Genomic DNA, 144,179 nt, shown 5'->3' with positions numbered 1-144,179 from the left:
TTAACTCAAAGATGTACATTTCACCTAAATCAAAATGGATTTCTACTCTGGAAAATTTCTACTCTGTCCCACAGGCTGTCAGTGGTTTTGACACCCCAGATGGGACAGGAAATGATGCCTTGGAGGGGCCCCCAGAGCAGAGGCCAGGCAGGTTCAGAGAATAAAGTGGGGATTGATGAAAGCCTTCAGTGGGCACAGCTTGGGCAGCCACAGCCTCCAGAGGCTGCACCCAAGGTGGGCCATGGGCACGAGTTTGTCACACAATTACCAGTTTGGGAATTCACCCATCAGGGGTTAATGCTCCAATTAAAGCTGCAGGTAATGCAGTCATTCACCCCCAGTTTGCTCCCCACAACTCATTTTTGTTTGTACTTTTTGGGGGCCTGTCCTTGAGTTCCAGGCCCAGAGAGGAATTGTTGTGTTGCATTCACATCCTCTGAAAAATCCCTTCACCCAGGATTTTTCTCCTGGGAAGCTGAGAAGCCTCAGAGAAAAGGAAAACAATTCTTATCTCATTTGTTTCTCCTGTGTTGTGCTCATGTGGAATGTGTTTGGAGATTGTTTACCCACAGGTGATTGTTCCATTGGATTCTGCTGTGAGTTGTTTTCACTCTTTGGCCAGTCAGGGCCAAGCTGTGTCAGGACTCTGGATAGAGTCACAAATTTTCATTATTAGCTTTTTAGCATTGTGTAAGTATCCTTGCTGTATTCTTTAGTATAGTATAATATTCTTTAATATAATTTAGTATCATAAAATAATAAATTAGCCTTCTGAGAACACGGAGTCAGATTCATCATTCCTCCCTACCACACATTCCTCCCTGCAAATACAATATTATTGTGTCTGAAAAAAACCTGAAGATAGTAACTAATATTCTACATGGAGTATTAAAGTTATGCACTAATGCAACACAAGAATTGAAAAACATAAAAGCTAAAATCCTAAGGCACCAGTGGAACCATCAGATGTGCTGGGGAGGGTGGAAATGGGGATCACAAATGGAATCACAAAGGGATCAACCCCCCATGGCACACAGGCACATCCCAGCCCTGGCTGTTTCTGACTCAGGGCTGGAATCAGAAACCTGTGAGACACCTGGGGCATCCCTGTGGCCAGAGCTGTGGCAGAGCTGCTCAGCTGCACACAGTGATTATTGCTCTGCTCTCCATGTCTGTGCTGCCAGATACGAGCATTGCTCAGGGCCCTGCTGCAATTATTTCTTTACTAATCCCCTTGGCAGCTGAGTTGAAACAAGAGTTGACAAGTGGGAGATACTTTGGGTGCATAATTGAACTGAAATGCAGTTGAAAATAAATTCTCCCAGAACCGCTCTTGGAGCAGCTTCTCGAGGTGTTTGGGGAGCTGTTTCTGCTCAGGTCTGCCTTTTTGGGACAGTGGATTTTTTGTGTTTGGAATCCTGGGCCTTTGTCTTCTGGGCCTTTGGATAAATATTGTTTCTGTGTCATGAGAGAAGTGTGAACACATTCTTCTTGCCTTTTTCAACTTCTCTTCTTCTTAATTTTATTTTCTTTTTGAATTTTATGGTGAAAACCCAATTACAAACACTATTCCTTTCTTCAGCTCTGCTGGTTCAGTGTGTACAGAACAAGGTGCAGGAGTCCCACCAGTGCTAACAGAAAATTCACACCTTGAAGTCCTTCCTTTCCCACTGAGCTGCAATTTGTGCTGTTACTTTGGCTCCTCTTTATGTTCCTTTTGCTGTTCTTTTGGTTCCTCCTGCCCATAACGTCTTTGCTGCGCTGTTTAGCATTCCAAGCCCCAGCTACCTGAAGCTGAGCAGTTTACTTGCCACAGTTAAATCAAATTTACAGCTGCACATGCTTGCAGTTAGCTGAACTGCAGGCAGAATTCTGCTCTCTTTTTTTTTTTTTTCTTTTTGACATATTATGCTGCTTGTGTTAGCAAAATCCCTGCTGTCACAGCACCACTCATTTTTTCTAATACTGATTATTGCCCCCCTTTTTTATCTCCTGCTCCCTGCTCTGAATAAAGCAGCTCTTGCCCACCAGCAGACTGCATTTAAATGGAGAGGATGCGAGATTTTTTTCACGTTTTCAGCTAGAATAAACACAAGCAGTGAGGTTATTAGCTGGCTGGGAAAGGTTGGGGTTAGTTCTGTGCCATGCCCTGGTTATCAGGGCTGTGCTCACTGCCTTTTCTGGTGTCTGGTGAGCATTAACTCACTTGGGAGCAGCATTTCCCTAAATCCATCCTCCCTTTTTCTGTAATTTAGCAGTGTTGGAAGTGGCTGGAAGCTGCTCCTCTCTCACTGACCCAGCTCCTGCTGCCTCACACAGCCTGGGTGGGTTTCCTCTCTCCCAGCAATTTCCCAGGAATATCATCCTCAAGATAAACCTGGGGGGGGGGGGGGGGGGGGGTTTCTTAATGCTTTTTAACCAGAATTCTGTGACCTTTGAGCAAGAGGAGATGCAGGTTGAACCCCCAAGCTGTGAGGAAAAGAAATTGCAGGTTCCCCCTGGTTAATAATGCCTGCTGAAAGATGAATTTTCCCCCTGTCAGTCATCAAAATGCACTGAGAGAGACTCAAAGGCAAAAAGGGATAAACAAAACCAACATCTGGATCTAATTATTCTGGGTGAAAGCAAGAAGAGTTAAAAACCCAAGCTTGCACAGGAACATCAGTTCTGCTGCTTTTCTGTCCTTGTTTGCCCTGCTCAGGGGCGCTGGGGGATGGATGCTGCCTGCCTCCAGGGAATGGAAAATGCAAAATTCCACCCCACTGGGCTCCTGTGAGCTGTGGGGGGACTCCTGCAGCCCCCATGGATCAGCAAGGGGGGTTTGGAGGTGTTTTGGCAGCTTTGTGCTCCCTCCAGCAGTGATTTGTTCTCTGCCTGCTCCAGGTGCACCTCTGGAAAAGGAAAGGGAGGAATTCACAGGGATTGCTTTTCCCCTCTCACTCCCCATCTTTTGTCTTTCTTTTGGTCCAGAGGAAAGTGCAAGACCCTGCTCTGCATCCCACAGCTCCCAGATCCCAGATGGGGAATCCAATTTCCCAATAAAATTCAGCCAGCACACCCTGAGGGCTCCACAGGACACCCCTGGGCCAGAAATGGAATAAAAGCTGCAAATCACCTGTACCCTGTGGCAAGAGATGCTCAGGTCTGAGGAGAAGGGGGAGTGATCACTGTGCAAGGATTTGGGAAGGAAATGTCATCAAGCCACATTCACAGGCAAAATACCAAAAAAAAAAAAATAAAAGAGAGAGAAAAGACTACTGAGCACTGCTGATGGCAGATGCTGGTTGAGCAGGATGCAAATTGCAATCAACCCCTTACAAAAATAACTGGAACAGACTTTGTCTTCTATTTGGAGAATTATCTTTTTTGCGTTTGCTGCCATCTTGTTTTTTTTTTTTTTTTTTTTCCTCCTTGCTAGGAGATTTTTTTTTTCCAAATTTCTTTTCTTTTCAGGATGATCCATGCTTTCACAGGTCAGTTAGGCAAAAGTGCAAGTGTGGTGATTTTTCCACTCTTTATATTCACTACAGAGTGAAAAAGGACCAAACCCGTTTTCTTTCAGCACCTGACCCGACACAATAAATAAATTTAGAAGCACTCAACAAAAATAACCAAATCTCCAACAGGTGGACATGGAAAGTGTAATGCTTCCAACAGAAAGGCAGAATTTCAACTTAAGCTCTCATTAATTTAAAAGGAGATAAAAAAGGAATTCTTGACTTTAAATGTTTAAAACTCATATTTTTATGCATAGAAATATCTGTAGTTTGCAGACTTGCTGAATGCATCTTGTTTCTTTCTCCCAAAGTATTAATTCAGAGGAGAGGAGACCTGTCAGACTCCTGATTTTAACTGCTGAGCTATTGACAGGCAAGACTTCTCAGTCTAAAGTTGCTTGTAAATTTGGCATCAAACTGGGCAAAGTAGATTATTTTTTCTTCCAGGGGTCAGAGGCACTGAATTCTGTCAATGTCATAAAATTTCATTTCAATGAAATTTTTCTTTTTTCAAAATGTTTCTGTTTGAAGCTTTAGTTAGGTTTGTAATGGGTGCTCCAAAAACCCCAAAACCACCCTGAAAAATGAAGAAAAATGACCTGCCCAGAAATAATAATAATAAAAAAAACCAGTTAGAACTAATCCAAACTTTGCTGAGTAGGGCAGGTAAGAAATCAGAAATTCATTGCAGACTCTTCACACTCACAATGCTTCATGCAGCACCTTTAGAGAACACAATTTTGGGAGAATTTAAATTATTTTTTTTAAATATTGGTGATATCAATGGAAGACAACCAATAATAAATTATGCTGAGTGAAAGCAACTTTCTAGAGAGGAGGGCAGAGCAAAAGGGAACTAAAAATCAAATTTCCTCCCCAACTCCTGTCACATTTCCTGCCAGTCCCTGAACTCTCCATAATTTGGGAATGTAAAAAAAATTTACATTTTTGGGGTCCTGTTTCTCCATTCCATTTTTAATTACCTTGCTTGGATGGTGGTTTCTTACTGAGTTTTTAATATCTTATCCACGTGAAAAGCACAGATTGCACCCACTTTAAATAGAAGCCACGTGCCCACAAAACTTCTTGGGCTTTCTAGGAAAACTTCCTCCAACTTCTAAATCAGCATAAAAATTGATTTTAAAAACGTAAGAGTTTTGGATTTTTCTCCTAATGGAATGTGCAGTTTGACCGTGGGTTGTGAATGCAGGACGAACGAGAGGCTGGGGCCCCTGATATTTTATATTTATACAAATAAATACCTGAACTCCCTGATATTTGGTATTTGTACAAATAAATACCTGAACCCCCTGATATTTGATATTTTTTCAAATAAATAGCTGCTCCTGGTGCCTCCTGCAGCATCCCAAGCTCCCACATCATCTGACAGGACATGCAGGGATCACCCTCGTGTCTGTGCATCAAGGCAGGAGAAAATCCAAGTGCCTGGGCTGGCAATTTGTGCCAAGTGGAAAAAGGAGCAGCAACTCCCAAGATCAAACCCTGCAAACTTCATTTATGTGAGTAATTCTAACTGGTCCAGAGCCTCATTTCATGCCTTGCTGCCTTAAGCACAAAATGAGCCTTTCTCTGGGCAACAAAGCAGCTCCAGAGGGAGAATTTAAGCAGAAATTCAGGCTCACAGAGGGCAGGGGGCTGCAGCATCCCTTTGCTCCACAGCCATTTTGGGACCATCCTTGGTTCCACTCTTCCAGCAGGGAATGGTTCCTCTCCCTGCCCTTGGTTTTGCTGTGCTTGTTCACAGTTTGTTTCCAACTGGAGCTCACAAGGTGGAATGAAAAGCCAGGGTGCTCAGAATGTAGGGCAGAATGGCAATTTAAAGGCGAGAAAAAGGTCTGGAAAGCCTGTAAGGGAATATCAGAGAGGAGAAGTGGTTTCCATGACAACAAATCCACCAAAAATCTTTGCATTCATATTGATTCTAGTGATGGATGAGTCAATTTGGGGGCAGGGAAGGGGAGGGGAGGATTAAAAAAAAAAAAAAAAAAAAAAAAGGAGAAAATTATTTAACCCTGATGAAGAATGCAAAATAAATGAGAGAAGTTTTTCTTCCTGAAGTCCTTAAGCCAGGCCCCAGCTAGATGAGCCTGAATGCAAAGCCTGGCTTATTTGCCTGCAGCCTGGCCTACTTTGGAGGGGGTTTTGTTAATTGTGCCCCCCAGCTGTGCTGGAAAGAGGAGAGGGTTGCACAGAATGAATGAAATTCTGGGGATTTTTCTCCACAGCACACAGAGGAGGGAGCAGGGATGGGCTGGAGCAGCCTCAGGACACCTCTGTGCCCTGCTCTGCTGCTCACAGGAGATTTTCCCCTTCCCCTGTGCTTGCTTTGCTCAGCTGGTGCCAGGCAGTGCGTGCCACAGTCCCTGTGCCCGTGTGTCTGTCCTGGAGCTTTGTCCCCTCTGTGTCCTGATGAACCCCTTGGAGATTTTGGCACATTTTGCTGCTTTTTAAAGTCTTGTCTTTTCTAAAGTGTGCTGCTGCAAGGCTCAGCTGTGTCTGGGAGGAGAATAAAAGGGAAGGGGATCAACAGGGTTCAGCTTCCAGAGGGGAATTTACCCAGGAAAAGGGTTTGGTGCTGGTCACCTCCCATGGATGCCGCGTGCACTCAGCCAAGCCCTGCTCCTCACAGTGACTCTCACTAAAAACATCCAAACCTATGATAATTCACCCCCAACATGTCACATTCTGCCCTTGCCTCAAACTCCTTTGGAGAAATGGCTGGGTTATCTCTGAAATGTAAAATTTTAAAAAAGATTTAAATTTTAAAATTAAAATTATATTTTAAAATATTTTATTTTAGTTTTATTAACTTTCTTATTTTTTATTTATTTATTTTTATATTAATTTTTTATTTTTATTTTATACTTATTTATATATTTTAATATTTATTTTGTAATTATTTTAATATTTATTTTGTAATTATTTTAATATTTATTTCATATATATTTTATATGTCTTTTTAATATATATATTATATTTCCTTTTTATATATTTTAATATTTTTTATTTTTATCTTTATTTTTATAATTATTTTATACATTTTAATCTTTATATATTTTAAACTTTATTTGATAATTATTTTTATATTTCTATTATATTTATTTTTATGTTCCTTTTATATATTTTTAATACTCATTTTAATATTTAAATTTACTTTTAATTTTTGTATTTACATTTTTTATTATTTATTATTTATTTATTTTAAATATGTTTTCAATTTCATTTTAGTTTTTTAAATGTAAGGTTTAAATGTTATATTTTAAGTGCAGCTGGACTGAAATCTTCCTGCAGTTCAAGGGAGCTCCCAGGAAAACTTTGCTGATCCTTGTCCCCCATGCAGCAAAGGCAGGAAGAGCTTGATTCTGCTGGAGCTGGGAGCAAAAGCGGAAAATAAAACAGTGCTGCCATTGCTCCAGGAGCCAGCAGAATTCCAGACCATGCAGCAGCTCATTTTTGGGATCTCTGGCATCTCCCAGAGCAGAAATGAGCCCAGGTGTGATCTGACCCTGCTCTCCTCTGCCGTGGAGGCCTGGAGGATCTGCTGAGCCTGGCCCATCTTCCTGTCCATTCAGCACCTCATTGTGCCAAGGGTTTGCACTTCTGGGGTGAATTCATTTCTGTTCTTAAACAAATAATGAGCTGAGATACTGAGATGGCTGATTTTAAAATTATTGCTTTTACATGCTGGAAAAAAAATAAATAAAGAGGACATGGAACACCTTTAATGTGGCATTTGTGGGGTTTTTTTCACATAACAGAATATTCTGAATTGGAAGGTCCAGCTCTTAATTAATTGGTCCATACAAGGATCAAATCCTCAGGCTGGATTAATCCTGGTTGTTTTCTGATGAAAACATTGTTAACAGGCAGCTCTTTGAGTCCTTTCACTCCTGCCCTCACTGTGTAAGGTCTGCTCATGTTTTGTGTCTGGTCCTCACCATTTGTGTCTGGTTCTCACCATTTGCACTCCTGTAACTTGAAGGTGTGACTGAAAAATGAAGCTCATTTGCCCATTTTCCTGTCAATTCATTACCTCATTGTCTCAAGGTTTGGACTTTCCAGGGTGAATTCATTTCTGTTCTTAAACAAATAACGAGCTGAGATGCTGAGATACCTGATTTTAAAATTATTGCCTTTACATGCTGGAAATAAATAAATAAAGAGGACATGGAAGATCTTCAATGTGGCATTTGTGGGGTTTTTTTAACATAACAGAATATTTTGAGTTGGAAGGTCCAGCTCTTAAGTGACTGCTCCACACAAGGATCAAATCCTCAGGCTGGATTAATCCTCATTGCTGTCTGATGCAAACCTGTTTTTTAACATTTTTAAACTTTTTTTCAACATTTTAACATTGTTAACAGGCAGCTCTTTGAGTCCTTTCACTCCTGCCCTCACTGTGTAAGGTCTGCTCATGTTTTGTGTCTAGTTCTCGCCATTTGTGTCTGGTTCTCACCATTTGCACACCTGCAACTTGAAGGTGTGACTGAAAAATGAATCATTTGCCCATTTTCCTGTCAATTCATTACCTCATTGTCTCAAGGTTTGGACTTTCCAGGGTGAATTCATTTCTGTTCTTAAACAAATAACGAGCTGAGATGCTGATATGGCTGATTTTAAAATTAATGCTTTTACATACTAGTAAAAAAAAATAATTAAGAGGACATGGCAGATCTTTAATGTGGCATTTGTGGGGGTGTTTTTAACATAATAGAATATTCAGGGTTGGAAGGTCCAGCTCTTAATTAACTGGTCCATACAAGGATCAAATCCTCAGGCTGCATCAATCCTGGTTGTTGTCTGATGCAAACCTGGTTTTTAACATTTTAACATTGTTAACAAACTGCTCTTTGAGTCCTTGCACTCCTACCCTCACTGTGTAAGGTCTGCTCATGTTTTGTGTCTGGTCCTCACCATTTGTGTCTGGTTCTCACCATTTGTGTCTGGTCCTCACCATTGGTGTCTGGTTCTCACCGTTTGCACACCTGTAACTTGAAGGTGTGACTGAAAAATGAAGTTCATTTGTCCACCATGAAACTCATGCATTAATGTAGACAACGAGTTGGACAATAGTGAAAAACATGATTTGGCTTCCATACAAGAACAAGTCTTAGACTAAGTCCTGGAAAACCTTGGAAAAAAAAGCCAAAAGAGAAGGATGGCACAGCAATAAAATCCCAGTGGGTGGGGAGGTCAGCTGGGGCAGCAAAAAGGCATCCCTAGAATGCAAGCAAAGGGCAACCAAGGAAAATAACAGCAAGGAGATTGAAAATCTACCAGAAATAATATTTTTGGGCACAGTCTTTACTTAGACTTACACAGCTTTAAAAAGAGGATTTGTGCTTTCTTCTCTGTGCCTGCCCCTGGGCAGCAGCACCCTGATAATTTTGGACTCAGTGCCCAACCTGTCCTGTTTCTGTGTGCCCACCCCAGTCAGGCACAGCTTTTAGGGCCAGGAAAAGCCCTAAAATGGATGGAAACATCCCCTGTCTCTGAAGGGTTAACTCTGCTCCCTCATTTCCATATTTTGGGGGTCACACTGGCTGGCAGGCTCTGCACTTACACAGCAAAGGAAGCTTCAAAGCTACAAAGGAATGAACATCAAATGTCTGATCTTAAATTCACGGAAGATTTATTCCTGTGGAAGGATGAATTTGGGATTTCAATGAAAATTATGCTTTTTTAACTTGTAGGTCCTTCTGAGACCCACTGGAAGGCTGAACGTGGTGCTGTGTCAGAGCTGGCATTGCCTCTGTTCCTCACAGCACAGCAACAGGAACCATTACTCACATTTAAGGGTAAAATACATTTCAAGAGGCTGTTTGGAAGGTTCTCCCAAAATTTTAGACACAGAAAAGGAATTTCACTCCACTAAAAGAGATTCACACCATGTACTGTGATGGTAATCGGAAAGAAACTAAGGATAAAGATGAGGGAGATGAACACCCCACTGATCACTGAGTGTCAGTGTCCTGTTTGCACCATTTAGTTCATTTTTAGGTGGAAAATCTTCCCCTTTGAACAGGGAGAGAGAGCTGGGCTGGCAAAGCAGGTTCTAGAGACCAGGGAAGAACTCAAGCCCTGGACACTCAGTGTCTAAATAAATTTCTGAATGTTTTTTTTTTCACTGTCTCCACAAGGAGAGCCACGTTCACCTTTAAGCAACAATTCCTCAGAAAGTTTCTGATTAAAGGCAGAAACTTTGAAATTCCCAAATGATGCTCTTGGAATGGATATAAAAATCCTCAGGGGAGCAAAGAAGGGCTCTGAAAGCTCAGGAAGGAATTATGCAGTGCTGGAGTGCTTCAGTCAGTGTGGAACTGGTTGTGAGCCCTCAGAGGAGCTCCAGGGAAAAATTTTTGCCCAAATAGAATTGTTCAGCAGGTTGTTTTCCAATAATTTAATGTGCACCTCTCCCTTTGAACAGGGAGAGAGGGCTGGGGTGCAAAGCAGGTTCTAGGGACCAAACCTGGACACTCAGTGTCTAAATAAATTTGTGAATAGTTTTTATCACTGTCCCCACAAGGAGAGCCACGTTCACCTTTAAGCAACGATTCCTCAGAAAGTTTCTGATTAAAGGCAGAAACTTTGAAATTCCCAAATGATGCTCTTGGAATGGATATGAAAATCCTCAGGGGAGCAAAGAAGGGCTCTGAAAGCTCAGGAAGGAATTGTGCAGTGCTGGAGTGCTTCAGTCAGTGTGGAACTGGTTGTGAGCCCTCAGAGGAGCTCCAGGGAAAGATTTTGGCCCAAATAGAATTGTTCAGCAGGTTGTTTTCCAATAATTTAATGTGCACCTCTCTCTTTGAACAGGGAGAGAGGGCTGGGGTGCAAAGCAGGTTCTAGGGACCAAACCTGGACACTCAGTGTCTAAATAAATTTGTGAATAGTTTTTGTCACTGTCTCCACAAGGAGAGCCACGTTCACCTTTAAGCAACAATTACTCAGAAAGTTTCTGATTAAAGGCAGAAACTTTGAAATTCCCAAATGATGCTCTTGGAATGGATATGAAAATCCTCAGGGGAGCAAAGAAGGGCTCAGAAAGCTCAGGAGGGAATTATGCAGTGCTGGAGTGCTTCAGTCAGTGTGGAACTGGTTGTGAGCCCTCAGAGGAGCTCCAGGGAAAAATTTTTGCCCAAATAGAATTGTTCAGCAGGTTGTTTTCCAATAATTTAATGTGCACCTCTCCCTTTGAACAGGGAGAGAGGGCTGGGGTGCAAAGCAGGTTCTAGGGACCAAACCTGGACACTCAGTGTCTAAATAAATTTGTGAATAGTTTTTGTCACTGTCTCCACAAGGAGAGCCACGTTCACCTTTAAGCAACAATTACTCAGAAAGTTTCTGATTAAAGGCAGAAACTTTGAAATTCCCAAATGATGCTCTTGGAATGGATATGAAAATCCTCAGGGGAGCAAAGAAGGGCTCAGAAAGCTCAGGAGGGAATTATGCAGTGCTGGAGTGCTTCAGTCAGTGTGGAACTGGTTGTGAGCCCTCAGAGGAGCTCCAGGGAAAAATTTTTGCCCAAATAGAATTGTTCAGCAGGTTGTTTTCCAATAATTTAATGTGCACCTCTCCCTTTGAACAGGGAGAGAGGGCTGGGGTGCAAAGCAGGTTCTAGGGACCAAACCTGGACACTCAGTGTCTAAATAAATTTGTGAATAGTTTTTATCACTGTCCCCACAAGGAGAGCCACGTTCACCTTTAAGCAACGATTCCTCAGAAAGTTTCTGATTAAAGGCAGAAACTTTGAAATTCCCAAATGATGCTCTTGGAATGGATATGAAAATCCTCAGGGGAGCAAAGAAGGGCTCTGAAAGCTCAGGAAGGAATTGTGAAGTGCTGGAGTGCTTCAGTCAGTGTGGAACTGCGTGTGAGCCCGCCCTCAGAGGAGCTCCAGGCAAAAATGACAGGTTTTGCCCAAAAAGAATTGTTCTGCAGGTTGTTTTCCAGCCAGCTGACTCCAGAAACTGATCCCTCTTCATGATGTGTTCTGTTTATTTATTCATCTTCAAATGAAGCACGGGAGGGCTAAAGATAGGCAATGTGGGAAAGATTTGGCCCTGGGGAATTGTGTCCTCACTAAGACAATACAGCTGTGTCCCTCAGCAGGGCTGTGTGGGAAAGGGGAGGTGAAACACGACAAAAATATAAACAGGATAATTTTAGACAGCCTTAAACTGGTGACAAACAGCCAGCAGAAGCAGGAGGAGCTGATACTCTTCGCCAGTCCTGGAAGTAATTAGAGATGAGTGTAAATTTTCTCTTTTTAGGGACAATCTCAAAGCTCTCAGAGGTGTGTCCTCACCTTTCCTTGCCAGCTCACTCCAGGGAAAACAATCCCATAGGTAACTGCAGCAGGAACCCCAAGGAGAGCCTGGAAGTTACAAAATCCTTCATGAAAACATGTAAAATACCTAAATAAAGGTGCACTTGTGCCAAAAAACCTGCATTAAGATATAATAAATACATTATATTTATAGATATAATAAAACCCTGAATTAAAATACAATAAATATGTCATATTTATAGATATAATGCTGACTGGCCACATGATACCTAGGTAAAATTTTAGATAGTAAATTACTAAACTCCATTTCAAAAGCTGAAAGAATTAGCCTGGAAGAACTTCATGTGTTTATAATTTAATGTAGACACAGAGTTCCTAACAGATCTATCTGAGGGGATTATTCAGTAATTTTTAGTGTTCTGCACAAAATATGACAAATATATATATATATATACATACACACACACACACACACATATAGATATAATATAAAAAGCAATCATCTCCCACAGTAAATAAAGAAGATAATGGGTTTTTGAGAAATATAACCAGGATTTAAATTAACTATTACCCATTTTATTAATTTTATATTAATTTTAATAATTTTATATTAACTATAGCAACTATTTTAACTATTTAGCGATTTTCCTCCTAAATTCCTTACAGGGAAGGAAACAGCAGATCATGGCCTCCCAGGGAGCACCAAAATCCAAATGTGGATTTGTGAGAAATCCAACCAAGATTTAAATTATTTATCTAACCAGGATTTAAATTATTTTAATGTGCACCTAAATTCCTTATGGAAAAGGAAACAGCAAATCATGGAATCTCAGGGAGAATCAAAATCTGAATGTAGATTTTTGAGAAATCTAACCAGGCTTTAAATGATTTTATTGTGCTCCTAAATTCCTTATGGCAAAGGGAACAGCAGATCATGGAATCCCAGGGAGTACCAAAATCTGAATGTGGATTTGTGAGAAATCCAACCAGGATTTAAATTACTTATATAACCAAGATTTAAATTATTTTAATGTGCACCTAAATTCCTTCAGGTGAAGGGAACAGCAAATCATGGCATCCCAAGGAGCACCAAAATTTGAATGAGGATAATGGATTTGTGAGAAATCTAACCAGGATTTAAATTATTGTACTGTACTCCTAAATTTCTTACAGTGAAGGAAACAACAGATCATGGAACCCCAGGGAGCACGTGGATAATGGATTTGTGAGAAGTCTAACCAGGATTTACATTATTTATCTAATCAGGCTTTAAATTATTTTAATGTGCCTAAATTGTTTATGGCCAAGGGAATGGCAAATTATGGAATCCCAGAGAGCACCGAAATCCAAATGTGGATTTTTGAGAAATCCAACCAGGATTTAAATTATTTATCTAACCAGGCTTTAAATGATTTTAATGTGCACCTAAATTCCTTAAGGTGAAGGAAACATCAAATCATGGCATCCCAAGGAGCACTAGAATTTGAATGTGGATAATGGATTTGTGAGAAATCTAACCAGGATTTAAATTATTTTAATGTGCTCCTAAATTCTGTATGGTGAAGGAAACAACAGATCATGGAATCCGAGGGACCACATGGATAATGGATTTGTGAGAAGTCTAATCAGGATTTAAATAATTTACCTAACCAGGCTTCAAATTATTTTAATGTACACCTAATTTCCTTATGACAAAGGGAACAGCAAATTATGGAATCCCAGAGAGCACCAAAATCCAAATGTGGATTTGTGAGAAATCCAACCAGGATTTAAATTATTTATCTAACCAGGCTTTAAATGATTTTAATGTGCACCTAAACTCCTTAAGGTGAAGGAAACATCAAATCACAGAATCCCAGGGAGCCCCGAAATCCAAACGTGGCAACAGAACCAGGGCTGCTTTTGGGAAAACTGCTGTTTTCCAGCTTTCTACAATAAAAAAATATATAAAATAATGAGAAGAATAAATAAAAATGACAATGTGCCCAAGGCCCAGGCCATGAGCCCCTGGCAGGGGCTGTAATTGGTGCCCCCCAAGCTGAGCAGCTCAAGGGACCCAAAGTGACACCATGGGCTTGGGGACACAAATCCACAGCCAGGCCCCAGCAGAATGCCTGGAAAGGCATTCCAGACGGGAATTTAAATGCTACATTTCCTCTCATGTTGAGGAGCAGGTTACTTCATCCCTCATTTGTTTGCCATCTGTCATTACTTCAGGAAAAATGTGTGTGTAACTCATCACCCCACACGCCCGGACAAGATCCCAAATCCAGTCACTGGGAGATGCAATTTCAGAATAATTACTAATTATAATGATGCAATTAGGGGGAAATTTGGGGGTTGCAGTTGTTGTTTCAGTTGGTAAAATCGGGGATAACCCTCCAGCCCTGATGGTTTTTTGTTTTATTTTGTTTTTTTTCTGTTTCTGCCCACACAGCTGAGTGCTCACATCTGTGATAGGAGCAGCTCATAACCAACGGCCACAAAAATGGGCCGAGAATATAAAATATCCCTCTGTTGGCAAAAAGTGTTCTCAGCTGCATTTGGGGTTTAATTTCCCTACAATTTGGGAGTGAAATTCTGTAGGTAAACCCCCATCATATGGGGATATGCCAAAGAATAATGGGCTGCTCTTTGCTCACCTGAATTTCACTAAGGGGAAATATGGTGACTTTTCTGATAGGAAAAAGAATGGCAAAAGCCTAAAACCCACTATAAAAGAAATGCAATGAACCATAATGTAACTTCTGGGTTTAGCTACTCCTCTACCAACAAAAAGGAAACACAGAAAAGCTCAAGTTATTGCCTATTTTGAAAATTTAGTTAAAACACATGAGCATTTTTGTAATCTCCTTGGTTTTTTTTATGGAATAGCCATGAAGATTGTAGTGTGTCACACACTGAGGCCAGAACATCTTTTCACATCTTTTAATTCCACCATTTAAATGTGAGAATCCTGCTGGACTGAATTATGCTCTGGTCAGAAAATTCTATTAAATTTACAGGACCAGAGGGACATTGTGATGACAATCTCCTGGGGACTTTTATATTTCATTGAGTCGATTCTCACTGGGTTTAAACAAAAGAAAATTCTCAACTAGTCCATGGGCTATTGAAGTCACCAGGTAACCCCTGTGCTGTCTGGCACACAGGAAAAGGTTTTGGGGTTTTTTAATCACCCCAGTGTGTTCAAAGAGAGAAAATCTCTCTCTTTGAGAGTTATCAGGAGTGATATTTGATAGCAGTCCCTGTGTTGGGCAATGGGGAGGCACCACCCCGAACCCTGAGGTTAGCATTTGTATAGACCATAAACACATCCATAAATTATTATATTAGAAGAATGTAAATACAATATTATATATTTGATTTTTAATAAGGTGTAAAACACACCCATTTAAAATTTTCCCTTTTGCCCTGTTTTAAATCTGATTTTCTGAACTGTTTTTAAAATATATATTGTATTTGGATCCTAAGGAGAAAAAATTGACAATATATTCTGGACTTGCAAGAGCAAAATGGGGATTACAGATCTACAGGAACAAGGCATGGAATAAGAAAATAAAGCCTCAGGAGAGACTTAAATTGGATATTTGGAGAAATTTCTTCACTGAAAATGTTGTCATGCACTGGCAGAGGCTGCCCAGGGCAGTGTTTGAGTCACCATCCCTGGAGGGGTTTCAGAGATGTGCAGATGTGGCACTTGGGGACAGGGCTTGGTGCACTTGGCAGGGCTGGGTTAATATTGGGACACGAGGATCTTAAGGAGTCTTTTCCACCCTAAATGATTCTGTGATTCTGGTGGGGAGAGCACAGTGCAAGTGACACAACAGAATTCAGGACTATTGACAAAATGCAGATGTAGGGGGAGAAAAAAGAAAAAAGGAAAAGGAGAAAGAGAAAGAAGCAGTGAGATTTCATCAGCTGCACTTGTGGGGGAACATTTGTGGTGGTTTGTGTTTTGAAGGGCTCCTGGCTGGCTACAAGGGCTGTGTGCTCAGAGCTCATTTCTCATTGTTCCTGCGTGCCCTGCCTTGCTCTGCGTCTGGGACAATTCCACTGCCCAGCCTCTGCATTTCTGCCCTGTAATTAGGGGGGAAAATTGTTTATGTCATTTAACTAAATTTTCAAAATAGGTACTAACTTCTGACCTTTCCTGTGTTTCATTTTTGTTGGTAGAGGATGAGCTAAACCCAGAAGTTACATTATGTTTAATTGCATTTCTTTTATATTGGGTTTTGGGTTTTGCCATTCTTTTTCTCTTTAGAGAAGTCACCATATTTTCCCTCCTGGGTTGGAAAGTCCATGTGGATTTCCCAGTCCCACAAACAGCTCCTGCTGTTCACACTGAGGGGGTTATCACTAAAATCTGATTTTATGCTCTCTGGAAGGGATGGACACCACTCTGTGCCAGTGCCAAGGCAACAGAAAGTTGGTGCTTCCAGGGGGATTGATGGGCAAGAGTTCAGTCCCAAATCCTGGTCTGCCTCACACCATTTCAGCTGAGACACAGCACAACCCCACAAATTCAAATTTCACGTCTTCTCACTTGACAAAACTGCTCTGCTCTCAGTTTAAAGACATAACAAGGAAGAATTTAATATTAGATTTGCTGGAGAATTTAATATTAGATTTGCAGGAGCATTTCCTTACTCCCATAAGGAAATGCTAATTCTGCCATTCCTGTCAAACCAGAACTTTAATGTAACCTGATGTCCTTAGGAAATGAGAAATGGATTTAGGGATCAGAATGTGAGCCCCAACAAGGATGTAGATTTTGCCATGTCTCCTTCACTCCTCAGTTTCCCAATGTGGGAAGTGCAGGGTGACAAAATTTAGCTGGATCAAGCTTAAGGAATGGGATACAGCCAATCCAAAGGAGGCAAAATAGAAATCCCTCCTTGAAGCTTTCTGTCCAGCCACATAAATTACAGTAATTTCTAAATTAATTTCTTGAATAGACAGAAAAAAGATGATAACAGTCAATCCATCTGCAAATGACAGGACACAGGAGAGGAGCAGAGAACCAGGTGGAACATGAAGTGTCTGTGGTTTTCTGCAATCCATCCTGCAAGTGGCAGAACACAGGAGAGGAGCAGAGAACCAGGTGGAACATGAGGAGTCTGTGGTTTTCTGGGTCCCAGCCACTGCTCAGAGGGATGCAGAGCCAGGCTGTTGTGTTATTGTGCAAATAAAAAGGCAAAGAGGGGGGTCTGCCTTGTAATGGAAACTGTGCTCAGGGGCCAGGCACTGCTGGGACTCCAGATGTCAGGAGTTTGCTCAGCATACCACAAACCAACATGAAATGTGAAAAATGCAGCTGGAACAAAAGGTTAGGCTGCCTCTCTCCATGCTGCAGCTCCCAGGATGGGAAGAACAACAAAGTCCCCTGGCAGCTGGGGCTGCTCAGAGCCTGCTCTCCCCACGGCCAGGCCCTCAGCTCACTACACAAGCAAATAGGGTTTGTCCCATCCCAGCAGTGCACAAACAGCCCCCTGCCAGGGCAAAAGCATCCTCTGATTTCCCTGCAGCCTGCTCTGTTCCCAGCCCAGCACCCCTGTGTCCCAGCCTGGGAGGAGAGCTGAGGGAGGCATTGCTGAGCTCAACAAACAGCCCTGAGAGCTCTGCTTTTCTTAAAGCTGCTGCAATTTTCCTCCAGGCTCGTGTTCTCCACCCAAGGGTCAGACTGGCTTTTATGGGGAATGTTAATGGTGGCTCCAAAGGTGACCAAAGGCGGCACCTTAGGAGAAACGAGCCTGAAGGGCCTGAGAGGCCTCACCTGGAGTGCTGTGCCCAGCTCTGGCCCCTCAGTTGGGGAAGGACCTTGGGACACTGAGCACATCCAGAGGGGACAACGAGGCTGGAGAGGGGCTGGGAACACAAACCCTGTGAGGAACCCTGGAGGGAGCTGGGGGTGCTGAGCCTGGAGAAAAGGATGCTCAGGGCTGCCCTCATCACGCTGCACAGCTCCTGAAAGGTGCCTGTGCTCAGCTGGGGCTGGGCTCTTTCTCCAGGCAGCACTGACACACCCAGAGCACACAGCCTCAATCTGCACCAAGGGAAATACAGGTTGGATATCATGGAAAGCATAATAAAGTTCTGGAATGGCTCCCCAGGGAGGTGGTGGAGTCCCCATCCCTGGGTGTGTTTAACAAAGCCTGGATGTGGCACTGGGTGCCAGGGTTCAGTTGAGGGGTTGGGGCTGGGCTGGACTCGATGATCTTGAAGGTCTCTTCCAACCTGGTCATTCTGTGATTCTGTGAATTCTGAGTGTCCACTTTTCCTCCATCTTCATGTTCTCCACCCAAGGGCCAGGTTGGCTCTTATGGGCAATGCTATGGATGGGTTCTTCTGACCAAAATTGGTATCTGGTAGAGAAAACCTTGGGAGAAAACAGCCTGCAGGACCTGAGTGTGCACCTTGCTGTCCTGGTACTGCTCTGATCCTCCTGGATCATCCCTTCCAGGATGATTTGATTTTTGATTTTTTCCATTATGATCATCCCTTCCAGGAGAATGAGCCTTATCCCATTTCCTGCTGTTGGACTCCGTTCTTCTCACAAAGACTGCTCCCTAAAGCCTGGCCCATCAGCACAGACCTAATTATTGGTAAAGATGCAGAAAAGACAATATTAGGGATTGTCCCACTGAGAAATCAGGTATTGAGGTGAAAAGAGAAGGACTTGGGTTCTCTGCTCTGAAGGACAGTGAGATTTCAACACTTCAGCTCTGCCTCTAAATGGAACAAAGCCTTCTCGTTTTTAAAATCATATCCTGAATCTGGCTGTTTAAAAAGCCTCTTCTCTTCCAATTCCAACAAAAAATAATTAAAATTCAAAAGAGCACACTGAAAACTGTGAAATATAAAATCGAGGCAGGTAAGGAAGGAGGAAATGGCAATAATTTTTATTGTACCAGCTGTTATTACTGGTAAACAACAGGGCTTGGGGCATGCAGCTCCTGCTTTAGGCCTGAAACAGAAACAGTCTTTGAATCCTTTCCAGATGCATCATCTGGCCTAATAAAAGATATGAGGTCTCCCAGCATGCCTTACCTCATTCATGTGGTGAGGCCTCTTCTGCTACAATAAATAATAAGAATAGGATATTTCTGTAAAAAAATTACATTTCAACAGTGTTAGAACCCCTTTCATCCAAACATCTCTCAAGAAAAGATAGCTGGTTTTGTCAAACTCTCTTTTTCAGCAGGCACTGACTTTCATATTCTGAATAACAATTAAATTTAGGAGAAGTTATCAGTGTTCCACAATAATACATAAGCATTGGCAAAACCCGGTGATAACAACTTTTATTTGGCAGCAACCAAAACTGGTTGGAAAAGGGTCAGAAAGAAGAATAAAAACAGATCCAGCAGAGGCATCACATAAAGCCTAAGGTCCTATAACAGGCAGGGCTGAGAAAAATGGTTGTTAGAAGAGTCAGCTGGCAATTCTTGCATCTCCAGCTGAATTTGGAGTCCCATATCTATGAGCCCAATCCAGTCCCCAGTGATCAGAGAATGCTCAGAGACTGAACATTAAAAAACCCTCCAAATTTAGGGCACTTCCCAGTTTCTGTTGGGTTTTATATTGGGTTTTGGGCAATTTATTGTTCGGTCATCATTGGTGACTGAACATTAAAAATGCCCCAAAATTAAGGCATTTCCCAGTTTCTGTTGGGTTGCTCTCCATACTTTAAAATATCTATGTTTATTTTTCCTGGCTTTCCTGGGATCCCGGCCAGGACAGGGATCTCTGCTGAGATCTGGTTGTTCTTCCTGACCCTCTTTTTATGCTCCATCTCAGACATCAAAGCCTTGCACACTCTTCCCACCAGAGATCCAGGCAAGTGTCCTGTTAAATTTTAACCCTGCCTAGACCCAAATTCCAAAAAGTCATCAGGGACAAAATCAACTCTCCTTCTGTCACCTCCTCCAGCATCAAATAATTTCAATATTACCCTCAGGTGGGCAGCAATTTATTCATTATCTGTGACAGCCTAAGGAAATTGAAGATTATTGGGTTTATTCATCTAAAATAGGAGTGTACACTTTGCTGAAGGGCCACAGGACAATACTGACAACAAGAGGAAACACTTGGAAAAGGAAATGGTTCTGGAGAGAGTTGCTGGCTTTGGGAAAGCATTTCCATTCTGCCTTCTCTCATGTGAAGGAGGGTAGAAAATGGAAACCATGTCCATGTTCCAAGGCATTTCAGAGTAAAACTGTATTTTCTGTGTTTCTGTGTTTCTCCAGGATGGAGGGATGGGGGAAGGACAGATGGGACACGAGGACAGGGTGTCCCCTCTGTGTCACAGAGCTCACCTGGGCATGGCTGAGGAACCACCGAGGGTCAGGACTGAGCTCACAGGACAAGTGACATCCAGTGGGGTTTGCTCCAGGCCATCTGCCCAGGGATGCTCCTCAGGAGCAGCCTCACCCTAAACCTGATCCTTGAGGGGGATTGCAGCCCAGTGCATCTTGGAGGGACACACAGCAGGGCAGGAACAGCCCAGGAGGTTCCCAAAACCACTGATGGGAACTCCCTTTGATGCCTTTTTAGGGCTACCTAAAAACAGAAGCTAGTCAGAATTAAGGGAATAAAAAGCAGTTCTGTTTATTGAAGGGCCTGCAGGTACATTTAGGGCAGGCAAAGCCCCTCATGGCCTACACCCAAAATGCACAATGGCTCACAGGTTTTTATACTTTTATAAGTTTGGTCCATTTGCACATTGGGGGTTAATCTGCCAATCCCAGCTCCAGGCAATGAAGTCATTGAGCCCAAGTTTGCTCCCCCCAAGTCCCTTTTGTTCCCATCTCTGGGCCCTGAGGCAGTGAGGTGTCCTTGATTGCCAGGCCTGGAGAGGAATTGTTGTGTCTGCCCAAAATGGGAAAGCTGCAGCTGGCACTGGCTGTGGGGTTTGGAGTTACACACCAAAGAACTGCAGGAGTGCAAATAGATGGAAAATAGAAAAGCTAAAATCTCTTTTTCCAAAGGAGGAGAGGGAATGGGCTGGACTTTGTTCAGCAATGGGAGAAGTGCAGCTCAAGGGCAGCCCTGCCTGCCATGCAAAGGGATTCCCAAAAACAGCTTTAAAGTACTTTAAAACACTTTTCCTCTCTCTGATCATTCCTCACCCTGTGTCTGACACACTGAGCAACCCCACCTGTTTTTCTTTGCAGAGTTCAGCGGTTTCAGCTCCCAACTTTGTTCCTGATTGTTTCAGTTGCCAGTGAGTTTGGAGATGGCTTTGCCACTAAAATTGCCTTGGTGGCTTTGTAGCAGCTGTCTGTTCAGTGGTACCATGGGAGTCCTGGTAAATGTTTAACCATAGGGTTCCTAATAGGATTTCTAATATCTCATTACTTAGGGCTTAGATCTGCATTTCCAGCCCCAGTAATGTACAGACAAGCAATCCTCTTATCCCAAAGCTTATATTACAGGCCTCCAGACTGCACCTATTTCCTCAGGAACAACACGGAAAGAAAATATTCACTCAAATTTTCTTTCTTTTAAACATCAGGACCAATGAGGATGAACATCCAGCTGGAGCAGGTGCGGTTTTGACTTGTTCTGTGTTATCCCACCTACATTCTGAATTTCACAAGTCTCAGATTCACCCTTAGAGCCCTCAGTGCCTTCTGTACCTTTCTGCATGTACAGAACCCACATTATGATCCCTTGAGAATGGAGAGAAACAAATCATTTAATGAAATCATTAGCTCCAAAAGAGCTTAGGGAATATGTCCTTTTGAAAGCCAAATACCCCCAAAGCTGCTTTGCTGGAAGTAAAGCCCAAATACTCCCTTTTTACAAAGGGATCCAGCCCATATTATTGAGGAGCAGTTCACCAGTTAGATTAAAAATGGTTGTTTGCAATGGATTTGAAATGACAGACCATTAAATGCTTGATTGCACACTCAAAGAGAAGGATGAAGCACTGCTAACTTTCTTATCTGTGAGATCTAGTGAAAAGCTTCTGAGACACAAAGCTACATAATCTGCTTTAAATAATTCCATTAATTTGAATAGCAGATGCCTATCTAGCCTTTTAAGATAGCTCTGAAAAATTCCAATTTTGATTTCAGCATTTTGCATTTGTTGCAGTGGAAAATGATTTCATGTTTCTCCCCAAACCTAAACCAGTTCTGCAAGAAGTATTTAAATCCTATTTCTTGAGCCTGTTTTTTGTTATCTAATTTAACTGCTCTGTGTTTTCCCAGGAGATGCTGACTGGGGAATGAACAAGAAGCATCACTCCCAAAACTCAGAGTAATCAGAACATCATCCTCCCAAAAATCTGAGTGCTTCCCTGCTCCTGGGCACTTCTCCTGAGCTCCAGGAATGCTCTCAGGGTGCCAGGGCAGCTTCCAGAGCAGCTGTGCAGATGTGAGGCATGATGCACCACAAGCACCACGTGGCCATTTGTTCTGGTTTGAAAGCAAAACCAGTGAGAGACTCCAAGTCAGAAATACAATTTATTAGGAAAAGGGAAAAGAAAACCAAAATACATGCTGTAGCCCCACATTTCTCTTCACAGAGAAAAGCAAGGCACAACTCTTCCCAAGAATATCCTTATCATTTGCTGTGCCTGTGTTTGTGCCAAAGTAGAATGCAATGAGGAGATTGTTTACCCAAAGTGATGGGGTTTTGTTTCCTTGTCCTGTCAGGGCCAGGTGTGTGTGTGTGTGTGTGTGTTGGGACTGTCAGGTGACAGTCACGAGATTCAGAGCAGTGTGTGCAGGGTTGAGTGCTTGGCAGACTCAGCTTAAATGTAATATATTAGTATATATAATTATTATAATATTGTGACTGTGTTCACAGGGGTCCGAGGAAGAGGGAAGGGATGAGGATTTGACTCCATGTTTCAGAAGGCTTAATTTATTATTTTATTATATATATTACATTAAAACTATACTAAAAGAATAGAAGAAAAGATTTTATCAGAAGGCTAGCTAAGAATAGAAAAAGAAAGAATGATATCTCGGACAGAGAGTCCAAGCCAGCTGACTGTGATTGGCCATTAATTACAAGCAACCACATGAGACCAATCACAGATGCACCTGTTGCATTCCACAGCAGCAGATAATCATTGTTTACATTTTGTTCCTGAGGCCTCTCAGCTTCTCAGGAGAAAAAATCCTAAGGAAAGGATTTTTCAGAAAATATCATGGCTACATAATATAATTATATATATAATTATATTAATATATCTAGTATAGAATAATATAGTATAATAAAGTGATTAATTAGCTTTCTGATAAGATGGAGTCAGATGCACTATTCTCTCCCCTCATCAGGGGTGCCCTGTGAATTCTATATACATGCAATAGTACAAAAGAAAAGCCAAAAAGTACATGCAAAAGTACAAAAGAAAATGTCAGAACACAACCTGACACCCTGTGGGTCAGGGTGTTGGTAGCAGTCCAGTTGGAATTGTGGCTGCAGCCCTCCTGGGGTGTCAGGTGTGGTTCTGCTGGAGCAGGGATCCTGTAGAAGGGTGCAGTCTTCCTCTAGGATCCAGTGGAAAAGACAACCATCCCTCTGGGAATCCAATGGGAGGACTGACTGCTCTCTCCCAAACCCCAGATTATATCCAGGTGGGGATGCTTAGCTCCTCCCCCCTGGGTGGAGCATTTCACAATGGGCTGAAATCATTCTGTGTATCCATTAAACAGAAATGGCTTGGGCTGAAATCATTCTGTGATATCCATCAAACAGAAATGGCTCCTGCAGGGAGCTATCTCTGAGTCATGCCAAGGCATTGATGGGCCCACTATCAGGAGATAAGGAAAAGCAATGCCCCTCCTGGTTCCAGCAGCTCTTGAGGATGGGAATAGAATACATCTTAATATTGTAATCTAGGACATTTTTCCATCATCAGAACATCTCCATTGGAAAGCTGATGATTGCTGCTGTGTCCAGGGCCTGGCAGGACCCCAGAATTGCTCTTTATTGTTAAGTCTTGTATTCTGCCTCTCCTTGTCTACATGGATTTTCTTACTACAGTGATGCTGAATTTAAATATTCCCATGGATTTGCTCACAGCCTTCAGATTAGCATTTCTTGGGTTTTTTTCCTTGTACTGTTCTTGCAGTCTGCTCTTCCAGCCGTTTGCTCCACATAAAACATCTCTTACCTTATTTGTATCATGCCCCCAAGTACTGAGAGATCTGGAGAGGAATTCACAAACTCCTGACATCCAGGGAAAAAAACAAAAAAGGCAAAAAAACCCCATCTCAACCTTAACAATATTTTTTCTTAACTACCACGTTCTCACATTTGTTTTTCCATCACACATGCATTTGTGTGTGCAGCTGCTGAGGTCACCAAAGGGGAAACTGAAATATTTTTAACTGCTGAATATCTCCAGTTCCAAATTCCTTGACTTAAAGGAAACCATAGGATGGCAAAAGGGGTGAAGCAGAGCACCAGCACTGCAGGTGACACTGGTTTAGTGCTGTTGTTTCTTAGCACACTCAGAGCTCTTGGGTGGACCCAACCTCAGGACAATTTTCCTTAAGGGAAGAGCATTCAGCAGCTGTTGCTGCTAAAACTGGGTTATTTCTTTGATCAAATAAAAATTTCATTAATGAAACTTGGAGTTTCATCTTAATCTGGGGTGAGCCCAGGCTACTTCCTACAAAATAATGATGGATGGAAATAGATTTTAAAAGTGCTTTGATTTTTGCTGTCCCGGATCCTGTTGGACACTGGGAGTAGTGTAGCACACAAAAACAGCCTAAACCATGAGCAGGACTGGCTTCCAAGGACTGCTGGTATTTGCCAAGGTTTCCAGGGCAGCTTCACCTCTCACCTTCCTCAGATTCACCGCCAGAGCTCACAGTTCATGATACAAACACCATCAAAATCAAAGAGCTCCTCACTGGCACCTCTCACAAATAAGATGATTATTTGCTGCTACTTCTTGTTTAAGAAGCTGCCAGCACCTCTGTCCTGGCTGAGATTTTCCACAGAAGATGTTGGCAGGTAGGGAAGGGTTTCCTTCTCCACAAACTCTTCTCCTAATGACACTGTGGTGGGGCCAAGCCCAGGAGAAAAATCAAGGCTGGTCACCTTTGCTAAAAGCAGCAAACTCAGCCCAGGAGGGAAATCAAGGCTGGTTACCTTTGCTAAAAGCAGCAAACTCGTCCCAGCACTGGGAGTTTGGAGTGTGAGCTTTCCCAGCAGTGGCACTGCAGCCACCCACCCCTGGAGTGACAATCCCTGGCTGATTCTGCCACCTCTGAGGCCAGGGGACGCTGAAGTGAGCTGGGAAAAATCCTTGTCCAGGGCAGCACTGCCACAGAATCCTCCTGATGCTGCTTCCCACAAAAAGCAGGCTCCCAGTCAGCCTCAGGAAAAGGGGAAAATGGGTAATTTATTTCATTTTAGGGGAGGGTGGATAATATTTCTTGTGTTCTGGGATGAGATTTCTGGACAGCTGGTGTTAGACATCATCCATCACGTGCTGAAGAGCATTTTTAGGAGGTGGGAATAAACTGCTGCAGACATTAACCAAGAGGAGCAGGTGCTTGACAACATTTAACCTTCTCAGAAAGCTCATGCATTTGCCAGCCCATTTTTTATGGCTGCTGAAGGCAGAGACAAGCAGGAGAATGGGGGAAAGTCAGCAGAGAATTAAAATATCATCAAAAGAATCACAGAATCACAGAATCACAGAAATTCTAGGTTGGAAGAGACCTTTAAGATCATCGAGTCCAACCCATAAGAAGGTTTGAAAGGAGCCAAAATCCTTCTGAGCACCAAACATCGCCGGACAGCAGGAGCTATAGTTGATATATATTATATAAATATAATTTGTGTTCCCTTTGAATCTTCATATGAAGCAAGAAGACATTTGCAGAAACAGCTGTGCTGCCTCCATTCCCTTCCCTCATCCTTCCAAGGAAATCATAAATCTTTTGAAGTTACAGCTTTGGGTTTCCAAGATTTTTGTGTGTTCCTGCCCACTGGTAAGGGTACAAATAATTACAGTGTAAGACAGAATATGTTTATGTCTCTGAGGGATAGGATCAATCCCAAACTCTTTGACTTTCAAACCCAGAATCACATTGTTCATTTTTATCTCATTTATCAGTCTTCAAACAATCCAGTCTCATGAGGATTTTATGCCAGCTCATAAAAAGTTGAAAACAGTTTGGAATCTCAAACATATTTTTGTGTTCGAGTTCTGTGTCCTTTCTCTTTCCATGAATAGCTAATTAATGTTATCAGCTTTGGTTTTTTTAACTTATCTCTTACCTACAGGACTTTTATTTTAAGTGTTCTTATCAGAGCAAGGCAGAAATCATCTTTGCACTGGCAATCTCTGTAGTGTGGTGAAAACATTTCTATTTTCCTGCTAAAAACAAATTTTAATAATGTGTGCTCTGATTTCCTCATATAATTCCTAACAACCACTTTGCATCTGAACTTTTGGGAGGTCCTTATTCCAAAAGACATAAAATAAAGACTGCAAAACTTTTTGGCTCTTTCTAAAATGACATGGGGTCCCTTTTCAAAATAATTTGGTAATTTTGGGTACTCAGTTTGAGAGACTCTCCAGGTTTCCAGAGCACTGTGCTCAGCATTTTCCAGAGAGAAATCCTTTTCCCATTTACTGAGCACAGGCACCTGAAATCACAAATTTCAGCAGTCTTGGCTTTTCTATCTCACCAATAATTCAGCTTGCATTACAGCTACTGCTCCACTGATTCTTCTCTGCCAAGAATTGGAATAAATGCCCATTAGGGATTGAAATTGGTTTATGGAGTGGAGTAAGGACAGAGTTTTGGGGGGGAACTCCATCAAGTGGGATTTAAGCAAGTGGAGAAGCCACGGAGTAAATGGAGCATCCCCAGCCTGTCCCATGCTGTGGAATTGCCAGGAGCTGGAGAAATCCAGAGGGGCAGTGCATTGCTAAGAGTGCTGGAAATGAGACTCTGGAAACTGCCTGGAATTTCCACCCCCATGGCTCTGAAATCCCTGCTGAGTAACCCAAACCATCCACACCATCCCTGCTGGATCCCATGACCTGCAGCGTGCAGTCCATGAATTTTTAGGGTTGCAGGAACATGGTTTGGTGATTTTTAAATTACTTTAAAGTTGTTAATGACAGCAGAGGAGGGGTCACAGCTGTGAGCAGGAGCTGCTGCAGGTGAAGGGAGAAAGATGAAACAGGCCTGGCAAGAGCTGGCTGCTTTTATGGTGTTTGTGGTGAAATTCATGGCATTTCTTCATGGCTTCTTTGGTCTTGAAGACATTTCTTTCCCCACACACTCAGCTGCTGGGATACCCCCATCAAATCTGTGTTTTAAGTGTTTGAACTCCAAGCTGAGTTGGAATCCCTGTGTGTGGGAAATGGAAAACCAGAAACTTCCAAAGACACTGAAGGGTTTGAGCTGCAGCCTTGGGAGAAGCTTGGATTGATGTAAAAATAAAATACACAGATATTAGGCACAAAAATCATAAACTGATGGTTCTATAGTTGTAAGAATGTGCCTTAAGTTAGTGAGCAGCTGTACTGCTGAGATGGTGAAGGGTTTGCAGTGTAGGGCTGGGGTTGTGTGGAGTGAGCTGAGAGTTCAGAATTATAACAGAAGCATTTGTGTGCATGTGAGACAGAAGCCATTGGACAAAAGTATCCACAGTGCAGCAGAAGTGAGTAAAGGTGATGGGTTAGAAAAGCAAAATAAACCCTGTGGCAGCTGTCCATTGGGTTAGAAAGTTCTGTATTACCTTGGAACAAAAAACTTGTGACTGCTCTTGAGCTATGGCCCAGTGTTTGCTCCTCTAAAACCTCACAGCCCCTGAGACTGATGTTTGTCTGAGCAATAAATCGTTTTTAGCCTGAAAATAGTTCCATCCCTTCATTACTGGCAGCAAAAATAGTGGGTAGCAAGATAGCAAGAAGTGGTTGAGGCTAAGGGAGTTGTTGGGGACTTGTTGTATATTGTATTTTTGCATCAATCCAAGCTCCTCCCAAGGCTGCAGCTCAAACCCTTCAGTGTCTGTGGAAGTTTCTGTTTTTCCTATTCCCACAACCTACCACAGCCAGTTGGAGTTCAAACACATAAAATACAGATTTGATGGGGATATCCCAGCAGCTGAGTGTGTGGGGACAGAAATGTCTTCAAGACCAGAGAAGCCATGAAAAACTGCCATGAATTTCACCACAAACACCATAAAAGCAGCCAGCTCTTGCCAGGCCTGTTTCATCTTTCTCCCTTCACACACAGCAGCTCCTGCTCACAGCTGTGACCCCTCCTCTGTTATGGACAATTTTAAAGTCATTTAAAAATCACCAAACTGTGTTTCTACAACCCTAAAGATTCAGGTTGTTTCTGACTCTATGGGGATCCAGCATGGATAAAAAAGGGCAGAGAAAATACTCAAAAAACTTATGGGAGGGTTTGGAAGTGTTTGAAGAGTGTTAAATCAGGTTTACAACCTTTAGCAGGGCTTGCCTCTTGTTGTGCACAGCCAGTTTGTGGCTGCCACGTTGTTCATGCTCCATGAAGCCTGCACAGGCACAGACACAAAGATTTCTGTCTGCAAATTCCAGTCAGGAGTGCTGCTGCCCTGGGACAGCTCCTGGTGTCACTTTGGGACAATTCCTCACACATCTGTGCCACACTTGCTCCTTCCACACCTCAATCTTCCCCTGTTAGGATGGGGCAGTGATGAGATGGTGCTGGGGAAGAGAAATTTCCTTTTCCAAACTGCTGCTGCTGCTTTTCCATTTCTGCCACGGGGCTGGAGCGCATGGAGAGCAGGAAATTACAGGGTAAGGATTGGAGAGACTTTTAAAAATTGATTTTTTTTATTTTTTACCATCCATAGAAAAGCAGTGCTGGCTGTCAGTGTGCTTTTAACATTAACCCCTGCTGGGATATGTATTCCTGAGTGTGTGCACATGTGGTGTTTGTTTGAGGGTTTTGCGACACATGAAATTATTTTTAATAACTTTATACAGACAGGAAAATGTGTGACACTGTGCTAATGGGACCATACAATCACTATCATCAGTAGAACACAACTCAACAGAGAAATACAGAATAGTTGTTTATTCTCCCAGTGAAAATCAGTTCTTTTGGAGCTGTTTAATTGCTTTTCCCCTCTCCTTCCTGTTCTTCCAGCTAAAATTGATTTGAGAACTGCTTTTTCAAGGGGGCTCCCCTTTATGGCCAGTAGAAAAGAGATCATTACAACGGTCATAAAATGTCTACAGATATCCCATTTTTGGGGTTAGAGTTAGATCCCAACATAAACTGAAACTGCAAACCCATTGTGGAGGACGTCAATGTCTTTGCAAGGATACAGCTTGGAGAACTTCAGGGGAGGACAAAACCCACTGTGCCACATTTTTGCAAAACGAGAGCATCTCACCCTCTCCCCAGGAAATTAATCAGAGTGCAATCAAAATATATTTCCAGCCGCTGGAGTTCACTTCCTCCCTTGTCAGTGTTGCTCACATAAACCTCGAACTCAAAGTGGTGTTGGCTGAACAGCCACTCTCAGGAGCTGCATGAAGTGGCAGTGCCTGCTTTTATCCCTGCTCTGTGTGCTCCTGCTGGCTGGGATTGCCTCACACAGAAATCACACGTGTGGGAGGGGAAACAACACAGCACAAATCCCCCTTGTAGCTGATATTTACTGCAAATCAAGCAGCAACTTCCTGAGTGTCAGTGGGAATGATGCCTTGGTTTTTTAGCTTTTATATATTTAATTTATTTGCACTCCTGCAGCTCTTTAGTGTGTAACTCCAAAGCCCACACCCAGTGCCAGCTGCAGCTTTCCCATTTTGGGCAGACACAACAATTCCTCTCCAGGCCTGGCAATCAAGGACACCTCACTGCCTCAGGGCCCAGAGATGGGAACAAAAGGGACTTGGGGGGAGCAAACTTGGGCTCAATGACTTCATTACCTGGAGCTGGGATTGGCAGATTAACCCCCAATGTGCAAATGGACCAAACTTATAAAAGTATAAAAACCCCTGACCCGTGGTCCATTTTGGGTCTATTTCTATTAAAGCTTTTCTTAATATTCACACAATAGTTATCTTTTTTTGTGAGACCTAATCAGTTCATTATCCATCTATAGCACTCAGCACCAGGCTCTGTTTGGCTTTCCCTGAAGCACAGCCCCTGCATTTCAGCACCACATTTCAGTACCACAGGATACCAGGGAACTGGTCCTGTTGCTTTCTGGTGTTTATTGCCTTGGGGGAAAGGCCAAATCAATTCAGACACAAAGCCCACGGCACAGAGGGGATTTTAAGGGACTTGCTGCCTGTGAAAAATGCCAATCACTTGTTTTTGGAATTTTAAAACTTTAATAGTAATAAAACGGTTATAAAAATAGCAATAAGTGAGGCACTGGTGAGGCCTCACTTGGAATATTGTATCCAGTTCTGGGCCCCTCACTTTAGGAGGGACATCGAGTCACTTGAGCGTGTCCAGAGGAGGGCAACGAGACTAATAAGGGGCTTGGAGCACAAGCCATACGAAGAGGGACTGAGGGAGCTGGGGTTGTTCAGCCTGGAGGAAAGGAGACTCAGGGGCGACCTCATCGCTCTCTACAACTTCCTGAAGGGTGCCTGTGGTGAGCTGGGGGTCGGTCTCTTTCTCCGGGCGACAACAGATAGAACAAGAGGACACAGTCTCAAGTTGTGTCAAGCGAGATGTAAGTTAGAATTAAGAAGGAAATATTTCACAGAAAGAGTGGTCAGTTACTGGAATCATTTACCCAGTGAGGTGGTGGAGTCATCATCCCTTGAAGAATTCAAAAAAAGACTGGATGTGGCACTTGCTGCCATGATCTAGTTGAACTGTTAGAACATTGACTGGACTTGATGATCTTATAGGTCTCTTCCAGTCTTGAACTTCTGTGATTCTGTGATTCTGTGATATAATTAGAGTAATGATTATTTGGACAATTAGGATTTAGGATAATATAAGACAATAAAAAAAAAGAGTTATGGATGTCCAGGAATCTCCATCTAGGAAAAATAAACCTGAAAAAGGACCCACATTAACAGAGGATTAACCCTTAAAAGCAATAACCTGTTGCATATTCATACACCTCATACATGATGCATAAATTCCATTCAAACACAGAATTCTGTCTGGTCAGTGTCAACTTCTTCCTCTTAATCCTAACAGCGCCTTCGAGGTGGGAAGAAGTTCATTTCTTCTGATAGGAGAGCAATAATTTTTTTTTCTCTGAAAGATTTAGGTGTCCTGTGGCTGCTATCTCAGTGAGAGCACCTCATTCCTCCCTTTAAAAAAAGTATCTTCCATAGCATAGTTTCTGTTTTAACCTTATGTTATAACCTAAAACTATATTTACCACACTACTAAAGAGAATTAATACAGCATCACTTTCTAACATAACACATATAATATTCATTTGAATATTTGCAAAAAGCCAAGCATTTTTCACACTGCCAAACTTTAGAGCGCAGCACCATTGGAACAGGGGGCTGGTGGCAATGCAGAGCCTGCAGGTGACTTTAAAAGTTGTGTATACATTCTAGTGGAGGAAAAACCACCATATAGTAGGAGTAATAAAAAGAAATATCAAAATATTTGAAATATTGCACTACTGAGCTAGAACTAATGAATTTGCCTGACTATCCTGAGTAGACATTGCAAACACAGTCACAGTGCCAGCAGAAAACACAAAATGCTGGCAGGCTCCTAAAATGGCAATAAGTCTATTAAATGGCTCTGCATACAAAATCATTGTCAATTTTATTATTTGTATTTAATATTTAATAATATGACAATATCATTGTCATTTTAATATTTGTATTTTCAAACTGACATTAAGGCTGACACATGGGTGAGGGTAACCAGAAGGTGATGGCAGAACTTCCACTGGGGAAGGGTTTGTCCTGGTAATTCCAACATAAAGCCTGAATTAAATCTCTGATGGTTTTTAATCTCTTTCCAAACAGATATGCTGGAGTGTTTGGTTGATAACTGAGGGTATTTTTATCACTTTTAGCATTCCTCTGGGTGTCTAGCATTGCTCTGAGTGTTACTCAGCTCTGCACATCAACAAGTTCACACAGCACAGCTCGTGTGAGTTCTGGGGAAAAAGAGATTGGCACAGATTTGAGGACTCCCTTTTCCAAGATTTAAAGATTTGTGATGTGAGTGATTATTTTAACTTGGGACCTCATGAGGAGATAAGGGGGGGATGACATTGCCTCAGTTCTTTGTAGAGAAGGATCCAAGTTTTGTTTGGCTGAAGAACACAGACCTCATTGAGAGTCCATTTATTGTCCTGGTTCAGTTTTCTGGTACTTTCCAGAGATCTCCTCTGACTTGGTGGCAGAAATGTTCTTTCTATTTCTCTTATTGACACAGCTCCCCCAAACAGTGCCTCAGTCCCTTAGATTTAACCCCTAGAAATCCCCTTGTCTCAGAAAATCAGTCCCTATGCTCAGCTATGTCCTTGGGGATACTGCTGCTCTTCCAGCACACTGGTTTGAAATAGAAACTCTTACATTTAAAGTTTATAATTCTTTACATCACCTGCCTTACTGTATCTTAAAAAAACAAAAAATGCAGTGATGCTTTGAGACAATAACTCATTTTCCTTTGCTTTCCCTTTCCCTTTCCCTTTCCCTTTCCCTTTCCCTTTCCCTTTCCCTTTCCCTTTCCCTTTCCCTTTCCCTTTCCCTTTCCCTTTCCCTTTCCCTTTCCTTTCCTTTTCCTCTTCTTTTCTCTTCTGTGATGATATCCAACCCTTTGAGGTGTGAAATCTAGGGGCACATTTTTCAGTCCTGCATTGAACAAACACCACCTTCCTCTCCAAGGTGCACCACAAACTTGGATCTAGAGAAGTGCTACACGAATGAGGGGAGCTTTGATTTCAAGCTCCTTGACAGAGGGAATAAAATGTCGCTTCTTGCATCCTTAAACCTGTTCAAGAGCAGGTGGAGAGTGGATCTGGTGCTTCTGCAGTCATCTTTCAAGGATTTTAATGTTTTACTTCCCCTCTGGATGAGCAAGAAAGCAAAACTCATTCACACCAGGGAAACAAACCTCATTCACACCAAAAATATCTATATTTATCTATATCTATATCTATATCTATATCTATATCTATATCTATATCTATATCTATATCTATATCTATATCTATCTGTATATTTACATCTATATTATTCATATTTATAACTGTATTTATTTTATTTTTATATTATTTATATTTATATAATTTATATTTATTTTAAATTTTTATTTTATGTATATACAAAGTTTAAGTTTCTCCTCAGCAAATCACACTGCCTGAACACAGCTTGCTATCAGTTGCACAGCCAGGAGGAAATGCTGATGAGATTCAATTAAGTGGTACAAAAGAACTCTCTCCATTGACTCAACGCATTCCTGAGCCCATTTCCCAGGGATGAGATCCAATGAACCCTCAGAGGGCAATAATCAATGAATTGAGCACAAAGCCCTTTGGGTTCCTCCAGTTTTCAGTGTCTCAAACAGTTGTTTCTGAAAGATTTTGGGGGAAATAATAAAGAAGGGTCTGCACCAGCCCAAATCCTGGCACAAGCACCCTGCAATCAGGAAATTGTGTATTTCAAATGATGTTCAAAAAAAGTATTTTGTCTCTGAGGTACCACTGATCCCTTTGTGCTGTTCACTGATAACCTAAGAAGGGATTTAAAGGTAAAAAATAATCAACCCTATGTGGAACTGTTCTCTTTTCCCATGACTTTGAGGAGAGTGTTCTCCCTGTGCTGTGTCCATGAAAATTTTCTATTTTCCTGCTGTGAACCAATTTTATTGATATTTTAAAGGTTTTTCTGCACAGAATTCATGTGGCACTGGGGCTGTGGGACATGTGGCTGTGGCCACCTCTGTGTGACACCTTCCTAGACAGCCACAGCAAGGTCCCCTGGCTTCCAAAAAGTGCCCAACACACTGTTCTAGCAGGAGGGGGAAAAAATAAAACAAACACAGCTTGTCCCAAATTAATCTGACACGGTTTGCAGGATGAAAATAATGTTAACTGCATTTGGAAAATCATCTCCTGGCTACATCAGTAAACTGCAGAACGAGTTTATTGAATGTAAGGGGCTGCTTTGAAGCAGAGTGTGTGTTGGAGGAGGAAATTTTGAAAACTTTTTTGGCCAGCAGGAAAGGCTGGTGCTGGCAGCAGATCTCCCAGGCATTGTCCCTGCTGGAGCTGGCTTTTGCCACTTCCTCAGCCACACAAGGCCTCTTTAGTCCCTTCTCTCCCTTGGCTCAGCGCTCTGATGAGAGGTTCAAGTCTTTTGTCCCTGCTATACTTAGTGCCTCTCCTTGTGTGCAAGTTTTATATCCCTTCCAGATGTTGTCCAAGCCCAATCACTGCTCTCTGCAGCCAAGACAGATGTAAAGCTATTTTTTAAAACACAGTCCAGGCCAACTTTCTTTCTTTGAGATGTAAAAATACAACAAAGCCTTATGAATGCCTTTTAATGCTTTAGAAATGCAGAAATAAGTGCTGTAATAACCATTAGATTATTTCTCATCATCTGTCAAGGCCAAATCAGAGCTCCAACAGAGTCACTGTGGCTGGGCTCCAGCTCAGTCATCACCAGGGACCTGCTCCAAAAACCATTGTCAAAGTCAACAAGAAACTTTCTCCCACTGAGTTTGGGGTGATTTGGATCAGGCTTCAAACTGCCCGAGCTTGCAGAGGCTGCCTTTGGTCCTCCCAAAGCCTAAATAAACACAGAGGGTGCTGCTGGTGGAGATGTTAACTGCAGAGAGCTCCACAGCACTGCCTGGGGAGTTTGGGCAACCAGGGCTAGAAACAGCTCAGTTCTTTCCTGAACTTTTCAGCTCTTTCTTTCTTTTCTTTCAGTTATCTCCTCTGGCTGTGTCCCTTTCTGCATCCCCACCTCAACAGCTCCAGTTCTTGCTGTATCCCAGCCCTAACAGGTCAGGTGATGGCAAAAACATTCATACGAGGGATAAGGAGCAGCAATTCAAGTGTAACAGCTGAAATAAATACTGAAATAATACTATAATACTGAAATACTGAAATAATGCTGAAATAATATGAAATACTGAAATAATATGAAATACTGAAATAATATGAAAAACTGAAATATCGAAATACTGAAATATTGAAATACTGTAATATTGAAATACTGAAACACTGAAATAATACTGAAATAATACTGAAAAAATAAATACTGAAATACTGAAATGAGATGCTGAAATAATACTGAAATAAACACTGAAATACTGAAATTAATACTGAAATGCTGAGATACTAAATAATACTGAAATACTGAGATACTGAATAATACTGAAATACTGAAATATTTAAATACTGAAACAATACTGAAATAATACTGAAATACTGAAATACTTCCACATCAGAGCCAACTGTCCCAAAGCAGCAGAGAGATTTCATTGCTGCCTGACCCTGTGAGCACAGGCTTGTGCTGCTCTTAGTGTCTACAGGTGGAACCCTGTCTGTCCCCTGAACATCCTGATTTAAATTCCTTTGTGTGCTGCAGAGTTCCTTAAAAATATCTAAAAGGATCTCCTGTTGCAAGGAGCTCCTGGGAGGGAGAAAAGTGTGGAGTTTCCCCCAGATTATTTACAAATGTGCCAGGCTTCTCCTGCCGTGTGGGCAAGCTGGTGACTCACAAATCTCAGGGAAAATGTTGGATGGAGGCAGGTCAGGCTCTGTGGGGTGTGCCTGGGTGCTGGCTCCCCTCAGGGACATTTTGGGGTGACATGGGCTGGCTGCAGGTGTGCCCGTGTTCACAGGGGTCTGAGGATGAGGGAAGAAGTGAGGATATTGACTCCATGTTTCAGAAGGCTGATTTATTATTTTATGATATATATTATATTACAACTATACTAAAAGAATAGAAGAAAGGATTTCATCAGAAGGCTGGCTAAGAACAGAAAAGGAACAGAATAACAAAAGCGTCTGTCTTGGACAGAGAGTCTGAGCCAGCTGGCTGTGATTGGCCATTAATTAGAAACAACCACATGAGACCAATCACAGATGCACCTGTTGCATTCCACAGCAGCAGATAATCATTGTTTACATTTTGTTCCTGAGGCCTCCCAGCTTCTCAGGAGGAAAAATCCTAAGGAAAGGATTTTTCATAAAAAGACGTCTGTGACATGCAGATGCTATGGAGAGAGGGAGAAGTCTGGAGCATCCTGCTGCCAGCTCAGTGAGAACACCTCAGATCCCACTGGGACAGGGCTGCCCACAGGAGCAGGAATTCAGTGTCACCTGGGCAGTCTTGGCAGGAAAAGTTACCCAGGCACTGCAAGGGAATATTGAGGGTTTGAGGGCTGAAACCTTACCCATATTTCAGTTAAAAAATGGGTGTAAAGTGGAAGCTGTTCCCTGCAGGCCTGAAAGAAGACCTGAAGCAGTGGCACTGACAAGCATGAAACACCTCAACCCTGGTTCTGGCAGGATTATTAATAATCTGTGAGGATTATTGTTATCTGTGTTTTGTTTGCAGCAGTTTCCATGCTGCTGAACCCCCCAGCTCCAGTGCTGTGCTTGTGATGCTGTTCTAGGTGACACATAAACAGACTGGAGCTTTGATCATTCAATTTGTCAACTGCTTAAACAATTCCACAGTGTCATCTTTCATCCCAAAAGGTAGCTGCTTTTTGTGCCAAAAGGAAAACACAGCCTTGTGCTCAGTGTGGGTTGTTCCTTGGTTTTGCTTTTTGCTGCTTTTGATGTCTGGAGGTCAGACAGGAATGTACTCAGAGCAGATAAAGATCATGCCCTGAATAAGGGACCAGATTCAAGCAGTAACAATTAGACTTTTTTGTTGATAATTTGCTAAATTGTCACGGCTGGTGGTCATTGTGGGTTGCAAACCCTCAGGTTTGAGGTCAGTGGGGTCATAGCCAGCCAGGATTTGTGTAGGGGACATCACCTGAGTGAGGATGGAAGAGCTGCAGATCTTTCTCAAGTCACTGAACTGCACTGTGACATCCAGCTTCAACCAGATCTTTCCACTGGAGCATGGCACAGCTCTCCTCACAGGTGAGGCTTAGAGGGAGATTATGGCTCTGCCTCCAAACCACAGCACAGACTTCTCCTTTCCCAATTCCCCCTGGCACAACCTGGGACTGTGTCCTCTTGTCCTGTCCCTTGTTACTTGGGATAAAAGACTGATTCCATCTCCCTTTATTCAGGAAGTTGTAGAGAGAGGTAAAATCTCCCCTGACCCTCCTTTTCTCCAGGCTAAACCACCCCAGCTCCCTCAGCTCCTTCTCCTGAGACTTCTTCTCTAATATCACAATGACAGGATTAGTTTAGATTTTTAAATCTCTCATGGATCAGACCAAACTGAATTCAGGTGGGCTTGAAATCTACTGAAATGCAGGTCCAGGACAATTTGAGACCCAAATGCAGTGGAGTTTTGGGGGTTTTGGTCTGCACCTTGGTGGCTGTTAGTGTCATTTATTCCCTCAACTCCCTCACAGAATTGATTTTCTTCATGATGATTTACTCTACCAAACTGGAGCTCTCCAGTAGAAATACATCTACGCTCAAGCATCAAAAATGTGAGAAGTGGTCCCAGGCATGGCTGGCAGTGCCAGGTCATGCAGTCTTGACCTTTTCCAGTGGTTCTGACCTTTTCCAGTGGTTCTGATGGTCCTGACCTATCCACTGCAAACAATCTCAGAGGCAGAAGACAGCCAGCCCCACTGCAGTGCCACCAGAGCTGATGGCATGTCCAAGCCCAGAGAAAAGCATCTCTGAGAGAAAAGGAAAAGGAGGAGTCAAATTGGGCTGAACAACTCTGAACAACTGAATATATCCTGTATTTTTAAAAAGCTGAGTCAATCAGCACCCATGCTGAACCAAAATGCAAGGACAATGGCACCATGATGAAGACAAGGACTAATCAAGTGCTAATCAGGAGCAAAATCTATAACCCTGAAGTAATGATAGGAGTTACTCATTGCTGCTGTAAAAATCAGCTCAAATATCATGAGCTATTACCTTTCCAAGGCACATGGGCAAAGAAAATTCCTGATTATTATGGTGGATTACAGGGCAATCCAATTATTATTCTCAGCATAAATACTCTTTGTAATTAATGGGCAACAGAGTTAAACTCTGCTGACATGTTTTCTCCATTAAAACTTGCAAGCAGGTCATTGAAGATTTTGAGTAATCTGACAACCTCTGCACAATTAGCTGGGTTTGGAAATGCTAATTAGCTCTTTTTAAGCTCAGATCTTTATGTCTTAATAAACATCAGTGTTTAAGTTCCTTTTGCTGTGTGATTATCGCGAGTTAAACATTGGTTCACATATCATCCTTAAATTCACACTGAGCAATGTGGACATTGAGGAAATAAGCATCTGGGATGGGTTCATGATGCTTTGGTGGGGAAAATAAAAGTAAAAAAACCCTTTCAGCCCCATTTGGGATGGAAAGGAGGAGGTCAGACCCTCTGGACTCAACATGTGTTTGACAGTGCAGTGCATGTGCCTGGTTTTGTTGTTGATTTGGTGCATTTTAACACAAAATTGTGAGTGTTACCTGACTTTCCAAGCTGTGTGCTCATGCAGTGAGGCACAGGACAAGACAAGATTGAATTCATCACTGGGATGGTTGCTTGAGGAACCATCATGGAACACTCTCCAGCAGGTGTTGCCTGGGGTCTGTGCCCTGGGTCTGTCCCTGCCTGTGACATTCCTGCTCAGTTCCATGTCTCCTCTCCCCACTCTTCACCTTCCCTGAGTGCCTGGGTTGGCTGGCTCAGGTGATCCCACCTGGCCCTGTGAGGGAGCACCAGTGATCTATTAAAAATATGGATATTGATATAGTACCGATATCTAACTATGATGGACAAAAACTCTCTAACAGTTTAGAGTTAGAAAGTGTATGTTTATTGTGGGATAACTCCCAAACACACACCAAATTTACAGGTGATTGCAGAGTCCTTTTATCTATACAAGTATTGAATACCCAAAATACAAATGCATATTCGTAACTTTGGTAAATCCCATTCCTTGCTTCTCATGGTAATTAGTTCAAAAGCCATTAAGCATGGTAATTAGTTCAAATGCCATTAAACATGTGTAGTTTGTTCCTTGAAATGGGTCGGTGGTCCCTTTCATGGGGAGGGGTCCCAAAATGAGGAAGTAAATCAAGTCTTCCTCCTTCTGACCTTTCTGCCTTTTCAATGCAAATATGACAAATGAACCCTTGGTAGAATTCCCACTCCTCATCTTCAATTGGTTTCAGAACAGAGGAGGCCACAATTGTCTTATGTTCCTACAAGTAATTGTCTTATGTTCCTAAAAGCCATTTATCAGTTTCTATATTCTTCATTATAAACCCAGCTAACCAAACATTGTGCTGACAAGCAATCAATTATTAGTTAACTACTAACTCTTAACTTCATCAAGGCCTACCCATTTATTTTGATTAACTCCAATAAAGCTTATCTAACTAAAATCTTAGCTCCTCAAAAATCTCTAAATTCCTTAAAGTTTACGTCTCACCCAACTGAGCAGGACTCCAGAAATAAGATCATCCTGGCCACATTTTTGAGGAGGCTCGGTGTCTCCACAGGTTCAAAACACACTTCCAGGCATTCCTGTTTGAAATAAATCCCACACTGGTGACCCAGACCTGGGCAGAGAGCCCTCAGCAGCTCCAGCCTGGCCATTTTCAACTTCTCTGGTCAACTTTGGTTCACCAGGGCTGGGGGGAACCAGCTGAGGGCACCAGATCCCTGCACTGGGGCTGCCCGGCACCATCTGGGGGAGGATGGGGGAAAATGGGGTGAGCTGGTCACAGGTGTCACCAGGCCCTGTGACACGGGGTTAGCCTGACACTAGCCCCACAGCCTTGAAAGGATCCAGCAGCCCTGAGGGGACCCTGAAGGATCCAGCAGCCCTGAGGGGCATCTGCTGGCCCCAAGGGCATCCATCAGCCCCACTGAGCATCTGCCACTCCTGGGGGACCCCGCCAGACTGGAGGGGGATCCATCAGCCTTGAGGGGACTCGCTGGTGCCGAGGGGGATCCATCAACCCTGAGGGGGATCCATCAGCCCTGAGGGGACTCGCTGGCCCAGAAAGCATCCAGCAGCCCTGAGGGGCGTCTGCTGCCCCCAAGGGCATCCATAGGCCCCAAGGGCATCCATCAGCCCTGAGGGACATCTGCCACTCCCAAGGGGGATCCATCAGCCCCAAGGGGACCTGCTGGCCCAGAATGATCCAGCAGCCATGAGGGGCATCTGCTAACCCCAAGGGCATCCATCAGCCATGAGGGGACCTGTCGGTACCGAGGGGGACCCATCAGCCCTGAGGGGATGCACTGGCCCAGAAAGGATCCAGCAGCCCTGAAGGGCATCTGATGGCCCCAAGGGCATCCATAGGCCCTGAGGGGCATCTGCCACTCCCGAGGGGACCTGCCAGCCCGGAGGGGGATCCATCAATCCATCAGCCCTGAGGGGACCTGCTGGCCCAGAAAGGATCTATCAGCCCCGAGGGGACCCGCCAGCCCGGAGGGGGATCCATCAGCCCTGGGGGGACCCATCGGTGCCAAGGGGGATCCATCAGCCCCGGGGGGACCTGCCAGCCCCGAGAGGGATCCATCAGCTCGGAGGGGACCTGCCGGTCCAGAAAGGATCCATCAGCCCTGAGGGGCATCTACCACTCCTGGGGGGGACCCGCCAGCCCCGAGGGGACCTGTTGGTGCCGAGGGGAGTCTGGCAGCCCCGAGGGGACCCAGTGGCCCAGAAAGGATCCAGCAGCGCTGAGGGGCATCTGCTGGGCCCGAGAGCATCCATCAGCCCCACTGAGCATCTGCCACACCCGGGGGGCCCCGCCAGACCACAGAGGGATCCATCAGCCTTGGGGGGACTCGCTGGTGCCGAGGGGGATCCATCAGCCCTGAGGGCACTCGCTGGCCCAGAAAGGATCCAGCAGCCCTGAGGGGCATCCATAGGCCCCAAGGGCATCCATCAGCCCAGAGGAGAACCTGCAACTCCCGGGGGGACCCGCTGGTGCTGAGGGGGATCCATCAGCCCCGAGGGGACCCGCCAGCCTAGAAAAGCTTCAGCAGCCCTGAGGGGCATCTCCTGGCCCCGAGGGCATCCATCAGCCCCGAGGAGCATTTGCCACTCCCGGGGGTGGGATCCATCAGCCCTGAGGGGACCTGTCGGTCCCGAGCGGGGTCTGCCAGCCCCGAGAGGCATCTGCTGGCCCCAAGGGAATCCGTCAGGCCCGAGGAGGGTCTGGCAGCCCCGAGGGGACCCGCCGGCCCCGAAAGGATCCAGCAGCCCTGAGGGACATCTGATGAAGGGGGGATCTGATGAAGGGGGATCCATCAGCCCCGAGGGGACCAGCCGGTGCCGAGGGGGGTCTGTCAGCCCCGGGGGGACCAGCCGGTGCCGAGGGGCGGTCCGGGGGCGGGCAGGGGCGGTGCGGGCCCGGCCCCCAGCCCGAGCAGGGAGGGCGCGGCGGAGCGGCGGGCGCCGAGCTTTAAATGAACATTAATATCGCTCGGGGAGGGCAGCGCCGGTGGCTCGGGACGGGCGGCGGCGGCAGCGGCGGCAGCGGCACCTCCAGCTCCTCTTCCTCCTCCTGCTCCTGCTCCTCCTCCTCGGCAGGTAGGCTGTGCGCTGTGACCGCGGGCTCCAGCAGGACCCCGAGCCCGAGCCCCGCGGGGGAAACGCGCCCGGGATGCTGCGGGATGCAGGGATGCTGCGGGATGCAGGGATGCTGCGGGATGCAGCGATGCTAAGGGATGAAGGGATGCTAAGGGATGAAGGGATGCTGCGGGATGCAGCGATGCTAAGGATGCTGTGGGATGCTGCCGGGGCTCAGAGGGGGACGCGGCAGCCCCCGGGGGATGGAGGCTGAGCCGGCAGCTCCTCGCAGGGCGGCGGAGCCCCGCGGGGAGCGGCGATGGCCGGGAGCTGCCGCCTGTTGCCGGAGCTCGGGGAGGTTCCGAGCCGGCTCTCCGGGGCTCCCCGAGCCGTGCCGCGCTCCGCGGAGCCTCCGCCGCTCCCTGCGCGCTCCGTGCGGGCTCCGCGGGCGCTCCCGGCACCGCGGGGCTCTCGGAGCCGTGGAGAGCTGGAGCGGCCTCGCCCCGATAATAAAAGTTCTTTGCAGAAGGCGGAGTGGTTGATTTTCCTTCGTTTGCTCTCCGAACGCGTCGCGGTGCTCCGCTCGCCCGTGGCTGCGGGAACACCAAGTGTCAGCCCAGCGCTCCGCTTCTGGCTTGTTGGGAATGGGTTTAAAGCTTTAGTTTGAATTTCAGGGCATCGGAGAGCTTCGCTCGGTTGTTTAGAACTGTATTTTCAACGGAGACGAGTGAACTTTAAAGAAAATCAGGTCAGCCATAGATTCCGGGCATCAAACCCCTTCAGGTCCCAGAAATAGCCACAGAAGTAGCGTGACCAATTCTTTCTTCATGCACAAAGCTTTTTCCTTTTTATTTTGGTTGGAATTTCTGACGGATACTGGAGTTCATCAACTGGATCTTTTCAGCTTACTTTAATGAAATAAGCACGCTTTCCAAGCTTGCATTTTGATGCAATTATATTAGTCTCCCTTGACTATACGAGGTTTGAGTTTCTAATAGAGCTTGTAGTTCTTAAAATAACAGTAATCTGTTTAGCAGAAGGTTTTTCTTTGTGCATTTTTGGGGTTTAGATTTATGGGAAGGTGAGGAAGAAGATGACTGAGAGGGAACATGGGTATGAGCTGTTATGGGGTAAAGAATACGCTTGGATATAAATGGAAAAGGTTCAGGGGGAACGTTTTATTTCAAATATTCTGCACTTGAAACAAGGCTGTTCGTAAGTTTTCGCATCTCTGACAAAGTCTCGAAACCAGCATTGACAAATATTTATCTTGCAGTAAGTGGGTCAGATGATAACATCTTCCACTGGATCTCTTACTTCTGTATTGGACAGCTTTGGTTGCTAAGTAGCTCTGAATTGCTAATCCCAAAGTCAATGATGTCATAATGACATCATCACATCCTTTCACCTGATTGATTCTCAGAAGAGAACAGTAATGAGATTTGATATACATGTCCCATCTCTTTAATATTCTTCCTCTGCTTCAGGGGATTTCCTGACCTGCCTGGCAAATTCCAATGAATCACACTGAGCTCTAGTAAAAAGACGTTTCTTTTGGAGACGAGGTGGAACATTAAAGGGACAGTGGCTCCTCCTGGTCCTTTCAAAAGCTGAGGAACTTGGCAGCTTGTGTTTCAAATGTGGAGTTCTGGATGTGGAGGGCAGCGATTTAAAACTCTGGACTTAGTACATTTGTGTGCAGGTGTGAAAGTGGCTCGGGTTTCAAAGAGGATCAAGTCACGTAATGTGTGTGAGTCGGAGTGCTGGAGGTGCTGCAGGGGGCACAGAGAAAACAGGAGCTGTTTCAGCTGCCAAAATAAATTGCAATTCTAATGGTAAATGCATGAAATCTGCCAGGAATTGCCATGTTAAGAACGGTACTGAACGGTTCTGAAGACAGCTCAGAATTTATTTCTCTCTCTAATTAGGCAGCATAATTGGTAAGTTTGAAGGATTGTAACAGCAACACTGCCATCGTAGGGAACTCCTTGTAAGTGAGTTTTAAATCTTTAGAGTGTATGGAACGTGTGCAGAATTGATGGCTTTAGTTCCTTCTGAGGTTAAAGGCACAAATGGTGTCATTTGCTGATGATCAGCAGGGACTGCTGGTTGTCATAGCTGGTTTGCATTGTGTGTGTCCACATGAGCATCATCTGTGTGAATTTCAGGTGTTTTCCTCCTCAATAGCTTTGTGATAATGAATTTCTCTACAGACAGCGAGTTTGACAGATTCCAGACAGGGCAGTGTTATATTTCAGGTATGCAAACCTTCCTTGGAGAAAGGGAGAAAGGAAAGCAATTTCCATTTGTTTTGTGGTTCTGTTGGTAAAGTGAAAATCTGAGCCTCTCTAAGAACATTCAGAGCCCAGCCTCACTTGATTGATGAATACCGTGGGCTGCTAAAACATATTTCAGAAGTAAACAATGATTTGTTGGCGTGGATGAGTTGGTGTTAATGTATTTACTGAAGGCACTGATTGCTGATTTTATTGCTGCTCCAGAGCTGCAGTGTTGGTGGCACTGTTAAGTCTAACACAGTAGTAATTGAACATGAGGAGGGGGAACGAGTGGGAGGGCGGTGGGGGAAGATGTTTTTGGCTGTGCGTTTGAATCTTTTCACCCTCTAAGTGCAATCCAAGCTCCAGATGCAAAAGGGAAATTTCTAAATAATCTGCAAGAGTTCTGCACTCCTCGTACTACACGCAGTGACAAATTTCCACAAGCTTTAGATTCTCTCTGGGATGACTCAACTACGAACAAGTGATTTGGAAAAACAATATTATCTCTGAAGAGAATCCTTGGTGACAATTTCTTTTCAAGTTATCTTAGGATTTTCTACTTACCATGATCTCTTCTAACTCATGCCTGCCTTGAACGTTGGAGACGAGAAATGAGTTTGGACTTGGGGATAAATCTGTGCCTCGCAAGTGCACGTTGGAGGGTCAGCTGTGACATTTGCATGGTTGTGCTTTGGATGTGCTGCCACATTTGGTTACATAAAGCAGAGCCTGCCCTGAGCTGGCAGGGCAGGGGTGATGCTGCAGCATCCCTGAGCTCTCTGAGCCGGTGACAGAGGGGGACAGAGCTCTCACACACGGGCTCAGCTCCTGCAGAGCTCAGACCAGGCAGCTGAGTGTCTGCTTGTGCCAATAGCAATGAGAAATTCAGCCTTTAGGTTTTTAAACCACAATCAATGTGCTTCAGAACCCGGCTGAGATGTTTTGTCCCCCTGGTTCCTGCCCTGTGGCTGTCAGGGTGAGGAGAGGCAGCGTTTCAGCCCCAACTTCTGCTCCTGTCCTCAGCTCTGTGTGAGGATGGAACCAGGCACCAGCTGGATTATTTGATTTACCTTTCTGCTTTTCAAATGTAGATCTTTAAGGGGAAAATAATATCAATAACAGCTTCACCTGTGTGGGCCTTTTCTAAGGGCAAGGCTGGCAGCTGGATATTTGAGATGTGTAGTGTGATAAGTGAATTCATCTGCAGCTGGATGTTTATTGATGGAGGAAAGTGACAGAACATGGACAAGAATTCTCCCTTGTAAACTAGGAAGTAAAATAATTAATAATCCCAGGAATCTGCAGCAATCCCAATGATCTGCAACAATCCTAGTGATCTGCACTAATCCCATTCCAATGATCTGCAACAATCCCAATAATCTGCAGCAATCCCAAAAATCTGCAACAATCCCGTTCCAATGATCTGCTGCAATCCCATCCGAATGATCTGCAGCAATCCCAATGACATAAAACACCCCCTGAAATTAATAAAATCACCCCAGATATTATATCTAACATTACCCAGTAGCTATGAAAATTCTATTTAAGACTTAAGTTAAGGAAACTGAGGTATTAATTTTTCCAAAATTTCTTTTCAGTTCAAAGTGGGTTCTGAAAGGATTTGTTGTCCAAAAATAGAAATTATCTAAAAATAATTCCTACAGTGAATTGTTAAGATGGAAATTTTTTTTTTTCCAGTTTTGATCTTTGTCTACAAGTTATATTTCAGAAGGACAGTGATGTTGAGAGCAAACTCAGTACTGATTTCAGTCTGAAGTGCTTAGAGTAACCTTTGTGTAAACTGGATCTTTTCCGTGCAAAATGACAATTATTTGAATGTTTCACTAGAATGATGCTGCAATGAAAAACATTCAGTGAGAAATCAGTACTTTTTATACCAGTTGTAATCAGGAGTTTATCAAGTGCTGCCTACGCAGCTGAGGTTCATTCTGTAGTGTTACCAAATTGTGTAACAGGACTAAAATCTAGGATGGAAGAAAAAGCCATGTTAGTGGTGCATAAATACATCAAAAATTTTTCTTTTGAAAAATAGATGCTTTCATTTACCAATCAATGCATTCCTTTTAATACAAACTACAAATTCCAAAGGAAATTATCCCTGTCTGAGCCTGAACTCTGCTTGTGCAAGGAATTCTGATTCTTTCCCCTCTGTCTTTCTGAAATAAAGCAGACAAAACCCAAACTGCAAACTCTTTCTCCAGAGAGGTTTGCTCATCACTCCACAGCAGTGGGTGAAAAGTTTATGGAAACACTTCTAATGTGAAATATGACTTCTGTGATGCTCTGGGAGACAAGGGTGCCTCCAATAATCCAATTAGTGCTGAGTTTCTGAGGTCCCCAGAATGAGGCAAGAGATGAGGAATCTGACTCCATGTTCTCAGAAGGCTGATATATTATATTATATTATATTATATTATATTATATTATATTATATTATATTATATTATATTATATTATATTATTTATAATACATTATATTACATTATATTATGCTATGCTAAAACTATACTAAAGAAAGAGAAGGGTACAGACAGAAGGTTTAACAAGAATGACAATAAAACTTGTGACTGACTCAGAGAGTCCAACACAGCTGGCTGTGATTGGTCATTAAATAAAAACAATTCAAATGAAACCAATCAAACATTCACCTGTTGGTAAACAATCTCCAGCCCACATTCCAAAGCAGCAAACACAGGAGAAGCAAATGAGATAATTATTGTTTTCATTCTTTTCTGAGGCTTCTCAGCTTCTCAGGAGAAGAAAACCCAGTGAAGGGATCTCTCAGAAAATGTGACAGTGACAAATGAGTTACTCTGAGTTTTCTGATAAAGCCCAGGGAGCCACTTTACTGTTGGTTGCTTTGGTCTGGGATTTTTTTCCTGCCTGGAAAGCAGTGGAGACTCATCTTGAGACTCATTTTCTTCCTGGGTGAGTGGAGACTCATCTAACAGCTGCCCAGAGAGAAAATCCTCATTTCTGCCAAGGTGATATTGCTGTGTAACACCTCCCTTGATTCCAGCCCCTCTGCCTGCCCCAGGCCAGTGTGCCCAGATGGAAGGAGGCAGCTGGTTAAAAACAAAAATCCCAGGAATGAAACACAGCCTCCTGTACAGCTGGTTAAAAACAAGGGTCCCAGGAATGAAACATGGCCTCCAGTGGTGGCCACAACAAGGGGGGCACTGTTTGGTGCCCTTCTCCTCCTGGGCTGTTTGGAAAGGCCAAGGAAAGCCTGAGGAGATGCTCAGGCACTCACAGCAGCACAAATCCCCATCATGGCACTGCTGCTGCCCAGCCTCGGCGCTGGAAATTTTGCATTCCGCATCTTTGTTGCCTTCTGTAAATGTTACAAATAGCAGGAAGGGATGGATAAAACGACACAGATGCTTTAATTATGATTTGATTACAGAGCAAGCAGAGGAGTCTATTCTGAGGAATATGCAATTAGAGAAAATTCTGAGGACTATCTAACCTTCCGAAATTAAAATTAACTGGGATTATTTGAAAGGGGTTTGAACATCTCTGAAAAAAGAGATCATTCCTCAAGGATCCTGCTGCTCTTGTCTGCTGGATCCTCTCTGAATTGGCAGATGGGCTTCAGGGTAACACAATGTCATCTTCCTCAGCTGCATGTGCTGCTTCCTTCACCTCCCAATCCCATTTTATTCCCATTTTAGCATCACTTGCTGGTCACCTACAGGAGGGTGACACAGAGCATGGAAGGAAACAGCCAGCCCTGGGTTGGAGCACACAGAAAGGGAGAGAAGTTTGAGCATTCCTGGGTCACCAACAGAGTTTCTCCATCACACCAGCAGGAAAAATGGAGCTGTACACACTTGTGATGCATGTTCCAAAAGGGAAAGCGTGGATGGAAAATTCCATGCCTTTTCCTCTGGCAAATTATTGAATGGAAGGAAGTTATATGATTAAATATGTTAAGCTTCTCTGTGGGCTTAAATGGTACAAATGGGCTGGATTTAATTCCATTGATTCTGCTGGCTGTCGAACACGAGCAGAATTCCAAATCTGTGCCAGGGCTGAGGAGCAGGAGTGTGAAACCACTGAAATCTCATCCCTGCATGGGGATCAGGGCTTTCTCTGCTGCCCTGAGCTGGGTCAGCAGCTGCACAGGGCTGGGAGCAGTGGGTGAGCCTGGGCTGGGGGCACCAGCAGGGCACCAGGCTCTGGGGTTGTGCCCTGTACCCAGACGCTGTTGGGATCTTTTGCTTGTCAGAGTGACCCCAAGAAAAGTCAGAAAGTCTCTTTTCCCAGCCTGAGCTCTTGAAGAATGAGTCGGAGCTCTTCATTTCTCGGTCTCAGGGTTGTTTATTGTTTCTTATCTATAAAATTCTTTCTCCTGTCCTGCTGAGGTTCGTCCAGCAGGACAGTTCCAGGCACTCTGCCTGCCCCTGGGGTGGTGTTATGTCTGTATACTAAAAACTACATATACAATGTTTACAATAACTTCCCAATACCTGTCACCTATGTCAGACAGTGAGCTTCTACTCTAAACCAATCTAAAAGTGCCAACATCACAGCAGAAGATGGAGGCCAAGAAGAAGGAGAAAGGCTGGACACGCCCAGTTCCCTCCATCTTGCCTCCTGAGCTCCCATTCCAGAAACCCCAAAATCCACTTTTCCACCCCATGCTAACTTCACTATTATTCTACCTAAACTTGCTGGTCTTCATCTAAGGTTGTTAATTTGTTCCATGGGTCAGAATCAAACCCACAGGTGTTCTGGGCTCTGTGCCGGGGTCTCTGAGCCCCCTGGCAGGGTCTTGGCCATCCTGGACAGCCAGAGGGATGTTCTGGGTTCCCACAAGCCACGACCCCTGGCAGCAGCACAGACCTCTCGTGTTGCTCTTTCTTCCCCTCAGTGCTTGACACATTCATGAGCCAGTGGTAAAAGGGCTTTTTTGGGGCTTCTTTTCTGCAGAACCTTTCCGTGTTTGCTGTTTCTGTTTGAAATCGTGTGTGGAGCACAATGTCAGCTCTCCAGCCTGGGGCAGCAGGGCCTGCCTGGACCCTCCTGCACTCTGCTGGGCAGGAATGCTTGTTGTGGGGCTGGGGAGGAAAGGAGAGTGGCTCCCACCTCAGCCAGCCCTGCTCCTGCACTGTTTGAACCATGAGACACCAGGAAATGGGGCTTTGGTGCTGCCTGGATGCTCTGGGGAGGGATAGGGTGTTGAGAGGGGCACAGCTGCTTCCCTCCATCCCCAGTGGGCATGGCTGACCTTGGCTTTGACCCTGCTCACCTCCAGAAGACCCCAGAGCTGCCCTGACAGGGAATGTGGCTGTCAGAGATGCTGCTCAGGGCACTCAGAGAATCGCTGCTCCTCCCAACAGGTGCTGAGCACATTTAAGCTCAGCTTAATTCAGCAGCCTGTCAGGCTTCTTTGTCACTTGTAAGGACATTTTCTGGCTTAGTGCCTTATTTATTTATTTATTTATTTATTTATTTCAGCATATCTTTTTAGGAGCCTTCAAATCCTCCAACTTCAAAGCATTTGTGTGTGTTCCTACTGACCCATGTGTATTTCCCAGGGATAAACCCCAGGCTGGCAACTTAGGGATGATTTTTCAAGGGTCTCTTTAATAAATGAGGTTATTTATTTTCTGCCTGAAATTCCCTGGTTGGTGACTAAGGGGAACTTTGTATTAAGCTGTGCAGAGCATAATGATGTTGCTGTAATGCTTTGATGTGGAAATGCTTAAATGCCCCCCCCCCCAAAAAAAAAAAAAAGAAATGAAATGGTGTTATTGATGAGGCTTACTTAAGGTATCTAGGGACAGTTTATATCAAGCAAATATAGATTATACTATAAAGATTATAGATTTTGATAATAGCCCTTTAAAACTCTAATAGCAGACATCATAAAAAGGTCAAAATCAAATTATTTTCCTGGACCATGCTGCTGGTGCTTACAAGCTGAGCCCTTTTTCAAAATAAAGACCTGTGTGATATCAATTAGAGAGGCACTAATATTACAATAGATGTGCAGGGAGATTTGATTTCCTAACACCTATTACAAAGCTGCTCCTGGTGAAGATCCTGCCCGGGCAGGCTGTTCAATGTGTGGCAATGAAAGGCTGGGGTGGATTTGCAGCACGTTATTCTCGCCTAATGAAGGAGGTTACATAAGAGTCCCTTCCCCTCAGCTGCTGGAGCTCTATTTCCCATGCCACTTCTTGCTTTCCATGCTGCTGATAGATTAGAAAAACCAGACTTCGCTGCATTTTCTTCTTTTCTTCTTGAGGCTGATTAGCACAAAGCAGCTCTGAGCCGTGGCTTGGGCACCAGAGATTGTGAGAGCCTCAAACCGCCCAAATAATGGAGCAGGATGAAGGATGCTGGTTGCCATGGGAACAGTGCATGTGCCACACAAGATAATGGCAGTGCTGTGGTGCAGGGATCTGTGCTGAATATTGATTTGAGCTCCCCTGCATTCCTTGGGAGCGCTGGGCTTTGCTGGGTGTTCCACCTGGCGAGGCAGAGCAGCTCATCAGCTGGGCTGGGGCAAGGGAGAGCTTCCTCCTCTGGGCAGAGCTGGATTTTCCATGGCATGGGGGAAGGAAGAGCAGGAATTCCTGGGGAGAATGATCAGGGTCACAGCCTTTCCTTGTGGAGCTCCTGGGTGTTGAGCTGCAGTTAATGAAGAGTTGGATCTGAGGTGCTGCAGGGCAGTGCCCTGAATTAAAGGGACAATAAAACACCCCTGAAGCTGAACTTTCACCTGTGTGATGTTCCTTGTGGTGGCTGTCACCTGGACAGTGTCACTGTTCCCCTCTGTATCCATTCATGGTGGCACTGAAAAGTTCATTTTTGTCCCAGCTTGTCAAGGACGAGTCTAATTAGTGATAGAGCTGTGCAAAATTGGGGGATTAAGAAACATCAACTCATTGGCAGCCTACTATTATTATTATTATTATTATTATTATTATTATTATTATTATTATTATTACTATGGCAGTATGGGCCATTTCCCCAAGCTGGGGCAAGGTAAAAAAAAGGGTTTAACTTTTTAACTTGGGGGAAGGTAAAACACTGAAGTTTTAATTTGGGGGAAAGTGAAACATGAAGGTTTTCATTTGGGGGAAACTAAAGCAGGAAGGTTTTAACTTGGGGGCAAGGTAAAGCATGAAGGTTTTTGTTTGGAGCAAGGTAAAACATGAAGGTTTTAACTTTGGGGAAAGTAAAACATGAAGGTTTTAACTTAGAGGAAAGTAAAACATGAAGGTTTTTGTTTGGAGTAAGGTAAAAGATGATGGTTTTAACTTGGGGAAAGTGAAACTTGAAGGTTTTCATTTGGGGCAAGGTAAAACATGAAGGTTTTAACTTGGAGGAATTCCCTGTGAGCAGGATCACACTCGGTCCTGTTTTTTAGGTGAGTTTGGGATTCTTGCATTAAAATGAACAAAGCAGGATTGGTTCTGCTGTAATTTTGCAGCCTGAAGTTCTGGCTCCTGGAATGACAAAGAAACTCTAATTTTTGCTCCTCTAGCCCAGCTCCTCAGTAACAAAAACCAGCAAAACTTCCTCAGTGCTTTCTCTGTTTGGCAAGAGGCAGCTGGGGCCATTCTTGCTGGGCAGGATTGTGCAGATGTGGAAAAGCAAATTAAATTCCTGTCCTTTTCATGTTTTCCCCTCCAGGAAGGGTGATGCCACAAACTCTTGCTTACTTTCAGCAGGATTGCTGGCACTTGGCCACTTGTTAGAGGAAATATTGTGTAATTATGGACTTTAGCGGGTTTTGGGAAATAATCTGAATTTTTTCACACCTGCCTTGTGCTCTTTGGACCTCCTGGTGTTGTCTGGATCGGCCTTAAAAGCAGTGGACCTTTAGGAAATGTGAATTTCTGTGGCAGCTCTAATAAGATGCTTATCTTGAGGCAGAGATGGTGAACTTTAAAAATATCTGAGGTGTTATTTGTCAGAAATGTGACTGGGAGGACAGATTTAGAAATTCTAGGCTGTTGTGCCCTGTGGGCACGATTTGCAGGTTTGTGTGACTTTGTTCTTCAGCACAGGTCATGTCCAACGTGGTGCTCAGAGAGCCATTCAGTTTATTCTCTCCTGCTGGTTTTGCCTTTAAATCCTGCCACCACATCCCAGCTGAGCTCCCAGTTTTATTGCCAAAAATTCCAAAACCTGATTGTACATTATCAGCTCCTCTGGATTTCTGGGGTTTTGTACAGCCAGGACAAACTGAGATATAATTTAAGACATCTTTTGATAAGCAGGACACCTGCTCTGTAATGTACCAAAAGTTATATATTAGAGCACCTAAACACACTAGAGGGATTTGGTATGTTTAATTAAAGCCATTAGGGTCTGTTTTTTGTTTTTTGTTTTTTTTTGTTAGTTGGGATTTTTGGGGTTTTTTTTGGTAATGTTTTAATGTTTTCTGAGTTTATGTAATAATTTTGCAGGTGAAAAATCTTAGTCTTTTTTAGAAACAAAATCCATTTTGGATTTAGGGGGTGAACTAATTAGTGAACTTGGACTTTAGGGCATGGCTTTAGATATCAGTAAGATTTCTGCCTGACTGAAACTTCCCATGCCCTGTGACCCATCCCTCCAGGTGCAGCTGCTGTGCACAGCAGGATTGGGATTTCCGGCCACCTTTGCCTGTAAATGCACAAATCCACACCCAGCACAATTTGTGTGTGTGTGAAAATGTGTTCTCCCCCTCTCCTGCCCTCTCCTGGCAGTGGTTAAGATGATTTCTGGGGTTCTGGAGCTCTCCAGCTCATCTCCAAGTGAACAGACTGAATGTCAGATGGAGATTGTGCTCTGGCCCATGCTGTGCACCCAGCTGGGAGTGGTTTGTCACCATAACGAGGTGACAATGTCGTTCTGAGCCAACCTGCAGCAGTGGCACAGCCATTGAGTGTCACTCGTTTGTTTTTGGGCTGTCTGGGCTAGTCCTGGGCAAGCAGCATCTTAAAGAAAGCTCAGCTTTAGGTATGGGGCCAAGCAGAAATGTCCATAACCACACACAGCAGCCTGGCTGTATGCCCGTAGGGTTTTGTGGGGTTTTATGGGGTTTTATGGTGTTGATGTCTGTCAGCCTCTGCTCTGCACCCAGGAATTTCCCATACCAAAATGGTGCAACATTTGATAAAACCAGTGTTTATACTATGATAACTTCTCAACTGCCATTTTTCTGGAAAAGTAGACTTTGAGGGGATAAATCCCAAAGCCACGTGAAAGGCAGGGAACCTGGTGCTGCTTTTCCATGGAAAACCACCCCAATGCTCCCCTGACCCCACCTGAGCCCTCAGTGACCTCTCTTGGCTGAACTCCTCTGCCCTGGGAGGCACTGCTGATTGCTGCTGTCAGGAAAATTAACCCACAAACACCAGTGGTTTATGTCCAAAAAGAAACAGAGGAGTCCTTTGACTTTATCCCAATAAAGGGAGAGGCCATGGGGCACCCCCTGGGGTCTCTCCAAATTTTGGAGGACGCAGCCTCCTTTTTATCCCAATTTCCTGGCTGCATTTCCCTTCTATCTTTCCCCATTTCTGAGGTACTTGAGAGGCACAGACTTCCCAAAACACCTGATACCAGAGATTTCCCTCTAATGCACAACCCTTCCCTTTTAATTTTTAATTCTTACAGAATTTAGGCATTTCTCTTCCCCATTGTTTCTTTCATCTCTCAATGTCTAATTTCATTTATCAGCAATCTAAAGTTTATTTGTAAAAGCAAATATCTTTTTCCATTCATCAATCAGTGGAATCCTTCCCATTGTTTCTTTTATCTCCCAGTGCTGATTTTATCCACCTCCAGACCCACAGCTTGTTTGGAAAAACAAATCTGTTATTCCTCTCACTGGGGTGTGGTGCACAGCATTCTGTAATTCCCCCCCTGTTCACTGCACTAAAATTGGGATTATAAAGTAAATTACTCCTTTGTGGTTGGCCAAGTTTTAGGAGAGCAGATGTGAGAAAAAATGTGGCTTCTGCCCCTTTCCCAAACCACAAAAGCTCTGTTTGATGGCTGGAGCACAAAATTGTCCCAATGACCAGCTGTGGTGTTGAGAGAGGAATAAGAAGGAATATTTCTGGGGGAAACAGCAGGGAAGGGAGGCAAGTGTGTACCTTGGATAGTGTAGGGGGATAGAACATAAGAAAATAAAGATAGTGTAGAAAGTAATCTCACCCCTAAGGAACTACAGCTGGGCCAATTATCAAAGATCAGGAACAGGCCTGACTTTACCAGGCCACAGCTGTGACCAGTGAGGAGAAGATGCTGTAAAAGAGTGGGGTGGCTGGGTGAGATGGGAACTGGAGTCAGTGGCTGTTTTGAGAAGGAGAAAGAGTCAGAGATCTGAGGAGCTACCCATGAGAAACACTAAGAAGGTGTGAAACTTTTGTTATAAGGAGACAAGAGCATGGAACCCCTGCAATGAGATGCCAACAGATCAAGGGCACCTTCAGTCAGTTCTGGGATCCCACCAGGCTGGGTGGGATGTGTGTCTGCCAGAAGGCAGGGAGCTCTGCAGAGGGATCTGGCCAGGCTGGATCCATGGGCTGAGGCACAACAGGACCCCGTGCTGGGCTGTGCCCTTGAGTGACAACCACAGCCAGTGCCACGGGTTCCATCCCAGAGCTGGATTTTGGATGGAAAAAGCAGTTTGTTGTGAGGGGATAGAATGTAAGAAAATAAAGATAGTGTAGAAAGTAATCTCACCCCTAAGGAGCTGCAGCTGGGCCAATTATCAAAGATCAGGAACAGACCTGACATTAACAGGCCACAGCTGTGACCAATGAGAAGAAGATGCTATAAAAGAGTGGGGTGGCTGGGTGAGAAGGGAATTGGATCAGTTGGCTGCTTTATGAAGGAGAAAGAGTCAGTGCTCTGAGGAGATGACCATGAGAAACACCAAGAAGGTGAAACTTTTGTGATGAGGAGGCAACAGTATGGAACCCCTGTGATAAGATGACAAAAGGGCTTAAATAAACCAACAGGAGTTTGCCCTGCTTGTGAATCTGGCCCTGGCATCCTGATCCCTCCCCCAGGGAGCACAGGGAGGGTTTTGCTGGATCCCAAACACCACCAAAGGGGGCTGGCAGTGGTTGATCCCTCAGAATTTCCTTTGAAGTACTCCCAGCAGCCTTCCAGAGGAGGCAGCTTTGCATGGAGACATGGTAGGATTCCATCTTCATGGCTGGCTGTGATTCCCAAACCCAGGCATGGCTGTGGGGAAGATCCTCCCCACATTTGCGTTCAGCCTCTCTGAGGATATCAATTTCCCCTGAGCGCGAGGACGGCTCTGCTTTTGCACAACAAGAGTTTCCAAGGAGGCACTGGAGTTACAAAAGCTGTTGCCAGGGGTCTCCAAGGCACTTGACAGGTTTATAGAGTGATGATCAACTGCTGGGGTAGTCCCAGTGGAAATTGGGTCTGATGGAAATAATAAAGAAGTGGAGGTGCTCAAGGACATCCACAGAAAGCAATTTGGAAGGGCCGTGGAACATTTGGATTTGTCTCAGTGTGATTCCTCCCACAGAAGGGAGCTGAGCTGTGACTGCTGGGATTTATTACAGCTTTATACCTTTTCATATGGAAAATTGAGCTGCAGCACGAGAGCCTGCTTCTGTCTTTATGCAGATTACATAAAAATAAATGGCTAACTGATGGTGGTAATATCTCGGGGAAGGTTCAAATGAAAATGCTCCAAGAATGTCTTTTATTTTACAGGAGCCTGTATATCTTAACAAAGTGATTTGGTAATAGACAAATATGCACCTGGAAAATGCTTAAATGGGCATTTAAATATGTCCCAAAGTTTTCTGGGTAATTTTTTAAAGTCTATTTTAAATAAAACCACGCACACTATTATGTTCAGCTCACATCTGTGCCAGCACTGACAGTGGTAGAAAGGCGACCCCATTTAGTTTCTTTTGTTCTTTATGTAAGAACTTGCTGCCTTGTCTTCTGAGCAACACAAAAGCTGTTTTATTTCAAGGAACACACACTTGCTGAGCAAACCCCTCAAGAGATTGTTTTGCCTGTCATGACACCACTACATTTTCATTTGGCCACTATTTTTGAAGTTGTAGAAAACCTCAACAGAATTGCATTGCAAGAACAGAGCTGCTGGTGTTGGGATTTGCTTCAAGAGCTTAAAAAAAGGATTGCTGAGAGGTGCCTGAGGCATGGCAGGTAAATATGTGAGTACCTGGTGGCTAAAATCCAGGTGTGTTGTGGGCACAGGTGAATTATTTTCATTTATGGATGTGCTGATGTTAGAGGTGAGATGGAGGGGCAGGGCAATAATCTGCTTTTTTACTGAAATTCTTTGTATTCTGTCTCCCTCCAAAGCTTGTATAGCTTAATTTTAACCCCCACAACCTATTGTGAGGATTAATTGAGTTGATGTCAAAATTAGCTGCTTCCTCCATCTGAAAACCACACTGGTGAGGATGAACAGAGAGTAAAGCAAGCAGAATAAAAGTGGGCAAGTTTCTGAACAGGTTTCTGGTCTGGTTTCTCCCTGGGGGTGACCAAGGTGTGCAGACTGAGGGGAAAATTGCTGAAAGTGCCCAGAGATGTGTCAGTGGCACTTCCCTGGGGGACAGGAACACACAGAAATCATTAACTCTGCACAAGAATGGCCCCAAAGAGGGAGCTCAGAGTCATCCTCCGTGGGAAGCAGATGGGAACCATCAAGGCCACCCTCCCTGCCTGCCCTGGCTGCTCACAGGAGGCTCTTGGCAGCAGCAGTGCAGAAATATTTGCTGCTAGCTCCTGAAGCTCCCTCTTGCATCCTTTGGGATGAAGAATGGCCAAGGAGCCAAAGCCTGGGCAATTTTGGCCCTCATGCACCATTTCATTACACTTGGTCTGCTAATTTGTGATTACAAGAAGTTCTGCTGCACTTAATCCATCCCTCCCCAGCATGTAAAGGGTTTGCAGCTAAAGAGTTTGAACAGCAGCACAGATCAACCTCAGCTTGTGACACCTCAGTCTGCTCAATGCTTGCTTCTGGATTAGGAGCATAAACAAGCAAAAAAAAAAAAAAAAACAAAACTGTGCAGAATGCTTTGGCCATCTGAAAAACCCCAAACAAACCAGCCAAGGAGCAAAAACCCCTAAGAATTGTTGTTTAAGAAGCAGCTCTGGGACAGGAGAGATTACTGCGCTCGTGTGGCAGCCTGCCTTGTGTGTGAAAGCAAAAGAAATGTCTGTGTGCAGCTCCTTCTGTTATCAGGGCTGGATTCTGCAGAGAAGGGCTGCTGGAAGGACATTTCTATGGGTGCCGTCCATTCTGTGGGCTTGTGTTACCCATGATTTTCTGGGGTGGTTTCTGTGGGAAGCCAGCCTGTGGATCTGCCACATCCCCTTGGCTTTCCTGGTTAAGATCACACTGCTTTGTCTGTTTATTATTTTTTAAAGGCATTTGCTGTGTTTGTGTATGAATTGATGGCCAGGGGTTGTTCTAAGCTCTGTTATGAGCTGGGATGCTTGTGGCACACAAAGTCTGCAAGATGGAGGCTTTGCACACCGCTGGAAATGAGAGGAAGCTCTTGGAGTGGAATTTGGGCAGCTGGAAGAGAGAGAAATGGGGTCTTTGCAGAAAGCCACAGCTCCACTGGCCTGGGTACCCTTCCAGCAGCGGACAATGCAGTTCTGTGCTTTTAGATGGTGATGGGGAGCATAAAATGTGGACTGGGTGGCAGCTGGGCTGCTGTGACTTTTTGTGTGGGAGGGTCCTTATTTTTCCCCAGGAAGGCTGAATCGGTCATTGTTCTCTCTGAAGGATGGGAATCACAAAAGAATGCTGCTTCCATTTATTCTCCTTGCAGTTTTAATTCAGTCCCAGCCACTTAATGTCACCACTGCTCCCACAAAATGCTTCCAGTTCTGGGACATTTAAATTAAATGTTATGAAATTAAATTATTGTTAAATAATTTATAATAAACTAATGAATTTATAATAAATAAATTATAATAAACATTATATATTATATTATATTATATTATATTATATTATATTATATTATATTATATTATATTATATTATATTATATTATATTAATATAAAATATATTCATATATTATTTATTAATTAAATTAAATTTTATTAGATTTATTAAATTAAATTAAATTAAATTAATTAAATTATACATCTGAAATCAAAATAACCTCCACCCAATTTAAACCAAGGCTCTGTATTTTGTTTGTGTAGTGGTGGCATCTTCCTTAAAAGCAGAGTGAAATTCCATCACTGGAATCACTCTGAAATACCCAGAATGAATTGTGTGTGAGGGTGCTGGAGGTGCCTTGCAGATAAAAGCCTCCAGCAGCAGGGTTTGTTTGTAGGAGCAGGAGTTCTGTGTGCCGTGTAGCAGTCAGGATTCACAGCTTTCCTGCAGCTCTGATACTCCAGCAATAAAGAGTTCCTTTGTTTACAGGAGAGGAGGGGGGGAAGGCACCCTCCAGGCTGTTGTTGCTGGCTCCTGACATGTGATAGAACACGAGCGTGCCTTGGCTTGTGGCAGCTCAGATTGGCACCTTCCCAGCGAGGGGAGATCTTCAGGGGGAGCTGGGAGCTGACGCTTTGTCATCCATCTCCCGTGATGAGCCCTGCAGAGAGCTGCTGAAAGCACTGGGGGATGTGCTGCATAACACAAACGGGATGCTGGGAGAGTCACACACAGGCTTGGTGCTCAGGAGCTGGCTTACACAAGGTGCAGCGCTGTCGTGTGGGGGGCACTCCCCGAAATGGGAATTTCTTGGCTAATAAAAGCTCTGGTCCCATGGGTCTTATAAATGGTGTTGCCATTTTGGATGTGTTTGGCAGTGTTACCCCTCTCCTGCCCCCATCCACATCTTTCCTGTCCTGCCCCTCTCCTGCCCCCATCCACATCTTTCCCTCCCTATTCTGAGCTGACCATTAGGCCAAAACTTAATTAAACTTGGTATTTCTAACCCAAACTAGGCATTAATCACTCAGCGTGGGTTTTTTTTTTAGTTTTTCTGAGGAGTCTAAGGAAGACAGACACCTCAATCCCACTGAAATGAACATGCGTGTATTTCTGAAGTATTCAGCCACACTCTTTAGTATAATTCAATGGTGATCTTTGATCAACACATTCTGAGTTACATATAAATATTTGCTATGAGATATTCCCATTGCCCATGTAATGTTTTAAAACAATAATGCTCCCACAGTTGTTTTTTTCTCTCTATTTAATTTTACCACTTGATACCCACCAGTGCTTCCACAGCTCAAGAGAACCCAACTTTCCTCAGCTTCCTCATTGAGGCAGGCAGTAAATTGCTGTGGATTTTGCACAAGTTCTCTTATCTTGAACACACCTTAAAAGCAGAACACTATAAAAATGTTCAAATACCATTGGCCCTGCTGAGGTGTGACAAGGTTTTGCCCTCTTAAGCAACGTGCCAGCTCTGCCCTATGTGTTTTTATCCCTTCAGGATTATTGGGAGAATTTGATACTTGTGTTGGTAACCAAACATAAAGGCCCTGTGGTTTGAAGATGGGAATGATGGGAGTGCAAAATTGGAGATATCTGAATGCAGCCTCTGCTGGTGGGAGGCACTTCAGCCAATGTTTACACCAGGAAGAAACAGTATTTGGAGCCTATTTGGTCTATAAATAAATATATTTTAAAAGGTAGGAGGATTTATTCTGCCTTCCCTGATGGAAAGCTTCATCCACAGCAGCTGCCTCCATGGGCCTGGATGCCTCCAGGATCTCTAGGCCACCTTTAGAGGTGGTGAGCTTCTCCCAAATTCAGGGTGCACCTCACAGAAAATTTGGGAAGAACCTCTGGAGGTCACCAGGCTCATACAGGAGCCTGTGGGTTTGGCTGTTTGGCTGCATTTCACTGGCTCACAGACAAATGGCAATAAATCAATAAATTCTGCACATCCCTCACTTTCTCTGTTCCCCCCAGGCACACAAATGTTTGCAGCTACAGGGCAATGAAGATTTCTCTCCTCACTGTAATAACTTTATACCATGGTGTGCTGTTTGTTTGTTTAGGTTAAAATCCTCTCCCTTTGGTGAAATTCCATTTTCCTTCAAAGCAACACGGGCTCCCAGTGGAGGCTGAGGATCTTCACAGCTTTGCAGAGCCAAGGCCCCCGTGTGCACAATCCCCGCAGTCTGGCAGGATATTTGGAGCAGCTCCATTGCTGCTTTAGACTCACTCACAGGGGAGAACTCTTCACTCAGTCTGTGCCGTGCAGATAAGAACTGAGATTTTTCTGTGGAGAAATCCGACTTGTTCCGTTATTTTATTGCACTCAGAGGATATGGAATTAACTATAATGTGCATTATTCTTGAGGACTCCCATTTGCCTTGTTAATACCTGGAAGATGGAGCTCCAGAGGAGCCTGGGGTGTGTTGTTCCAACTCCATATTGTGCAATACAGAAAGATTTCTGTTCTTCTGCAGAGCCAAGGAATTGCTTATTGTCTAATAGGCAGAAACAGATTTTTATTTTGATTTCTTTGGGCAAAATGCAGTTTGGAAAGGAGGTTATTAGTAAAGAATAAAGAAACGCGGATTAATATAAAAGATAGCGTTATTATTTCAATCCAGGTTTTGCAGTGTTGGGCTCTGGCAAAAAAATAAAAGAACTTTGTGCCTTGGTATGAACAGGTGCAGCAATTGCTTTTGAAATGAGTCCAAGCAAGTAACATTAAGTCCTCATTTTACACCTCAGTGAGTGCTGTGCAAAGAGCAGAACTTCCCAGCAGCATAAGCAGATATAATTCCATTGATAGCTTTGACGCTGGGCCTGCTCACTTAAAGCAGAGGAGTAGTATCTGCTCACGCCTCAGCAAACAAAACCCATCCATTATTTAGGTCAGGACTTGTTTTGTGTGAAAAATGCATATTTTATGATTGGCTTTCTGCAAATATTAAAGCAAATATTATATGTGTTGTGTTAGAAAGTAATGCTGTATTAATTCTCTTAAGTAGTGTGTTAAATATAGTTTTATGTTATAACATAATGTTAAAATAGAAACTATGCTATGCAAAATACTTTTTTTAAAGAAAGGACTTGCACCAGATATCAGCCACAGGACACCTGTCTTTCAGAGAAAGAGAATTTATTGCTCCATTATCAGAAGAAATGAACTTCTTCCTGTCTGCTCAGCCCTGAAGAAGCTTGTTAGGATTAAGAGGAAGAAGCTGGCACTGCCCAGACAGAATCCTGGGTTTGAATGGAATTTATGCATCGTGTATGAGGTGTATGAATAGGCAACAGGTTATTGTTTCAAAGGGTTAATCCTCCAGTAACATGTGTCCTTTTTAGGGCTTATTTTTGCCCAGAAAAGGTACCTGGACATCCATAACTCTTTGTTTCTATTGTTTTATATTGTCCTAATCCAAATTGTTCAAATTTTTATTACTCCTATTATATTACTATTTTTTATAACCATTTTATTGCTCTTAAACTTTCTAAATTTTAAAAACAAGTGGTTGGCATTTTTCACATTTTGGGACAGTCCTCAGCCTTTGGAACACTTCCCTTGCCCAGGTTAATACTGCATTCCCAAAAGGAGCCTCTGTTCCCCCAGCTCCCACTCCTGAGGCTGCAGTAGCCATGGGACCTCCCCTCAGCTGGGGCTTCTGAGGGCCCCAACAATGGCAGCAGCATTTGGCTGCCAGTCCTTCAGAACTTCCCTCCTCAGAAAAACGCCAATCACTTGTTTTTAAAATTTTAAAGGTTTAATAGTAATAAAATGCTTATAAAAATAGCAATATACTTAGAGTAATAAAAGTTTTGGACAATTTGGATTTGGACAATATGAGACAGTAGAGACAAAGGGTTACGGATGTCCAGGTACCTTTTTCTGGGCAGCATAAACCTGAAAAAGGACCCACGTTAACGGAGAATTAACCCTTAAAAACAATAACCTGTTGCATATTCATACACCTCATACATGATGCATAAATTCCATTCAAACACAGGATTCTGTCTGGTCATTGTCAACTTCTTCCTCTTAATCCTAACCAGTGTCTTCAGGGCTGAGCGAGGCAGGAAATTGTTAATTTATTCTGATGATAGAGCAATAAATTCTCTTTCTCTGAAAGATTTCAGTGTCCTGTGGCTGCTACCTTACTGCAAGTCCTTTCTTTAGAAAAACAAAGTACCTTAAATAGCATCATTTCTGTTTTAACATTATGTTTTTACCTAAAACTATATTTAACACACTACTTAAGAAAATTATTATGGCATAAGTTTCTAACATAACACATGTAACATTAATTTGAATATTTGCAGAAAGCCAATCATAAAATACACATTTTTCACATCTCCTAAGGGGAGAGGGAAGGCTCCCAGCCCGGAGGGGTGAATGCGCTCCTGGGACCAGAGCCTGAGGAACACTTCCAGCTCCTTTAGAAAGGAGGCAGCTCTGTGAGAGCACAGTGTTCCCAGCTTGAAATCCTGGGACAAAAGGGGCAGGGAACCTTCCAGAGCCTGGTGCTGCTGTGGGGAAACAGCTCTGCCTCTGCTTGGGAGGTGGACGAGCCCCTGGGGAACTGTACAGAAAAATAATTTGGAAAAGGAGTCAGTGCAGAGTTCTGGGGACTCACTGTTGATGGGGCAGAGAGGTGGTTGTGAATGAGGAGCTGCCTTGGGATTCTCTGTGGCAGGTAAGGAATATATCTAATACATCTAATATAGCTAATATTCCGTCTGCTCCCTACTGCTTCCTTCTCTTCCCAACCAAGAGCCAGGGATAATGCAGGGAGTGGAAGGGAATTTTCTCCTCTGCTCCCCGTTCCTGTATCTCTCCTCCAGGAGCTCTGCATGAGCAGGGCAGTGCTGCTCACTGGTCTTGCATTAGGCTCAGCATTTTTCTTCAGAAATGATGGTGCTGAATAAGATCTTTTCAGTTTTATTTAAAAAATTCATTGAAGTAGCATGGCGTTTTGAGTATTTCTCTCAATGGTCCCAGTCACTGGACCCAGAAGAGTTCAGTGCTCGCTGGGGTTCACCCAGTTCCTGTGAAACCTTCAACCAGTTGGGAACATCTCTTTTTATGTTTTGGGGGACATCTTTTTTTATATTTTGCCTTTTTTTAATGGAAGCGTTTGTAGTGAAGCAAATTAAAAGACATTTCCAATAATGGAACCATCTCCTCCCTGGCAGGTTTCTCATGGAAGCATGGCTCAAAGTTTTCCTCCTGCTATTCAGCTGTGTTAAACTTCTTAATTTCAAGCATCAATCTCACCAGTTTAAAGCAAAACTTATCCATTTTAGTATAAAGAAAAAAAAAAAAAAGCCACAGAGCTACATTTAAAGAGGGAAAGCACGTAATTCTCATCAAGTGTTGATTAAAGTCTTGAATAAAATACATATTTTCCTGTGCCATCACTGCTGTAGATTGTTAATAAAAAGAAAAGCAAAGCTCAGCTGTGTTCTCCAGGAGCTCAAGGAGGCTGCAGTTATTGCTTCCCATTAGGAAGGTGACATTCCCAGATAGATGGCCTAGAAAATTGTTTCCAGAGAGTGAGAAAAATTAGTTCAGGAGGGTTACTGAGCATCCAGCTCTCTGCTTTGCAACAAACTGCTGGGTACCTGGCAGCACATGGCACTGTGACAAGTGTGCAGCCTGGGGGGTGTGACAGAATGGGAGATGCTCCAAACACTTCTTCTCTTTCACATTCTGCCTCTGCTTGCAGAGCTGGGCTACAAAATCCCCATCTTTGGGGCTTTTTGTGGATGTGGATAAGCTGAGCAAGGATGTTCCATTGGTGCACAATAAATATGGTGCCTCGTAATAATGCTGGGCTTGGGTTTCTGGGTTTTTTAAGTGATAGCATGTTGTTCTCATTTTCAAATTGTATGAATTAAATGAACTCTAAGACATTGGATAGAAAGACATTTGGCATTTGTGGGGATTTCTGTAGCAGTTTTCATGTGTGGAGGGATCTTTTTCTTACCTAGAAAAACCTGCTTTGTAATTGGCTTTTTGCAAATCAATTTTTTTTTGTTTACTTTTGCTCCTAAATACAACAATGCACCTTATAAAACCAGTGCAAGGGGAAATAAACCTGAATTCATTATTCCAAAACACAGAATGGGAGATGCTCCAAACACTTCTTCTCTTTCAATTTCTGCCTCAGCTTGCAGAGCTGGGCTGCAAAATCCCCATCTTTGGGGCTTTTTGTGGATAAGCTGAGCAAGGATGTTCCATTGGTGTACAATAAATATGGTGCCTCGTAATAATGCTGGGCTTGGGTTTCTGGGTTTTTTAAGTGATAGCATGTTGTGCTCATTTTCAAATTGCTTGAATTAAGTGAACCCTAAGACACTGGATAAAAACACATATGGCATTTGTAGGGATTTCTGTAACAGTTTTCATGTGTGGAGGGATCTTTTTCTTACCTAGAAAAAGCCATTTTGCAATTGGCTTTTTGCAAATCAAATTTTTCTGTTTTACTTTTGCTCCTAAATACAACAATGCACCTTATAAAACCAGTGCAAGGGGAAATAAACCTGAATTCATTATTCCAAAACACATTTTGCTCCCATTCAGATCTGTTTGTCAGCATTTGGCACTGTCACCATGTGGGACTCTCCCTTCAGCCAAGGCTTGGAAAGTTTTAAATGGGAAGTAACTGAAGCCTCCCAAGCTGCTGCTGTAGGGAGTGAGGGAAATGAGGTTTTGTGTGCCATTTGTATTCCCCTGGGGTTCTGACCAGCATTTCAAACACAAAGTGAGGAAGAGATTTCCTCCTGTAAGTCCTATTGATCCCAGCTATTGTGAGTGGATTGTGGGAGCTGAAAAAGAGCATAAAAAATACCTGTAAGGACAGATCCATGAGGAAAAAAAAATGAGGCTTATAATTGTGGTGCTCATTATGAAGTTTGTTCTTTGATTTAACATCTTCCTGGAACCTGGGGCTGACTCCCAGTCACTTCTCGGGGAGAATTCATCAGCTATTTGTTAGGAAAGAGCTACCACAGGTCCACAGAATGCAATTACAAAGCTGACACTGTGCCAGGACTGTGGATTTATTTTCCAGAAAGTGCCAAGGCATCTTTCACAGTCACAGATCATGACTCTCACCTTTTGGATGGGACACGAGGCTGGTTTTATTGGGAAAATATGGCTGCAGAAATAATTTGCCCGGTGTATAAATAGCATCTGCATGTGGTTGTGTTCCTCAGGAGAAGAAGGGGAGCCAGCTGAGCTGCCAAGCAGCACAGATAAATTGTAGCTGGAAAAGAGAAGTATTGGTTGCAGGAGGACAGAGGTAATTGGAACCATATGTTGTTCCAAGCTTTTCCTCAACTGAGCAGTCATGTATTACAGTGCAAACAGCTGAAACTGCTCCACACTCATCTCTGAGATGTTTTGTGTGTTCAGTGATGGCCTTGAGTTCTTTGGGGCTGTGCAAATCCAGAAATCCTGGCTGTTCCCTCAGCAGGAGCCAGTGGCTGAGCTGCAGAGACGAGAGCCAGGGGTGAACTGGGCTGTGGAGCATCAGGGGCAAACAGAGCCTTGGGGATTGGCATCAGAGAGCTGGGTGAGATCTGGGAGTGATGGAAAAAGGAGGGGAAAAAACACTGCTCCAAGAGCTCTGGAAAGGGAATAGGATAGTGGGATGGGACTCGAGGGAGAAATGGGGAATGCCAGAAGGAGTGTGGGGTGCATTGAGGGACTGCTCAGCCCTGTGAGAACACATTTGTTCCAGAAAGTTGCTGGAGAATGTTTTCAGCAGGAAGCAGGGAATGTTCAAATCTGAGCAAGTATTCAGATTATTCTATGTAAATTTGACCTCTGGCTCTCTGAAGGCCAATGGAGCAGGACTATGTAAGGCCCAGGAGGCACATTAGCAGTGAGCAGCATCCAAATGACATTTCAGACACTAAATACAGCAACTCCCTCTCCTCTTATATCCCATCTGTCTTTGTTCTGTCTGTCTGGCTAATTTATTGGAGTCTTGTCTTGTGACAGTTTATTTATCCTCATCACAGACTTCTTTCCTGTAGCCAAGATTTCCAGTTTGGCTGAGGGAAGGAATATTGCTGCAGTGCAATTCTCCATTTGTCTGGGAGATAAGCTACCAAAATCTCAATGTGCTCCCCTGGAGCAGTGTGGTTGGAGCCCAAATCAGTTCTTGACCCTCTGCTTTGTCATTAAAAGCCACAAATCATCCATGATTTGTGATCATTTCCTGATGTGAAAACTGAGAGGCTGCTGTAGTAGAGGAGCAGCGTTGTTAATCCTGTCCTGATAAAATGTTGTTCTATGATGGTAATTGCACATGTGGTGCAAATTTACTTTTGCTCCCTTTCCTTATTTCTTTGTTGCTGTTGTCCCATCACTGCTTCTTGTACATTTTTTCTGCTTGGCTTCATAAAATGAGATTCACAAGGGGCTAGAATGGAATGATCCTTCCAACCTGGAGAGCACAGCCAGGGGAGAAGGAATTGTTGGTGCTGCATGATCCACTTGGTAAAAACTGCAACAGATGCTGCTCCTCTTTGTCTGCAGATCTTCCCAAATCCAGCAAGGAACAAGGCAGCACCTTTTGGGCAGAACTAAATGGGGAATAATTATATTCAGGCCTGGAAATTCCCAATCCAAGGGACTTCCTCCACCTCAAAACACAAGCTCTTAGTCCAGCATAGAGCCACCCCTGGCTGTGCTATTCCAGCACAGAGAGGGTGTCCCTGGATGTGCCTCTGCCTCTCAGTATTGCTCCTGCTCCCCTTTTTCCGTCGCAGCAAAGGGGGTGAAGAATTGCCATCCTTGCTCTCCCAGGAAGGAGCTGATCCTCTCTCCCTGTGCTGTGTTTGAAATGCTGATGTGCAAACAGGGCAGAAGAGGAGCAGTATAGTAAATATTTTTGCCCGACATCCAGGAGGAATGATGAGGAGGACTCCATTTTATCAGAAGGCTAATTAATTACTTTATTATACTATAATTTCTATACTATATTACATTACATGTACACTGAATTTGCCAAGCACTCCACTGCACAGAATTTTGTGACAGTCAGCCCACAGTCCTGACACACACACCTGGAGTCAATTGGTCAGTGAATCAAAACACTCACACCAGAATCCAATCACCAATTCCCTTCAGGTAAACAGTCTTGCACAATGCTTTCCACTTGTGAATGCAAGTGCAATCTTCCACAGGAGCAGCAAATGAGATAAGAATTGTTTTTCCTTTCTCTCACGTTCAGAGAATGTGAATCCCAGGAATATTCTTGGGAAGTGACACCTTGGCTTAGATGGATTCAATTGGCCAATGAACCACAACACTCACACCAAAATCTAATTATTAATTCCCTTCAGGTAAACAATCCTCTACCATGCATTCCACTTGTGAACATATATAAGAACTGTTTTTCCTTTCTCTGAGGTTTAGAGAATATGAATCCCAGGAATTTCTTGGGAAGTTGTGCCTTGCTTTTCTCTGTGAAGAGAAATGTGGTGACAGAGCAGAGTTTGAGCAAAGCCTGTTCTGGAGACTTCCATCAGCACTGTGGGGTTTTCTGTGCTGAGAGCCCCTTTCCTCCCCAGGAATGTGAGGGCCTGTGGGAGCCTTTTCATGCTGCTCTTCCTCAGCTGCTCTGTTTGCCCCTGCCTTTGCCAGGCTGGCACAGGGGCTCTCTGATCTCTCACACAGGTGGAGATTGCTGGTGGAAACTGGGAGCATTCAAATTGTGCCTGGCAGTGCCCTTTGCATGGCAAATAATGAACATTCCCCAGGATGAAGTTTGGAGAAAGTGGGTGGAGGTGAATTTTTTCATTGAGATGAGGAGTGTGTGTGGTTGTTGTTTTTTTCCCCTTCTCTGCTTTTCCAGAGCTCTGCGCTGCATAACTGGAAGATATAATGGCTGTATGAATTGCTATTTAATCAGGGATGCTAATTAAGTCTTAGCTCTTTAATGCTTTCATGGGAGAGCTGTATATGATTTGCAGTGGCTGGAATTGCAGTTGCAGGCAATTAAGCTCCTCTTGGCTTTATAGAACCTGAAAGTGCAAATTTCTGAGGAAAATTCAGGGCTCAGAGAGATCCTGTCACCTTTAACATTTCTCTTGGACTGAGGGTAGGAGATGTTTGGAAAAGGAAATATTCTAAAGCAGCCAGGCAAGGAAACAGTGCAATCATTTCAGCTTTTAAGCAGCATTTTTGAGTGTATAATTACAGTAGTACATCCACTTTTATGGCACAGTTAATATAATTGAAGGTTAAATATAAAGCCCATTTGGAAAAAGAAATTTTGGTTGTTTTTTTCACTTGTTTAGTTTCATCCTGAAATCAAAAACAGTTTTGAGCTGCCTGTCTGCTGCCTTATCAGGCGGCAGAGAAGAATTCCCACTTCTGGGTGTGGGCAATTATTTCCAAACAAGTTGGTCCCACTAGCAAGTGGATGGAGACATTTAAGAAGTGGGACAAAATGTGTGGAACGCTTGTCAGGCTTGTGAAGAACTGTCAAACCAACCCAGGAGCTACATTTTCAACAGAGAGCAAGCAGGTCTGTTTGTGAGTAAGAACTGCCTGGAATTTTTAGGATTTGAGGAGCTTTAGTCCCCCAAACGTTGTATTTTGGTAGCTGAGATCAGTGATACTGTGTGGTGGTCATCTTAATTTTTTATCCTCTGGGAGCTGCTTTTCAGTAAGCATGTCAGAGCTTGGCATCAAAAAAATGCCATTTCTGCATTGCAAAAGGGCCAGAAGGGAGAAGAAAAATGAAGAAAAAGTATTAATATAAAATAAAGAAAAATATTAATATCTCTCTTTCTTGATCAGAATGCTTCTTGGAAAGGCAGTCTGCCCTTAGGAGAAGGGTAATTCAGAGACATTTCAGATACTTGAGGCCTGAGAAAGAGAGCACAAGATGGACTTTTTAGATTGAAGTGTGGTCCATAATCACACTCCTGAGATTAGAGGGGTGATTATTTTAGAGAGTCCCCTCTCCTTCCCCCTTTCTGCTGCGGCAGCCACTTCTCAGCAGGGCAGCTGGAAAAGTGAGGAAGGAGCAGTGATGTCCTCAGCAGCATCTCCCTGAGCAAAGCTTGGTCTCTCCTGCTCCCTGCAGGTTGGGCAGGTTCCCTTCCCTTGCCTCAGCATGTCCCTGCACTGCTCTGGCATTGTCCAGGTGTCCCCATCCCAGCACTGAATTATTTCACACCACAGCCCTGTGATGATGAACTGGCAAATATCCATGGAGGTAGCAGATCCCAGAGACTGTGGAAATACAAATGGGGCTGAAATTCCCTGGGCCCACAGATCCCACAGGCTGTGGCCACACAAATGGGGCTGAAATTCCCTGGGCCCACAGATCCCACAGGCTGTGGAAATAAAATGGGGCTGAAATTCTCTGGGCCCACAGATCCCACGGGCTGTGGAAATACAAATGGGGGTGAAATTCACTGGGCCCACAGATCCTACAGGCTGTGGCCCACAAATGGGGCTGAAATTCCCTGTGTCAACAGATCCCACAGGCTGTGGCCACACAAATGGCCAGAATATATTTTTTTTACAGATTTTTGCCCTCTGAGAACAGGAAATTCCCTGGGCCAGCACATCCCACAGGCTGTGGCCCACAACTGGGGCTGAAATTCCCTGGGCTCACACATCCCACAGGCTGTGGAAATAGAAATGGGGCTGAAATTCCCTCTGCCAACAGATCCACAAATGGGGCTGAAATTCCCCGGGTCCACAGATCCCACAGGCTCTGGGTACATAAATGGGGCTGAAATTCACTGGGCCCACAGATCCCACAGGCTGTGGCTACACAAATGGGGCTGAATTTCCCTCTGCAAACAGACCCCAGAGGCTGTGGCCACAAAAATGGGGCTGAAATTCCCTGGGCCAAGAGATCCCACAGGCTGTAGCCCACAGAAATTGGGCTGAAATCTCCTGTGGCGACAGATCCCACAGGCTGTGGAAGTACAAATGGGGCTGAAATTCCCTCTGCCAACAGATCCACAAATGGGGCCAAAATTCTTTGTACCAGCAGATCCCACAGGCTGTGGTCATGCAAATGAGGCTGAAATCTCCTGTGGTGACAGATCCCACAGGATGTAGAAATACAAATGGGGCTGAAATTCCATGGGCCAAGAGATCCCACAGGCTGTGGCCACAGAAATGGGGCTGAAATTCTCTGGGCCAACAGATCCCACAGGCAGTAGCCCACAAATGGGGCTGAAATTCACTGGGCCCGCAGATCCCACAGGCTGTGGCCCACAGAAACTGGGCTGAAATCTCCTGTGATGACAGATCCCACCGGCTGTGGAAATAAAAAGGGGCTTAATTTTCCTGTGGCAACAGATCCCACAGGCTGTGGAAGTACAAATGGGGATGAAATTCCCTCTGCCAACAGATCCACAAATGGGGATGAAATTCTCTGGGCCCACAGATCCCACAGGCTGTGGAAATACAAATGGGACTAAAATTCCCTGTACCAAGAGATCCCACAGGCTGTGGGTACACAAATGGTGCTGAAATTCCCTGTGACAGCAGATCCACAAATGGGGCTGAAATTCACTGGGCCCACAGATCCCACAGGCTGTGACCACAGAAATGGGGCTGAAATTCTCTGTGCCAAGACATCCCACAGGCTGTGGGTACACAAATGGGGCTGAAATTCCCTGTGGCAGTGTAGCCAAGCAAATCCCCCAGCTCAGCAAGTCCCTGGAAATGCTCCAGTGGGTAATTTGATGAGCTTGTTCAACAGGGCTGTGTGTGGCAGCTGAGCTGGCATTTTCTGAGCCCTTTTAACTGCCTGGCTGCTGGAATGCTCTGCTTGGTGCTGATTCTGTGAGATCTGGGATCTGCCCACCAGCACTCTGGGCTTTCTTTGTAAAGAATTTCAAGTGGTACCATCCTGCCTTCAGTCTGCCCTGGAGTATTTTCAATCAAATATGTTAAATAAAATGTAGAAAAACAGAAATGGTGGTTGATAATAAATGGAAGCTCTGTTTGCTTTGCATTTGAAAACTGTATTGGAAATGTAGAAAAGCAGAAATTGTGGTTGGTAATAAATGGAGGCTCTTTTGGCTTTGCATTTGAAACCTGTATTGGAGCTGGGATTAGCAAGATCCTTCCAGGTTTATTCTCTGCAAAGCTTATCCATGCACTGCTTTGATTTTTAGCTTATTTCCAGCCTGCCCCTCTTTTGCTCAACCCCACAGGTAAAGAGGGAAGTTGTTTATGGCACAGATAATCAGAGTTCACATGCTAAAATCTCCCCAGAGATCTGGATACCCAATTGCTGCTGAGATGCTCGTTCCAAATTGTGGGGACTGGTGAGATGAATCCTTTGGAGACTGCAAATTGCACTCTGATTTTGGGAGGGGAGGACAGGAATTGTGTCAGCTACACCAAAGTTCATGGTGACCTTTGGAAACTTGGATGTTCTCCTCCAGAGGAGCTCTGGGTGGGAAGAGGCTGCCCTTGGAGGTGATTGCAGCCACCTGAACCTCTAGAGCCTCTTGGGTGGGGTAAAATTTGTGGAAATGTGGAAAACTTTGTGCTCTGGAGTCTGAGACTGAATTCCTGAAGCAGAAATATGCTCAGGGTCTAAAAGCTTCACTTAAAGCAAGGTGGTTTTGTTTACTCTGAGAATGTATTCCCCACCAGAGCTGCTGTTTCAGATATTTGAATGTTGGACCAGGCTCCCATTCCAGTTCAATCAGCTCCTGTTAGATGGTGGTGGCCATTTCACCTTTCTTTTTTTCTGCCTTTGCTGTAAAACAGACAAATGTTCCTCCATTGATTTTTGCCCTCTGAAAGCTGCTCTAACACCCTGGCAGGAAGGAATTGCTGCTGCTGAGAGAACTCACAGGCATCATGCAAGATCAATGCCTCCCTAATTTGTTCCAGGGTGAAAATACATGTTTTTCTAAGATCTTCTACAGGATTTACCTGGAAATCCACTCCTGCCTGGAAAACATTGTCTGGGCAGTCCTGAGGTGCTGATGGAAGTGGAATGCATGGATGATCCCAAGGAGCCCCTGGGCTGGGATAAAGTGAAATCCTAGTAGCGAAAAGCATGGAGTAGAACATGTACTACAGCATGGCAGCAAAGGAATAGCTGCTAATCCATCCTAAATATCACTGGATGCCTGCTGATAAATAACATGCCTCATCTATTATCCAAAAGCACCTGAGAAGACACATTTTCCTGATTGTCCAAAAAAATCCCCGTTTTCAGGCTGTTTTCTCAAATAAATTAATTTATTATTGCATCTGTGATGGCCTGAGGGCTCTCTTCTCCACCGGAGAAACTCTGGCACAATAATCTAATTTGGAGATTAAGGGTCATTTGTAACACCTGAATGGCAGGGGTGTGCTCCCTGGGGGATTTGTACATTCCTTTTTCCCAGTGGAGATCCTCTCTGCCACCTCAGATTTTACAGGTGGGTAAAGGTAGAATTTCCAGGTGTGCTTCAGGAAACTGAATTTTTGCTGATTATCCACTAGAGATCTGGCCCAAAGCAATGTGAACAGAGAGAACTGAATGTTGCTGATGGCTCACACTGGGTTTTTTGTTTATTTTCATACATGTGTCCTTTATTGTGAGCTGGAATTTATAGAGCTTGAGGAATTTTAAAGAGAAGCACTGAGAAATGTCATTTCTTGGGTGAATCTGAAGCACTGATTGAGAAGTAGGGTGTTTATTACTGTTCCTGTTGTGCTGCCTTAACCCAAATATCAGTCCAGCTGGAGTTCTTGGAGAAGCCCAGCTGTGGAAGAAAGCTTGATTTCTGGTTTTATTACTGCTAATTTCATTAATAATGGAGCTGCTGTCCAGGAAGAGACTGAATTCCTGAAGCAGAAATGTGCTCAGGCTGTAAATGCTTCAGTTGCAAGGTGGTTTTGTTTACTCTGAGAATGTATTCCCCCACCATGGCTGCTCTTTCAGACATTTTAATGTTGGTTTTATCCATGCTCACAGTCATTAGTTTGCAAATGATGATTGAATTAGCAAATTAGATTATTAGATTCCTTCACCCTTGGCAAGTGCCACAAACCTTGCAATTGGAAGGCTGTGAAAGTCTGAGGGGGAGAAAAAATCAGTTACCAAAAAATGGGGGAGGGAAAAAAACACGAAACTGCAGCAAATAAGGTTTTGTCTGATGTAACTAAATGCATATATGAGTGGGCTTTTTTTTTTTTTTTTTTCCAAATGAGATTAAAGTGGTCTCAGTAGGAATGTTCAAATCCTCAAGTGTGGATCTGGAAAAATGTTTCCTGCTATGCTCTATCAGGGCAGGCAGATGAAAATAAAGCTGTCAGTCCTGCAGCTTGCTGCAGACTCATCCATTTTGAGAGCAAGGCAAGCACTGTGTGCACTCTTACCCAATATGAAAACACATTTTTCCTCCTTGAACTTCTTGCTGATGAACTGTGTACCTCTGGAAAAAAAGGCAAGTTTAACCTAATCTCCTCCAGGGGAAAAAATAAAATCATAACTCCCATGTGTCATATTTTTGCTCAAGTGGTTTATTATTCAAACAAATGGTGTGGGGGAAAATAACGCCCTCCTTGAGGAAGGTGTTTGCTTCCTAAGGCTTCATAGTGAAAAATATGCCCTAGAGATCAGGAAAATATGTTTGGTAGTGGCTGGGAGTAAATAATTCAATTTCTGCCTTAGAATGAGCAGCTGTCCCCTTAGAACAGAGATGATCAGTGGGTTAAAAAATGAGGATTTACCACTTTGGACAAGACCTGCCATGTCACCAGCAAGGCTCCCAGGAAGCTCTGCTCTGCTCAGGAGCTCCCCTGGCCCTGAACTCACCCAGGTGCCCTGTCCTGGCTGGGATCTGCTTCTCTCCTCATCCTGCTGCTGCTCTGGGCTCCTGAAATCCCAGGGAATTCATTCTGTTCCAGTGTGGCCTCAGCATCCAGAGGAGTTCCAGAGCTCCAAGCCCTTCCTCTGCAGCACAGACCAAGGGGGAAACTGTCCCAGATGCTGACAGTGGCTCTCAGGCTGCAGAATTAACCTTTGCTGCCTTGAGTCCTCCTGGAAGCCCTGCTGGTGCCTTATCTCTGTGTGAGTGATAAGAGCAGCAGGCTTTGAGCCATGGCAGGAGGCAGCACTTGGTGCTGTGGGGCTCCCTGACCCTTCAGATGGTTGGCGGCTCTGAGCAATGTCACTGCTGCTGCACGGATGGCTGCTGGTGAGCTTGCTGAAAATAAAATAAAATAAAATAAAATAAAATAAAATAAAATAAAATAAAATAAAATAAAATAAAATAAAATAAAATAAAATAAAATAAAACCTCAAAAAAACCCACAAAAAATAAAAAACAAAAAGAAACCCAAAACAAACAAAACAAAACAAAAAAAAAACCCCACAAGTCAATTCCTTCACAAGGCAGGAAAATGTAACTCTGTGTTTACACTGCAGCCAGCAAAGTGGATATTTTGTCTTATATTTGAAATTACTGACTTGCTGTGAGAAGCAGGTATTTGTAATATATATCTCCCAAGCAATGAGTTGTTAGTGGATACTCAAGGCATGCCTGAGGAGATTGTTCAATAGATTTATTTTGACCAAAGCAGCAAAGCTTCAAATCTTCTTTGCAGCTAGAAAGCTCCAGACAGGTGAAACCAAAATTCTGTTGATGGTCTTCAATGCATGTCCTTCACACTGAAAGTCTTAGTAGGATGCTTCAATATATTCAAAATAAACCTATTTAAACTATCAGTGCAGTCAGGTAAAAAACCAGCCAGGTGGACTTTTAACCTTATAAATAAAATATAAATAAATATAATAAATATATAAAATAAATAAAAATTATAAATATAATAAAATAAATAAAATCTATATGGAAATATAAATAAATAAATACATTTTTAGAAGAAATAAAATTTATATACAATATAAATAAATAAATAAATAAATAAATAAATATTATATGGAAAATAAATAAATAAATAAATAAATAAATAAATAAATAAAATATCTGAGTGCTCTGGAACAAGGACACCTCCAGGAAGGGATCCCAAGTCCCCTCACCCAGGGTTTGCCATTGCAGAGAGCTGCAGGGAAATGAGGGCAGGGGCTGCAGCCAGACCTCAGCGCCACCCGACCAAGCCAAAGTGGAGCCCCAAAGCCCAGCAGAGCCTTCCTGCCACTTGAGAATTCAGGTTTGCATCTCCCAAAGGCCAATTAGTTCCAGGAAGTTGATCTGAGGTGCTGCTGAGTTGCTGTTCCGGGAATTAGGGCCGGGATTCAGGGCTCCAAAATCCCCCCGAAGGCGTTTGTGCTCCCTTGAGAGCCATGCCAAGGGTTTGGAACAGACCCTGAGCCCCGTGCTTGTCTGGAGGGAGGCTGGAAATGCTCCTGGACAGGCGTGAAGCCTTGCCCTGCTGGCATTGTCATGCAATTGAGCCATCAGCCCACACCAGCAAGGGCTGCTTTATCCCCTGACCCCTTGCAAAATGCTCAAATTTCTATTCAGCCTTTTACTTTTATTGCTTTTACATTTCCTTTTTTTTTTTTTTCAACTGAAAAAAACCCAAATTATTCTATTTATTTCCTACCCTCGGAGTGAGCGCCCTGATTGTTTGTCCTTATCACTTCAAGGCAGAAAGTTTTATAGATTTGCAAAGCACCTCAATATTGCAGCTTCAAATTCCTGATTTGACAGGAGGGGTGAGGAGGGGGAAAAGAATTTCTTGTTTCCATTTAAACTGCTTTTAGTTCAGACTGAAATCCCATTTAAACCTGAAGGTTTGGATTGAGGTTTGAGGATCAAAGAAAACAGAACAGATAGAAAATGTGGCTTTAGCTTGGAGCTATATCTGAAAAGGGTAACCTCAGATTCAGGGCTTTTCTTCTCTCCACTGCACCCCCTCCAAAACGGTCTGATTTTTGCAATTTCTCCTGCCAAGAGTCCTAACTGCATTAACATGTGCATGTGCCTGCAGCCTTTTTTTGTTTGCTTTGCTCTGTATGATAACTGCATGTAAGAATCACAAATGTGAAGCCTTTTCTTATTCAGAAAACAGGGGCTGTTTCAAAGAAGCCACGAGCTAAAACATGTAGAGGAAGCCCCAGAATTAGAATCCTTTGGATGAGCAGTGCTGGCAGCTGCTGTTGCCAGTGAAGAGGCTTTGTGAACCAGGAAACAGCATCTGCCAGAGCTGCCTCTTTTCTTCCAGGCTTGGGGAAGTGCAGGCCTTGAGCTGGGCTAAAATTGGACAAGGAGTTTTGTGGGAGTTGGTGGGGGGAAATAAAATAAAAATAAATTCCAACAAAATGTAAAAAATTCCAACAAAATTCCAACAAAATGATAGAAAATGAAAGAAGCTCGACTTGCACGAAGGTGGCACAGCACAGCCTCTAAAAAAGGGGAATAATTTAGCTCTGTTTGTCAGAATGTATTCCCAGCCCTCACTGTGATGCTGGAGCTCTGTGGATCCTGCCTGGTGGGTGGCTCTGGGAGCTGCAGACAGCTTCCCCCTCTGGATGTCACCCAAAGTGACTTGCCCAGTCACACAGACAAAATCTGATCTCAGATGTGCCAAGATGTCATCCCCTGAACAATAACTCAGCCCTGGCACTTCCAGGCAGCGTTTTCAACTTTAAGAGAAACTCAAATATCCCCAAAATCTGAAGCACTCACTGGAGGTGGCAGGAGAATCACAAGGGAGAACATCCAGAACAAAAATGTTGTATTTTTGTGGCCCAAATTCTGTTGGTTTTATCAATGATTTTGAAGCTCTACTTGAGTTTGAAGTGATCTTCAAAGCTCTATTTTTTCTTCAGCATCGCTCTACAGAAATTATTTTTCTTCTCCTAGTGGCTTCATTCTTAGGCATTAAAGGGAAACTTGGGTAATATTTTTAAATCTAATGAGGAGAATTTTAAACATTGTTAAAACTTTGTTTCTCTCTCTCCACCTCACCCCCACAATGGTGAAGGTGCCCCTTTTCAAGCATCAAGAGCCTTTTCAGATTAGAGATCCATTTTAAGATAGTATCTGGTCTAAATTTGGCCTTGTTGGAAACTGGGAGCCATGTGGGAAATCAGAGGCTGAGGAACACCAAGCATTTGGTGAAAATCTGGGTCAGATTTGGGTCAGATTCTGTGGATTTTGGCCTTGGAATCTTGGTGAAACAATTCAGTGTTGCCTTGGCTGCTGCTCCCCATCAACATTGGGCTGTTGTGTGTGACGTGGGACTGACACAGAGCAGGAGCCATTCACAGGCTGCTGATCAATAGTCAGTGTTTCCTTTAAATATGAGAAATCCAGGCTGCAGTGATGTTCCTCCTGCTGCGTTCTGACATGTGGTTCCACCTACTCTCACCCAAAACAATAACACTAAAAAATGGCACAGGAACAGATGGGAGCTGCCTCCAGCCCCCAAACAAACCAAAACCCTGGGGGCCTGAGCAGCTCATACAGAAGGCAGGCAGAGTGTTGGATATCCTGTTTTCACATCGTGTTTTCACCAAAGGAAATGTTTTACTTCAGGGATGTGGCACCTCCAAATAATTTGGGCAGTGTGTTGGTTCTCACAGGGTTCCAAAGCCACTGCTGAGCCCTGGTGCTGTTGGGGTTCTGTGCCTGTGTGGACTCCTGAGGTGTTAGAAAATCTCTTTTTTCCCAGCCCCATGACTGAAGAAGAAGTCAAGATTCATTGGTTCTGCTTCTCAAGGTTTATTTTTCCTTTTCCATTCCTTTCTTCCTCTGACCTGCTGAGATCTGTCCAGCAGGTCAGTCTGTGGCACACTGACCACCCTTGGGATGGTGTTAACATTTAATGCTAAGAACTAATTGTACTTTATTTACAATAATTTTCCAATACCTACCACCTATGTTAGACAGTCTGTCTCTAATCTAAACCAATCCAGAAGTGTCACCATCACAGCAGAAGATGGAGGAAAAGGAGGAGAAGAAAAAAAAAAAGAAGAAGAAGAAGAAGAAGAAGAAGAAGAACAAGAACAAGAACAAGATCAAGAACAACAAGAACAACAAGAACAACAAGAACAACAAGAACAACAAGAAGAAGAATAAGAACAAGAAGAACAAGAAGAAGAAAAACAAGAAGAACAAGAACAAGAACAAGAACAAGAACAAGAACAAGAACAAGAACAAGAACAAGAAGGAGCACGGGACAAGCCCGGATTCCTCCATCTTGCCTCTTGAACCCCCATTCTAAATCGCCAAAATTCTACTTTTTCACCCTGTGACAAATTCACTATCATTCTACTCAAACTCTTTTGGCTTGTAAATCCTCACACAAAGTTGGTAATTGTTTCCATGGACTAAAATCAAAGGCACAGGTGATTTTAACTCCGTGCCAAGGTGTCTGAGCCCCCTGCCAGGGTCTGGAATCACCCAGCGCAGCCAGAGCAATGTCCTGGGTTCCAACATCACTGCAGAGTGCCCAGGGCTGGCTCTGGCAGGTTTAGGCACTGGCAGAGCAGATGCAGGGCAGCAGCACCACATTCTCCATCTCCTTTCCCTCATGGAACACTGCCTGCCAGCAAATTTGGCTCTGGCATGCCAGGGCATTCTCTTCTTTGGGAGGAGAAATGGCACAGAGCTTAGAGATTGGTAAAAATTAAATAACAAACACCTGTCACTGTCACGTTTTCTGAAAAATCCCTCGGCCAAGATTTCTTCTTCTGGGAGGGTGAGAAGCCTCAGCTTCTCCATATTTTGCTGCTCTGGAATGTGGTCTGGAGATTGTTTATCCAAACATGTGAATTTTTTGTAATTAATGGCCAATCAGCATCAGCTGTGTCATACTCTGAGGAGTCAGTCAGGAGCTTTCATTATCATTCTTGTTAAGCCTTCTGTCTGTATCTTTCTTTTTCTTTAGTATAGTTTTAGTAAATTATACTATAATATGATAATAATATAATATAATATAATATAATATAATATAATATAATATAATATAATATAATATAATATAATATAATATAATATAATATAATATAATATAATATAATATAATATAATATATAATGTAATAATAAATCAGCCTTCTGAGGACATGAAGTTAGAGTCTCATCTCTCACCTCATCCTGGGGACCTCACAAACACCACAACCCCCAATTACTTACACTGAGTTTTTTTTTTTTCCCAAAGACTGTGATCCTTGCTGGAGCTTTTATGTGCTTTTATTTGCCTTTATTTGCTTCCAGGAGGCAAAAAGTCTTTCATATTTAGCCATTTGTACATGCTGGAGATGAAAAGAGGCCGTGAGGAGAGCGTAGCTGCGTTATTATTGAAGGTTAAGGGATTGCACTGGCACGCAAAGAAACTCTGCTCTAAATTCTGCTCCAGCCTCCTGCTTGGGCAAATTGCTTTGCCTTCCTGAGCACTTTCTGCTCCCTTTTTCTGGGCTGGCTTCCTGCACTGGTGTGTCTCCAAGGACGGGCTTTGTGCAGCTCCCTGGGCCCAGGAGCTCAATGCCCCCAAGGCAGGAAGTCAGCACTGCCCAACTCCTGCCCACTGCAGCTCCCCCCGGCACAAACTCCAAAAAGGACAAAAAAAGAGGGGCAGAAAACAGCGGGAGAAAGGGCTGGGTGGGCTCCTCAGCACCCTCATCTCCTCCCAGGCAAGGGGATGGGAGGAGGGGAGCAAATCTTGTGGTTAGTGATACCTGTGGGTGAGAATCTTTAAAGGGTGGGAATCTTTAATTTCTGCAGTTCAGCGCAGGGCAGTAAATCTATTTTCCCACTAAATTTGGCTTTGCTTCTGTGGCCAGCATGGACCAGCAATGTTGGGTGATTTCCTGGGTGTCAGAAAAGGGATAATGGAACTTGTTGGAGCATCAACCCCAATGCTGACTGGCGCCACTTGTGTCCTTTTTTTGAGCCTCTCCATCCCCAGATGTTGCATTTTCTAGGCACCAATTTTGTCCTTTCTTGAGCCTCTCTGTGTTCCATTTTCTACCTGCAAACCAGTGTGGCCTCTCAGGTAAGGCCTTGAGGTCTGCACAACAGCAATTAACACCAACTAGGGCTAAAGAACAACACCCAATATACATAAAGAACAATGAGCAATTTTATGCAGCAATAACTTGTATTATCACCCTGCTCCATTAAACTTCAGAAGGATGGGAGTACAACCAGGAGTCCAGATAAATATGGGAATGTTGTGCCTGCTTTCATAAAGCATATCCTATTTACTGTGTGGGAGCTAGAAGTGAATCTGTGGTTGCAGTAGATGGTGATTATTCTATTTCATTATACTTACTAACTTTCATTACTATTAGAAAATTTATTACTATAGAAAATTTATTTCTATTTATTATTTATTGTATTTAATCAGTCTAGAAGCTAAAAATAGAAATTGTGACAAAGACAACAGTGCAAATAGCAAAGGAAACACCATTCCAGAAGGTGGGAATCACCAAAGCAGGCAGGTACTCCAGAGCCATTTGGTTCTGTTGTAAATTGCTAGAAATCTCTCTGAAGTTGGGCCCAAAATGTTGTGGTGTGTAAATATGAAGTAGTAGGAGCAGATGGTGCTAATGTGGGCTGAGGAGAAATACTCTCAAAATAGTTTGTGACCACCCCCAGCCTTGTTAGAACTTCTGGCATGGATTAGGAATTGGTGTTGATCACTGTAAAATCTTTGTGAGGGACTGGTTATCAGTTAGTATTCCATGATGAGTGGAAAAAGCTTCTCCTTCCAGCATCTATCATCTATTTTAAACAAAAATCTTACAACAAATTTTACATATCACTCCACGCTTGCAGGAAAATATTGTAGATTTTGCAATGGGCCTCATGCAGACTCCCAGGATTGTCAGGAAAATTTTGCACTTGTGCTTTAAGTGTGTTTTGCTGCATCCTGACCCTGATGTTAACCAAAAGAAAAAAATCCATTGTCTTTCAGAAATAACCTTGCTATGGGCTATGTGGCCAGCACTTCCCAGGATTTTGCATCTTGCATTTCTCCTTTGTTTCTCTTTTCTTTAATTTTAGTGTGGTATTTTTTCTTTAATTTTACAGTGGGTTTTTTTCCCCAGACTGATTACAGAATCGTTTATAATTGCACAACTACACATTTGCTAGTAAATTCTTTAGAAATATGAAACTTTGGGTTTTTTTGAGGATTAAGTGATTAATATTTATTTAAGGATGTAACCAGGATATGTCCTTGCTAGCAGCACTGTGTAAGAGACAAGCTCTCTCTGCAGGTTAGACCTTTGTATCTTTACATTAAGAGGGAATTTTGTACCAGGAGAGCTACAGAAAATGATAAATCTCATCACTGAACTGGACTTGGGCAGTAAATACCTGTTCTTTGGGCTCTCAGTTCCACAGATGCCTCCTCAGGAATCTCTGCATGCCACAGAAATTTGGACAGTTCTGGTGATGTTTTGTGGCTTTTGGGTTTCATCTTTATTTTCTCCTTGCATGTGAAGATTGGAAGACAAAGCTTTTCCTTCCTGGGGGTGGTGGGCCTGTTTCCAAGGCACAGTTAAATATAATATCCTTGTGATTTCTTTGGATTCCTGTGGCAATTTGTGCATCCCATGAGAGCCAGACAAGTGCTATAGGAAGGCTGCTACCCTAAATTTAAGGAGAGTCAAAGAGGGGCTATTTTTAGGAAACTATTTTCTTTCTTTGCCTCACATGCAGGCTCTGCTGTGTGGCTAGAGAGGAAATTTGTTTCCTTAGGGGTGAAAGCAGAGGAGCTTTCATGGGCTGTCTTAGAGCCTGAGGGGGAATTGTCTGGCAGGGAGGGACCTGGGGGTGCTGGGGACAGTGGCTGGACATGAACCCAGCTGTGCCCAGATGTGCAGGAGGCCCAGGGCTGGGTCAGGCATGGAGAGGCCACAGGAGCAGGGCAGGGATTGTCCCTGGAGCTGGCCCTGCTGAGGCACCACCCCAAACCCTGGGGTCACTTTGGGGCCCCTCACAAGAGGGACCCGGAGGGGCTGGAGGGGTCCAGGGCGGGGAATGGAGCTGGGAAGGGGCTGAGGGAGCTGGGAAGGGGCTGAGCCTGGAGAAAAGGAGGCTCAGGGGGGACCCTGTGGCTCTGCACAGCTCCTGACAGGAGGGGACAGCCAGGGTCGGGCTGTGCATACCCAGGAACAGGGACAGGAGAAGGAAAAATGGCCTCAAGTTGCCCCAGGGCAGATTCAGATTGGAGATTTGGGAAAATTTCATAACTAAAACGTTGTCCTGCACCGGCAGAGGCTGCCCAGGAAAGAGTCTGAGCCACATCCCTGAAGGGATTTAAGGGATGTGCAGATGTGGGGACAGAGGTGCATGGTGGGCTTGGCAGGGCTGGGTTGGTCAGGGGTGGGTGTGAGGATCTCACAGGGCTTTTCCAGCCTCACTGATTCCATGACAGTTCTGTCAACTCCCAACACCTTCCTGTCTTTTCTCCACATTGTGGGGAAAGGAGGGACAGAGGGAAATCCATTGGCCTCTTCTGCTGCTCCTTCCCAGCTTTGTCTCACCCTTGTTTGACTCAGCTCTGTCTCCCCACTCCAGTGGCTCCTTCCTTGGAAAACTTGGTGCTCAAAGTCTCAACTTCCCTCCTGCCTGGCTCCTTGGGCCTGAGGCTGCCCACAGCAGGAATTGCCTCAGGAATTGACCCTCAGAGCTGGCTCTGGCAGCCCACAGCTGGATGTGCCCCACAGCTGGATCTGCCTTCCACCCTGACCCCCAAAGTGGCCCCTTCCTCCCATCTGGGGCCCCCTTTGGCTCCTCTGGCTGCTGCTGGAGATGCTCTTTGGAGGATTTAGGACCAGGTGAAGGTGCTCTATGGGGGATTTAGGACCAGGTGAAGATGCTCTTTGGGGCATTTAGGGACCAGGTGAAGATGCTCTTTGGAGGGTTTAGGACCAGGTGAAGATGCTCTTTGGGGGATTTAGGACCAGGCTGGGCAGGGAGCACAGCCCATCAGCCTGGGGAGATGGGATCTCATTGAGCTCCTCCTCAGCTGCAAAGATCAGAGGAGGTGGCGATGTCTGAAACCTGAACACGGGCTCCCCTCTGCCAGGCTTTAACTGAGCCACATCCTCCCCTTTTTCCTTCTTGTGCTGCTCTTTGGAGATCAGATTGCACCAAGGAACTGGACTCAGATGGGACTGGATTCTCCACATCCATGCAAAATTTGTTTTAAATAAAAATAGTTGCTGGATTTAGCTTGGCTCTGCCATCCTGCTTGGACTTGGTGTAGACTTGCATGATCACATGAAATAACTGAAACAGTAAATTAACCTGGAACCTCAGCTTGCAGGAGCAGCAGGCAGTAGAACAGGTTAGAATTGATTTTGGAATAGCAGAACTTGTCCAAGTTGTTCCAATACCTCCTTTCTGGGCTGTGACATCTGCCTCAGATTGGAGCCTTCCCTGCTTTTAGTGTGTCCTGGGTGGAGAAGGGCAAAGCTGCCTTGGAACTGTTGGGGTTTGGATCAGTAGAGAATTAATTGAGAAGAGCTTTCTCTGCTGTTTAACCATGGTGGTGCCTTCTCCTGATGAATATTTGGCCACCAGTCTGCAGCATTTTTGCCTGTGCACTGAGCCCTCCCTCGAGCCCAGCCCTGCCCTGTTGGGCTCCTTTCTGCAGGGCTTGGGGCCCAGATGTGCACAGGGATCTGACTTTGAGTTCTGGTGCCTTTCCTGTCAGCACGGATTGGATTAAAAAGCTGTTTCAGAAGAGAGGTTTTCCCAGGTTTAACTCTGCAGTTCTGGTTATTTCACAAATTTGTGCTCTTTGGGGTTTGATGAGGGGATGTTTTACAGGTGACTTTGGAACCAGCGAGCTGGGATTTCCACAAGTGAGCACTGGATCCCTGCTCTTGAGAAGTTTCAGGCACCCAAAATGGACAATTCTGCTTTTCTGTACACTAACATTCATACAGACATGTCAAAAATCAGTTTTCACATCCTACTTTAGGCACCACAGTCTGCAGAGTGCATCTGATGCATTTCCTTCCACTGCCCACCTTCCTGGCCCCATCCTGAGCAGAAATGTTTGCACAGCTGGTCATGCACAAATAGATATTTTGTTTGTTTTGGTCATGCACAAATAGAGATTTTGTTGGTTTTGGTCATGCAAAAATAGATAGAGATTTTGTTGGTTTTGGCCATGCACAAATAGACAGAGATTTTGGTAGTTTGGGGCATGCACAAATAGAGATTTTGTTGGTTTTGGTCATGCACAAACTGAGATTTCCCTGCCTTTTGCTGCCACAAGCAAGAGAACCTGTGAGAGATGACAGCAATATTGCTGTTCACTTCCATGAGCTCAGCTCCTCCAATCCACTTCTGTGCAGCCCAGGAGAGAGAAAACTGTCTTTGTGCGGTGGCCCTGCCTTTGTGGCAGTTTCCCCGGCAGTGGCCATGCCCTGGGCTGCTATGTGAGCTTGGCTCTGCCCCAGGCCATTCCTTCCCAGCTGGGATCCTGCTGCAGATCCTTGCAGCCCTTGGCTCAGGAGCCCTAGTAACTGAAGTCAAGGAGGCTCCTTTGTGCCCTGAGGAATGTGGTGGGAAGCTGCTGTGCCCTTCCTGGATGTCTTGGTTTGGAAAGACAGGAGTCTGCTAAGGAAGGCAGGAGCCTCTCCTGAAATGGAGAATGTAAACCCTCCCCATCTCCCCGAATTGCTATAAATTTTAAATTAAGGGGCTCTCAGGCAAAAAATATGGGAGCAGGAAATAACAGTTTAACAGGGAAAATAAAAAAAAATAAAAGGATAAAATGAACAATGCAGTACACTCGAACAGCACTGACAGAGTCAGAACCCAACCTGACACCCTGTGGGTCAGGCTGTTGGTGGCAGTGCCATTGGAAATGTGGCTCAGCCCTCCTGCAGTGTCAGGGGTGGTTCTGCTGGAGCAAGGGGGTTCCTGTAGAGAAGGATGCATTCTTCCTCTGAAGATCCAGTGGGAGGAGAGGCAGCTGCTGTTCCTCTGTGGAATCCCATGGAGAAGCCGTGCTGGTGTCTCAAACCTCTGGATTATATCTGGGTAGCAATGCTTGGCTCCTCCCTCTGGATTATATCTGGGCAGCAATGCTTGGCTCCTCCCTCTGGATTATATCTGGGTAGCAATGCTTGGCTCCTCCCTCTGGATTATATCTGGGTAGCAATGCTTGGCTCCTCCCTCTGGGCTCACATCTCCCAATGGGATGCTGTAGTTCTTATCAGCCATGCAGTGACATTCAGTAGCTGTTATCAGCAATGTCCCCTCCTGAGGGAGGAGTGAATGTGGTCACTCAGAGAGAGAGATAAGGCAAACTGCCCACTTGACAAAGGGAATCTGCCATACAGATGGGAATGGAAAATGTCTTGCATTGAATCTTCAACACTCAGGGCTGGCCTGAAGGGATGGGGCAGCAAAGGCAGAGTTGTTTAAGGGATTTCTCCATCCTCTCCCCACAAAGGCAGCGGGTGCTGTACCTGCTCTGCTGCCTGACAGCTGCAGTTTGTATTTCCTCCTGCCCAGGCCAGCCCATGGAGCTTACATAAGTGTCTTTCTGTCCCATTCCATGTCAGAGCAATTTGAAATTTAAATCCCAGTGCTGTGGGATAGTGCCTAATGTGATTAGAGAGCGTGTACCCAGGGTCTTTGTGCTGCACTGCCCGTTCTTCCAGGTTTCTGTAAGTCATAAAGCACTGCAGTGTATGGAGAGCGTGGATTGCAGGTTAGACTCCCCTTCTGCTGTTGTAATTTATTACCATTATTTCTTAGGCTTGGGAAAAGTTACTTTTCATAGTTTGGAAAAACCCCTAATTTCCAAACTGGAACTGAAGTATTTGTTCATTGTCTGAAGCTGATGTGCTGTGTGCCCATAAATGCACAAATGTCCATGTATGAGCCAGTGCCAGTAACAGCTGGAAGGATGGCACCAGCAGTGGTGGGGCAGCAAACTGCTCAATCCCCACCTGCATCCTCTAAAAGCAGCCTCTGCTGAGGCTCTGGGTTTGCTGCTGCCAAGGTTTGGGATACCTGTGCTATGTGCAGTGGTTGTGTTGTGGCATAAAGTGCAGCACATCCCCAGGTGATTGTTTGAAGCACTGTTTTCAATGCATTTTAACATAAAAAGCCCCAGGCTGCCTGCCAGGCATACATCACCCTTGACACAAATGTGCTGGGCTGCCTTAGGAAGTGCTGAAACAGATCTGGGCTCCTTCTTCCAGGAGGTTCCTGCTTTATTCATGAAGATTTCCTAACTAACCCTCTGGTTTGTCTTTGTCACAAAGTCCTGCACTGGGCTGTTTCTCTGTGCACTCAGCAGAGGATGTAAAGCCCTGCAGAGCCTGGGAGGGCTTGGGCAGCAGGACAGGCTCCATGCCCAGCACTCACCTGTGGGACCTTCTTTGGAGATCTCAGGGGCTCAATCCCTGCTCCTCTCACCCTGTCCCTCTCAATCCCTATTCTTTTCAATCCCTGCTCATGCAATCCCTGTCCCTCTCAATCCTTGTTCCTGCAATCCCTGTTCTTCTCAATGCCTGTCCTTCTCAATCCCTGTCCCCACAATCCCTGTTTCTCCAATCCCTGTCCCCTCAATCCCTGTTCCTGCAATCCCTGCTCCTCTCAATCCCTGCCCCCTCAATCCCTGTCCTCTCAATCCCTGCCCTCTCACCCTGTCCCTCTCAATCCCTGTTCCTGCAATTCCTGTTCCTCCAACCCCTGTTTTCTCAATCCCTGTTCCTGCAATCCCTTTCCCTCTCAATCCCTGTCCCCTCAATCCCTGTCCCCTCAATCCCTGTTCCCTCAATCCCTGTCCTCTCAATCCCTGTCCCCTCAATCCCTGTTCCTGCAATCCCTGTCCCTCCTGTCTTTGTTGCTCCATTCTAACTCAGGCCAGATTCCTGGGAGCAGGAATTTCTTCCTCATGATGAACCAAACCAGAGATGTGCTGTAGATCTCTTCAAGCAGCGTTGAGTTATTGGAGGGAGATTTTATGTTGGTTTGGGTTTTTCCCACTCATCCTCAACACATTCAGCCTCTCCCAATACTTGGAAAGTCTGCTCATGGCAAAGCCCAACCCAAACACAAACTGCAGCAACAAGAACAAATCTAATCTAGTGCAGGGCTGTTTGTAAAGTCCCAGGACACCCTGGTGGGCTTTTTTTCCATCCAGGCTGTGTTGGTTGAAAGGATCCACGATCAGTTCTGGCTGTTGAGCAGCAGATGGAGCTGCCAAACTGCACATCTGGGGCTGCACCTGCAGCTGGCTGCAGCCACCCACGCATGGCCCTGCAGAAGGAGCGCAGCTCCCAGTTTCAGGGTGCTCTCCCTGGAGGAGCCCCCTTTTGCCACCACCATTATCCCAATTTCCTCCTGCATCAGCAAATGCCTTTTCTGGAATGCTGAGTACAGCTGGGAGTGCTGGGGTTGGGTCCACGACACTGGACAGGAGTGGGATGTGGAAAAATGGGAGATATCTGCACACAGAGGATGCAGGCAGAGATGGATTTTCCCTCTCTGAGTCCCACCATGACCCCAATTTCCTCCTGCATCGTGAAATGCCTTTCCTGGAATGCTGACCACAGCTGGGAGTGGTAGGGTTGGGTCCAGGACACTGGACAGGCATGGGATGTAGAAAACTGGGTTTAAAAAGGAGATATCTGCACACAGGGCTTGTGAGGACACAGGCAGAGATGGATTTTCCCTCTTTGAGTCCCACCCTTATCCCAATTTCCTCCTGCATTGGGAAATGCCTTTCCTGGAATGCTGAGAGTGGTGGGGTTGGGTCCAGAACACTGGACAGGCATGGGATGTGGAAAACTGGGTTTAAAAAGGAGATATCTGCACGCAGGGCTTGTGAGGACACAGGCAGAGATGGATTTTCCCCTCTGAGGCCCACCCTGAAGTGGAACAGACAGGAAGGAAGGTCACAAGCACCATCCTTTTTCTCTCCTCACCCCAACCACACCTACAGCTGATTTTCTACAGCTTCCAGCCAAAAACTTCTTTTAATAGTTGCACATGGCTTTATAATCATGTAATGATCAAAAATGACAATTCAAAGAAAAACACAGCCTTTACATTTTATTTTATATTTTTTTTACCTTAACTTTCAGTTGGAACCTCAATTCCCCCTTCAAAAAATGTGTAAATAAAATTGTTGTTGATCTCTGCCTGAGCTTGTGCCCAGTGTTGCCAACACAAAGTGCAACTTCTTCACCCTGGCCAGTGTTTCATGTGCTGCACCTCTGGTTTGAGCACTGGGTGACAAAAAGGAGTTATCAAGAGAAAACAGACAATAAATTGGTTGTGGATGGGTCACAGAAGACATGAAAAGCTTTATTTCAGTAGGTTTTTTCCAGCTGTGTAAGCGTGCAGGAGCCACAAGCACTTCAAAAATGATTAAAATACCCCTGGTATTTTTATAATCCATATTTTTCATAATCCATCTTTGCTTCCTTGATTATTGTTTTATTTAGCTTTTGGAAGTGTACCTAGCAACAGCAATGGTGTTTTAAAAGTTTAAAATGGTTGGGAACAGAAATGAGGAGTGGCCATTGCAGGCTGCCATCTCACTGTGCTGACAATTTCAGCTTTGTCAAACATTTGTCTTACATTAACAGCTAATTATAACCACATGTAAAACTTGACATCATTACCCAGGATTAAGTGCCATTGCTTGATCTGATTTATTGTTTAATTCCTTTGGGAGCATTTCAGGGAAAGGTGTTTCAGATAAGAGAACTTTCTAATTTCACTACAAATCCACTGTTAATGGTGGCAACTGCTGTTTCTTGATTTACCTTTTTATAATTTCTTTCTGCAGATTCTTAAGAGATCTCTAGGGACAAAATATACTCAGAGAGATTATTTTGGTTAATGGCCAACAGTCTAAATTTATCATTTATTCACTATTAAACATGGCAACTTCTATCACTTGGTTGGTATTTCTTGAATTCTTTTTAGTGTAGACTTATAAGAGATCTATAGGGAAAAAGGATTATAAGTGGTCTTGGAGATTGTTTTGGATTAATACTGAACTTTCTAAATTCACTAGTAGCCCATTATTAAAGATGGCAACTGCTATTAGTTGAAATTGTTTTTAAATTAATTTTGCAGACTTGTAAGAGATCTATAGGAAAAATTATAATAAGTGGGTCTTACTTGCTATTGCTTTGGTTAATAGTGAACATTCTAAATTCAGTTTTAATCCACTATTAAAGATGGCAACTGCTATTAGTTGAAATTATTACATTCTTTCTGTAGACCTGTAAGGGATCTATAGGGACAAAATGTAATCAGTGCACACTGGAGGTTGTTTTGGATTAACAGTGAACTTTTAAAATTGACTGTTTAATTTACCATTAAAGGTGGCAAGTGATACTTCTTAATTTTTTTTTAATTCTTTCTGTAGACACAAAATAAATTAATAGGGACAAATATAAGGAATGGGTCTTGGAGATTGTTTTGGTTTAATAGTAAATGTTCTAATGTTTTGGATTAATAGGAAATGTTCTAAATTTATTATTAATCCATTATAAAAGATGGCAGCTGCTATTTATTTTTTTTTAAATTCTTTTGTCTGTAGACTCATAGAAAATCTAGAAAAAATATAATAAATGGGTCTTGGAGATTGTTTTCGTTACTAGTGAACACTCTAAATCCACTATTAATGGTGGCAACTGCTATTCCTTGATTATTTTTTTAATTCTTTCTGTAGATTCCTAGGAGATCTATAGGAAAAATTATAATCAGTGGGTCTTGGAGATTGTTTTGGATTAATATTGAATGTTCTAAACACACTATTAATCCACTGTAAAGGGTGGCAACTGCTGTTTCTTGATTTATTTTTTTTAATTCTTTCTGTAAACTCATAAGAGATTTATAGGTACAAAGTATAATAAGTGGATCTTGGAGATTGTTTTGTATTAATAGTGAACTCTCTAAATCTACTATTAATGGGGGCAACAGCTATGCTTGATCTGTTTTTTTCTTTTTTTTAATTATTTCTGTAGACTTGTAAGAGATATATAGGGATGAAATATAATCAGTGGGTGTCAGTGATTGTTTTGGATTAATTGTGGATGTTCTAAATTCACTATTAATCCAGTATTAAAATGGCAACTGCTATTCCTTGTTTTGTATTTTTTTTTTATTCTTTTTTCTATAGACTTGTAAGTGATCTACAGGGATAAAATATAATAAATGGGTCTCAGAGATCACTTTGGATTAATTGTGAGCGTTCTAAATTCACTATTGATCCACTATTAAAGGTGGCAACTGTTATTCCTTGGGGTTTGGGTTTTTTAAATTCTTTTTTCTGTAGACTCACAGAAGATCTATAGGGACAAAATACAATCTGTGGGTCTTGGAGATTGTTTTGGATTAACAGTGAACTTTTAAAATTTACTCTTTGCTATTTCTTGATTTTTTTTTTTAATTCTTTTCTCTGTAGACTCATAGGCAATCCATAGGAAAGAATATAATAAATGTGTCTTGGAGATGGTGTTGGATTAGTCGTGGACATTCTAAATTCAGTATTAACCCACTATTAAAGATGGCAACTGCTATTCCTTGGTTGGTTCTTTTTTTTTAATTCTTTTCTTTGTAGATTCATAGGCAAACCATAGGAAAAAAGATAATAAATGGGTCTTGGAGATTGTTTTGGATAACCTCTGAATGTTCTAAGTTCAGTATTCCCATTATTAAAGGTGGCAACTGCTATTCCTTGGTTTAGTTTTCTTTTAAATTCTTTCCTCTGTAGACTCATAGGTGATCCATAGAAAAAAAATACAATAAATGGGTCTTGGAGATTGTTTTGGTAACATCACAGTGAACGTTCTAAATTCAGTATTAACCCACTATTAAAGGTAGCAACTGCTATTCCTTGGTTTGGTTTTTTAAATTCTTTTTTCTGTAGACTCATAGAAGATCTATAGGGACAAAATACAATCCGTGGGTCTTGGAGATTGTTTTGGATTAACAGTGAACTTTTAAAATTTATTGTTAACCTACTATTAAAGGTGCCAACTGCTATTTCTTGATTATCTTTAAATTCTTTTTTCTATAGACTCATAAGAGATCTATAGGAAAGAATAAAATAAATGGGTCTTGGAGATTGTTTTGGATTAGTCCTGAACATTCCAAATTCAGCATTAACCCACTATTAAAGGTGGCAACTGCTGTTCCCTGGGGTTTGTTTTTCTGTAGACTCATGAGCAATCTATAGGAAACAATATAATAAATGGCTCTTGGAGATTGTTTTGGTTTAGCCATGAATGTTCTAAGTTCAGCATTCCCACTATTAAAGGTGGCAACTGCTATTCCTTGGTTGGTTCTTTTTTTTAATTCTTTTCTTTGTAGACTCATAGGCGATCCATAGGAAAAAATATAATAAATGTGTCTTGGAGATTGTTTTGGATTAGGTGTGAACATTCCAAATTCAGTATTAACCCACTATTAAAGGTGACAACTGCTATTTCATGTTTGTTTTTTTTTTTTTTAATTCTATTTTCTGTAAACTCATAGGAATTCTACAGGGGGAAAATACAATCCATGGGTCTTAGAGATTTGGGGTTAACAGTGAACTTTAAAATTTACTGTTAACCCACTATTAATAGTGGCAACTGCTATTCCTGGGTTTAGTTTTCTTTTAAATTCTTTCCTCTGTAGACTCATAGGTAATCCATAGAAAAAAATACAATAAATGGGTCTTGGAGATTGTTTTGTTAACATCACAGTGAACGTTCTAAATTCAGTACTAACCCACTATTAAAGGTAGCAACTGCTATTCCTTGGTTTGGTTTTTTTAAATTCTTTTTTCTGTAGACTCATAGAAGATCTATAGGGACAAAATACAATCTGTGGGTCTTGGAGATTGTTTTGGATTAGTCACGAACATTCCAAATTCAGAATTAACCCACTATTTTAAGGGTGGCAACTGCTATTCTGTGGGTTTGGTTTCTTTTTTTTAATTCTTTTTTCTGTAAACTCATAAGCAATCCATAGGAAAGAATATGTAAATGGGTCTTGGAGATTATTTTGGATTAGTTATGATCATTCCAAATTCAGCATTAACCCACTATCAAAGGTGGCAACTGCTATTCCTTGGGGTTTTTGAATTCTTTCTTCTGTATACTCATAGGGGATACATAGAAAAAAATACAATAAATGAGTCTTGGAGATTGTTTTGGTAACATCACAGTGAAAGTTCTAAATTCGGTATTAAGCCACTATTAAAGGTGGCAACTGCTACTCCTTGGTTTGTGGTTTTGTTAAATCCTTTTCTCTGTAGACTCATAGGTGACCCATAGGAAAAAATATAATAAATGTGTCGTGGAGATTGTTTTGGTAACATGGCAGTGGACATTCTAAATTCAGTATTCCCTCTATTAAAGGTGGCAGCCGCTATTCCTTGGTTTGTTTGTTTTTAAATTCTTTTCTCTGTAGTCTTATAGGAGATCCATAGGAAAGAATATAATAAATGGGTCTTGGAGATTGTTTTGGATTAGCCGTGAACATTCCAAATTCAGTATTCCCTCTATTAAAGGTGGCAGCCGCTATTCCTTGGTTTGTTTGTTTTTAAATTCTTTTTTCTGTAGACTCACAGAAGATCTATCATAAAATAGATCTATCAAAAAATATCATAAATGGGTTTTGGAGATTGTTTTGGATTAGTTGTGGACATTCCAAATTCAGTATTCCCATTACTAAAGGTGGCAACTGCTATTACTTGGTTTAGTTTTCTTTTAAATTCTTTCTTCTGTAAACTCATGGGCGATCCATGGGGAAAAGTTCCAACCCGTGGATTTTAGGGCTTGTTTTGTAGGGATTGGTGGGTGCAGCCCCATCCCCTAGAGCAGGGCCCGTTCCTCCCACGATCCCGTGTCCATGTGTCTGAGTGTGTCCCTGGTGTCGCGCAGGTGGCTCCGGGGAGCGCTGAGGCTCCGCACGGCGGCTCCGCGGGCCGGCCCTGCGCTCGCCGTCGCTCCCTGGTGCATCGGGTGGATCGCCACGAGCCGCAAAGCTGCTGTCCACGTGGACTGGTGCTGACATCTCCCGCCCCGCCGCCGCCAGAGCCTCGCCTGCCAAGCCCAGAGACATGGCCACCAACGGCACCAAAGTGGCGGACGGACAGATCTCCACCGAGGTCGACGCCTCCATCACCAACGACAAGCCCAAAACCTTGGTAGTAAAAGTGCAGAAGAAGAAGACGGACCTTCCAGACCGAGACACTTGGAAAGGGAAATTTGACTTTCTTATGTCCTGTGTAGGTTATGCCATTGGCTTAGGGAATGTGTGGAGATTTCCCTACCTGTGCGGCAAGAATGGCGGAGGTACGTTGGGCGGGTTTGTGGGGTAGGAGTCACCAGCAAAACACCAGCAAATCAAAACCTGGTTTGGAGAGATTTTTCATACATGTGGTTGGGGACTTTTCGTTGTTTTTTTGTGGGGTTGCAGGATTTTTTTGAGAAGTTTTTGGGTTGGTTTTTTTTTTGGTTAATTAGTTGGTTTGGTTTATTGGGTGAGGTTGAGGTTGGTTTTATTGGCTTTTTTTTGTTCGTTAGCTATGTTGTTTTTAATAGTTTTTTTGAGTTTACTGTTTTGTTTGGTCTTTCAGTTTTTGTTGTTTTGGTTTGGGGTTTTGGTTTTTTTGTTTGATTGTTTGCTGTGGAGTCTTTTTTGGTTTTACTTTGTTTTGCATTTTTGGGTTTTGTTGTTGTTTTGGTTTGGTTTTTTTATTTTTTGTTTGTTTCTTTGCTGTGAGGGGTTTGGGGGGTTTTTGGGGGATTTTCGTTTTTTGGTGCTTTGGAGTTTTGTTGTTGCTTTGTTTTAGTTTTTGGGTTTTTTGTTTTGTTTTGGGGGATTTTTTTGTTGTTTTGGTTTGGTTTTTGATTTTTTGGTTGTTTGCTGTAGTGTTTTGGAGCTAGGGTTTTTTGTTGCTTTGTTTTTGTGTTTGTTTTTTGCTTTTTGTTTTGTTTTGGGAATTTTATTGTTTTTGTTTTGACTTGGGGTTTTTTTGTTTTGTTTTTTTGGTTTTAGTGCTTTCCACTTTTCCAGGAGGTTCAGAGCCATTTTGGATTGTGGAGCTCTGCTTTGAGCTCTGCCCTGAAGTTTATCCTAACTCCGAGCTGTCAGTGGCACTTAAAAGACCATAAAGTATCAGAGCAGAACTAAAGCACGCTGCCCTCCATCCCACCCTGCAGATCCCTCTCTTTTGGGCTGAGTTTTGAGAGGATTTCATGGGGTTTGTAGCTGACTCTGAGCTCTCCATAAAAGGCTGGAAAGCAGCCAGGGCTGGTTAAAGCCTTTGTGCTCTCCGTGAGAGGTGAAGGCAGCAAAGCCCACAGGCTTCTGGATTTCAGCTTTTTACTTCAACAGAAAATATTTGAACTATAGGGAGTTCTGGTTTTCCCTTTATTTTCACCTCTGGAGGTGCTGGTTCAGAAGTACACGTGTGATTTCCACTAAAAGTTACATTTGAGAGGAAAAAATCCCTGTGGGTTTCTTTTCATACGTAACAGGGATGGAAACTGGAAATTCACTTGTGTTTTTCCCCACTGTAACAGGCTTGTTAAAAATTTGTTTTTAGGTGCATTCCTGATTCCCTATTTCCTTACTTTAATTTTTGCTGGAGTGCCACTGTTCCTTTTGGAGTGCTCCCTTGGTCAGTACACATCTATAGGAGGCCTTGGAGTGTGGAAGCTTGCTCCAATGTTCAAAGGTACAGTATGGATTCCAATTCTTTCTCATTTGGTTCCAAATTGCAGAAGTTTCCCAAAATGCCAGGACAAGGATATTTCTTTGTGCCTTTCATTTATATTTAAACCATGATTTTTCTAGAGAAGACACACTGATTTTCTGATGATTTTGAAACATGCTGGGCTATATTTTTTATTCTCCATTTATTCTCCATTTATTCTCCATTAAAAATAGCATTAGAATTGTAACAAACTTATTTTTGAGCTTCAAAAACTCTTGAGGGTTTCTCTAGAAATGCATGAAGACTATTAAAAATAGCATATCCAGCAGTAGTTGTCTGAGCAGGATTTGATGTGTTCACAGCGATTTGGTAAACTTTGGTAAATTTTTCTGAGCTGACAGAGATTGGCATCAACTTGTTTTTAAACTGAAATTCAAAAGCCAGGCACTTTTGGTAATTTCATGCCAAAATCCTTAAGAAAAACTCACTCCATGCTTTAAGTTTGAGGTTTGATTGGCAGAACCCCAGGGGTTTAAATCTCAATTCTGCACAGACCCACAGACCTCCCAAATGATGATTTTCACCCTTCTAATCCCAAATCCTTTGACACTTCTGAGCTCCTGAGCTGAGTTCTGGCCCAGCAGAGCTGCACGTGGTGTTACAAATTACCTCACCCAGTAGGACTGACAATTAGCACAGGGTGAGCTGAGAGTTTGTTGAGATTGGATTTTGCTCTGGGAGATTTAGCACTGGGAAAATGCAGGGAGATGGAATTGTCTCTCACAGAGAAGTGGTTTTGCTCGAGTTGCTGCTGTTGGTAGGGGTTGGTACAGCCTGGCTTTGCATTATCCTGATTTCTGTGAGCACTTCCTCCAGCTCAGGGTCATGGAATAGTTCAGAACACCCCTGGAGTGTCCACGTGGAGCAGAAGACACCCTCGTGGTGGAGCCCTGGCACGTCTTTGGTCTGGCTGCCAGCAGGCACTCTGATCGTGTCCTGAGTGCCTTGGAACACATTCTCACTGTGTGAGCATCTGCCACCTGCTCCTGTGGGGCTGCTCTGCCAGAGAATGAGCTGATTTAGCTCCTTTTCCTGGGAGTAAAACGTGCCAGGAACTCTCAGCAGGTGGGACTGCACCGCCGAAGGCTGGCAGTGAGCTCACGGATGGCTGAGCCATCACCCAAATAATCACCTCTGTGTAGTGGCACTGCTGGAACTCTCACTCCTACAACATGTCCCAGTGGTGCCTGCCCCATGTGATGTGTTTGCCCTTCACTTGGAAGTTCCCTTGGTTTTATTTCTCTTTGTTTTCCTTGCAGGTGTGGGGCTGGCTGCTGCAGTCCTGTCCTTTTGGCTAAATATTTACTACATTGTGATTATTTCCTGGGCCATATACTACCTGTATAATTCCTTTACCACTGTAAGTGTGTGTCAGAGGGGATGGGGAATTATTTCTTGGATGTAAAGCCAAGTAAAATATGGATACACCACTAATTTGCCTCAGTGTAGATGTGTGAGGTTAACACAGCATGCACAGAAATCTGTAGGATAATCCATTCTTACTGAAAAAAACCCTATTTTGTAAAAATCCCTTTTAGTTTTTTTTTTCTCCACAAGAAATTTAGAGCAGAAAACTGAGCTTACAGGTCAGTCACTCCCCTAAGAAAAATTCTAGTGTACAACTAATTATTTTTGTTTCTTCAGTAGCAGCCACACAAACAGGAGTTCTTTGGGAAACAGTATCATTGCAATGTGGCTTCATGATGGAGGGGTTTATTAAAGAAACCCCCATGGAATGGAAGGTCTGTGATTTGATTAGCTCTGAACTTCCATTCATTGTTGTTATTTTTGCTTTGTTTTCTTTCCTGTTTACTTTATTTTTAGCTGCCTTTTTTTCCCCCTCAAGGGTGATTCATCAGCTGAGTAAGTCCTGTCTGATCTGTGGGGTTTGGCCATCCAAGGAAGCATTCTTACATAAGTTGTATATAATTAATGCAGCATTGTTCAATTGTCTCTTCTATAAATTTTGCTCATGCTTGCTTGTTCTTGGCTTTAAAGGATTTTGCATTGACCAAATTTGCATTAATTACTGTCTGGGAGTGACATGACCATTTCTGCTTTGTTGTCCTCAGAATTGGTATTGATGTGAAAGGTCAGGCAGAGTCTGGAAGTGTTTCTTGTGGCCCGTGTTAAATAAATATTGATTTCTAATTCCCTTGAAGCCTCTTCTCCTTGTGTATAAAGCATGCAGTTCTGTGAGAGGATTTCCCAACAATTACCATCAAAAAGATTATAAATTGTATTTAAATGAGGCTCATTCTAATGGATACCATGAGAAACAGGTTCTGCTCCTCACAGCTTCTGAAAGATGGGATGGACACATGCAGAACATGCACATAACAGATAGATATTTAATCTTTCTCCAATTATCCTCTGACTTGAGGGGAAAATTAAATTCTCTGATCAATAACCATCCCAATTTTGTTATCTCTTGTGCAACAAGAGGTACCAGGACCTCCAGGAGGTCCTTTGTGCTGTTTCAACATACTCTCATGGTGAGTGCATTGAATCCAGAGCATTTGGGCCGCAATTTTAAGGAAAAGAGGGAATATTTCCACACCTGCCTCCCACAACTGATAGGAATTGAAATAACTTTCACCCCGGAGAGATCAATATCTGCAGAGCTCCAGGTGCTTTAGTTCTGCACTCAGCTGTCAGTTCTAGCAAAGAAAGAGACACCTGAGGTAATCCTTGCTTAAGAAGTGTTTGACTCCAGGTTTTTGGTGCTCTCCCCTCTGCAGACCCTTCCTTGGAAACACTGTGAGAACCCCTGGAACACCGACCGCTGCTTCTCCAACTACACCCTAGCGAACACCACCAACATGACAAGTGCCGTGGTGGAGTTCTGGGAGTAAGCTCAGCATTTCCCTCCCTCCTCCCCGTGCATGCCCAAGGATCACCTTGCTGTCCTTCCTGTCTCACCCCCTGAATCCTTTGCCAAATGTTGTGTTGGCTCCTTGCAGACGCAACATGCACCAAATGACCGACGGCTTGGAAAAGCCCGGGCAAATCCGATGGCCCCTGGCAATCACCCTGGCAATTGCCTGGATCCTCGTGTATTTTTGTATCTGGAAGGGGGTAGGCTGGACTGGAAAGGTAAGATTAAAAAGTATTGTTAATACCTTTCAATTTAAAATGCCCATTTTGCTCAAATATTCTGAAAATTCTTGAGGTAAGAGGCGCTGGGGGAAGTTTGGCTGTCAGAGCTCATTGAAGGATTTAATTTGTGTTTTCTTGGATTAATACAGCCCCATGTTTTAGGAAGAGCTGCCTTCTCTCTAGCTAGGTCAGACCACAGCCTAAGATGCTTCACTTACAGGCCTCTTGTCTTGGCCAGGTACAAAATCACCTAAAAATATTCCTGCTCATTCCTGGGATGAATATTCCAGCTTGGATAGCACCAGAGTGAGGATGTAGTGGTTTGGTTCCAGCAAGAATTTTGCAATAAATGTAAAATAAATGCAAAATTCTTGCTGGAACCAAACCACTTCATCCTCACTCTATTGCTATCAAACCAGCTGGAATATTCAGAAGAACTGTGCAATAAATGCAAAATTCTTGCTGGACCTGGATATGTAAGGAAGTGTTGGGAAGAGCTGCTCCCATCTTCCCTCATGTGAGAAACATTTGAGGTCCTCTCACAGGATTTCACCCTGTGCTTCTTGGGGTCCGCCTGGCTGTGAGTGGAAATTAGGATTTACAAATCAATTAAAGGAAATTATACTCTTGAGAGACCTTTCTGAATGAAAGGGCAGCAACATCTGCTGATGGTTGATGCCTTTCCCTGTCGGAAGAAATCCCAGGGAAATGAAAAGCCACAGCAATGGGGTTTGGTGTTGGGTTAGAAGAACTGAGGTCTGGTGCGGAGGGCTGGGATTTCTTCACACTGAGGGAACAGATTGTTGGTTTTTGACAAGAGGTTATAACTGTGACCCACCTTGAACTGTGTGTTGGACAGGGCTGAGCTGAGCTCAGAGCAAATCATCTTCTTTCTCCTGTCTCCAAAGCACAAAGAGGCCAAAAAGAGGGGAAGAAGAGGGCAGAAAGAGGGCTTAGTCTGAGTTCAGAAAGGGTTTCTTACAGGACCTCTGGAAAGGCAAGAAAGAGGAGCCTGTAATTCAGAGGAGGAGAGAATGGGAAAAATGAACTGCCAGATGTGTTACAAGCAGGATCCTGGTGCCATGATCCTTGTGCTTTTGGGACTTCCTTGTGTTAAATACCCAAAAAAAAAAAAAGTGAAAACATCCTAGTCCACACTGTTCTCTTTTCAGAAAAATAGGAAACAGCCACCTGCCTTTGGAGCTGGAGTTTAGGGAATTTTCCTGTAGGCACTTCCCAAACCTTTTCACTGAAAAATGCCTCAATTTTAAGAGCCATTCCCAGTTGCTGTTAGAGTAGTTTCAGGGAGCAAATACTTTGGATCATTCCTCCTTGCACACTTAACACTGTCTTCTTTCTTCACATCAGGTGGTGTATTTCTCTGCTACTTATCCCTATGTTATGCTGCTTATCTTGTTCTTCCGTGGTGTAACACTGCCCGGAGCAAAGGAAGGCATTTTATTCTATATAACTCCCAACTTCAGCAAGCTTTCAGACTCTGAGGTAAATATTGCATGCTGGTAAACCAAAGTTTCACTCCTCACTGCTCCCCTTTCAGCCATATGAGCTGCTCCTCAAGAGCAGAAACAGATTTTTTAAAAAAATTGTTTCCTGCCATCAGGTTTGGCTGGATGCTGCCACACAGATTTTCTTCTCCTACGGTTTGGGCCTTGGTTCACTGATTGCCCTTGGAAGTTACAACCCTTTCCACAATAATGTTTACAGGTAAGCAGATGACTGCACATATTGCAGTGCCACTTGCCTGTCTCAGCTGGAGCTGGCTTCTGTCTCTGTGCACAGATAATTGAAATATAGTTTAGTGCTGGATATTCACTGTTCTGTCTGGCTGGGGGTGAGATGTGTAACTGCCTTTACACCAAGGGGAGAGACTTCCCCAGCATGGAATGGAGCCCAGACTGGGAAATCCTAAACTGTGAAATCCTAAATCATTGAGATCTTTCCACAGGACAAAAATAAATAAATAAAACAACCCAAAAAGGATGAACATTTGCTTTCCCTGCTGCTTAAAGCCCCTTCCCTTTGTTTCAGGGACTCCATCATAGTGTGCTGCATAAACTCATGCACGAGCATGTTTGCTGGCTTTGTCATCTTCTCCATTGTGGGATTCATGGCCAATGTCACAAAGAGGCCAATTGCAGATGTGGCAGCATCAGGTACCCAAAATCTTTTCCTCTAAGCTGTGCATCAGGGTTTTGTTGTTTTGGGGGTTTTTTTTTTGCTTGTAGGTTGTTCCTGCAGCTGCTCAAAATCTCTCCTCACAGCTCCTCAGCTCCCTGTCCCCTCAGTCTCCCAGAAGGAAAAGTGTTGTCCCAACCCACTCCAGGCAGAGCAGGAGGAATGCTGGTCATGATGGGGTGGTTTTTAAACTAATATTTCCCAATTCAGCTGGGTTTTAACTCCTTTTCCCATTTCTTGAGGTTAAACCCTTGGAGGCAGATTCATTTCTCTCCCCTGTTCACACCTACACCTGTTTCATGTGGCTCTGTATCATGACAGACATTTTATTTAGGGCAGGGAGCTGTGGAGCTCTCCATGGGAGGATTCTGTTCTTCCTTGTGTGTCTTCCAGCTGAAAAAGCTCAAAAAGCAGCAGAGCAGATGGCTGCCCTGCCCCAGCTGGTGCACCAGATACTCACTTAGCAGTTCTGGCCACAGGGAGGGATCTCATAACTCAGAGCTTGGCTGCAGCTCGCTGGTGGGCAAAATCTGGATGACTGTATTAGCAAACACAAAACCCGCTGGAATATTCTCCTTGGTGAGAAAAGGAGAGAATTTAAGCGCTAGAAATAATCTTCAATAAATTACACATACAAAGAGATTAGGTGCAAAGTGATGATGGCAGGCACTGTTATTAGAAGCTGCTCTGGAAAGGCAGTGGTGTGTGAAATAAGCTTTTTGGATTTATTTCTTTGATACAGAAGGAGTTATATAAAGGCTGCACCTGCAAACACCACAATATTTTTACATCATATTAAGTACATTTGATAACAGATCTCTGAAAGATGCCCATGGCCACTAATTGCAAAGGATATTTAAAAATTTGACCTTTAATTAAGGCTTCTATTTCTCCTAGTAAGCTCAGAGGCTGGTGCCAGATTTTACCACCATGAGAGGTTGTTTTGCCATCTTTTATACAGCCTTATAAAACAAATTATATTATTAAAAGGCACAGCTGCATTTCTATGGAACACCAAGCAGAGTAAAATTAACATATTTATCTGAAGTTTATTTTGCTTTTAGCACTGCTATTTGGAATGCTTTCTGAACTGCTTTCCAGTCATATCTGCTCTTGTTAGCAATTAATTGCTTCAAAATCCTCATTAGACTTTGACAATCCAGGTGTTGATGGTACCCTTGCTCCACTGGTTTGGGGGCTGGGACCAAGCACTTGTCACTGACAGGCTTTTAATGGAAACTGAAAAATCAGAGGCACTCCTTAGGTGAAACACACGAGTTTTAGTTCTGTGTCTTTATAAATTTATAGTTTATTATATTTATTATATGTATATATATTTATTATATAATAAATATATTAAATATTACATCAATTAATAGTTAAATATAAATAGACTATATAATGAATATATACTTATTATATAACAAATATATTAAATATTACATTAACTAAAAAAGTAAATATATATAATTTTTATGTAATAAATATATATTTATTATAACTTAGTATATTTATAATATATTCTTTGTATTAATAAATTTATTTATTAAATTTGCTGGTTTTCCCTCTGACGCTGACCTCCAGCTATGCCACGAGAACAACAAAAAAACCCTTTTAAATAGAGTTTTAAAATAGGGGATTTTAATAGGGGTTTAACACTCTGCCCCCCATCTGCAGTTAGCAAGAAGAAGAATTAAAAATTTTGGTTATCCACAATGACAGAGTTTATTCAAATGTGTATTTAGAGGGAGGGAGTGGAGTGGAATAGCAGATGGAAATGCTGGGAAGTGACTTCTCCATTGCTGAGCTCTGTTTCTTTTCTGAGTGGTGCAAAGCAGGAGCAGCTGCTGACCCCATCCAGTGTTCTGCTGGTTGGCTTTGAGGGGCTTTGGGGTGTATTTATAATTTTTTTGTTGTTGTTTTGGCTGGTTCACTTTCAAAGCCAGGTGTTTGCAGTGCCCTGGTGGTCAGGGAGCAGTGAGCACTGAAATCCCTGCTCGGGGGCTGCACCCAGAGCCCAGCAGGAGAGAGGATCCCAACCCCGGCCCCTGACACTGATGTTGTGTCTCCTGTCTCTCCCCAGGCCCTGGACTGGCGTTTCTGGCTTACCCAGAGGCAGTGACACAGCTGCCCATCTCCCCTCTCTGGGCAATCCTCTTCTTCTCCATGCTGCTCATGCTGGGCATTGACAGTCAGGTAAAACTGGGGTGAAAATCAATAAAAATACAGATTTTCTGCCGCTGGGTGGAACCAGGTTTGATATTTTATTTGTATTTTATTTATTTCTACTAGGAGTATTTATTTTATAAACTAGGAATTATTTAATAATTTAGGATTATTTCTTTTATAAATTAGGATTTATTTAATGATTTAGGATTATTTCTTTTATAATTTAGGATTTATTTAATAATTTGGGATTATTTCTTTTATATCAGGATTATTTTATAGCAGGATTTTTTTATATATTTAGCTTTTGTATTTTTCATACATTTGTAATCCTGCAGTTCTTCATTGTATATAAAGATTATTTATTTTATAAATTAGGATTTATTTAATAAGTTAGGATTATTTATTTAATAATTTAGGATTATTTATTTTATAATTTCAAAATCATCATTTTATCATTTAGAATTTATTTAATAAATTAGGATTATTTCTTTTATATTAGTACTATTTTATATTAGGGTTTTTTTAATAAATTTTTATAGCTTTTGTATTTTTCATATATTTGTAATCCTGCAGTTCTTCAGTGTATATAAAGACTATTTATTTTATAATTTAGGATTTATTTAATAAATTAGAATCTATTTAATAAATTAGGATTATTTCTTTTATATTAGGATTGCTTTATGATTTTTTCATAGATTTAGCTTTTGTATTTTTCATATATTTGTAATCCTGCAGCTCTTCAGTGTATATAAAGACTATTTATTTTATAATTTAGGATTTATTTCATAAATTAGGATTATTTCTTTTATATTAGGATTATTTTATAGTAGGATTTTTTAATATATTCTTATAGCTTTTGTATTTTTCATGTATTTGTAGTCCTGCAGTTCTTCAGTGTATAACTCTAAACTCAGAGTGTCAGCTGGAAGTGGGGCAGGATCCCTGGAATAATCAAATAAAGGTCCCTGGAATAATCAAATAAAGAATAGGAGGCACTCAGGAAAGACTGAGTAAAAAGCAGATGCTTGAACACTTTTGCTCTTTCATGAACTGTTGGAAGCACATGAAAAATGGGCAGAAAATTTATTCTGCAGGCAAAAAGGAGCTTACCTTTGAAATATCCCCTGTTAAATCACAATGTTAAGATTAACTGTGCAGTGTTCAGCTGTGTAGGAGACACTGGGATATGTTTTACAAGATTTGGATGCCACAGGAGTTTCTGAAAGGCAACTCCAGAACTCAACACTGGAGCAAAAATACACAGCACACATTTCATTTTAAGATCTGGAGTTAATTCAGTGGGCAGTGGGATGGTTACTGAGTTTTGATGTGCACTGAAATCACTTCCCAAGGGAAAGGATCACCAGTTTATTGGTTTAGGCTGTAGCAAAGCTCAGGTTGATATCTAACAACTGGAAATGAAGGAGGAGGCTCAACCCTGAGCTTTGCAAATCCAAGATATTCTCTGTCTAGAACAAACTATTAAATAATTAACACATGGAATCATTAGAAATGTTGACTGTGACCCAAATAAAAAACCACAGAGCATGAGAGAAAACTCTTTAGAAATAACTATGCCCAACAAAACCTTTTGTAAATCAGTGCTAATTTTAATACCGAGAACAGCCCCAGTGGCAGCACTCAGGAGAGCACCCTGCCTTATTTCACCCTGCCTTATTTCACAAGCAATATTTGGAGGATTTGGTCAGGGAAGTCCCCCCTGGCTGCTGAACTCTTGGATCATTTTCAGGAGCTCAGTCTGGGCAGATGTGTTAATTTATTTGCAATCAGCTGCAGTTGGCAAAGCAGCAGCTCCCAGTCCCCAGCACAGCCCTCCCAGCATGTAAAGGAATGTGGATTTACTGCCTTAGCACTGGACCTGTCTTCCAGGACTGAAAATCCATCATTTTCTATGAATCCAAGCTGCCTTCAGCCTGTGAACACAGAAAGACCAAGGAGGGTATTTTATCCTAGGAGATGAAAGGAAGCTGAAAATTTACACTTTTGATTTCTTTGTTTTTCAGTGAGCTTCAGGCTTGACATTAAAACCCACTGCTCATTCTGGGGGGAAACTGCTGTGAAAAATTGGGTCAGAAATATTCTTGAAAGCATTTGTCTCTAGGCAACTAACAGCAGAGCAAGGTGGTCTAATATTATTAAAAGGAATATGTATCTACAGGCTGTCATGCTCTCTGCATTTTCTGTATGTCACTGAAACATTTCATCCACTCTAATTTACAGGAGCTGTAACCATTGATTGAATTCTACTTGCTCGGCTGAAAATTAATAAAACTTTACTCATCGTCTGGTTTTCATATTCCAGCCACCATAATGATAACATTTATCTGAATATATACACAAAAAAAGATTCTGGAGTGTGGTCATTTGGAGGACACAGCCTCAACAAAAAATGTTTTCTAGGAATACAGAGAATATTTTATTTATTACATATGAGAATCATATGAGAATCTTTAACCTTCTGCGTGAAGCACCAATCTGGTTAGACTTTGACTGTGTGTTGGCTTTCTTTTGTATTACACAAAAAAGAAGTTTATTTTGTAAATCACATAAAAAAGAAGTTTATTTTGTAGGATTGAGGCACCAAAGCCCTCAACTGCACGTTCATCATCTTTATTACAAAAAAGAGCCGTTTTTGTTCACAGAGCAAAAGCAACAGTTCATAGCTTGCGATTTTGAGTGTTCCTCGAGCTGGAAATCTTCTTGCACAGATCATATTTCAGCCACCATAATGATAACATTTATCTGAATATATACACAAAGAAGGATTCTGGAGTGTGGCCATTTGGAGGACACAGCCTCAACAACAAATATTTTCTGGGGAAACAGAAAATATCAGATTTATTACATATAAGAATCATATGAGAATCTTTAACCTTCTGTGTGAAGCACCAATCTGATCAGACATTCTCTGTGTGTTTCTTGTATCACATAAAAAAGAAGTTTATTTTGTGGGATTGAGGTACCAAAGCCCTCAACTGTATTTTTATCATCTTTATTACAAAAAAAGAGCAGTTCCTGTTCACAGAGTGAAAGCAACAGTTCATAGCTGAGAATTTTGAGTGCTCCTCGAGCTGGAAATCTTCTTGCACAGATCATATTTCAGCCACCATAATGATAACATTTATCTGAATATATACACACAGAGGGGCTCTGGAGTGTGGCCATTTGGAGGACACAGCCTCAACAAAAGTGTTTTCTGAGGATACAGAGAATATTTGATTTATTACATATGAGAATCATATGAGAATCTTTAACCTTCTGTGTGAAGCACCAATCTGGTTAGACTTTCCCTGTGTGTTGGCTGTCTTGTATCACATAAAAAAGAACTTTTTTATGTGATTTACAAAATAAACAAGTTTATTTTGTGGGATTGAGGGATGAAAGCCCTCAACTTAAGGTTTATCAACTTTATTACAAAAAAAAGAGCAGTTCCTGTTCACAGAGCGAAAGCAACAGTTCATAGCTCAGAATTTTGAGTGTTCCTCGAGCTGGAAATCTTTTTGCACAGATCTCTTTGGACAGAACCAAGGATATTCAGGAGCAGAGCTTCCGCTGCAGTCAAGCGAATTTTCCCTTCTCGCTGGATGGCTGCAGCCTCAGGCCAGCCAAGGGTCCAATCACAAACTGCTCCCCAAAACTCCACGCTGGGCTCTGCAGTGTGTTTTGTGTCCAGCTGGGCTCTGCAGTGTGTTTTGTGTCCCTTTCCCTGCAGTTCTGCACCGTGGAAGGGTTCATCACTGCCCTGGTGGACGAGTTCCCCAAGCTGCTGCGCAACCGCCGCGAGCTGTTCATTGCCGTGGTGTGCATCGTGTCCTACGTGATAGGGCTGTCCAACATCACTCAGGTACTGCTCCCTGGGGCTGCCCCTGCCCTGCTACACCATTCTCCTTCCCCAGCCCAGCCAGGAATCTCTGCCAGCCCCCGGATTGTCAGGGATTGGCGCTCACCAAGGTTTGGGCGGTTAAAGTGTAGAACGCACTTTAGATTTTAGCTTTGATATTTTTATTTGTATTTATCATTTATATTAATATAATTCTTTTATATTAGGGTTGTTTTGCTTTTATATATTTAGCTTTTCTATTTTCCATCTATTTATACTCCTGCTGTTCTTTAGTGTAAACTCCAAACTCCACACCCCGTGTCAGCTGCAGCTTGCCTGTCAATGTTGCTCACATAAACTCAAAGTGGTGTTGGCTGAGCAGCCACTCTCAGGAGCTGCATGAAGTGGCAGTGCCTGCTTTTATCCCTGCTCTGTGTGCTCCTGCTTGCTGGGATTGCCTCACACAGAAATCACACGTGTGGGAGGGGAGAAAACACAGCACAAATCCCCCTTGTAGCTGATATTTACTGCAAATCAAGCAGCAACTTCCTGAGTGTCAGTGGGAATGATGCCTTAGCATTTTAGCTTGTATATCTTTAATTTATTCGTACTCCTGCAGCTCTTTAGTGTGTAACTCCAAAGCCCACACCCAGTGCCAGCTGCAGCTTTCCCATTTTGGGCAGACACAACAATTCCTCTCCAGGCCTGGCAATCAAGGACACCTCACTGCCTCAGGGCCCAGAGATGGCAACAAAAGGGACTTGGGGGGAGCAAACTTGGGCTCAATGACTTCATTGCCTGCAGCTGGAATTGGCAGATTCACCCCAATGTGCAAATGGACCAAACTTATAAAAATATAAAAACCTGTAAGCCATTGTGCATTTTGGGCGTAGGCCGTGAGGGGCTTTGTCTGCCCTAAATGTACCTGAAGGCCTCTCAATAAATAGAACTGCTTTTATTCCCTTAATTCTGGCTGGCCTCTGGTTTTAGGTAGTCCCAAAAAGGCCTTACCTGGGTGTCCCCTGCAGGGCTCAGGGCACAGCAAAATGCACATCCCCACATTCCTACAGTCCTAAAAGTGGCAGCTGGAGATGTTGACTTTGCAAACTTCTTGAGGGAAATGATTAATTATTAAATTATTATTAAATTATCAAATAAAAAGGAAAAAGCAAATTGAAACTTTTCCAATTAAACAGCAGCAACCTTAATTTTGTCAGGATTGACCTCAAGCCTTAAAAAAAATTAACCTGTTTAATTTACACTATTAGGCCCCTAATCTACCCACTGCTACTAGTTTGTATGTTACATTTTGAAACTGGAGGCCTTGCTCTATTTTTCATACTTTTTTTTTGTTCCATTTCAGGGTGGAATTTACGTGTTTAAGCTTTTTGACTACTACTCTGCCAGTGGAATGAGTCTCTTGTTCCTTGTATTCTTTGAGTGCATCTCGATATCCTGGTGCTATGGTAAACAGCCTGTTTGTGTTTTTCCCTGAGCTTTACACACCCTGAGGATAATTCATGCTCTGATCCGTGGTTGATGTGCATGTGCTTGTGCTGGGGGTGGAACTGAAACTGGCTTTGGTTTCTGTGGATATAATTCAAAGTTGGCTGTGGAAGATGCTGCTGCCTTTTAAACATCCAGCCAAGAGGCCTGGGAGCCATGAAGAGTTTCAGGAATATTAAAAGGGTGATATTCCATCTCTTTTCCTATCCCACTCCCTTGGGAAGCCTGGATCTTCAGAGGTTTTGGATACATATTGTCTCAGGACTCTTGGGATTTGTAATATTTCGTTTTTCCAGAAACTCTCTCACTCCAGGTTCCTGCAGTGAGCCAGGCTCTTTGGTCAGTTAGGGAATAATCACCTTAAATATCCACAACCTGAACCCAGCAAATGGAAAAATACATCAAAACTCTCCCAGAAATCACAGAATATCCTGAGCTGGAAGGGACCCCACAAGGAGCTTAAGTGGATGGTCCACACAGGGCTTGGAATTGTCAGCTCCAGGCTCTGACCATGAAGAAATCAGAGCCATGGACTGGTGAGAGACACAGCTTTGGGAGAGCAGCAGCAGCAGGATGTTGCTCACATTAACTCAGAGTTAATGTGAAATTAATCAGGGGCCCTCTGATTTCAGCTCCACTTCTGCCCATCCATGGTGGGCACTGCAACAGAGCTGATCAATGCTGGGATGGGTTTGAGGGGTTATAATTGTAAATTACACCCTAAATTTCTCATCCTAATATAACCTAGAGTTGGAATCAATCAAGGGCGTTTCTTGCATCTGACCTGCCCATGTACAACTTCCTCATTTGGCATGGGAATAAGTTTGCTAGTCACTATTTAATAAATTATGATGTGGAAGAGTGAGAACAGGTGATTTTTGGTGCTTTTGAGCTTGCACACTTTTTGCCTTGAGGAAAAGTTGAGATCTTTGTAGAGCTTCCAAATATAATCATAACTTATGGCTATATCTCTCAGAACCACTGAGCTTCCCATCAACTCCACTACCTGATATGTTTCTGTGCTGTTTCTTATTTCTTCACCCAGGTGTTAATAGATTTTATGACAACATCCAAGAGATGGTGGGATACAGACCCTGCATCTGGTGGAAACTCTGCTGGTCCTTTTTCACTCCTATCATTGTGGCAGTAAGGAACAAACTTTTATTTTCTGGTTGAAAGGATGTAAATGAGGTTCATATTAGTTCTGCCCTCACTCCTTTTTTAAGGATTTGAGCAATGTCATTGAAGGCAATAGCCAAAAAACATTCCAGGAAGATTGTGCCCCAAAAAGAGAAGCCATAATTTTTATTAGACCTCTGGAAATGCTCAAGAGGTTGATTGGCAAACTTAGAAAATTGTAAGGAACAAATTTTGACCCTTTTTTTTTATGTGTGGGTGCTCTAAAATAGAATTTAGCAACCTAAAACCTAAATTTTCCACATACACAAAAATGCCAACATTCTGTAAACTGAATTCCTCCACGAGCCCTTCTGGTGACAGGGCAGGGTTCTAAACTCATGTTCTTCCCTCATGGCATTCTGTGGTATGTATTCATCATTTTCTACTACATTGCTGTGGGTTTTCTGGCAATCTCTGCAAAGATTCTGTACTGGAAACCACAGAACAGCTTTTTCCTGATTCAGAACTTTACCCAGTTAATCCCATTCAGTACTTTGTGAAGTAGTAAGCAAAGAAATGTAAATGTACTGCACATACACTGAACCCAGATGCAATCTAACAAACTATTACATATAAGCCAGCATTTACCCAGAGAAAAGCAAATGAGGAGCACTAAAAAGACACAGAAATGTGCTCATGTTGAAGGTTCCTTGAGTCCTCCCTTCCCAGATCAAGGCAGATTTCATTTTTGTGAAAAACATAAAGGCATAAGAGATACATTTTATTTTAGTGGCACAGAAGGAAGGTGCCCAGCATTGTCAGACTGGCCAGATTTGTCAAGTCCTCAGCAGAATGTGCTGCCCAGCCCAGCTCAGGGCAGGGATAAGAATCTGCCTCTGGGAATTTGCAGGGAATTTGCAGAGCAGGGATGAGAATCTGCCTCTGTCCTGCACACGGGCTCAGTCTGGGATCAGAACGAGCATCCCTCTCTCCTGATTCACTTCAGCAGGTTTTCCTGGCTGCTTTAGCCATTTGAGACAGACCAGGACAGGAGATTTTCCTGGGAATAGCCCATGGAATTCTGTGTCTGCAGGGCATCATTGGAGAACAGCCCAAAATCAGCCCAAAATCACAATGGGGACATGTACGTGGCGCCATTGAGCAGCAGCACCCACGTTGCTTTTGGGTTCCAGCTATTCCCAGGATCCCTGTTGGGTTGCTTTTGGGTTCCAGCTATTCCCAGGATCCCTATTTTCCCCAGCAGCCCCTTTCCCTCTGGCTCTGTGAAGGTGATGCCAGGAATTTGCTGCTCCCAGCAGCACACCTGGATTGTCTGAGGTGCAGGTTTATATGTGAAAACACAGCTTTGAGGTGAAACATTCATTTTGGCAAAAGGCATCTTGGGAAGCTGCAGAAAAACTCTTGAAGCTGGAACACTGTGGGAACCTGACCCCAAACCCTCCCTTCTGCTTTTGCAGGGAGTGTTCATCTTCAGTGCTGTGCAGATGACCCCCCTGACCATGGGCAGCTACGTGTTCCCAAAATGGGGCCAGGGGGTGGGCTGGTTCATGGCCCTGTCCTCTATGGTGCTGATTCCTGGCTACATGGCATACATGTTCCTCACCCTGAAAGGATCCCTAAAACAGGTAAGTCTGCCTGTCCCAACCCCCTTGGTGTGGTGTTTGTGGGGTGCCCAGGTGAAGGGAGGAATGATGAATCTGACTGCATGTTTTTAGAAGGCTAATTTATTCTTTTATTAAGATTTTATTAAGATACTATATTATATATTAAGATACTAATTTAAGATATTACATTTATATTAAATGATAATGTATTATATTAATTTTAATAATGTTTTATAAGATTCTATCTTATGTATTAAGATACTATTTAAAGATTATTATATTATATTATATTATATTATATTATATTATATTATATTGTATTGTATTATATTATATTATATTATATTATATTATATTATATTATATTATATACTATACTAAAGAATACAGAAAGGATACTTACAGAAGGTTAAAAAAATAATATTGAAAACTCCTAACTCCTTCCAGATCCTCAACTCATCTTGGCCCTGATTGACCCTTAAGTCAAAACAATTCACGTGAAACCAATGAAACAATCACCTGTGGGTAAACAATCTCCAAACACATTCCACATGAGCACAACACAGGAGAAGCAAATGAGATAGGAATTGTTTTCCTTTTTTCTCTGAGGCTTCTTAGCTTCCCAGGACAAAAATCCTGGGCCAAGGGATTTTTCAGAAAAGGTGACTGCCACATATTCCACATATGAGCATAACACAGGAGAAGCAAATGAGATAGGAATTATTTTCCTTTTTTCTCTGAGGCTTCTTCGCTTCTCAGGGATTTTTCAGAAAATATGACTGCCACACCTTGGCACCTATGCAATCAAAGATTGCTGGGCACTTCTTTCCTGTCATCTATTTCCCCCTCAGTTATTTTGCTTTGAGCTAAAAAAAAAACAAAACCCAAAACATAAAAGTGCCAGCCAAATAGAAGAGAGTGTCTGAGCCATCTGTTGCTGAGCACAATTCCCCACGTTCCACAGGCTCCTTATCTCTGCTCTGGCAGCTGCAGACACTTGGCATTCCTGCTCCTCACACCTAGAAACCAGAGGAGAGGTTGGCAAATTATGGAAATTTGTCCTGATTAATGCCAGACACGCGGCCGTGGATTGTGGCAGGGGATGCTCTGGGGAGCTGGAATCAGAATCAGGGGCTGAGCTCCAGAACTCTGGGATTGCAGAGTCTGCTCAGTGACCCTGCTCTGCATGCCCCTGATGGTCCCCAAGGCTGCAGCTCCTGCATTTCACCTGCCCTGCTCCTCTGCAGCTGGGAGGGAGGACATGGAACACCTTGGGAAAACTTCCCTTGAGCCTTTATTTAGGGGATTTCTGTGAGCAGTCACTTAGTAATGAACATTAGGGGCTTTTTCTCATTGCTCTCCACCTCTCTGACTGCTCCTTTTTTAAAGAACGTAACACTTCTCATGGAAGACAGTCTTTTTTCACTCAGTTTTTATTTCACTCAGTTTCTATTTCACTCAGTTCTGAGGTCCTCAGAGATGTGCTGCTAAAGGGCTGGGAAATATTGACCCCAACATTGCCCCACACACCATTCAGGAACCCCCCACAATCACCACACCTCATTTTTTCAGTCTGGGTGGATCCTCAGTTTTCCCTCTCCAACTCCTCCTGTACATCACAGCCAGATCTCCAGCCCAAGAACTGAAACACTCTGTGGTTGTGGCAACCAAAGACTGTCAAAAGGAATTTGTCAGAACTTCTGGAATATTCTAAAATCAGCTGACAGAGCCATCTTTGCAAAGGGCTGGATGATCTTAAGCAGAATTGACGAGTGATGCCTCATGAAATGTTCAGATCTGGATCCAAATATTTGTCTTCAGCAAATTTTGAAGGACTCAGTGAGGCTTTAAAGAAGTCTGCACAAAAAAAATCTGGGTTTTGATTTTTTTTTGTTTCCCTCCCTGCCTGTTCTTAGCTCCTACATTTTGAATAGATCTCCCTTGGTCTTATGGAAACTTTTAGGTGCAAAAGGAGAACTGTTGCCCTAAAATACAGCTGCTCTTTGTGGAGGGTTGTGTGAGACCATGGTAAAAGTTCCTCATCTCAGCCTTGTTGTGGATTGAGATCGTATTTTTGAAAGCATTGATAAATTATTATTATTAAGTGAGGGGAGAGCCTGCACCAGTGAAAGGCTCTGAGGAGCCAAACTGGGATTTCTTTTGAGATAGAAGAGAGATTTCTTTGAGATATATTCTCTGCCATGAGCTGGGCAGAGAAGCTGAAGGAACAGAGAGGACAAAAGGATGAGGAAAGACAGAATAGGAATAAAACATTCTAAAACACTCTAAAACACTGGTTTATCCCTGGAGGAACTCTCAGTTCTCCTGGGGAGATGCCCATCACTCTGGTGCCCAGCACTGCTGCCCACTGCAGTGCTGGACCCTGAGCTCACAGCAAAGCCTCTCCTCATTTATTTTCCCCAGGAAAGCTCCTTGTAGGCACCCAGGGTTTTTCAGCTCCTCCTGTCACCTTCAGGACAGAGCTGGAATTCTGTTTAGTAGAAGCGGCTCACTGCTGGTCCCTGGCAAGATAGGTGGCTGTAAAGAATTGTCTTTAAATATTTAGGAAAAAAAAAAAAAAAGAAGAGTAAGGTTAGAAAGAGTTTTTTGGCTGCCTCACATTTACTGTTGTCCTTTGAACAGCGCATCCAAGTGATGATTCAGCCAAGTGAAGACATCACCCACCCTGAGAACGGGCCAGACCAGGCCCAACAGAGCAACTCTGCCAACAAAGAAGCCTACATCTAAACTCCTCTCTCGTCCAAGTACCACTCCTCCTCCAGAAAAACAAAAAATATGGTTGAATATGACCACAAATTCACATCTGAGAATATAATTACCTACCTCTAGTGGCAAAAAAAAAAAAAATAAAAAATACATATTAAAAAAAAAAGAGGAAAAAAAAAACAACAAGGTCATCTCCACTCCGAGGGAATCGCCATGGGTTCGATCCAGCCGTCGCGAGCTCAGATGTTTGACAGTGTTTTTGTGTTCTCCAGCAATCCACAGACTGTTAATGTTTTTATCCTTTCACAATGATAGTTGCATACCTTGGAATTTGTAAATTGATGTGCCAAGACCTTTTTAATCTACCTTTTAGCACGACTATTTGAAGTTTTGTGCTGCTGATTTTTAGTAGTTGATCACTATTTCTTACCGCTGAATCCCAAGACTGTTATTTCTGACTTTGCAGGGGTAAAATTAAGTTTGGAGTTGTTTTGTACAAAAAGAGAACGGAGTATTTTGTAAACAAGTGATTTCCAGTGCAAAAGTCTGCCCTTGAAATTTGCTCCAGCTGAGGCCATTTGAGGGGGGAAGAGACTCTTCCTTCAATTAACAGCAGGCACAGCCTTTATAAACATTCCTAGTGCAAAAATTGAGTTGTTTGTGGCAGAGCAGCCCAGGCCAAACACGCTGGCTGTGCTCAGCCTTTCAGGGTGACTTTCAAGCAAGGTCATAAATTTCCTTAAAAGCACATATCTTGCTTCTTATAAAAAGAAGATATCTGCATTAGAATCAATGTTAGAGGCATAAATACGACTTTTAACTTTTTTAGCAAAGCAATAGCCGAGAGCTCTTAGAGATTCCCAGGAGTAAAATACAAAGTATTTGCCATTCAAGCTCAGACTCCCTGAGCTTTTATCATGCCGTTATCACTCTACTATTGCATTGCCACCGAAATAGAAACCAAACCAAGATCAAAGTGAGTTCCAACGTAGGGCTTGATTGAACCTGCCCGAGAACTCCCCCAGCTCCCACCCCAAACCCCAGCACCTTGAGAGCAGTGGGATTTCCATTTCCAGGGGCTGGGTGGTGCTGAGGGCACGAGGGAGAGCTCTTTGGTGCCCTGCAATCCCACTCTGGGCTCCGGCCAGCCCCTGGAAGTTCTCCCCGTGTGGGGAATGCAGCGGGAGCCCCGCTCGGCATTTCTCGTTTGGCAGCTATAAGATAAGACAGGCACGGAGGCTTTTTGTTTTGTTTTTTTTTTTTTTTTTTTTTCTCCTTTGGGAGGGTGATGTTTGATTGTAAATGACTGTGACAGAACTGTGCAATGAAAAACATGCTTTTCAGCAAACTCTTTTTGTGCACCGTACGATGTTAGATAGCACAATTTATGTAGAACTACTACGTGGAAAAAAAAAAAAAAAAAACATGTTACCTGTGAATGTTGGGTTTTTCGTTGTTCTCGTCTGAAGGTGACAAACATGTTCTTGCAATAAGGTATTATTCTCAGAATGTCAAGCACATTATGTAGAAATAATATATATATATAATACACACGTATTTCAAACTACATCCTAAACTCTCTGAGTATGTTGGGTAGGTTCTAAACTGTTTCATACCTAGGTCAAATGTAAAATACTACGAGATCTAAGCTCCATCTTGAACGGCCATAGCTGAGATGCAAACGTCCTGTAAGTCTTTGGGATTTAGAGGAACCCCTACATCCTACACAGACATCACACGTGATACATCATACTTGTGAATTTCATTAGACTAAGGGTAAAAACTCCGACTTTCTCTTTATTGTTTAATGTAACCGAGTCCCATGTTGTTCTAAGAAAAATGCAGTATTTAATGTTTGATTGTAAACAATTATGACAGATGTTTGACAGACCTGCTCTTTAGCAAAAAGCTGTACAAACGTTATCACATAGCACAAACTAGTGTTGTAGAACTACTGTGTGTAAACTGTGAATAGCTGTATCTTTTTTGTAGTACTTGCCCTGAAAAAGAAAGATTATTGTATGATCATATATGCTTTTTGCAATAAGGAAATATCCAACACCAAGCAAATCTATCTCTATATAAAAATATATATGTAATATATACATATTCAAAAATATATACAGAGCCTGTTTAAAAGAGTACAGTATTATTTAGTAAATTGCAACCTGTTCTATGGACCAAATGTAAAATATTTATAAATTAAGATGCATTTTAAATGTCTATAAACGGTGTCATAATTAAAGCACGATTGTTATGTAAGTTTCCAAGAGTTTAGAGGAAAAAGAATAAAGGTTATATTATACATTAAATCCAGAATTTTGCAGTCTTTCATTGGGCAAACCCAATCTGTGTTATTTTCCAGTTCCAAATGTGTCATTTATATAAAAATATCTTTTAAATACCAAAACGCTGTATCCCACTTGTGGTGTGTATAATTAATCCATGCTATTCCTACAATGTAATTAGTATGTGCATACATTATACAGGGAGCTTAAGAGGTGACAGTTAATAGCCCTTCCTGGCATCCTGCTGCTTTCATTCTCCTGCGGGAAGATGGCAGAGCGAGCTCCAAGAAAAGGAAAAAAACGGATTTTGGAATGTTTCGGACGGTTCCTCGGGTGCAGTGCTGTGAGCTGCAGCACCTCCCTGGTTTTGGAGCCCTCCCAGTGCTGGATACTCCCCAGGCAGATGATCCATGGCCCCCAAAAGCTCCGTGCTCCTGCCTCAGCTGCCCTGGCGGGGTGGGAAGACGAGGAGAAGACGCGGAGGAGAAGAAATTGCGTCGCGGCTGCCCCGCCGCTCCTGGGCTCGGGATTTAATTATCTGCCTGCAAAACTGGAGCAGGGCTCCATGCTGGGGAAGAGCCTGAGCAATTAGAGGACCTGATTAGAATGGAAAAGGCTCCCCAGAGAGGCGTCTGGAATCACAGCCTCCAAGCACCGAGCGCTGACCTTCGCGAGGAGCGCACGGCGAGGGCGCGGCCGGGAGGGGAGGTCCCAGACTGTTCTGGAAAAGGGGAGGCAGCAATTTTGGGAATACAGAGGGAAATGAGAAGGAAATGGGAAAGAAAGAGGCCAAGGGCTTTGACTGCTGGCTGGGGGTGGTGGGAGGGCAGGGGGGCAGCAGGGGCTGAGGAGCAGGAAGCTACTTGGAGGATATTGCGTTAGCGCTGTGATATTTCCATGCTCTCCTGGAGGAATTTGCTCTCGCCGTGCTGCAGAAATCCCAACAGCAATTCAACAAGAAAAATGCAAATAAGGTCACTTCTCCCCTCCAGGACTGCTGGATGCCCTGGGAGAAATCCATGTCCTTGCTCGTCAGGAGTATTAGTTCAGCTACACGTGCTTTTATTCTAAAATAACGCTGTGTTGCTTTTGGGGGTTTTTTGTTTGTTTTAAGCCTGATTATTTCTGTTTTGTCCTGCTCAGGCCACTACAGCATTACAATTAACTGTTAGAACTGCTCAGCCCCCAGTGCTGGCTGGTTCTTGGGGGCTGGAACCCAAAGGCAGGGTGATGCCATGGCACAGGGCAGCGGCTCCTGCTGCCAGCACCCCTCTGCGGGCACTGCCCAGCAGGCAGCAGCAAAAAGGGGCTGCACTCAAGCACTTGGACATCCACCTCTTGATCCCTTTCCCTCCAGGATGGGTTGGCTCCACTCCCAGGAAGAGGAGCCCGGGAGGTGTTGCACAGCACGGACAGACACCCACGGACAGACACACAGCAACACCAAAACCTCACTCCCAGCACACGAAGGGATCAGCTCAGAGCTGCAGCAGCTGCCAGCCCCTGTTTGCCTCTGCCAGAGCACCACAATTACCACTTTCACTGCTCAGGAAGGAAGGCACCAGCCTTTACATCCCAAAGGCTCTTTCCACTCCCCCCTCTTGCTCTCTTTTCCCAGGTTCTTGCCCTGCTGGGGGTGTTTAAATAAACCAAATTAAAATAAGATGGGAGGACAGGATTTACCCATACACAATTTTTCTTCTGCAATTTAAATTACTTCCTCTCTTCTTCCTACAAAGTTAAAAAAGTTCAAAAATTAAAAAATAAAAATTAAAGCACAAGTGGGGCAAAGTGAAACAAAATATTCATCCCTCCACAGAGCTTGGTATTCTTAAGCAGCTGGTCCAAATATTGCCACTTCTCATTCCTGCCTTTACAGTTTGAGGCCGGTCAATAATTACATCACTCTTTCTTGCTGACAATTAATGGAGAATGGGCAAATTTCCTCTGTTTTCACAGAAATCCCGTTAACTTTTAGCGTTGCATCATTGTGGTTTGTTCCTCCTTCTGACCACACATTACACTGGTGCTGTCATTCAGGATTTGTCGTTATTTTTTAAATGTGTGGATTGGTGAGAGAGATTTTTTAGCCTATTTAGAAGAGCCTGGAGTGCCAGGACACTGGGAATGGCTTCACACTGGCAGAGGGCAGGCTTAGGTGGGATTTTGGGAAGGAATTCCAGCCCTGGCACAGGTGCCCATGGAAGCTGTGTCTGCCCTTGGATGCCTGGGAGTGTCCAAGGCCAGGCTGGAGCTTGGACAGTGGAAGGTGTTCCTGCCCATGGGATGATCTTTAAGGTCCTTTCCAACCCAAACCATGCTGTGATTCCACAGCTCCATGATTTTGCAGCTTCGCATCTGATCACTTTTCCCCCCAGGTTTGCGAACGGTCTCACATTCAGCTCAGTGGCAAATCCTGAGTGATTATTTTGGACTCTCAAGCAGGCTGAAGTAATCCTGTGAGTTATTTGTGAGTCATAAGTATATGCTGGTGCTAAATGTGTCCAACAGTGCCTAAGAGAAGGACAGGAGGGATCAGGCATTGTCACCAGGACAAAAATTAATGTGTTTTGCCAGCAATGGTGCTTTAGTCAGGCTGCAAGAGCTGCTTGCTGTGCCTTTGGGGATCAGCAGCTGAGAGGTGGCTGCAAACAAAGTATCAGAGGGTAGAAAATAGCCAAAATGTTAATGTTCAATTGGAGGGAGTCTGGAGTTTCCCCTGCATTTCACCCACTTAGTGCTGGAAGGGGAATAGATGGAACAGAACGAATCGCTGCCTAATTCCCTTACATTGTGCACTTCTTTTCCTTATAATTATTCTAAAGCAATCTGGGAATGTCTAAAAATGTTTAACATACAAAAAGAAGCCTTGGAGGCTTGGTTTAGTCTAGGAAAATGTTTTCCAGGCCCCACTGGCACTGTCATTCACTGGCCACACCTTGTGCAGACACAGAGCTGCCGTCGCATCCCAGTGCTCCCTGTGCCGTGCCTTTGGGGATCAGCAGCTGAGAGGTGGCTACTAACAAAGTATCAGAGAGTTGAAAACAGCCAAAATGTTCATGTTCAATTGGAGGGAGTCTGGAGTTTCCCCTGCACTTCACCAAACTGGAAACTTAGTGCTGGAAGGGGAATAAAACAGAATGGAACGAGTCGCTGCCTTATTCCCTTACATTGTGCACTTCTTTTCCTTATAATTATTCTAAAGCAACCTGGGAATGTCTGAAAATGTTTAACATGCAAAAAGAAGCCTTGGAGGCTTGGTTTAGTCTAGGAGAACGTTTTCCATGCCCCACTGGCACTGTCATTCACTGGCCACACCTTGTGCAGACACAGAGCTGCTGTTGCATCCCAGTGGGTGGAAAGGCTCCTAAAAGGAACCACAGCTCCTGCAGGGCAGTGACCCTGCTAAAACCCCAACCAGACCCCACAAACAGCAGCTGCCCCAGCCCTGGCTGTGCCTGAGGAGCTGCTGATCCCAAAACCATGGACATATTCCCAAAAACCAGCTGCAGTTCCTGCTGCCCTGAGCAGGTCCCAGAGGGCTCCTCCAAAGCTCCACGGGCAAAATCTCTGTCCCAGCACACTTTCCACCCACTGAACATCACCTGGTGGATGGAAAGCTGTTTGGTCCTGCAGGAACAGCACCAGCTCCCCTGGGATGGCTGAGGAGTGCTTTGGTGAGGGGTAAAATAAAAAATCTCTCTGTGAATATGAGCCACACCGTCAGGTTGTGTTAGGGAATTATTTCTAGGTCATTTCAGTTCACTGCGCTGCACTGCAAACTCTGCACTGAATGAATGACCAAAATAATTAATCAAAACACCGGGGAGAAACACCAAGTCACACTGCAGGCAACAAACTCTGCCTAAAAGTGACAGAGCTCAGCGCTTTTTAACCTGCTCCCTCCCAGCTGTCACACAGCAGCAGCTCATGACCTTTCCTGCTGATTTTCCCCAGATCCAGCCTCACTCTGAAGGGCTCAGGGTGACCTTTCCCAGCCTGGCCCCTCCTGTTTCGAGCACCCTGTGTCGTGGCAGAACTTGCCTGTCAGGATCTGCTTCAAACCTACCAATTTAGACTTGGGTGTGCATTAAAAACTGCGGGAATCCACAAAATCAGAAGGTTTTGGGAAAGCTGCAAAAGGCAGGCCTCAGAGACTGCAGAACTGTGATTAGAGCTGAGCAGCAGCCATGAGATTGGTCAGCAGAAAAATTATTTAAAAAGTGGAAAAGCAAAGACAAATAGAATAATGGTTTATGCATTAATGCTTGTCTCGACTAAGTCTCTAAGATGCTGAAAAGTTTATCTAGTGAAATATTAGGAAGTTTTAAGCTTAATAATGGAGCTCTGTGCATTGTGTTTTAAGGCTTACAAGTGGGTATTGTATTCGAAATAAGCAGGCATTGTTTTAACCAAAGGTACGTGTGCTTATAGTGGTTGGATGGAACTACTGTCAATGTGCTTCTGCTTTGTGTGATTGGCCAAAAAACTTCTAAAGTGAGTTGTAACATTAAATTCTGTGTCTGCTGCCTGGGATGTGAGCTGGTGGCATCTTCCCATTGTCATAACCATGTAATGAGGCTGATGCTGGAAAATAAAACAGCTCAAGGCACGTTCCACAGCAGCCCTGTCCTGTTCGTGATTTTACATAGCCCCTGGACAGTGATAAAAACCCTTGTGCCTCACTCCTGCCATGGTGCTGAGGGAAATGGGTCCCAGCCCACATCCCCCTGCAGCCACTCACAGCACTTGCTCTCATTACTTGCTCCCTTTACATACTATTTCATGGGGCTGCTGTGGGATTTTGAGGAGAAAAAATACATAGATTTGGATGTCTGCAAATAAATAATAAAATGCCAGCTTAAAAGCAAATGGCACAATAAAACAAGTCTGGAGAACATCAAGGAACCAACCCGCTGCCTTTTGCTGGTGGAGAAGGGGAATTTTGCTCAGCTCCATCACTCAAAGCCATTCAAGTGTCAGCAAGGAACATTGTGTGTGTCACTTTTAAGCTTCTCACTTTCACAGAAAACTTGCTCAAAAATGCTCAGAGAAGTTTTTTTCTTTGTTCTTTACATGCTCTGTGTTACTTACCATTCAATATTTAATGATCTGTTGTGGGTTTGGCTCATCTTTTTCCTTTGTAAGTCACACTCCTCTCCAGGGATTTCTGGCTTGTTTTGTACTTTCACACTCTGCTCTGCTTTTTCTTTATCTCATGAACCTTGATTCTCCAAGATTATGCAACTGGGACTCATGGATGAGAGGTTATTTTTATTTACTGCTGGCTTTTCAGGAAATGTTTCATTCCAAATTCTCCAAGATCAGTCACTGCTGTAGGAGCAGCCTCATTAGCAGCTTTCATCAGCCCAAAAATGCAAATAAGAGAACAGCACCACCACACTGTGACCTTGTTCACAGGGGTCTGAGGATGAGGGAAGAGACGAGGATTTGGCTCCATGTTTCAGAGGCTTGATTTATTATTTTATTATATATATTATATTAAAACGATATTAAAAGAATAGAAGAAAGGATTTCCTCAGAGGGCTAGCTAATAATAGAATAATAAGGAATGATAGCAAAGGCTTGTGGCTTGGCCTCTCTATCTGAGCCAGCTGACTGTGATTGGCCATTAATTAGAAACAACCACATGAGACCAACCACAGATGCACCTGTTGCATTCCACAGCAGCAGATAATCAATGTTTACATTTTGTTCCTGAGGCCTCCCAGCTTCTCAGGAGGCAAAAATTCTAAGGGAAGGATTTGTCATAAAAAATGTCTGCGACACCACACCGCTGTCCAAGTCAGAAATCCCCATTTTTCCCAAGGAGCACTCCCTGCTCCAACATTTTCATTGTCTCTTTTTTGAGCATTTTACCAGTTCTGCAAAGGCCACTTTTCCCTCTCCACCCTCACACAGATTTCCCCTGGTAAAGGAGGGATCAGGAATATCCCGTTCCAATTCCCATTCCCATTCCCGTTCCCATTCCCATCCCACTGGGTGATCCCAGCTGCCAGGATCCATGCCAGGGCACGTGTGCCAGCCTCTCCTGGGGCCTGCAGGCAGCTCAGGGAGGCAGGGAGCAGGCCAGAGCCCATGGTACATTAAGCAGGAGAGTTGGGAGTGTGAAGCTCAGTGGGCTGTCAGAACGATGTTCCCGCGGCGCTCGCGCAGCCCGGCTTTCTGTCAGGGCAGGAACAACTGCCACAACTGCCTGAGCCTTCAAACCAGCCAGGGACATTCTTTTTGGGACTGATGGAGGCCGGGGGGGGGGGGCAAATAAGGAGGGAAATTCACCTCCCTTGCAGTCCGTGGTGGGTCCATATGCTGGGGTGGCCAGCAGCCTGTGGCTCCTCTCATGTACCCCAGGGATGGGCAGCTCGGACAGAGTGGACAACATTCCTCATTAAAATCACCAAATTCACACCTCCTGGCCACACACTGCCCTCACAGTGCCCTGGGAATGTCCTGATGGGTTTTAAAGGGTGGCAAATTCACAGAATCACAGAATAATGAGGTTGGAAGAGACCTCTAAGATCATCGAGTCCAACCTATGCCCTAACACCTCAGCTACAGCACCAAGTGCCATGGCCAGTCTTTTTTAAACACATCCAGAGATGATGATTCCACCACCTCCCTGGGAAGAGCATTCCAGTACTTTATTATTCTTTAGGTGGAGACCTTTTTCCTAATATCCAGCCTGTACCTTCCCTGATGTAGCTGGAGACTGTGTCCTCTGCTTCTGTCAGTGCTGCCTGGAGAGATAGCCCAACCCCAGCTGAGCACAGGCGCCTTTCAGGGAGTTGTAGAGAGCAATATGGTTACATCTGAGCATCCTTTTCTCCAGGCTCAGCACCCCCAGCTCCCTCCAGGGTTCCTCACAGGGTTTGTGTTCCCAGCCCCTCTCCAGCCTCGTTGTCCCCTCTGGATGTGCTCAGTGTCCCAAGGTCCTTCCCCAACTGAGGGGCCAGAGCTGGGCACAGCACTCAGGGTGTGCCCTCAGCAGTGCCCAGTGCAGGGGCAGAACGACCTCCCTGCTCCTGCTGGCCTCACCATTCCTGATGCAGGCCAGGAGCCATTGGCCTCCTTGGCACTCTGCTGGCTCATGGTCATTTCAACCAGCACCCCCACGTCCCTTTGTGCCTGGGCACTGTCCAGCCACACCATCCCCAGCTTATAATGTTGTAGGGGATTTTTGTCACCAAAATGTAGAACTCAGCACTTAGACTTACAAAACTCCATGTTGTTGGACCCTAAGTCTCTCTGCAGAGCCCTCCTTCCTTCCAATAGATCAACACAAGCTCCCAGCTCAGTGTCACCTGCAGATTTACTAATGAAGGACTCAATCCCCTCATCCATGTCATCAATAAAAAAATGGAGCAGAGCTGGCCCCAGCACAGAGCCCTGAGGGACAGCACCACTCTCTGGGCCGTGCCATCCAGTTCCTAACCCAAAATCTGAGCTCAACCAGTTGTGTTTTAACCTCACCACCACTTTGACAACTTGTCATTTGCTTTATCTGCTCAAGGAATATTTACTTTCCTTATTTCCTTATTTCTTTATTTCCTTATTTCCCACTGTCACTGGAGCAGCCCAGGGGTCTTGGCTAAGCCAAGCTCTCCCTCCTTCAACACTGCACAAACACAAAGCCATGAGCAGGGCTTGTCTTTCCAGGGCTTGGCTTTACCTGGGCTTTGGAGGAAGGGCTGAAGATTCCTTCACCAGGCTCTGTCCATCTGTGAATAACAAATCCAAATTCTGAGTGAGCACACACTCCTACGGCAGGGGGACATCCCAGGCTGGGTGAGGACAGGCCCAGGTGACATCCCCACCAACTTCATCCTAATGGACAGGGAAAGAGAAGCCTCAGCACACAAAGTGCTCAGCATCTTTTAAAAATAAACCCCACCAGGTCCAGCTTCCAGTTCTGCTTTCCACAGGGATCTTCCCAGAACTTTGAATCTTGTTATTTCAGACAAAAAACCATCTTCACACACATCCCTCCATGAAATCTTGTTGAATCCACAGGATTTATGCCCCCTGGATGTGGCAAATACTCAGTATTACTGCACACCTCCCACACTCAAGGGAATGTCCTTCCCAGAGACACCACTGGTGGCTGTGATGACTCAAATGAGCTCCTTTTTCCTTCCATCACTCTAAAGTAGCATCAGGTTTTTCTGCAAAAGCAGCTATTTACCCACTCTGCCTAGCAGACTTTAGCAAAAAGGCACTGATGTCTTAGGATTTTAGCTTTTCTATTTTCCATTTATTTGCACTCCTGCAGTTCTTTGGTGTGTAACTCCAAACCCCACAGCCAGTGCCAGCTGCAGCTTTCCCATTTTGGGCAGACACAACAATTCCTCTCCAGGCCTGGCAATCAAGGACACCTCACTGCCTCAGGGCCCAGAGATGGGAACAAAAGGGACTTGGGGGGAGCAAACTTGGGCTCAATGACCTCATTACCTGGAGCTGGAATTGGCAGATTAACCCCCAATGTGCAAATGGACCAAACTGATAAAAGTATAAAAACCTGTGAGCCCTCATCCATTTTGGGTGTAGGCCGTGAGGGGCTTTGTCTGCCCTAAATGTACCTGAAGGCCTCTCAATAAATAAAACTGCTTTTTATTCCCTTAATTCTGTCTGGCCTCTATTTTTAGGTTGCTAGACTTCTCATCAAAACTGAAGGATTTTCCTTTCATTTTGCCCGTGTGCTGTTGGAAAAATGCCTGAAAATTGCCCCAGAAAAGGCATCAGCACCAACACCATAATTCAGTAATAATTGTGATTCTGCAACCAGATTGTTTTACACCCAACATGCAAGATAAAACTGCTTTAGGAACTGCTGGGCTGATTTTTAACCTGGAGGCATCAGTTGGACTTGAGGGGCTGCAATGAGCTGGTTTAAGTGTAACAAGCATTTCCTAATGAGACAGATCTTAGTGATTCTGTTTCCTAAGGCTCTCCAGACCCACATTTGCCCCAGAAGGCAAAGCAGCAATGCCAAGAGCTCAGGGAGAAGCGTGGATGTGTTTATGGGATGAGGTTCTCAACACCTTTCCCACCATGGGTAAAAAAGTTTGGGTCAGGCCTTTAAAAAAAAGAACAAAGGAGTGACCTGTTTTCCTTCTCCCAGGGCTGAGCACATCCCCCAGGGCAGCTCGATGGAAATTGCAATTATTGCAGAGCTAAGAATGGCAGCGTTTCTGATTAAAAATGAAAGCCAGTTTGATGCACAAGAATGGGTATTAGACCACTTTGTACTTCTCACTAATTATTACATCATGAATGGCTGGTTTTATTTTTTAGAGGAGTCAAAACTACAAAGATTTCCTTATGCAAATATTTCCTAGCACTTTAGAAATTAATTGGAACAAAAATATTTTGAATAAATTATTGCAGATGACATACTTTTTTAAAGATTTATTCACGGCTAAAAAGAACCTTTATTTTCCCTTGAAGAATCACAGATAAACATGCTTTTGATACACATGTCCTCATTTCAAAGTTAAAAATTACTTCCAAAAAATGAAATTGTTCAGGTATTTATTAGGATGGGCTGCCCTGGGAGGTGGTGGAGTCACCATTCCTGAAAATGTAAAGAAATTTAGCATATGTGGCACTTTGCATCATGGTGGTGTTGGTTTGAAGGTACTTGGAGCTCTTTTTTAACTTTAATGATTTTCTGATTTTCCTCTCTGCTTACTAATGAGGAGAATTAGCAGACAGTTAATTTAAAAAGGGTATTTTTAATTCCAAGAACTTTCTAACAGAGCACCACATCCTTCTGTGATAGAAAACATCAGAGGCAAGGGGCCACAGCAAAAATGCAGCTACAGAGTGCAGAGAGGGAGGCAGGGCTGAATTTAGGAAAAAAAAAATCCTGGAAAATTTCACTTGTGCTAAACAGGGAGCAGGAATGCCAGTGGGAAATTCCCCCTCTCAGGGGAAGGGTGTTTTCTGTGCTAAATGCAGAGGATCTGCTGTGTGGGCAGGTGATGACAGCAAAATCCAAACACAGGGGAGCACCAGCTCTTCCAAAGCCTCTTGAGAAGCAGAAAATCAGGGGAGGAGGAGGAAAATCTGCTCCAGGATCCTCCTGGCTGGTGACAGCACTGAGAAAATTCCTATAAATACATATATATATATATAACATATATAAGTTATATATCTATTTCATATATATAATTTGTATATATATACAAATTCCTATATATATACAAATTATATTTATAACAAACTATATTTTTATATATATACAAAAGTATATAATTTGTATATATATATACAAAAATTCCTATAAATACGTATATATATATAAGGAAAAATATATATTATATATATAATATATCTATTTTACATATATGATTTATATATCTCTTTCATATATATAATTTGTATATATATATACAAAAAATTCCTATAAATACGTATATATAAATATATAACTAAAAATATATATTATATATAATGTATCCATTTTACATATATGATTTATATATCTTTCATATATATAATTTGTGTATATATATATACAAATTCCTATATATATACAAATTATAAATATAACAAATTATACTTATATATATAATATATAATTTGTATATATATATAAAAATTCCTAAAAATTTGTATATATATATATAATATATATGAAACTGATGAAATATGAAACTGAAATATATATTATATATATATAAATATATATGTATACACTCATTCCTATAAACAACCTTTTCCTTGAGACCAGGCAATGTGGTTTGGGGGTCTTTGGGTTGATTTGTGAATAATTAAAGATTGCCTTGGATGTTTTCTCCATCCACCTTCCCATGCGCAGATTTTTCTTCCCTTGTGCAGATTTCTTGCAGGGTTTGCCTCTAATGATTTCAATTTGGGCATTTTTAGGAGCTTGGAATTCCTTGTGAGAAAACCTACACTGATGGATGTTGGCCAAGTGGTAACACCCCTAAAAACATCTGTACAAATCAGGAATGTGTGCAGGCAAACTCTGTATGTCCAAAAAACCCAGATTCAACAGGAAATTGGGAAAACACACTGGAAGTTTTTCTTTGTAAAACATGAACAACTTCACCAGCAGAATAGGCCTTAGGAAGTGGATTTTTTTGGCATTTTCTGTGTTAGTAACAAGCCATCAGTTTCATGCAGGGTTTGCAGAACCTCGGGGCTGCTCAGTCTGAACTTCTCCTGACCTGCCCACAGTTTTGTTTTACTTGGTTCAGCTGTGACAGCAATTTCTCTGAATGACCAGATATCTATGGATAATCTGGTTTGGTTTTGTTATCTTGCTGTGCTACAAACATAGTTTTATAGCCACAGCAGTAATTCTATGTGAAAAGGGTTTTTTAATGACTTCAATGCAAAGATAAAATGCGGAGAAACAGGGGCCTGGTGCAGCAGTGAGAGCTGGAGCCACAGGAGGAGGAGAACACAGGTGGGATGGTAAAATTTGGGATACTAGAGACCTCCAAGGCAATAAACAGCTGACCAATACTCAGAAATGCAGACCTAGAGATGAACAAAACAAAAAAAAATTAAAATATGTGAAAGGTACCAGGTACAGTAAATTCAGATGAATTGTGGAGCTGCAGTTCAGGGAAGAAGGAAAATTAAAATGTAAAAGCATGTTAGCAAATATGAAAAATTACCATAAACTAATCCTAGAGTAAAACAGAAGAAATCATCACCTCCATCTAGGCTGTTGATGACCCCTGAATGAGATCATTGGGCTCCCTCTGGGAATGCAGTGGAGAAGAAAGCTGCTCCTCTGGGAATGGAGTTGGAAAAAGGCTGCCCTGGTGTCCCAAACCTCAGATTATATCCAGGTAGGAATGCTCGGCTCCTCCCCCTGGGTGGAGCATCTCCCCATGGGATGATGGAATTTTATCAGCCCTGCAGGGACACTCACTGGCCATGGACAGAAGATAACTAATAATTAATGGCCCATTAACAGAAGAGGTCTCCTGGATGGAGGATTGGTTGTGGAAGAGATAAGGAAAACTGCCCAATGAACAGAAGATACCTGCCCTACCTGGTTTTAACAGGTGGCAATAGAATTATATATAGTAAACGGCAATAGAATTATATATAATACACACCCCCAGCGCTGCACCCTAAGATTCTGGGGAATTCTGTTTGGGACCCCCTCCCCAGCTCACACCAAAGCTTGGTCACCCCAATAGGTCACTGCCTGGAAAATCCCTTTCCTCAAAATGCAGCAAGCAAAGGACCAGAATATTCCTTCCTAATGAAAAATGAAAGGTGCCTGATACTTCTCAATATCATGGCTCTAAACAGGATTAAAGTTCAGAATTTTTCAGGAGGGTAAGAATTTAGGAAGATATAGATTTTTTTTCATATTTTTTACATATTCTGCAGAAGCTGAGTGAATCCATTTCCCACAAAGTGTGTTCAACTGGCCGCTGCAGCAGCCCAATTGACTTCATTAGTCTGTCTCAGAGCCTTCTTGTTTTGCCTACCAATCAAGATAATCACCCTGTCATATGAGCTTTGCAGCTGGGACAAATTGGAGGTCTTGGGAAGCAGCTGGGGATGCAAACCAAACCCCACAAAAGCTTCCTTGGAGTGTGAGCCTCCATCAGTTCTGTCCTGAAGCCGAAAACAAGTCCGAAAGGTGAAGAATTTCCATTTTCTCCTGATTGCTCCTTGCTATAGGCAGTTGCACTCACCCCAACCTCTTCAGGGGAGCAGAGAATTGTGCTTTGACCATCAGAAATTTTCTGGGATATTCAGATATTTCATTTTTATATTTTCTCTGTCAGTCCTGAGTCAGATCCCCCAGCCCTTTCTGCATTGCTGAGAGCAGGAGTTGAGGGACCTGCTCAGGAAAGTCCTGGGATCAGCTCTGGACTTTGGGATCTGAGAGCTTTAAAGGCATTTCCCACCAGATTTTTGCTTTTCTCAGATGCAGGAGAAGAAAGTCCCAATCTGTGTGGAGAGCAGAGAGGCAAACAGAAAACACCATTCCCTCTCACAGAAAACACCATTTTTTCTGTTAAGCAGTATTTTTGTAGTGGCAATGGCTTCACTACCCCCCTGAAACTGCTGAAGTGATAAATCCCATTAGTTTCCCTCTATGTGTAATAAATCTTGGCTTGAAATTCACATTCATACACAGCAAGGCACAGATGGCTTTGAAATGTTCGTGAACTCTGTGAAAATCTGAAGAATTTAAATTCCTAATAAAACACAGAGCAAGTCTAAGACTCCTCTGGTTCACTCGTGCTATTATTCCCTGTAACTTGCAGAAATTTCCTGTGGAAAATCTCATTTTCTGGTGAGCTGATACAAGGGCACAGAAAGGAAACCATGTAACTCTTCAGACTTTGCCCAAATCCCATTGTTTTTATATTTAACATTCATTTATTTCACAAATATTTCCCTATGATTGGAAATATTTGCCCATGACAAAGTGCAGCCAGTGAAATAAAATTCATGGGAAATAACTTCACAAATCTTCCTCTGGCACCTGCAGGTCCCAGGGCCTGTTTGAAAGGAATCTGCCCTTTCCCCACACCAGGCAAGCTGTGCTGGTTTTTCCAGGGCAGCAAAAGTGGGGAAAATAGTTTAATTTCTGCTCAGGTTGCTGCTCTGCAAAGCCCCAACACCAGAATTCTGCCTCACTCTCATCTGTGGGCTTGCTCATGGTGAGGCAACTCCACAGAGTTCAGCACAAATTCAGGTTTCCTCCTCACCAGAATTTGTCTGGATGATGAAAAGAAAATTATTTGGTTGTTTCACAGAAGTTCAGCAGAACTGAGACCATGGAGGCAAACACTGAATAGCACAACCTTCTAAACTAAAGTGAAATTTCCCAAAATGTTCCCAGAGAGCTCCAGGAGAAGATGGATCCTGCCCATCCAACTCTGGGGGATGATAAATTCCAGGATGCTGGGATCAGGCAGCCACACGTGGGGTTTATAAAACCTTCTGATCTTCAGCTTGTGCTCATGTCTTTGATTTTAAACCAAGTTGTTCTGTTTTTCCTGGCAACCCCTTTGTTTTAGTTAGAAACTTTAACATGGCAATGTGACATGTATTTAAAATAAATAAATGGCAGATTTAATTAATCCAGGATAGGTTTATGAATGGAGAAGTTCACACTTTTTTAGCTCTTATTATTTGATCAGCCAACTTAATCTCAAAGAACACTTGCAGCTTCTTACTGCATCTCCTTTCATCTTTCTTTTTTTTGTTATTTTTAATCTCAAGCCTTTTGTGTTTTATAACCTCTTCTGCTAAGTAAATCATAAATACTTTGAAGAGTAATTTCAAATATTTCCTTATAATCTTTTCTCCCTCCATTTCCATTTTGCTGCTGATTTCCCCCTTCACATCTCAGCAAAATCCAAAACCTGGCAACAGAAATTTTTGTTGAGAACAATATTCAACTAAAAGAACATTTTTGTTTTTATTCACAAAAGAATATTTTTCAGAAAGCCTTGCAGAGGAAAATGTAAGTGTTCTTCACCTTCCAAGCCTTGTGGCATGGAGCTGACATCACACACACGAGGTTCATGGCTGAGACAAGCCTCCAAGCAATCCAGCAAAGATTGAGGACACACCAAGGTCAAAAGAAAAGGAAAAAAACCCAAATAAAATAATACCAGAGAGGCTCGCTCTGCTAAAGTATTTAACTGCAGACAAAGAATCCCAAAACCTGCAGAAAAATGAGATATATCTGGATAGTCTCGGATTCAGGATGCCCTCTGAGAAAAAAATTTGGTGCTTAATTATTTCATCTGCAGAAGGCAGTTTAGATAAAGCAGAGTATGACATCACTCAGCTAAATCTCTTAATGATATCAGCTTACACTTTAACAACAACTATATTTAACAGAGCACACTGGAGATTAAAGTGATTTACTGGAGTTATTTCTGAAAATACACTGGTTGAGTTTAAATCGGAATTGTTTATATGTAAATCTGGCAGAAAAAAAAATCTTAACAAGCGAGGTTTGCAACATGAGAGGTGAATGAAACTGGATGGCAGTCCCAGGTTTTAGGTGGCCCAGAGTTAATGGCTCTGTGCCCTTCTGCAGGTGCTGCTGCCGGGGATAACAGGGTTGGAACAGGAATCTCTCCCATGGCAAAGAGGAGCACTCGGGTAGAGCCCTCCAGGAGTGGCAGCTGGGGACAGTCAGCCTTTGTGCTGTGAGATGTGTTAGGATTTCGGCTTTCGTATTTTTCAATTCCTGTGCTGTAACTCTAAACTCCACACAGAGTGCTAGCTTACTGTCTTCACATTTAGGTCAGATGAAAGTGTTAATTACACACAGGTGCTGCCATGCTAATAAATTGTGCACATTATAAGATATACAACAATTCCTCTCTGGGCCTGGAACTCCAGGACGCCTCACTGCCTCAGGCCCCAAAAAGAACAACCAAAAGTGAGTTAGGGGGAGCAAACTGGGGGTGAATGACTTCATTATCTGCAGCTGGAATTGGAGCATTAACCCCTGATCTGTGAATGCCCAAACTGACAATTGTGTGACAAACTCGTGCCCATGGCCCACCTTGGGTGCAGCCTCTGGAGGCTGTGGCTGCCCAAGCTGTTCCTGCCGCAGGCTTTCATCAATCCCCACTTTATTCTCTGAACCTGCCTGGCCTCTGCTCTGGGGGCACCTCCAAGGCCTTACACTCTGCACACAAATCCTTGCTTCCCAGAGCTCCAACCCTGCCTGAGCTCAGGGCTCCAAGGCAGGCAGTGAACCCAAAGGGCCAGCCCAAAGTCTGGGCACTTCCTGAACGTCTCTTTGGTCTCCTCCTAAATCCTTAAATTGTACCAAAATTCCAGGTGAGAACTCAACATTGTGTTTTTACCTTGGTAATTCCCAAATCAAATGGCTCCCATCAGTGAGAATTCCCTGGTTCCAAAAATCAGGCTGTAGGGAAGGGCTGTGTGAGGAGAGGGCAATGTCTTGGCATTGGCTGCTGCTGAGGTGCTGGCCTGGTGCTCTCCCTGGAGAGGGAAGGCTTTGGAGAGGAAGGAGCTCCTCATCTCCCACCCTTCTGCCCAGTCCTCCAGCACCAAAGCAAAGCTCAGGCTGCCTCAGAACAACCTGAATTCAGAGTGCAGCACAACATCATCCTGATCATCCTTCCCCTTCTGTAGACATTGTCTACAGAGCTGGAATTCCAGATCCCTCCCTCCTCCACAAAGAACATCCAGTGCAGGCAGCTCCAGCTGTTATCTTCTCAGGATGTGCAGCTCTGTACAAAGTTATATATTTTGACACATTTTGGAGTAGATTTTACCCTTTTTTTGGGGTGATCCACCCAAACGCAGGTGCTGGCCTCTCTGTTGAGAGCCCTTCCAAGCTTCTCACAAATGGCAGCACAGGGTTTTCCACATGTGAGGACAAATTCCAGCCGTGGAAGGAGCTGGAGCTGCTGGAGAGAGCCCAGAGGAGGCTCCAGGATGGGCAGAGGATGGAGCAGCTCTGCTGGGAGCAAAGGCTGGCACAGCTGGCATTGTTCACCTGCACAGGAGAAGCTTTGGGGTCACTGAATTGTGGCTTTCCATCACCTGAAAGGGCTGCAGGGAAGATGGAGAGACATGGGGAATAGATTTGTAGAAAATTTTAAAAATTTGATAGAAGGTTTACATTGTGTGTGTTTGTATGTAAACTTTGAGAAAAGAAATGTTGATTTAGAAATGTTCTAGAATAGGAGAGATATTGTTGGGAGAGAAATGGAACTACAAACAAGACATCCAACAGAGAGACTTTGGACAAGGGCATGGAGTGCCAGGAAATTGGGAATAGCTTCAGACTGACAGAGATCAGGGTTAGATGGGGTATGGGGAAGGAATTGTTCCCTGTGAGGGTGGGCAGGCCCTGGCACAGGTGCCCAGAGCAGCTGTGGCTGCCCTGCATCCCTGGCAGTGCCCAAGGCCAGGCTGGACAGGGCTGGGAGCACCTGGGACAGTGGGAGGTGTCCCTGCCATAGCAGGGGTGACACTGGATGAATTTTGAGGTCCCTCCAACCCAAACCATCCTGTGATTCCATGAAAATTACATGCAGCTCATCTTTGCAATTGCAGGACTATTCCAGACTCACTAGAAAAAAAAAGAAAATATTTATTCTGACATTTCTTAGCAAGCAAAGAAGTGGCAGAGGAAGAAGTGCCAGGGGCTGGGGAAGGGTTTGAGCTCAGCATTGGGTCACTGCTTCCTGCCCAGCCAGAGCTCGTTGTTAATCTGCTCAGTGCTCCCTCCCAGGCTGCCAGCACCAAGTGTCCTGCATGCAAATAAACATTCTGGGCACCTCCTCTCCCACCTCCTGTTCCAGCTCTTGCAGGGGAGCACCTGAATTTCAGCTCCTGCATTCCAAAAAAGACCTGAATTTCAAACAGCTGTGCTTCATGGACTCACTGCTGGTTAAAATCCATTTTATAGCCGTTTCTGCAGAGTTTTGCAGGCAACCAGTGATGTTCTGTGCAATCAGAGGCCAACTTAAATCTACTATTTCTGCTGACACTTGTAGAATAAAAGTTGCAGTGAGGGGAATTTTATGCTTCGAGTGTGGTTTGGATGGTCTCAGCTGTGATTCTACAGCTGAAGTTATCTGACAATAAAGAGCCTGGAACAGATACTTTGCCTGGCTTTCCTCCTAAAATTCCTGAGGGGTGAGCCAGAATTTCTCTGTGCCCACAGAGGCTGGCAGGGTGACACTAAAGTGTCATCTCCTTTTGGCACCTGACACAAACCAGGAGAGTGCTGGAGAGAATTCCATGAAATCCAGACCCCCAGCCCTGACCCTTCACATGGGATTTGTTAACCAGGTGCATCTCCTCTAATACCTGAGTAGAAGCATTTTATTCATTCTTTTTTATTCACATTTTTTATTATTCACTCTGGGAACCCTAAATTTTTATTATTTCCAGATTATCACAACAATTCATCAGCTGGGCGCATCCTGCTAAGAGAGAGAGAAATTACTTGTTTGGGGGAAAGAAAGGCAGAAGAGCTCCAGCAAAAGGTTTCCTGGCTCAGTCCTAAAAGGAGCAATAAGGGCAATAATTAATTCCCTCTCCCTTCCCCCTGCACAGGTTGCTCCCCTCCAGTTGCCAGGCAACATTCCTGCCTCACAAGCTCTGCATCCCCCACCCCAAAAAAAAAAGGGAAAAAAAAAAAAAAGATCCTGCAGGGGCAAAATTATACTGACAAGTCGGGAGCGTAAACTTTTTGCTGTGCTGCCTCCCCTCTCTGCCGTGCTCAGTGCCTTTCACAGCACATTAAATCTCATCTCTGCCCTCTCCAGAGCAGCACAGACCTCAGGAGAGCAGAGCACAGCCAGGCTGGGCTCAGAAGAACCCCCAGCCAGGAGAGAGCTCCCAGAGCAGATCCCTCCCTGCTGCTGCTCCAGCAAACCCTGCACGCGCCGCACCGATCTAGGCCAGGTTACGGACACACAGCTTTGTGTGTTCTGCAGCAGTGGCAAATCCATTTTCTTTACTCCCCTTATTATCAAAGGCTTTAAAATTTGACCATAAAGCAGAATTCCTCCAGGCTGCAATTTATTCCTAATGCAAGGCCGTAGCACTGCCTCTCTCTCTCTCCTGTTATCCACCCACACAGACTATGAACATCTTAAAGAAATAATAAAAAATACAATTCACTTAAGCTATTCAGCAAATTCAAAGTTAACCCCTTTATGTGCTCCTCTATTCCTGTGTAATCCAATTATTTGAGGGGAATCTCACAGGACTAGACTTGGAAAAAAATAAAAGTTTACAACTTTATATGTAGAGATATGTTTGTTTAGAAAAAGACCAACTGCACTGCTCTGCTTTCCTTTAGCAATACTTATTCCAGATTTTTAGGTCCAGATGTCTCTCCCAACCCTCAGGATTTCCTGGAAACCACCATAGTGCCAAGCTTCCTTTAAAAGTACCATAAAATGGAAAATATTCCTGTGCTTTGCTTCACACCAGTGCTGATGCCTTCAGCAGAACATTTGTCCTTTCCTGCTCTCAGACCCCAGTTTGGAAACAAGTTGGAGCATTTGAGCCTCAGTTTACCATCAGTAAAACACATGGAGTCCTTTGCTTCCCTCCTTTATCCAAATTGTTCAGCAGGGAGATTGACTTTGGCTGCTATTTCCATCAGATAATACATATTTGCCAGCCAGACTATCTGTGAAACAGTCAAACTCCATGGCAGGTTTTTGCCAAAACAAAAATAAAAGAGAGAAAAGGATGCAAAATAACCAAATATTTCATTTCAGAATGAAGCCAACAGAGCATCTCCAGAAACAAAGACCCAAAGACAAATTTATCTAATTCAAGGTGCAGTTTTCTAAGGGAATGGTGAGATTTTCAAATCTCCTGGAATTTCAAGGTGAGGCAGTCATGGCTGAATGAAATATTGGTATTTGGCTCTGAATTACTTCTTGAAAAAAGCAGGAGAGGGCAGAGCAGTGGATGTGGTTTCAGCTTGGGTGTCTGTGACACCACAAGGACCAGACAAACTCACTGATGTGGATTTAGAACAAAACACTGCCCCACACTCTGACCCTTCCTACAATTAGCAAATCTCCCCAGTCCTAAAGTTAGAGCCTCCAAAGGCTGTGGAGGACAGGGTGTCCCTGCAGTAGTCCCCAGTTCAAACCTTCTCCTCTGTAAATGCATCAACAGGGACCTGGGAGCTGCTTTGGGGTTGAAGGTTGTCACAGACAATTTTATGAAAAATCCCTTTACCAGGATTCTTCTCCTGAGAAGCTGAGAGGCCTCAGAGGAAAAGAAAAACATTGATTATCTGCTGCTGTGGAGTGCAACAGGTGCATCTGGGATTGGTCCCGTGTGTTTGTTTCTAATTAATGGCCAATCACAGTCAGCTGGCTCGGACTCTCTGGTCAGTCACAAGATTTTGTTATCATTCCTTTCTATTCCTTTCAAGTCTTCTGATAATTTTTTTTCTTCTATTCTTTTAGTATAGTTTAATGTAATATATATCATAAAATAATAAATCAGCCTTCTGAAACATGGAGTCAAGATTCTCATCTCTTCCCTCATCCTGGGACCCCCTGAGAACACGACCACAAGGGTGTTCTGCCCACAGCCATACAAAATGAAGATATTCTGCCCATATAAAATGAATATATTCTGTTCTCAGCTGTGCCCAGTGGGCTCAGCCTGCAGGCCCAGAGAAACATTTCATTCTGTAGTGGTTATTCTTCTTCAATACAGCACTGCTGTGCCTTACCTGGATGGGGATAAATCACACAGGCTCCATTTCCTTCGTGGTGGAAAAGCTAATTTTTTTTTCACATAACTCCTTTTTATGCAGTTTTACAGACCTTGTGTGGGACTCCAATTTTTTAGTAGTTGTGGTGGTTTTACACGAGAGACATTTAGGGAAGTGAGGTAAAGCTTCTAGCTACTAGAAGACTAAACATGCTTTTGTGAAAAATACATGGTAAAGAAGAAAGAAACTTCAGAACTACTTTTTTATCTTCTGATTAGTAAAGAAGTAACATGCCTTGAGAATTTATTCCAATTCTTATTACTCTTTCTTTTAGTTACTGTTAGTAAAGATTTCTTTGTAAGTATTAAAGTTTTAAGCCTACTTTACCTTTCTCCTAATGCTATCTTAAAACAAGAATTAAGTATATTAGTAATTAACCAACACCAATACTTTAATACATTAACCAAAAATCTCAAAATTAGGAAAATCTCAAATTAAAAAACCAAAACCACTACACAAAATTAGTGTTTCCAACTGGTTTCAAACTGAAATCGCCACAGGAGCTTTCTTGCCAATTATTTTATTGGTTATTAACAAGTTTTTATTCTGTTTTGATTTGTCACTCAAAAATCACAGTGTGTACATGCAGGGACAATTGTTTGTGGGAGATAATTTTCATTTTTCTATCTGATGGTGTGAAAACAATTCATACAGATGCAATATTTTTTATATATTACTTTTTTTCCTCAGGAATAGATTGTCATGTTGCCAAACTGTTCCCACCAGGCTTGCTTTCACATTGCAAAATTCTGGCTTTGACAAGGCCAGCCACTGATTCCAGGAGAGCAGCCTTGATTTTATGAAGCCTTGCTTTATGATTTTTTATCTTTATAATTTTTCCTTTTTTTTTTTTTTAATCTTTATGATTTTTCCACCTTATTGCAACACACCTGCTCACTCAGTGAGAGGAGAACATAAATCTCACTCTAGAAGAGGAATAGGCATTCAGTTCTGAGAGCTTCATGGTTAAAACTGATGTTTGCAGGGGAAAAAAATGTGTTTTCCCAGCCACACAGGGGTGCAGTGCATTGTTCAGCCTGGTTAAAATGCTCTTTAAAAGCCTCCAAAGGCTCCAATGATGAAGAAATGAGACCTTCAGAGCTAATTTAAGGAGATTAGAAGATGAGTGGCTTTAGGTAGGGAGAACTGAGAAATACACACACACACAAAAAAGCAGACTTGGGGAGGGAGAAAGTGTTTTCTTCAAATTGCCACCCATATTAGCAGGACAAGAAATTAATATCTGTCTGAACTGTGCTCTCAAATCAAATTTGATTGAGAAATCTGTTCCTCACACAGATCTCTCACCAGCTGGCAGAGGGACAGTGCTGTTCAGTTGTACTCAAAATATTGCTTTGTTTTTAATATTTGTTTTCAGTTATTAACATAATATCAAAGGGGCCATTAAAAGGTCACATCCCGTTGGTGCAATTTATCTCAGGATGTGTTCAGCCCTTAAAAACATGGATATTCCACTATTTACTCCAAGTTCAGCTCCATTGGGAGGTCTGGACACCAGGAGATCCCAGGCACCAGGAATTGGTCCCAGAGGAGATTATTCCATCATTTTCTTCCTTCTTTAATGCCTTTTGCTATAAATATTTGCAATTACAGAATATCCCCTATTCCCAGAGCATTTTCCAAGGTGAGCCCAACTGTTTTTTAGGACTGCCACTTATAAAAGTCCCTTCTTATCTCAAATACTGCATGGTTTTGTTTGGTATTGACCTGAAAAATATTGGGATAATGAATTCCCAGCCTAAATATTGTGTGTTTTAATTTACTGGGTTGTTCAGCTGGTCAATTCAAACCCTCTCTGTACAGGTCTGGCTCTCTTGGTGGGATGCTGCTTTCCAAACCTGAACAACTTGAAATGCTCAAAAATGGGTGAAATCAGGAGTTTTTTAGTACTGTTATTCATCCAAATTTAACAAAACATTACTGATCATGAGCAGCAATTATGCCTTAATATGCAAATCAGAGAGCTGTGGAACAGAAATCCAACCCAACCCTTTTATGCACAGAAATATCCACCAAGTTTCTTAATTGTTAATTATTTCATTTGTCAGTAAATACCATGAATGCTTCTTTTGACACTTTCCATGTTCTCCTGTGAGCTCCACACCAGCTTTTCCTCAGTTTATCCCCATTCATGGATCAGCTAAAAATTCTCTCAGATGAGGATTTTGTGTGTATAATGGGTTAAATAACAAAGCCAAGAAGTTGTGGGGTTTATATTTAGATAGATATTTAATATTTAGACAGCAACTGGAAAGCAAGAATTGGCTAACACAAAATAAAGGACTCCTATGTCAATATGCATTAATTTGCAGCTTAATTCAAAGATTTCTGTTGTTAAATGTGCACCACACACTGTCAGGTTCAAGTAGTAGATGTATTTAGAGTTAAAAAAGCAGATCTAGAGGCACAGTGGCACCATGGAAGTGAGGAGAGCCATTCTCCAGGGAGATAAAATTCAGAGCTAGGGTGTTTTTTTATTTTTATTATTTTTGGTGTTTAAATATGGCCTGGTTTGAACCCTTCAAGGCTGCCAGAGAAGGGCTGAGCAGTTTCACACCAGCCCAAGGAGACATGAAGGAAGTGGCATGTGCCACTTTGAGGGGACACTCTGGGACAGCAAGGGCTGGGCACAGCAAGCAGGAGGAGCAGCTCCAGCAAAGCCAGACCTGACAAAATTCATTCCTTCTGACCTCTTTGTTCTGCCACTGACGCTTATCCAGCCACTGCAAGGGAAAAAAAGAAACCACAAAGCAAACAAAAACTGCCTCTGCTGCTCTGCAAGGACATTTATTGGCTGGACGGCAGCTGCACCAACAGGTGAAAATGAGCTTTTGCTGCTGCGCTGAGGCTCTGGTTTAATTTGGCACAAAATCTCTTGCAAATTAAGCAAATGTGGCACAGCCAATGTCCCTCATGTTTGGCCGTGTCCACAAACTCAGCCGCAGCTGTTCTGGTGGCCTCGCAGGGCCAGCAGGGAAAATGAAACACAGCCACAACTGAGTCACCCCAAAGCTTCTCCTGTGCAGGTGAACAATGCCAGCTGTGCCAGCCTCTCCTCCCAGCAGAGCTGCTCCAACCTCTGCCCATCCTCCTCTTCCTCCACATTCTCTTCCTCTTCAGCCTTATTTGAGTTTTTCTTCCATCCAGGCTCAGTCTTACCTGGCAGCAACAATAATCCTGATCACCACCTTCACTACAGAAACTGGGATTGCTGCATGATGCTCCAGGCACACAAACTCTGCTTTCTCCTGTCCCACTGCTCTCATTTTAGGCAGTGGTCCTGTGCAAAAATTTGCCATGATTGTGGCTACAGGACATTGGGGAAGGCTCTGAAATCCCCAGCTTGGGTTTAAGGATGGATTTTTGGGCCTCACAGAGGGTTCTTGCAGCCTCTCAGGCTTCAGGAAGGATTTTTGGGGCTCAGAGAGGATTCTTGCAGCCTCTCAGATTTCAGGAAGGATTTTGGGGCTCCCTGAGGATTCTTGCAGCCTCTCAGGCTCCAGGAAGGACTTTTGGGGCTCCCAGAGGATTTTTGCAGCCTCTCAGGCTTCAGGAAGGATTTTTGGGCTCACAGAGGATTCTTGCAGCCTCTCAGGCTTCAGGAGAATCTGTGGCACCTGGCAGAGCCTGACAGGGATGTGCACCAAACCAGCTGCTGTCCCCAAAGTGACACACCAAATGCAAGCTTAAGGCAGATAATTTAAAAAGCCAGGATAGGTTCATTGCTAAGTATTGATTTTTATATGTATTTCTATTTCAAATGAATGCATTTTAAATATCAGCTCTTGTCTGGATTCTTCTGGTTTGTATGTTACCTTGTCTTTGAACTCTCTTCTGCACTGCTCTTGCTTAGCTCAGTGCTGGGAGTTGACCTTTTATTGCAATGAGAAACAAGGCCTTGGGCAAGGCAAGTACAAAATAAATGGACCAAAGTGAAATCTGATGGATTGCTTGAGTTATAACATCAAACTGCTAATGCAAACGTTATTCTTCATAAATCACTTCACTTTCCTAAATTTCCTCTGTGTGAGAGTAGCCTTCACCTCTCAGAGCATAATATTCACTGATGATTAACACATATTAAATATAATTGCAGCCTGCCCCTGTGAAGGGCTGGTTTAATCCTTCCAGAGGAGCTGGGAAAGTGTTCTCATCTTCAAATAGATCCACGTCCTTCTTCTGTGACCCCAGCAAACCACCTGGAGCTACACGGCACTGCTGTGTGTGCCTTGCAAAGGCAGCAGTGCTGGGGCAGGCTGCTAGCTGGGCAGTTCCTCTCAAAGGAAAAAGAAGAATATAAAAAAATTTAATTGATTTTAGCAGTGGAATTCTTTCTGAGCTATTGAATAAAAGCCACCCTGGTGATAAATTTCCATTGCAGGGTTGTGCCAGGTCAGATGTTTGGGCTTTATTTCATTCTTTAAGTTGCTTCCCAAAGCTGATGGGGTAGGAGGGAGGGCAGTGGCAGTGCCCAGAGAGGACATCCAGCTCCTTCCTGCACTGATCCTAAAGCTGTGGGAGCAGGGCAAGGTCCTGCTGACAGATTTACACCAAGCAAGCCCGCAGGCGTGTGCTGAGAGAACACAGGCTGCACTAATGACATGGAAATAATAAATTGGGCTCCATCTTTTACGCTTTTCCCATTTTAGGGATGGGAGGACAGGATTTCTGTCACAGTTTTGCAGAGGGTACCAAGCAACTCCCTGCAGATAACTCAGACTTTTAGAGGGTTTTCATCCTTCAGGTCAGATCCTGAAAAAGCCATTGGAGACATGGTGCAAAGGGAGCGTCCGACAGGAATTTCCAGAAAGTTTCTTTCTCCAGAGGGCTCGCTGCTCAGTTGCAGGGATAGATTTTGAATCTCCTCACGGATCAGAGCAGCTCGCAGCAGGATTTCCCAGCTGGGAAAGCTCCAGTGCAAGGATCAGCTCTGTAGCACATCTAGCACTGCATCTCCTTCCTCTCAGGACACAGAGGCTTCCATATTGTAATAACTTTAATAATTAAATCCATCCTATGTATCTGTAAGAGTTCAGGCATTGTCCTGGTTTCTCCCTGCACACACTGACCAGGGTCCTGCAGAACTGCTCTCTCACAGCCCAGACTGCTCTGAACAGCTTTGGTTGATCCATATCATTATATCAATATATAAATGTTTGGGATCTGGCACAAACAGCTGCTTGTAGCAGGGCTTTTCCTGGCAGCAGGGCTATGGGGAAGCAAGCTGGGTCCTTTTAGAGCCACTGGAATAGTCACAGTTTGTACCAACAGCCAACCCCTCACCTTGCATTGCTTCTCATCCTCCTGGAGAGGTCACTCAGCCTTTCCCCAGTGACATCTATTCCTGCACTGAGCAGCACCAGCTTTGGAGCCATGCTCAGCCCTAAACACGGGGTGTCTACAGCCCCAGAGCCCTGAGAATCCTTATTTGCACCACACAGCACTGGCTGAAACTGTGCAAGGGAATTGAAACTGTGCAAAGGGAATTGCAGCTGTGCAAGGGAATTGAAACTGTGCAAAGGGAATTGAATTCATGGAAGGGAATTGCAACTGTGCAAGGAAATTGAAAGTATGCAAGGGAACTAAAACTGTGCAAAGGAACTAAAACTGTGCAAGGGAATTGCAACTGTGCAAGGAAATTGAAAGTGTGCAAGGGAATGAAACTGTGCAAGGGAACTAAAACTGCGCAAGGGAACTAAAACTGTGCAAAGGAACTAAAACTGTGCAAGGGAATTGAAAATGTGCAAGGGAACTAAAACTGTGCAAGGGAACTAAAACTGTGCAAAGGAACTAAAACTGTGCAAAGGAACTAAAACTGTGCAAGGGAATTGAAAATGTGGTAGGGAATTGAAACTGTGCAAGGGAATGAAACTGTGCAAGGGAACTAAAACTGTGCAAAGGAATTGAAATCATGGAAGGGAATTCAAAGTGTGCAAGGGAATTGAAACTGCAAAGTTACTGAAACTGTGCAAGGGAATTGAAAATGTGGAAGGGAATTGAAACTGTGCAAGGGAATTGAAACTGTGCAAAGGAATTGAAACGGTGCGAGGGAATTGAAATCATGGACGGGAATTGCAAGTGTGCAAAGGAATTGAAACTGTGCAAGGGAATTGCAACTGTGCAAGGGAATAAAACTGCAAGGGAATTTAAAAAATCATGGAAGGGAATTGCAACTGTGCAAGAAAATTGAAACTGTGCAAAGGAATTGAAATTGTGTAAGGAAATGAAACTTTGCAAGAGAATTGAAACTGTGCAAGGGAATTAAAATTGTGCAAGGGAATTAAAACCATGGCAGGGAATTAAAAATGTGCAAGGGAATTGCAGTTGTGCAAGGGAATTGAAAGTGTGCAAAGCGAATTGCAACTGTGCAAAGAAATTGCAGCTGTGCGAGGGAATTGCAACTGAGCAAAGGAATTGAAATTGTGCAAAGGAATTGAAACCATGCAAAGGAATTGCAACTGTGCAAGGAAATTGCAGCATCAGCACTGTTCTTTCTCCAGATTTCCTCTGAACAATGAAGCCATTAATGACCTCATTAACCCAATATTCCCTTGAAGCCCAGATTAAGGTTTTGCAGCCCATGTTTGATTCTCCTGCCCAAGTGACCTCTCTTTCCAGCACACAGCTTCTTGCTTGTCATCCTCGTGGTGTGAACACTGACAAGAGAAAGTGGGAAACCACTGTTGAACCCCAGTGAAAAGAAATTCTAATGAGGTGGTTGAAAACAAAATTGGATCCATTTTGTTCTGGTCACCAGTCAAACAATTTTCCCTAACTATATTTGAATTAGTTTGTATCTCTTTTCCTCTCCACAAACAAAAAGGCACACTAATAAAACTAAAGTGTGCTCCCAGGTAGGTATAGATACATTCATTCAAAAATTTTAAGGGATTGAACTGACAAAACAAACCAGCAGAATATATTGAAAAGCTTGGAAATCAGTTTGAGGAAATAACTCGAATAACTGAGTGCTTGCTTACAGGTACAAATCAATAAAGCCTAAAATAATTGATTTACAGCAGCTTTGAATTATTAGCTACAGCCAGAATTGTCAGTTTAGGTAAATTTAAAGAACTCAAAGTTGTTCTCAGTCAATAAGTTTTCCTTGATGCTGGGAAACCAAAGTGCAAATCTCACCAGCAGTTAAATAAATAATGATTGGGTTTGGTTTATACACAGCAACTCCTCAAAATCACACTGGTAATATGTGATTTCCTTCTGTAGAAAGCTCATAGAGCTGACACAATAAAGTGGTTTAATCAATGTTGATTTAAGGGAAGCAAGGATTTTAGGGAGAAGAAAACACATTTTTGTGCAGGTTTAGCCCAGGAGCTACGATAAAGAAAAACACTCATTTTATGTAAAGCCCTCTTTAAGACTGCAACAAAATAAGATTTTAAAGTTGAGGATGAACCTCATAACAGCCAAAAAAATTAACTCCTAATTAAAAAAAAAAAAAATTTTTTTTACCAAAATGCAGAATTGCTTGTGGTGCAGCTACTCCATGAGGGTTGGGGTTATTCACTGGCCTCTCTTAGATCTCCAAACAAAAATTAAACCCCAGATGGTTCCTAAAGAACCAGCAAAGACAATTTCTCCTCTAAAAATGCTTAGAAAGACAGAAAAAAGATTTTTAAAATCTCCTCATTTAAGCTAATTCCTTTGGGAAGTTCTCCAGGGCTGAAGGCTCTGCTGTCCAGTCCCAGCCATGCCCTCCAAACCCAAAGGGTTTTTCTTCCATCAGGGTTATTTAATAGACAGAATCCTTCAATCAGCTCCTTAGACATGTTCTCCCAAATCCCACATCATCCCAGTCGTGTCTCAGGCTATTTCCATCTCTTTTCTGGATCGCTTTGGACTCTGTCAGGTCCTGGCACATACAATACATTTATTTCCTGTAATATTGGAAATTTTCCTGCAGCAATTACTTTCAAAGGCATTTCAGTGTCTGCCTGGATCTGTGGTGAGTTCTGGGTTTATTAAGGTGGAAATCCAAGTGAGCTGCTGTCAGGGAGCAGCAGAGTTCAGCCTGCCCTTACAGTGCAGAATTTCAGTGACCACACTCAGCTAATTCCATGCTTTATTTCTGACTTAATTGGTCCTGATAATTGATTGTCCTCCTGTGCTGCTCTGCCTTGTAAAGTGCTGCTACAGGTGAGTTATAATTATGATTTTTCAGCATTAAATAGAATTGCTGGTCACTGGATATTGTTTCAGCTTGTGTTAAAAATCTGCTTTCCATCAATTCCTCAGGCGAGTCACGAAAATGTGGAATTTATTTACCTCCATAGTGCCAAAGGTGAGGGAGTGCACCTGGTGGTTCCTCCCAGCCTGAAACCTGAGTCACCTGGGACAGATCCTCACCATCCCTGATGGAAAATAAGTTCCACACCCCTCAAAATATCCCAGGATTTACAGCAGGCATTGGCAGAGCTCCTAAATATCTGCTGAGCTCAGGGCAGGGCTCCTCCTGCCATTCCTGCTTTGCCTCTGCGTCTCAAAGAGATATAAAAGGGGAAAAGGGGGGGAAAATGCTCCACAAACAATCTGGACAGACCCCCAAGGTGTTTGGGTCCTTCAGTTTCACCTCACTGCCCCTTTTCTTCCCAAGCAAAGGGAAGAAAATTTTATCTGCCACCAGCTCCCAGATTTTGCCATTTTTCATGGCACACATTCCTGGAATATCACAAATTAAAATAGCAAGGAATCACAAAATATCACCTGGTCATAATTACCCATTAGGCAAAAAAAAAAAAAAAAAAGATTGATTTTTTAATATTATATATTATAGTAGATATTTTAGATTTCTTTCCGAAAGTATCCAAAGAATTAAATGGTATACCCAATGATTTATGAGACCAAATGAGCCCCATGCAATGATTATTGTACAGCTGCCTCACTGGATTAAATTCTCCTTCTCCAATAGGGG

The 144,179-nt window shown here is 43.3% G+C and overlaps 1 protein-coding gene across 2 annotated transcripts; it reads left to right on the top strand.

The window, feature by feature from the left end:
- The first annotated feature begins 41,319 nt into the window (after positions 1-41,319).
- SLC6A1 (solute carrier family 6 member 1) lies at positions 41,320-112,852 on the top strand. 2 transcript variants are annotated; one of them, XM_058813135.1, is made up of 15 exons: positions 41,320-41,450; positions 92,529-92,942; positions 94,199-94,330; positions 95,629-95,729; positions 97,111-97,220; positions 97,333-97,465; positions 98,837-98,971; positions 99,090-99,193; positions 99,518-99,642; positions 101,748-101,860; positions 105,567-105,698; positions 107,038-107,140; positions 108,226-108,326; positions 109,778-109,945; positions 112,568-112,852. In XM_058813135.1, the coding sequence occupies exons 2-15, from the start codon at positions 92,708-92,710 to the stop codon at positions 112,670-112,672; spliced, it is 1,797 nt and encodes a 598-aa protein (XP_058669118.1). In that variant the 5' UTR covers positions 41,320-41,450; positions 92,529-92,707; the 3' UTR covers positions 112,673-112,852. The 2 variants fall into 2 exon arrangements, with proteins under 2 accessions (XP_058669118.1, XP_058669117.1); XM_058813134.1 differs by lacking the exon at positions 41,320-41,450 and adding an exon at positions 62,270-62,376.
- The last annotated feature ends 31,327 nt before the right edge of the window (positions 112,853-144,179 follow it).

The sequence above is a fragment of the Ammospiza caudacuta genome, chromosome 12 (assembly GCF_027887145.1).
Source record: "Ammospiza caudacuta isolate bAmmCau1 chromosome 12, bAmmCau1.pri, whole genome shotgun sequence".
Taxonomy (NCBI): domain Eukaryota; kingdom Metazoa; phylum Chordata; class Aves; order Passeriformes; family Passerellidae; genus Ammospiza; species Ammospiza caudacuta.
This window is presented reverse-complemented; position numbering and strand designations above follow the sequence as displayed.

What these genes read in the sequence shown, in the direction of transcription:
- SLC6A1 (XM_058813135.1), top strand. Translation starts at nt 92,708, where the DNA reads ATGGCCACCAACGGCACCAAAGTGGCGGACGGACAGATCTCCACCGAG. An exon ending in TGCAGATGTGGCAGCATCAG is followed by an intron (nt 99,643 to 101,747) that starts GTACCCAAAATC and finishes GTCTCTCCCCAG; the next exon opens with GCCCTGGACTGGCGTTTCTG. An exon ending in CTCGATATCCTGGTGCTATG is followed by an intron (nt 107,141 to 108,225) that starts GTAAACAGCCTG and finishes TTCTTCACCCAG; the next exon opens with GTGTTAATAGATTTTATGAC.